Genomic DNA, 135,818 nt, shown 5'->3' with positions numbered 1-135,818 from the left:
CCAGCCGTGCCATTACAGCTGTGAATCATTTTTTATATGATTCAACCAGCCTTGCCATTACAGTTGTGAATCATTTTTTATATGATTCAACCAGCCGTGCCATTACAGCTGTGAATCATTTGTAATATGATTCAACCAGCCTTGCCATTACAGTTGTGAATCATTTTAAATATGATTCAACCAGCCTTGCCATTACAGTTGTGAATCATTTTTAATATGATTCAACCAGCCTTGCCATGACAGTTGTGAATCATTTTTAATATGATTCAACCAGCCGTGCCATTACAGCTGTGAATCGTTTTTAATATGATTCAACCAGCCTTGCCATTACAGTTGTGAATCATTTTTAATATGATTCAACCAGCCTTGCCATGACAGTTGTGAATCATTTTTAATATGATTCAACCAGCCTTGCCATTACAGTTGTGAACCATTTTTAATGGTGTGGGTGCTGTGCTTTGGCAAAGTGGGTGGGGTTATATCCTTCCTGTTTGGCCCTGTCCGGGGGTGTCCTCGGATGGGGCCACAGTGTCTCCTGACCCCTCCTGTCTCAGCCTCCAGTATTTATGCTGCAGTAGTTTGTGTCGGGGGGCTAGGGTCAGTTTGTTATATCTGGAGTACTTCTCCTGTCCTATTCGGTGTCCTGTGTGAATCTAAGTGTGCATTCTCTAATTCTCTCCTTCTTTCTTTCTCTCTCTCTCGGAGGACCTGAGCCCTAGGACCATGCCCCCGGACTACCTGACATGATGACTCCTTGCTGTCCCCAGTCCACCTGGCCATGCTGCTGCTCCAGTTTCAACTGACCTGAGCCCTAGGACCATGCCCCAGGACTACCTGACATGATGACTCCTTGCTGTCCCCAGTCCACCTGGCCATGCTGCTGCTCCAGTTTCAACTGACCTGAGCCCTAGGACCGTGCCCCAGGACTCCCTGACATCATGACTCCTTGCTGTCCCCAGTCCATCTGGCCATGCTGCTGCTCCAGTTTCAACTGTTCTGCCTTACTATTATTTGACCATGCTGGTCATTTATGAACATTTGAACATCTTGGCCATGTTCTGTTATAATCTCCACCAGGCACAGCCAGAAGAGGACTGGCCACCCCACATATGCTCTCTCTAATTCTCTCTTTCTTTCTCTCTCTCGGAGGACCTGAGCCCAAGGACCGTGCCCCAGGACGACCTGACATGATGACTCCTTGCTGTCCCCAGTCCACCTGACTGTGCTGCTGCTCCAGTTTCAACTGTTCTGCCTTGTTATTATTCGACCATGCTGGTCATTTATGAACATTTGAACATCTTGGCCATGTTCTGTTATAATCTCCACCCGGCACAGCCAGAAGAGGACTGGCCACCCCACATAGCCTGGTTCCTCTCTAGGTTTCTTCCTAGGTTTTGGGCTTTCTAGGGAGTTTTTCCTAGCCACCGTGCTTCTACACCTGCATTGCTTGCTGTTTGGGGTTTTAGGCTGGGTTTCTGTACAGCACTTAGAGATATCAGCTGATGATTCAACCACTTGAAGGGCTATATACATTTGATTTGATTTGATTCAACCAGCCTTGCCATTACAGTTGTGAATCATTTTAAATATGATTCAACCAGCCTTGCCATTACAGTTGTGAATCATTTTTTATATGATTCAACCAGCCTTGCCATTACAGCTGTGAATCATTTTTGATATGATTCAACCAGCCTTGCCATTACAGCTGTGATTTTTTAAAAATATGATTCAACCAGCCTTGCCATTACAGTTGTGAATCATTTTTTATATGATTCAACCAGCCTTGCCATTATAGTTGTGAATCATTTTTGATATTATTCAACCAGCCTTGCCATTACAGTTGTGAATCATTTTAAATATGATTCAACCAGCCTTGCCATTACAGTTGTGAATCATTTTTAATATGATTCAACCAGCCTTGCCATTACAGTTGTGAATCTTTTTTTATATGATTCAACCAGCCGTGCCATTACAGCTGTGAATCATTTTTAATATGATTCAACCAGCCTTGCCATTACAGTTGTGAATCATTTTAAATATGATTCAACCAGCCTTGCCATTACAGTTGTGAACCATTTTTAATGGTGTGGGTGCTGTGCTTTGGCAAAGTGGGTGGGGTTATATCCTTCCTGTTTGGCCCTGTCCGGGGGTGTCCTCGGATGGGGCCACAGTGTCTCCTGACCCCTCCTGTCTCAGCCTCCAGTATTTATGCTGCAGTAGTTTGTGTCGGGGGGCTAGGGTCAGTTTGTTATATCTGGAGTACTTCTCCTGTCCTATTCGGTGTCCTGTGTGAATCTAAGTGTGCGTTCTCTAATTCTCTCCTTCTTTCTCTTGAGCCTCTCTCTCTCGGAGGACCTGAGCCCTAGGACCATGCCCCCGGATTACCTGACATGATGACTCCTTGCTGTCCCCAGTCCACCTGGCCATGCTGCTACTCCAGTTTCAACTGACCTGAGCCCTAGGACCGTGCCCCAAGACTCCCTGACATCATGACTCCTTGCTGTCCCCAGTCCACCTGGCCATGCTGCTGCTCCAGTTTCAACTGTTCTGCCTTACTATTATTTGACCATGCTGGTCATTTATGAACATTTGAACATCTTGGCCATGTTCTGTTATAATCTCCACCAGGCACAGCCAGAAGAGGACTGGCCACCCCACATATGCTCTCTCTAATTCTCTCTTTCTTTCTCTCTCTCGGAGGACCTGAGCCCAAGGACCGTGCCCCAGGACGACCTGACATGATGACTCCTTGCTGTCCCCAGTCCACCTGACTGTGCTGCTGCTCCAGTTTCAACTGTTCTGCCTTGTTATTATTCGACCATGCTGGTCATTTATGAACATTTGAACATCTTGGCCATGTTCTGTTATAATCTCCACCCGGCACAGCCAGAAGAGGACTGGCCACCCCACATAGCCTGGTTCCTCTCTAGGTTTCTTCCTAGGTTTTGGCCTTTCTAGGGAGTTTTTCCTAGCCACCGTGCTTCTACACCTGCATTGCTTGCTGTTTGGGGTTTTAGGCTGGGTTTCTGTACAGCACTTAGAGATATCAGCTGATGTACGAAGGGCTATATACATTTGATTTGATTTGATTCAACCAGCCTTGCCATTACAGTTGTGAATCATTTTAAATATGATTCAACCAGCCTTGCCATTACAGTTGTGAATCATTTTTTATATGATTCAACCAGCCTTGCCATTACAGTTGTGAATCATTTTTGATATGATTCAACCAGCCTTGCCATTACAGTTGTGAATCATTTTTTTATTCAACCAGCCTTGCCATTACAGTTGTGAATAATTTTAAATATGATTCAACCAGCCTTGCCATTACAGTTGTGAATCATTTTTAATATGATTCAACCATCATTTTTAATATGATTTGCCATTACAGTTGTGAATCATTTTTAAATATGATTCAACCAGCCTTGCCATTACAGTTGTGAATCATTTTTAATATGATTCAACCAGCCAGTATTTTGCCATTACAGTTGTGAATCATTTTTAATATGATTCAACCAGCCTTGACCCATTACAGTTGCTGAATCACATGATTCAACCAGCCTGTCCCCAGTCCACCTGGCCATGCTTGCTCCAGTTTCATTACAGTTGTGAATCATTTTTAATATGATTCAACCAGCTGTGCTGCTGCCAGTTTCAATTACAGTTGTGAATCATTTTTAATATGATTCAACCAGCCTTGCCATTACAGTTTCTGTACAGCACTTAGAGAATCAGCTGATTTTACATTTGATTTGATTTGATTCAACCAGAATCATTTTAAATATGATTGCCTTGCCATTACAGTTGTGAATCATTTTTAATATGATTCAACCAGCCTTGCCATTACAGTTGTGAATCAGATATGATTGAATCATTTTGAATCATTTTTAATATGATTATGATTCAACCAGCCTTGCCATTACAGTTGTGAATCATTTTTAATATGATTCAACCAGCCTTGCCATTACAGTTGTGAATCATTTTTAATATGATTCAACCAGCCTTGCCATTACAGTTGTGAATAATTTTTAATATGATTCAACCAGCCTTGCCATTACAGTTATGAATCATTTTAAAGATGATTCAACCAGCCTTACCATTACAGTTGTGAATCATTTTAATATGATTCAACCAGCCTTGCCATTACAGTTGTGAATCATTTTTTATATGATTCAACCAGCCTTGCCATTACAGTTGTGAATCATTTTGTATATGATTCAACCAGCCGTGCCATTACAGCTGTGAATCATTTTTAACATGATTCAACCAGCCTTGCCATTACAGTTGTGAATCATTTTTAATATGATTCAACCAGCCTTGCCATTACAGTTGTGAATCATTTTTAATATGATTCAACCAGCCTTGCCCAACTCTTAGTGTAACATACAACCATTGTTTCTCTTAGAATTGCTCAAGATCAGTGAATTTGGTTGGGAATCATTGACGGACAGCAATATTCAAAACCTTGTCTCCGATTTTTTTTAAAGTATATTTTACAGATTGAAGTCCGGGTGGAGACTGGAATACTCAACGCCTCTTGAAAAGCATTGTGGTATGTCTTTAGCATAAACGGGTGTAATTGTCCCATGGAAAAAATTAAACTCTATCCCAGGGTTAGATTTCCCTCTAAAAAAGAGGCCGCACACTCCAGGAGCTCAGATGCAAAAATATTTATGTCCATTGTTTCGACAGACAAGCTGTCGACAGACAGAAGAAACAGGTATGAGCTCATTGAGCTATCATTTCCATACATACAGATTGACACAACGACTTGCTAATCCACTGATTTACTGATATATCATAATATAATAATCATATATAATCATATATATATATATTTTATTTTTAAATCGGCCAAATCAGTGTCCAAAAATACCGATTTCCGATTCTCATGAAAACTTGAAATCGGCCCTAATTAATCGGCCTTTCCGATTAATCGGGCGACCTCTATTGCATATGTGGGGAAACCCGTTATGGAAAATGGTGAAGTATGAGCTGGGAAACGTGGAGTCTTGTCAGAGTGACCAAGACGAACAGAGGAAGAACAGAGGAAGAACAGAGGAAGAACAGAGGAAGAACAGAGGAAGAACAGAGGAAGAACAGAGGAAGAACAGAGGAAGAACAGAGGAAGAACAGAGGAAGAACAGAGGAAGAACAGAGGAAGTTTGGGCCTCAAAAGAATCCGAATACGTGAAGAAAATTCAGCATGTGGTTGGTGCCTCTGACCCGCTGGGTGAATGGAGAAAAATAAGAAAGTCTGTCGCTCCTGTTGTTTTCTTGATAAAGAACAAATACCTATCCATGTGAACCGTGGTTATGTCAAAATCCCCACACGGCTGTGACTATAACCGAAGGGAATTCTCTTGGTCGGCATTTGATTGTAAGAATTGTAAAGGATTTGGCCATGTTTCAAGTGTGTGCAGACGGACAGACAGACAGTATGATGAAGAACAGTGTGTAGAAGGACGACGGTGTTGGTGAGGGATCATGATCCTGAGTTCCTGGAGTGCCCTGTAAGGTTGAAGGAGATTGAGGTGGCAACATTTTTGAGGAGTCAATCGAATCTCCTATGCGGAGGCGATTTAAAATAATTGAGAAAAACAAGTGCTATAGTGAAGAGATAGTAGTGGTCACGCAGTCATGGGTAAACAGGAAGTACAGGAGGGGGCTGAGCACGCACCCTTGTGGGGCCCCAGTGTTGAGGATCAGCGAAGTGGAGGTGTTGTTTCCTACCTTCACCACCTGTGGGCGGCCCGTCAGGAAGTCCAGGACCCAGTTGAACAGGGAGGGGTTCAGACCCAGGCCCCGAGCTCAATGATGAGCTATAGTCAATCAACAGCATTCTTACATAGGTATTCCTCTTATCCAGATGGGACAGAGCAGTGTGCAGTGCGATGGCACGGGTACTTCCTGTTTAAGTTTCTGCCTATAGGAAGAAGAACTTAGGTAGAGTTTTCCTCAAAATTTGCTTTGTTAAAATCCTCAGCTACAATAAAGATAGCCTCTGTGGTTTCCAGTTTGCATAAAGTCCAGTGTAGTTCTTTGAGGACCGTCGTGGTATCGGCTTGAGGGGGAATATACACGGCTGTGACGATAACCAAAGAGAATTATCTTGGTCGGCATTTGATTGTAAGGTATTTTAGGTCGGTTTAACAAAAGGACTTGTGTTTCTGTATGTTGTAACAATCACACCAAATCAAATCAAATGTTATTTGTCACATGCGCCGAATACAACAGGTGAAATGCTTACTTACAAGCCCCTAACCAACAATGCAGTTAAGAAAAATAAGTGAAGTAAAAAATTGATAAGTAAAAAAATAAAAATAATTAAAGAGCAGCAGTAAAATAACAATAGCGAGGCTATATACAGGAGGAACCGGTACAGAGTCAATGTGCGGGGGCATAGATTAGTCGAGGTATTGAGGTAATATGTACATGTATGCAGAATTATAGTGACTATGCATAGATAATAAACAGAGAGTAGCAGCAGTATAAAGGGGAGGGAACAATGCAAATAGTCTGGGTAGCCATATGATTAGCTGTTCAGGAGCCTCAGATTAGCTGAGATTAGCTGAGATTAGCTGGCAAACTTAATGAAGGTGTTGGAGTCGTGCCTGGCCATGCAGTCATGAGTGAACAGTGAGTACAGGAGGGGACTGAGCACGTACCCCTGAGGGGTCCCCGTGTTGAGGATCAGCATGGAGGATGTGCTGTTACCCACCCTTACCACCTGGGGGCGACCCGTCAGGAAGACCAGGATCCAGTTGCAGAGGGAGGTGTTTAGTCCCAGGGTCCTTAACATATTGTTGAGCTTTGAGGGCACTATGGTGTTGAATGCTAAGCTGTAGTCAATGAATAGCATTCTCACATAGGTGTTCCTTTCGTCCAAGTGGGAAAGGGCAGTGTGGAGTGCAATAGAGATTGCATTGTGTGTGGAGCTGTTGGGGCGGTATGCATTTTGGAGTGGGTCCAGGGTTTCTGGAATCATGGAGTTGATGTGAGCCATGACCAGCCGTTCAAAGCTCTTCACGGCTACAGACGCGAGTGCAATGTGAAGGTAGTGATTTAGGAAGGTTACCTTAGTGTTCTTGGGCACAGGGACTATGGTGGTCTGCTTGAAACATGTTGGTACTACAGACACAGTCAGGGACAGATTGAACATGTCAGTGAAAACACTTGTCAGTAGGTCAGCGCATGCTCGGAGTACAACGTCCTGGTAATCCGTCTGAGAACCCAGCTGTATGGACGGGGACAGTATATCCAGATATATAGCCATGATTCCGTGAGACAGAGTATGTTACGGTCCCTGATGTCTCTCTGGAAGGAGATCCTCGCCCTGAGCTCATCTGCTTTATTGTCCACAGTCCAGGGAAAAACAAACATGAACTAGCGAAAACGAAAACAATCCCGCACAAAAACCCAAAGGAAATGTCGAGATGAAATGAATCTCGGTTTCAACTTTACCTCGCAGATGGCAAACAACGTGTATGGCGTTGTGTGGGCGAGCGGTTTGCTGACGTCAACGTTGTGAACAGAGAGCCCCATGGTGGCGGTGGGATTATGTTATGGGCAGGTATAAACTACAGACAACAAACACAATTGCATTTTATCGATGGCAGAGATACTGTGGTGAGATCGTGAAGCCCAATTGTCGTGCCATTCATCCACCGCCATCACCTCATGTTTCAGCATGAGGATCTGTCCACAATTCCTGGAAGGTGAAAATGTCCCAGTTCTTCCATGGCCTGCATACTCACCAGACACGTCACCCATTGAACATGTGGTCCTTCTGTAGCTCAGTTGGTAGAGCATGGCGCTTGTAATGCCAGGGTAGTGGGTTCGATCCCCGGGACCACCCATACGTAGAATGTATGCACACATGACTGTAAGTTGCTTTGGATGAAAGCGTCTGCTAAATGGCATATATTATTATTATTATTATTATGTTCGGGATGCTGTGGATCAACGTGTACAACAGCGCGTTCCAGTTCCCGCCAATATCCAGCCACTTCACACAGCCATTGAAGAGGAGTGAAACGACATTCCACAGGCCACAATCAACAGCCTGATCAACTCTATGTGAAGGAGATGTGTCGCGCTGCATGAGGCAATTGGTGGTCACACCAGATACTGACTGGTTTTCTGATCCACACTCCTATTGCTAAGGTATCTGTGACCAACAGATGCATATCTGTATTCCCAGTCATGTGAAATCCATAGATTAGGGCCTAATGAATTTATTTCAATTGACTGATTTCCTTATATGAACCGTAACTCAGTAAAATCTTTGAAATTGTTGCATGTTGTGTTTATATATTTATATATATATATATATATATATTTGAATATTATGTTAAACCTAAAACAAAGAGGCTACGAACGTCATAGAAAAACAGACTTATTTGGAAATTGTGGAAACATCATACAACATTATGGGAATGTTCTGTGCAACCTAACTTAAACATTGTATGAATGTCATCACAACTGAGCATTGTGTTTTGGGAACCCATCGCCTGTAATGTACAACCTAATTTAAATGTTCTGGGAACCTTTTTTTTTTTTTTTTAATCTCAAAGGCTGTCAACATTCTTGTAATTTTTTCTTACAGACATGATCTGAATGTCGGCACAACTGGAGTTTTTTTGTGTGTTTTCGTGAACTTATCTTTTATGACGTTCCCACAATGTCCCCAATAACCTAATGACACATGCTGGTAACCTTCAAAGAACAGATTCAATATTTTCTAGAAATGTTCTTGCAACAACAGGTAAATGTTTAAAAAAAACGTTCTATAAATCATCAGCACGACTAGACAGTTTTTATGAGTTATGAGAACATTTGCTGCAAAAGTTCCCAGAATGCAATTTTCACACAGAGCCATTTTTTGGTTTGCTGGACAGACTTAGATCCACATATACGAACCAATCCTGTATCTGTTGACACTGTATAGTGTATCACATCCATATCAATGATTTTGGAGAAAAAAAATGGAAAACTGGAAAACTTTTTCAGGAAACATTTTTATTCAAATGATGAGACCATCTTGAGAGGATAAAATAATATGGTTTGTAAACACAGAAACTTTAATACTTGGGAGAAAGAAATACACGATATGCTAAATATGAATGACAAAATCAGGAAATTACAACAAAAAACACATGTTAAATAGTAGAACTAAAAGGACACAAGCTCCCCTAGCCGACAAAACCTGTCCCTGACGCAGGCTCTGAGAACACAGACAGAGGGGGATAATAGTCTTTTCTTATATCTTTTCATATCCATCTAAGGCCGTGTCTAGACTTGACAGTTCACGCAGCTTTAGTATTCTGATCATGGAATTCTGATTAGAGAATTCTGATCAGGGAATTCTGATCAGGGAATTCTGATCATGGAATTCTGATCAGGGAATTCTGATCAGGGAATTCTGATCAGGGAATTCCGAAAGTGTCATGTGTCTACACCTACAAATAAATGTGTAACAGTGTCCACATTGTGTCCGGATTCCCCTTTTTCCTGCGCTATATTCAAATGCCAGAATGCATTCTACAAACTTCCCTGACCAACCCCTGAAGTGGTAATCAGACCACAAAGCGACCCGTCTTTTCAATGCGACCTTTGATTCCGATAGCAGAAGTCACATGCCAAGTGTCAAGTGTAGACATGACCTCCGGAAAAATATGCTTTAACACGAAATAAAACTATCCTAAAATAAACAAAACCATAAAATGTTTTTAAAAAGTCCCAAAAGTAAACTTTGAACATCTTTCAGGTGAAATCTCATGTACACGATCCAACCGAAAACTGAACGCTCTTTGACCTCTCACACAAAACGAAACGGAACTTGGCATCACAATGATTCGACTTTAAAAAAGCCTTTTCTAGTTCATCAAAATCCTAGCAACTTATAACACATTATGCAAATACTGTTGTGAAAAAAAAAGAAGTCAAACCAAATAACTAATTATTAAAACAACATCTTCTTTGGTCAAGATTATTTGCTTTTTCAAAGATATAAAACTTGATTACGTTGCTCTTCACACATAGAGGTTATTTGATAGTCAGACTCTTGTGGTATTGTCAAACTGGGGTGTGTAATATAATAGCAGCCTCCTCCTCCCAGGTGTGTTTGATCTGTGTAGCCAACTGCTATGGTCATTGTCATGGCTGGTATGCTACACAGCACAAACCAATCTGGTACCAGGCTAGAAATATAGTGGATACATTTCTCCATCATACAACATTAATTTTTAAGAAATGCTATTCGTGTGAATTGTTGACCGCAGGTGATATCAGCTTGATGAATGCAAATGCAAATGCAAAAAGCAAAATGATTCTTCATCCATCCACTGTCTCTGTCAATACACTGACTGGATTCTTTGTTTTGGTGTGAGACAAATTCCTGTCCGTGTTGGGCTTAATTCCAGTTCAATTCAGGAAATTCTGTAAGTTTAACTGAAATTTTAAAATTCCCAAATTTCCCTTTTTGCAAAGCATTGGAATTTCAGTTTACTCCAGGAACTGACTGAATTGAAATGGAACTAGCCCCAACTCTGGAATCTCCTGGGACATCATCCCGTCTGATCTATCTGGAGGACCCATCAGTCCTCCCGTCTGATCTATCTCATCAGTCCTCCCCAGTCTGATCTATCTGGGGACCCATCAGTCCTCCCGTCTGATCTATCTGGAGGACCCATCAGTCCTCCCGTCTGATCTATCTGGAGGAGGTCACCCATCAGTCCTCCCGTCTGATCTATCTGGAGGACCCATCAGTCCTCCCGTCTGATCTATCTGGAGGACCCATCTGATCTATCTGGAGGACCCATCTGAGGAAGTAGACAACTCTTTGGCATCTAATAGCACAGTGGCAACGCTGCATCCAGCATCAATGATCTACTGTACATAGAAGGCAAATGGAGAACACTCGTCTGAAAGACAGAGCACTAAAGCTTTCAACCAGATATGTAAAAACGTGTCTTGAAAATGTACAATAAGAATTGTACTCAACTCGATAATTCAATGAGAAATATACATACTTGACACAGCAGCGTATTGATTCAGAGGACACTTACAATACTGTAGGGCTGTTATGTCGCGTGTTCCTACAGGGTACACTTACAATACTGCACGGCTGTTATGTAGCGTGTTCCTACAGGGTACACTTACAATACTGTAGGGCTGTTATGTCGCGTGTTCCTACAGGGTACACTTACAATACTGTAGGGCTGTTATGTCGCGTGTTCCTACAGGGTACACTTACAATACTGTAGGGCTGTTATTTCACGTGTTCCTACAGGGTACACTTACAATACTGTAGGGCTGTTATGTCGCGTGTTCCTACAGGGTACACTTACAATACTGCACGGCTGTTATGTAGCGTGTTCCTACAGGGTACACTTACAATACTGTAGGGCTGTTATGTCGCGTGTTCCTACAGGGTACACTTACAATACTGTAGGGCTGTTATGTCGCGTGTTCCTACAGGGTACACTTACAATACTGCATGGCTGTTATGTAGCGTGTTCCTACAGGGTACACTTACAATACTGTAGGGCTGTTATGTCGCGTGTTCCTACAGGGTACACTTACAATACTGTAGGGCTGTTATGTCGCGTGTTCCTACAGGGTACACTTACAATACTGTAGGGCTGTTATTTCATGTGTTCCTACAGGGTACACTTACAATACTGTAGGGCTGTTATGTCGCGTGTTCCTACAGGGTACACTTACAATACAGCGTGTTCCTACAGGGTACACTTACAATACTGTAGGGCTGTTATGTCGCGTGTTCCTACAGGGTACACTTACAATACTGCACGGGTTACACGTGTTCCTACAATACTGTAGGGCTGTTATGTCGCGTGTTCCTACAGGGTACACTTACAATACTGTAGGGCTGTTATGTCGCGTGTTCCTACAGGGTACACTTACAATACTGTAGGGCTGTTATTTCACGTGTTCCTACAGGGTACACTTACAATACTGTAGGGCTGTTATTTCACGTGTTCCTACAGGGTACACTTACAATACTGTAGGGCTGTTATGTCGCATGTTCCTACAGGGTACACTTACAATACTGCACGGCTGTTATGTAGCGTGTTCCTACAGGGTACACTTACAATACTGTAGGGCTGTTATGTCGCGTGTTCCTACAGGGTACACTTACAATACTGTAGCGCTGTTATGTCGCGTGTTCCTACAGGGTACACTTACAATACTGTAGGGCAGCGTGTTTACAGGGTACACTTACAATACTGTAGCGCTGTTATGTCGCGTGTTCCTACAGGGTACACTTACAATACTGTAGGGCTGTTATGTCGCGTGTTCCTACAGGGTACACTTACAATACTGTAGGGCTGTTATGTCGCGTGTTCCTACAGGGTACACTTACAATACTGTAGGGCTGTTATGTCGCGTGTTCCTACAGGGTACACTTACAATACTGTAGGGCTGTTATGTCGCGTGTTCCTACAGGGTACACTTACAATACTGTAGGGCTGTTATGTCGCGTGTTCCTACAGGGTACACTTACAATACTGTAGGGCTGTTATGTCGCGTGTTCCTACAGGGTACACTTACAATACTGTAGGGCTGTTATGTCGCGTGTTCCTACAGGGTACACTTACAATACTGTAGGGCTGTTATGTCGCGTGTTCCTACAGGGTACACTTACAATACTGTAGGGCTGTTATGTCGCGTGTTCCTACTCTTTCTTTGGTTCTCTGTATCTACAATCATCTGCAAAGCCCTTTTCCACGTAATAAGGCCATTTTAAAGCTTTTAAAGGTACGCCGTACTGCAAATGCCAGTTCAACGTTGAATTTTTAGTTACTTGATCTTACTCAAATAGAGACTGGTGATACAGTATCTAATGCACTTCAATGTTAGAGCTATACTGAAGAGGCTCGTCATAAACATTTTAAAAAAAACGTAAACGCTTTTCCAACCTTACAAAAAAACAACAAATAATTCCAAAAGGAATTTTCACAAATCTTCAAACTAAATTCAGCCTGTAACTAACTAAACTAAACTAACTATAACTCCTGCAGGTAAGACGACATGGCTTTGAAATATTTTCAACCTCATTACCCTGAGTTGGGGAAAAATAATACTGCACAATATACTCTTAAAATGAGGTAGTAGTATAATACGGTACTTGCACAATATACTGTTATAAATGAGGTAGTACTATATATACAGAGTCAGAGTAAAACTGAGGTAGACAATCAGCAATGAGGAGGGTCACCAACCCTCTGCTTCAATGGAAGAAAACAATATACTTAATTACAGAATGTATCATAAACTAATATATTTTTTACATCCTTTTGAACATTCATTGTTGGGTGAGCTTTGGTTTAGGACAGACATTAAGGACTGGTTTCCCGGACAAAGATTAAGTTTAGTTTTGTAACAAACAAAAAAATTCAATAAAAAATGTAAAAGCTCCTTCCAATGTCCAATCTTCACTGAACATGCTTATCATCCCTTTCACCAATTCATGACAAAGCATCATCTGTGTGGTGTTTCTTTCTTTGTTGTGCTAATAGGGGGGGGGGGGGAGGTTCTCTTCTACACTGTTCAACCAATCCTGTAAATGTGGAGGAGGAGTTAAGATGGAATGTCGACTTGTTAACGTCCTAAAGCAGAAGTCTCTGTTTCCAGTTCCCCTGAAAACCGGATGCATCCGGTTGTCACCGACCCTCGCTGAGGTTGGTGTCTAAGAAATCATCCCTAAAGACCTGACACAAAGACAGAAACCAGACAGACTGAAAATAAGATCAAAATGAAACAGGAAAACAACACCATTCATTATAAATATCTTGAGGTAGACCTGAAGCAAACACCCATTTCCTCCTTAAAGCGTAAACTTCCTGATCCCTCTATGTAACTGTATGTTCCTTGCCCAAGGACCTATTTCAGGAGGCAAAGAAGCGAGAAAGGTGGGCTGCTTCAACTGAAAATAAGCCACATTCAGGTTGGGTAACCTATCATCAGGACGAGCCTGCTGACTGGGCCGTGGCCTGGGCAGGATAAACAGCTTCCTCAGCCGAGAGGGAACAGGGATGCTGGACGGTGGCCTGGGCAGGATGCTGGACAGTGGCCTGGGCAGGATGCTGGACAGTGGCCTGGGCAGGATGCTGGACAGTGGCCTGGGCAGGATGCTGGACGGTGGCCTGGGCAGGATGCTGGACAGTGGCCTGGGCAGGATGCTGGACGGTGGCCTGGGCAGGATGCTGGACGGTGGCCTGGGCAGGATGCTGGACGGTGGCCTGGGCAGGATGCTGGACGGTGGCCTGGGCAGGATGCTGGACGGTGGCCTGGGCAGGGCCTGGGCAGGATGCTGGACGGTGGCCTGGGCAGGATGCTGGACGGTGGCCTGGGCAGGATGCTGGACGGTGGCCTGGGCAGGATGCTGGACGGTGGCCTGGGCAGGATGCTGGACGGTGGCCTGGGCAGGATGCTGGACGGTGGCCTGGGCAGGATGCTGGACAGTGGCCTGGGCAGGATGCTGGACGGTGGCCTGGGTAGGATAAGCAGCTTCCTCAGCCGAGAGGGAACAGGGATGCTGGACAGTGTCATGACCAGGCTGGTGGAGACCATGGTGGTGACGGTAGGGAGGTCTTGGTGGCGTCACCTCAGATTCCACTTTAAAACCAGGCTTTTCTTCTTCTTCCGTCTCTGGAGTTGGGCTGTCATCTAACTCTGACCCGAAGGACAGAGGCCTGGAGTTACGGCCTGAGGTGGCGGTGGACGGGTTGCTCATCTCATTACTTATCTCTTCGTTGGAGTAGTGACCAGAGTCTCCTGTCTCCCGACTTCCGTCGCTGGTCTCAGTAGTTCCAGAGCTGTTTCCCTCACTGAAGCCCCCGGAGCTCTCCAAGTCCCCTAGTGGCCCAAACAGGATATGCAGGCTGGAGGGCTGGAGGGGAGGCGCACCTTCCTTCTCCTCGTAACACAGAACGGTCTTCCCTGCCTCGTACAGACGTGCTCTGTTCTCAGCCTAGAGATGAAGGAGAGGAGAGATATTTGTTCGTTTTGTCAACGTATAACAAATGACCAATACTCAATACTGTAAACTCCATGTTGAAGACTGGTATTTTGATAGCAGCAACATGATTTGGTTCATGTCTGAAGACCGACCTGGCTTGTAGTTCTATTGCATCTCTCCTTCTTAAAAAATGCCATCTCTTACTGCGGTTGATACCGCAGACCGGGCCGGCTCCTGTAATCACCAGGTTTGTCCCACCCTGAAAACAGAGAGAGAACCAGATTAGAGACAGATAAAGGCATAGAGTACATTCAGAAAGTATTCAAACCCCTTTACACTTTTTCCACATTTTGTTACGTTACATCCTTATTCTAAAATAGATTCAATAAATAAAAAAATCCTCAGCAATCTACACACAATACCACATAATGACAAAGCGAAAAAACAGATTGTTTTTCATTTTTTTTCTTCAGATTTACATAAGTATTCAGACCCTTTGCTGTGAGACATGAAATTGAGCTCAGGTGAATCTTTTTTCCGTTGATCATCCTTGAGATGTTTCTACAACTTGATTAGAGTCCACCTGTGGTAGATTCAGTTGATTGGACATGATTTGGAAAGGCACACAGCTGTCTATATAAGGTCCCACAGTTGACAGTGCATGTCAGAGCAAAAACCAAAGCCATGAGGTCGAAGGTATTGTCCGTAGAGCTCCGAGACAGGATTGTGTCGAGGCACAGATCTGGGGAAGGGTACCAAAAATATTCTGCAGCATTGAAGTTCCCCAAGAACACAGTGGCCTCCATCATTCTTAATTGGAAGAAGTTTGGAACCACCAAGACTCTTCCTAGAACTATACTGAAGAGGCTCGTCATAAACATTTAAAAAACGTAAACGCTTTTCCAACCTTACAAAAAAATAAAAAATAATTCCAAAAGGAATTTTCACAAATCTTCAAACTAAATTCAGCCTGTAACTAACTGAGCAATCGGGGGGAGAAGGGCCTTGGTCAGGGAGGTGACCAAGAACCTGGTGGTCACTCTGACAGAGCTCCAGAGTTAATCTGTGGAGATGGTTGTCCTTCTGGAAGTTTCTCCCATCTCTGCAGCACTCCACCAATCAGGCCTTTATGGTAGAGTGGCCAGATGACAGACCACTTGGAGTTTGCCAAAAGGCACCTAAAGGGCTCTCAGACCATGGAGAAACAAAATTGAAATCAAGATTGAACTATTTGGCCTGAATGCCAAGCGTCACATCTGAAGGAAACCTGGCACCATCCCTACGGTGAAGCATGGTGGTGGCAGCATCATGCTGTGGGGGTGTTTTTCAGCAGCAGGGACTGGGAGAATAGTCAGGATTGAGAGAAAGATGAACAGAACAAAGTGCAGAGAGATCTTTGATGAAAGCCTGCTCCAGAGCTCTCAGGACCTCAGACTGGGGCGAAGGTTCACCTTCCAACAGGACAACGACTCTAAGCACACAGCCAAAAGACAACGCAGGAGTGGCTTCGGGACAAGTCTCTGAAAGTCCGTGAGTGACACAACCAGAGCCCGGACTTGAACCCAATTTAACCCGATTTAATACATTTGCAAAAAATTTAAAAACAAACATTTTTTTTTTTGTCATTATGGGGTATTGTTTGTAGGTTGATGAAGTTGATAAAATGTAATCCATTTTAGAATAACGCTGTAACCTAACAAAATGTGGAAAAAGTGTAAAGGGGTCTGAATACTTACAGTATATGACATAAATACAGTCTCATACATACACACTCATGGCCTGTGTCTGTGGAGTCATGTCTCACCTTGGCATCAATGAAGTGAGGTGCCATCATGGGCATCAGGGCCTCTATGTTCTCAGCCTGGTGTTCATTGGCCAGGGCCAAACCAGTATGTGGACCATGGGTTCCCTCAGCGTTCACTACGTCCATGATCTTACAGATGGAAGATTTCCTATTGGAGCAAAGAGTAGAAGTTAGGGGACAATATAAAATAATCTATTGGAAGAGAGTTCTTTCAAAAATGGCTGAAGCATTAGAATGAGTAAATGGACTATAGTCTGAGAAGAAGAAGAAACAGAAACAGTTAAAACAGAAGAAAGAGATGAAGAAGAAGAAGAAACAGTTAAAACAGAAGAAAGAGATGAAGAAGAAGAAGAAACTGAAGAAGAAGAAGAAACAGAAGAAAGAGAAGAAGAAGAAACAGAAGAAGAAGAAACAGAAGAAGAAGTAGAAACAGAAGAAAGAGAAGAAGAAGTAGAAACAGAAGAAAGAGAAGAAGAAGAAGAAGAAACAGAAGAAGAAGAAACAGAACAGAAGAAGAAGAAGAAAGAGAAGAAGAAGAAACAGAAGAAAGACAAGAAGAAAAAACAGAAGAAGAAGAAACTGAAGAAACAGAAGAAGAAGAAGAAACAGAAGAAGAAGTAGAAACAGAAGAAAGAGAAGAAGAAACAGAAGAAGAAGAAACAGAAGAAGAAGAAAAAGAAGAAGGAGAAGGAGAAGAAAGAGAATAAACAGAAGAAACGGAAGAAGAAGAAAAAAGAGAAGAAGAAGAAGAAACAGAAGAAGCAGAATAAGAAGAAACAGAAGGAGGAGAAGAAAGAGAAGAAGGAGAAGAAGAAGAAACAGGAGGAGAAGAAAGAGAAGAAGAAGAAACAGAAGGAGAAGAAGAAGAAACAGAAGGAGAAGAAGAAGAAACAGAAGGAGAAGAAGAAGAAACAGAAGAAACAGAAGAAGAAGAAACAGAAAGAGAAGAAACAGAAGAAGGAGAAGAAAGAGAAGAAGAAGAAACAGAAGGAGAAGAAGAAACAGAAGAAAGATCAGAAGAAACAGAAGAAGAAGAAACAGAAGAAGAAGAAACAGAAGGAGAAGAAGAAACAGAAGAAACAGAAGAAGAAGAAACAGAAGAAACAGAAGAAACAGAAGAAGAAGAAACAGAAGAAACAGAAGAAGAAGAAACAGAAGAAGGAGAAGAAGAAGAAGAAACAGAAGAAGAAGAAGAAACAGAAGAAGAAGAAGAAGAAGAAACAGAAGAAGGAGAAGAAAGAGAAGAAGAAGAAACAGAAGGTGAAGAAGGAGAAGAAGAAGAAACAGAAGGAGAAGAAGAAGAAACAGAAGAAGGAGAAGAAGAAGAAGAAGAAGAAACAGAAGAAGGAGAAGAAGAAGAAACAGAAGAAGGAGAAGAAGGAGAAGAAGAAGAAACAGAAGAAACAGAAGGAGAAGAAACAGAAGAAACAGACGACTATTACTAAGATGGACATCGTGTAAATACCTGGATCTGCCTTTGCTGATGAGGATGATGGTACACATCACTATACAGGCCAGAGCGATGCAGACCCCCACGATGATACCGGTCATGGAATTCTGCTCCGTGTGATACTGGCCGTCAGAGAACACTGGAAGACATGAGAAATCATGTTACACTGAGTAATCACATCAATTTAATAACTCTACCTACATGTACATATTACCTCGACACCGGTGCCCCCTGTATATAGCCTCCACATTGACTCTGTACCGGTACCCCCTGTATATAGCCTCCACATTGACTCTTTACCGGTACCCCCTGTATATAGCCTCCACATTGACTCTGTACCGGTACCCCCTGTATATAGCCTCCACATTGACTCTTTACCGGTACCCCCTGTATATAGCGTCCACATTGACTCTGTACCGGTACCCTCTGTATATAGCCTCCACATTGCCTCTGTACCAATACCCCCTGTATATAGCCTCCACATTGACTCTGTACCGGTACCCCCTGTATATAGCCTCCACATTGACTCTGTACCGGTACCCCCTGTATATGGCCTCCACATTGACTCTTTACCGGTACCCCCTGTATATAGCGTCCACATTGACTCTGTACCGGTACCCCCTGTATATAGCCTCCACATTGCCTCTGTACCAATACCCCCTGTATATAGCCTCCACATTGACTCTGTACCAGTACCCACTGTATATAGCCTCCACATTGACTCTGTACCGTAATACCCTGTATATAGCCTCCACATTGACTCTGTACCGTAATACCCTGTATATAGCCTCCACATTGACTCTGTACCAGTACCCCGTGTATATAGCCTCCACATTGACTCTGTACCGTAATACCCTGTATATAGCCTCCACATTGACTCTGTACCGTAATACCCTGTATATAGTCTCCACATTGACTCTGTACCGTAATACCCTGTATATAGTCTCCACATTGACTCTGTACCGTAACACCCTGTATATAGTCTCCACATTGACTCTGTACCGTAATACCCTATATAGCCTCCACATTGACTCTGTACCGTAATACCCTGTATATAGCCTCGACATTGACTCTGTACCGTAATACCCTGTATATAGCCTCCACATTGACTCTGTACTGTAATACCCTGTATATAGCCTCCACATTGACTCTGTACCGTAATACCCTGTATATAGCCTCCACATTGACTCTGTACCGTAATACCCTGTATATAGCCTCCACATTGACTCTGTACCGTAATACCCTGTATATAGCCTCCACATTGACTCTGTACCGTAATACCCTGTATATAGCCTCCACATTGACTCTGTACCGTAATACCCTGTATATAGCCTCCACATTGACTCTGTACCGTAATACCCTGTATATAGCCTCCACATTGACTCTGTACCGTAATACCCTGTATATAGCCTCCACATTGGCTCTGTACCGTAATACCCTGTATATAGCCTCCACATTGACTCTGTACCGTAATACCCTGTATATAGCCTCCAGTAAGAGACTATATTCTGTTTGTTGTCTCCAACTGCAGTATGTTCAAAGTCCAAGATATGACAGGTCCAATGTCTCTCCAGTCCAACAACACTGACCACTAGCCTCTATACTAACTACAACACTCTCCAGTCCAACAACACTGACCACTAGCCACAATACTTACTACAACACTCTCCAATCCAACAACACTGACCACTAGCCACAATACTTACGACAGCACTCTCCAGTCCAACAACACTGACCACTAGCCTCTATACTAACTACAACACTCTCCAGTCCAACAACACTACAACAATACTAACGACAACACTCTCCAGTCCAACAACACTGACCACTAGCCTCTATACTAACTACAACACTCTCCAGTCCAACAACACTGACCACTAGCCTCTATACTAACTACAACACTCTCCAGTCCAACAACACTGACCACTAGCCTCTATACTAACTACAACACTCTCCAGTCCAACAACACTGACCACTAGCCTCTATACTAACTACAACACTCTCCAGTCCAACAACACTGACCACTAGCCTCTATACTAACTACAACACTCTCCAGTCCAACAACACTGACCACTAGCCTCTATACTAACTACAACACTCTCCAGTCCAACAACACTGACCACTAGCCACAATACTTACGACAACACTCTCCAGTCCAACAACACTGTGACAACACTCTCCAGTCCAACAACACTGTGACAACACTCTCCAGTCCAACAACACTGTGACAACACTCTCCAGTCCAACAACACTACGACATAACTAACCTGTGGTGTCTGAGGAGGAGCCGCTGCCTGAGTGCCTGGGGCTCTTCCCTCGGTGTCTAGACCCAGGCCCCAGGGCCAGCTCCACAGTAGTAGAGAAGGGCCCGTCTCCCACCTGGTTGGAGGCAGAGATCTTCACCAGGTAGACGTTACCAGGCTCCAGACGCTCCAGCAGGGCCATGGTGTTACTTCCTGTAGGGACAGCAGACAGGTTTTAGAGCGGACTGTAGTAGAATGCATATCATAACACAGCCATTCCCAAAACCCCAGACACAAATCTTGGACTGGTCAGATATGTCAGAATGGTTTAAATCTGCACTCAACGGACTCAAACAGTAGCTACAATAATAATAATAATAATATATGCCATTTAACACTCTGCTCTCAAAGCTTCTGCCCAAGCCTGTCTCCAGATCCTCCCCTTCCAAAAGGTCCACCTGTGTTTACAATTCCTCTGTAATATCTGGTTGTCTAACCATATCCTCCCTCTGCAGTATCTGCCAGTATCTAGCTGTTGCACTCACCCTCCCTCTGTAGTATATTCTGGTATCTAGCTGTTCCACTCACCCTCCCTCTGTAGTATATTCTGGTATCTAGCTGTTCCACTCACCCTCCCTCTGTAGTATATTCTGGTATCTAGCTGTCCCACTCACCCTCCTTCTGCAGTGTCTGGCTGATCCACTCACCCTCTCTCTGCAGTATCTGGCTGTCTAACCATCACATTCATCCTCCCTCTGCAGTATCTGCCAGTATCTAGCTGTTGCACGCATCCCCCCTCTGCAGTATCTAGCTGTTCCACTCACCTTCCCTCTGTAGTATATTCTGATATCTAGCTGTTCCACTCACCCTCCCTCTGTAGTATATTCTGATATCTAGCTGTTCCACTCACCCTCCCTCTGTAGTATATTCTGGTATCTAGCTGTTCCACTCACTCTCCCTCTGTAGTATATTCTGGTATCTAGCTGTTCCACTCACCCTCCCTCTGTAGTATATTCTGGTATCTAGCTGTTCCACTCACCCTCCCTCTGTAGTATATTCTGGTACCTAGCTGTTCCGCTCACCCTCCCTCTGCAGTGTCTGGCTGATCCACTCACCCTCCTTCTGCAGTATCTAGCTGTTCCACTCACCCTCCATCTGCAGTGTCTGCCAGTATCCGGCTGTTCCACTCACCCTCCCTCTGCAGTGTCTGCCAGTATCTAGCTGTTCCACTCACCCTCCATCTGCAGTGTCTGCTAGTACCTAGCTGTTCCACTCACCCTCCCTCTGCAGTGTCTGCCATTATCTAGCTGTTCCACTCACCCTCCCTCTGCAGTGTCTGCCAGTATCCGGCTGTTCCACTCACCCTCCCTCTGCAGTGTCTGCCAGTATCCGGCTGTTCCACTCACCCTCCCTCTGCAGTGTCTGCCAGTATCTAGCTGTTCCACTCACCCTCCCTCTGCAGTGTCTTCCAGTATCCGGCTGTTCCACTCACCCTCCCTCTGCAGTGTCTGCCAGTATCTAGCTGTTCCACTCACCCTCCCTCTGCAGTGTCTGCCAGTATCTAGCTGTTCCACTCACCCTCCCTCTGCAGTGTCTGCCAGTATCCGGCTGTTCCACTCACCCTCCCTCTGCAGTGTCTGCCAGTATCCGGCTGTTCCACTCACCCTCCCTCTGCAGTGTCTGCCAGTATCCAGCTGTTCCACTCACCCTCCCTCTGCAGTGTCTGCCAGTATCCGGCTGTTCCACTCACCCTCCCTCTGCAGTGTCTGCCAGTATCCGGCTGTTCCACTCACCCTCCCTCTGCAGTGTCTGCCAGTATCTAGCTGTTCACTCACCCTCCCTCTGCAGTGTCTGCCAGTATCTAGCTGTTCCACTCACCCTCCCTCTGTAGTATATTCTGGTATCTAGCTGTTCCACTCACCCTCCCTCTGTAGTATCTTCCAGTATCTAGCTGTTCCACTCACCCTCCCTCTGCAGTGTCTGCCAGTATCCGGCTGTTCCACTCACCCTCCCTCTACAGTGTCTGCCAGTATCTAGCTGTTCACTCACCCTCCCTCTGCAGTGTCTGCCAGTATCTAGCTGTTCCACTCACCCTCCCTCTGCAGTGTCTTCCAGTATCTAGCTGTTCCACTCACCCTCCCTCTGTATTATATTATGGTATCTAGCTGTTCCACTCACCCTCCCTCTGTAGTATCTTCCAGTATCTAGCTGTTCCACTCACCCTCCCTCTGCAGTGTCTGCCAGTATCCGGCTGTTCCACTCACCCTCCATCTGCAGTGTCTGCTAGTACCTAGCTGTTCCACTCACCCTCCCTCTGCAGTGTCTGCCATTATCTAGCTGTTCCACTCACCCTCCCTCTGCAGTGTCTGCCAGTATCCGGCTGTTCCACTCACCCTCCCTCTGCAGTGTCTGCCAGTATCCGGCTGTTCCACTCACCCTCCCTCTGCAGTGTCTGCCAGTATCTAGCTGTTCCACTCACCCTCCCTCTGCAGTGTCTTCCAGTATCCGGCTGTTCCACTCACCCTCCCTCTGCAGTGTCTGCCAGTATCTAGCTGTTCCACTCACCCTCCCTCTGCAGTGTCTGCCAGTATCTAGCTGTTCCACTCACCCTCCCTCTGCAGTGTCTGCCAGTATCTAGCTGTTCCACTCACCCTCCCTCTGCAGTGTCTGCCAGTATCCGGCTGTTCCACTCACCCTCCCTCTGCAGTGTCTGCCAGTATCCGGCTGTTCCACTCACCCTCCCTCTGCAGTGTCTGCCAGTATCCGGCTGTTCCACTCACCCTCCCTCTGCAGTGTCTGCCAGTATCTAGCTGTTCACTCACCCTCCCTCTGCAGTGTCTGCCAGTATCTAGCTGTTCCACTCACCCTCCCTCTGTAGTATATTCTGGTACCTAGCTGTTCCACTCACCCTCCCTCTGTAGTATCTTCCAGTATCTAGCTGTTCCACTCACCCTCCCTCTGCAGTGTCTGCCAGTATCCGGCTGTTCCACTCACCCTCCCTCTACAGTGTCTGCCAGTATCTAGCTGTTCACTCACCCTCCCTCTGCAGTGTCTGCCAGTATCTAGCTGTTCCACTCACCCTCCCTCTGCAGTGTCTTCCAGTATCTAGCTGTTCCACTCACCCTCCCTCTGTATTATATTATGGTATCTAGCTGTTCCACTCACCCTCCCTCTGTAGTATCTTCCAGTATCTAGCTGTTCCACTCACCCTCCCTCTGCAGTGTCTGCCAGTATCCGGCTGTTCCACTCACCCTCCCTCTGCAGTGTTTGCCAGTATCGAGCTGTTCCACTCACCCTCCCTCTGCAGTGTCTGCCAGTATCTAGCTGTTCCACTCACCCTCCCTCTGTAGTATATTCTGGTATCTAGCTGTTCCACTGCCCTCCCTCTGTAGTATCTTCCAGTATCTAGCTGTTCCACTCACCCTCCCTCTGCAGTATCTGCCAGTATCCGGCTGTTCCACTCACCCTCCCTCTGCAGTGTCTGCCAGTATCCGGCTGTTCCACTCACCCTCCCTCTACAGTGTCTGCCAGTATCTAGCTGTTCACTCACCCTCCCTCTGCAGTGTCTGCCAGTATCTAGCTGTTCCACTCACCCTCCCTCTGCAGTGTCTTCCAGTATCTAGCTGTTCCACTCACCCTCCCTCTGTATTATATTCTGGTATCTAGCTGTTCCACTCACCCTCCCTCTGTAGTATCTTCCAGTATCTAGCTGTTCCACTCACCCTCCCTCTGCAGTGTCTGCCAGTATCCGGCTGTTCCACTCACCCTCCCTCTGCAGTGTCTGCTAGTATCTAGCTGTTCCACTCACCCTCCCTCTGCAGTGTCTGCCAGTATCTAGCTGTTCCACTCACCCTCCCTCTGTAGTATATTCTGGTATCTAGCTGTTCCACTCACCCTCCCTCTGTAGTATCTTCCAGTATCTAGCTGTTCCACTCACCCTCCCTCTGCAGTGTCTGCCAGTATCCGGCTGTTCCACTCACCCTCCCTCTGCAGTGTCTGCCAGTATCCGGCTGTTCCACTCACCCTCCCTCTGCAGTGTCTGCCAGTATCCGGCTGTTCCACTCACTCTCCCTCTGCAGTGTTTGCCAGTATCTAGCTGTTCCACTCACCCTCCCTCTGCAGTGTCTGCCAGTATCTAGCTGTTCCACTCACCCTCCCTCTGTAGTATATTCTGGTATCTAGCTGTTCCACTCACCCTCCCTCTGTAGTATCTTCCAGTATCTAGCTGTTCCACTCACCCTCCCTCTGCAGTGTCTGCCAGTATCCGGCTGTTCCACTCACCCTCCCTCTGCAGTGTCTGCCAGTATCCGGCTGTTCCACTCACCCTCCCTCTGCAGTGTCTGCCAGTATCCGGCTGTTCCACTCACCCTCCCTCTGCAGTGTCTGCCAGTATCCGGCTGTTCCACTCACCCTCCCTCTACAGTGTCTGCCAGTATCTAGCTGTTCCACTCACCCTCCCTCTGCAGTGTCTGCCAGTATCCGGCTGTTCCACTCACCCTCCCTCTGCAGTGTCTGCCAGTATCCGGCTGTTCCACTCACCCTCCCTCTGCAGTGTCTGCCAGTATCCGGCTGTTCCACTCACCCTCCCTCTGCAGTGTCTGCCAGTATCCGGCTGTTCCACTCACCCTCCCTCTACAGTGTCTGCCAGTATCTAGCTGTTCCACTCACCCTCCCTCTGCAGTGTCTGCCAGTATCCGGCTGTTCCACTCACCCTCCCTCTGCAGTGTCTGCCAGTATCCGGCTGTTCCACTCACCCTCCCTCTGCAGTGTCTGCCAGTATCCGGCCAGCCAGGCCCTCTGTGAGGCGTACAGGATGGTGTAGTGCGTCACTGCCAAGTTGTTCTCCTCTGGTTCCCTCCAGGAAACCAGGGCCGTGCCGTCCTCAATCAGAGACACCCTCACACCTTTGGGAGGGTGGCTGGGCGCTGACCAACAGAAAAGGGTCATTTAAATATCTTAATTAGCTTAAATGTTCTCATTAATTATCATTTAAGCTAATTAAGATATTTAAATGACCCAATCAAAGCCAACTGTACTAGATCTCGGTCCGTCATCTAGTACAGTTGGCTTTGATTGGTGAATGTTATTGTGTGCACAAGGGTTCGCTGGTTCTCGCCCATCTCAAATAAAATTGTAATTTAAAAAAAAAAGTTTATTGGTCGCGTACAAAAACAGTGTCAGGTGTTACAGCAGGTGAGAGCAGATAAATCAGTGTGAACGGTGTCTGAATACACAATATAAATACCCGTTGTGTTCAGACAGTAGATCACTTGGAAGAAAATGGTATGTACAGTAAGTAGTAGGTATATTAGGATGAGCTAGAGTTGAGAATACAGTATATGCATATACAGTGAGTCAACAACAGTGTATATATACACAGAATATGAGGTGACCGGTGTTCTATGTGTTCTATGTGTTCTATGTGTTCTATCTATATACTAGGTTCATCAGTCTCAAGGTGCAGGGCAGAGAACCGGCCCGGAAACATCTCAGAGTAAACTGGGAAGGAAGCTGTTGATGTCACTTTAAAAAAAAAAGTTAAATAAATAGGTCCTGAAGGACTCTTTATCCTTGTTATCCTTGGGAAACGTGACATGATGCATCAGAAGAGAGGAAGAGGTTTGTTTACCTGCTGGTAGAGTCCTCTGAAAGACAACCGCGCTCCAGGGACTGGCCAGTTGGTCGGCATGGAGACGCACCATTAACTCATAGCGAGTGTTGGAGTCCAGGCGCTGTATCAGCACACTCTGGTTGGTACTGACGAGGACAAAACAGACATCCCAGAATAAATATTAGCAATCGTGACAGGGTTCAATGTAAAAAAAAATAACAATGTTGCACTTCAGTCTCGTGTCGGAAGAGAAGTAAAAGTGTAAAACTTTTACTCACTTTTAAAACTAAATTACCAAATGCAAATATCAATTTCCATGATTGGAATAATGAGAATGTAAAAGGACAATAGCATAGTAGTAAAGTACACTGCAACGTGTAGAAAGTGTTGGTCTCATGTTTCGTGAGCTGAAATAAAACACCCCAGAAATGTTCCATACGCACAAAAATAAAGCTTGTTTCTCTAAAATGTTCTGCACAAATTTATTTACATTCCTGTTACTGAGCATTTCTCATTTGCAAAGATTTATTCCCAGTCATGTGAAATCCATAGATTAGAGCCTAATGAATGTATTCCCAGTCATGTGAAATCCATAGATTAGGACCTAATGAATGTATTCCCAGTCATGTGAAATCCATAGATTAGGACCTAATGAATGTATTCCCAGTCATGTGAAATCCATAGATTAGGACCTAATGAATGTATTCCCAGTCATGTGAAATCCATAGATTAGGACCTAATGAATGTATTCCCAGTCATGTGAAATCCATAGATTAGAGCCTAATGAATGTATTCCCAGTCATGTGAAATCCATAGATTAGGACCTAATGAATGTATTCCCAGTCATGTGAAATCCATAGATTAGGGCCTAATGAATGTATTCCCAGTCATGTGAAATCCATAGATTAGGACCTAATGAATGTATTCCCAGTCATGTGAAATCCATAGATTAGAGCCTAATGAATGTATTCCCAGTCATGTGAAATCCATAGATTTAATGAATGTATTCCCAGTCATGTGAAATCTAATGAATGTATTCCCAGTCATGTGAAATCCATAGATTAGGACCTAATGAATGTATTCCCAGTCATGTGAAATCCATAGATTCGGGCCTAATGAATGTATTCCCAGTCATGTGAAATCCATAGATTAGGACCTAATGAATGTATTCCCAGTCATGTGAAATCCATAGATTAGGACCTAATGAATGTATTCCCAGTCATGTGAAATTCCTAATGAAGATTCATGTGGACCTAATGAATGTATTCCCAGTCATGTGAAATCCATAGATTCGGGCCTAATGAATGTATTCCCAGTCATGTGAAATCCATAGATTAGAGCCTAATGAATGTATTCCCAGTCATGTGAAATCCATAGATTAGGACCTAATGAATGTATTCCCAGTCATGTGAAATCCATAGATTAGAGCCTAATGAATGTATTCCCAGTCATGTGAAATCCATAGATTAGGACCTAATGAATGTATTCCCAGTCATGTGAAATCCATAGATTCGGGCCTAATGAATGTATTCCCAGTCATGTGAAATCCATAGATTAGAGCCTAATGAATGTATTCCCAGTCATGTGAAATCCATAGATTAGGACCTAATGAATGTATTCCCAGTCATGTGAAATCCATAGATTAGGACCTAATGAATGTATTCCCAGTCATGTGAAATCCATAGATTAGGGCCTAATGAATGTATTCCCAGTCATGTGAAATCCATAGATTAGGACCTAATGAATGTATTCCCAGTCATGTGAAATCCATAGATTCGGGCCTAATGAATGTATTCCCAGTCATGTGAAATCCATAGATTCGGGCCTAATGAATGTATTCCCAGTCATGTGAAATCCATAGATTAGGACCTAATGAATTTATTTCAATGGACTGATTTCCGCATGTGAACTGTAACTCAGTCAAATCAATTAAATTGTTTCATTCATATTTTTGTTCAGTATAATAATCTTAGAAGTAAAGTATTCTTCTTCCTCAACAGACTCCAGGATACAGGTATAAACATCATAAGTATCTTGTAGAAGGAGGAGGAAGGGGAGTGTTACTAAGGTAAACAATAGTATGTTTTGGTAGACAGAAGGGGCTGAAGAAGGGGCTGAAGAAGGGGCTGGTCAGAAGGGGCTGGTCAGAAGGGGCTGAAGAAGGGGCTGGTCAGAAGGGGCTGGTCAGAAGGGGCTCTTTGGTCAAAGGGGTGAATTGGTCATCAAATAGAAAAGGAGGACCAAGGCACTCTTCATATAATTCATTATTATAATTATTCAATATTATTGATTAATTATTCATTATTAATCATTATTATTAATCGATTAATATACTTATTATTGATTCATTATTTAAATCATTAATTAATACAATTATTAATTAACCGTTATTATAATTATTAACCATTATAATGATTCAGTATTATTTATTAATTATTTTAATTATTAATTATTATTGATTAATTATTAAAATAATTAATTAATAAAATGATTAATTATTATAGGTATTAGTTATTAGAATGATTAATTATTATAATTATGAATGATTATTTGTTATAATGATTAATGATTATATTTATTAATTATATGAAGAGTGCCTTGGTCCTCTTTTCTTATTGACGATCATAAGTATCTTGTAGATCACGAGCAGTTCTGTTGCAGAACATTGGTCATGAACTCACGTCTGTATGTAGCGTATGGCTGATGTGTTCATCAGGCCCACAGGTGTGCAGCGAGCTGTGTAGCTGACAGCCTTCCTAGAGGCGAAGGCAGGACGGCTCCAACGCAGGTACACCGTTGACGAGCTGTTAGCCACCGCACTCACATGGTCCGGGGCTGGAGGCTGGGCCACTGGGTGATCTCGTACAGCTACAAGACACACCCACACACAGATGGGAAAATAAACCATTTGTCACAAAAACAAAATAACATTTCCTGTAGAAAATGCGTGCGATTGCTTCAGATGTCGAAGAAGTATTTTGATGGTAGTGGGAGATGTGTTGAATAGTGGGAGATGTGTTGAATAGTGGGAGATGTGTTGAATAGTGGGAGATGTGTTGAATAGTGGGAGATGTGTTGAATAGTGGGAGATGTGTTGAATAGTGGGAGATCCTGTTGAATAGTGGGAGATGTGTTGAATAGTGGGAGATGTGTTGAATAGTGGGAGATGTGTTGAATAGTGGGAGATGTGTTGAATAGTGGGAGATGTGTTGAATAGTGGGAGATGTGTTGAATAGTGGGAGATGTGTTGAATAGTGGGAGATGTGTTGAATAGTGGGAGATGTGTTGAATAGTGGGAGATGTGTTGAATAGTGGGAGATCCTGTTGAATAGTGGGAGATGTGTTGAATAGTGGGAGATGTGTTGAATAGTGGGAGATGTGTTGAATAGTGGGAGATGTGTTGAATAGTGGGACATGTGTTGAATAGTGGGACATGTGTTGAATAGTGGGACATCCTGTAGTTTTTCTGTTTCCTTACACACACATCCTGGGGTGCTGAGTGTCTGGTCGGCCTGGTAACCATCTCCTACAAGGCTTAATGCCAACAGTTTCACATGGTACTTCCTCCTTGGGTCTGGAAAACAATAAATGGTAGATTAATAAATCATTTCTGTGGAAATATATATTATATTTTCTGTCTAACTGACCCACATTCGCGTTAAAAACATCAGTGCAAACAAAAGACACATCTGAAATGGCCATTCAGTCAAAACATAAGAAATAAGAATAAATAAATGAAATAAATGAAAAGTTAACAAAAGTTAGCTTTTTTTCAGTTAAAGTACTAGCCCCTATTAAAGTATTAGCCCCTACTCACACAGAGTTCAGTGTCTCCCCCCCCCCCCTTTTGCCCTCAGAACAGCCTTAATTCATCACGGCATGGACTCTACAAGGTGTCGAAAGTGTTCCACAGGGATGCTGGCCCATGTTGACTCCAATGATTCCCACAGTTGTGTCCAGTTGTCATGTTTTGTCTTAGATTGTCTTGTCATTTTGCTTTTCCCTCTGTTCGTTTTCCCCCTGCTGGTCTTTTTAGGTTCGTTCCCCTTTTTCTCTCTCTCTTCCTCTCTCTCTTCTCTCTATCGTTCCGTTCCTGCTCCCAGCTGTTCCTATTCCCCTAATCAATCATTTAGTCTTCCCACACCTGTTCCCTATCTTCTTCCCTGATTAGAGTCCCTATTTCTCCCCTTGTTTTCCGTTTCTGCCCTGTCGGATCCTTGTCTATTGTTCACCGTGCTGTGTCTGTGTATCGCCCTGTCGTGTCGTGTTTCCCTCAGATGCTGCGTGGTGAGCAGGTGTCTGAGTCTGCTACGTTCAAGTGCCTTCCCGAGGCAACCTGCAGTTCTTGATCGAGTCTCCAGTCTGTTCTCGTCATTACGAGTGGAATTATGCCTTATGATTGTAGATTTACTTTACTGGATTAAAGACTCTGTTTTCGCCAAGTCGCTTTTGGGTCCTCATTCACCTGCATAACAGAAGGATCCGACCAAAGAATGGACCCAGCGACTACAGACGCTCGTAACACTGCCGTCGAGATCCAAGGAGCCATGCTCGGCAGACACGAGCAGGAATTGTCTGCTGCTCGCCATGCCGTGGAGAACCTGGCCGCTCAGGTTTCCGACCTCTCTGGACAGTTCCAGAGTCTTCGTCTCGTGCCACCTGTTACTTCCTGGCCTGCCGAGCCTCCGGAACCTAGGGTTAATAACCCACCTTGCTACTCCGGGCAGCCCACGGAGTGCCGCTCCTTTCTCACCCAGTGTGATATTGTGTTCTCTCTCCAACCCAACACATACTCTAGCGAGAGAGCTCGGGTTGCTTACGTCATTTCACTCCTTACTGGCCGGGCTCGAGAGTGGGGCACAGCTATCTGGGAGGCAAGGGCTGATTGTTCAAACAATTACCAGAACTTTAAAGAGGAGATGATTCGGGTTTTTGACCGTTCAGTTTTTGGTAGGGAGGCTTCTAGGGCCCTGGCTTCCCTATGCCAAGGTGATCGATCCATAACGGATTACTCTATAGAGTTTCGCACTCTTGCTGCCTCTAGTGACTGGAACGAGCCGGCGCTGCTCGCTCGTTTTCTGGAGGGACTCCACGCAGTGGTCAAAGATGAGATTCTCTCTCGGGAGGTTCCTTCCAGTGTGGACTCTTTGATTGCTCTCGCCATCCGCATAGAACGACGGGTAGATCTTCGTCACCAAGCTCGTGGAAGAGAGCTCGCGTCAACGGTGTTTCCCTGCTCCGCATCGCAACCATCTCCCTCCTCTGGCTCTGAGACTGAGCCCATGCAGCTGGGAGGTATTCGCATCTCGACTAAGGAGAGGGAACGGAGGATCACCAACCGCCTGTGCCTCTATTGCGGATTTGATGGACATTTTGTCAATTCATGTCCAGTAAAGGCCAGAGCTCATCAGTAAGCGGAGGGCTACTGGTGAGCGCTACTACTCAGGTCTCTTCATCTAGATCCTGTACTACTATGTCGGTCCATCTACGCTGGACCGGTTCGGGTGCTACATGCAGTGCCTTGATTGACTCTGGGGCTGAGGGTTGTTTCATGGACGAAGCATGGGCTCGGAAACATGACATTCCTTTCAGACAGTTAGATAAGCCTACGCCCATGTTTGCCTTAGATGGTAGTCATCTTCCCAGTATCAGATTTGAGACACTACCTTTAACTCTCACAGTATCTGGTAACCACAGTGAGACTATTTCTTTTTTGATTTTTCGTTCACCTTTTACACCTGTTGTTTTGGGTCATCCCTGGCTAGTATGTCATAATCCTTCTATTAATTGGTCTAGTAATTCTATCCTATCCTGGAACGTTTCTTGTCATGTGAAGTGTTTAATGTCTGCCATCCCTCCCATTTCTTCTGTCCCCACTTCTCAGGAGGAACCTGACGATTTGACAGGAGTGCCGGAGGAATATCATGATCTGCGCACGGTCTTCAGTCGGTCCCGAGCCAACTCCCTTCCTCCTCACCGGTCGTATGATTGTAGTATTGATCTCCTTCCGGGGACCACTCCTCCTCGGGGTAGACTATACTCTCTGTCGGCTCCCGAACGTAAGGCTCTCGAGGATTATTTATCTGTGTCTCTTGACGCCGGTACCATAGTGCCTTCTTCCTCTCCGGCCGGGGCGGGGTTCTTTTTGTTAAGAAAAGGACGGTACTCTGCGCCCCTGCGTGATTATCGAGGGCTGAATGACATAACGGTTAAGAATCGTTATCCGCTTCCCCTTATGTCATCAGCCTTCGAGATTCTGCAGGGAGCCAGGTGCTTTACTAAGTTGGACCTTCGTAACGCTTACCATCTCGTGCGCATCAGAGAGGGGGACGAGTGGAAAACGGCGTTTAACACTCCGTTAGGGCATTTTGAGTACCGGGTTCTGCCGTTTGGTCTCGCCAATGCGCCAGCTGTTTTTCAGGCATTAGTTAATGATGTTCTGAGAGACATGCTGAACATCTTTGTTTTTGTCTATCTTGACGATATCCTGATTTTTTCACCGTCACTCGAGATTCATGTTCAGCACGTTCGACGTGTTCTACAGCGCCTTTTAGAGAATTGTCTCTACGTGAAGGCTGAGAAGTGCTCTTTTCATGTCTCCTCCGTTACTTTTCTCGGTTCCGTTATTTCCGCTGAAGGAATTCAGATGGATTCCGCTAAGGTCCAAGCTGTCAGTGATTGGCCCGTTCCAAGGTCACGTGTCGAGTTGCAGCGCTTTTTAGGTTTCGCTCATTTCTATCGGCGTTTCATTCGTAATTTCGGTCAAGTTGCTGCCCCTCTCACAGCTCTTACTTCTGTCAAGACGTGTTTTAAGTGGTCCGGTTCCGCCCAGGGAGCTTTTGATCTTCTAAAAGAACGTTTTACGTCCGCTCCTATCCTCGTTACTCCTGACGTCACTAGACAATTCATTGTCGAGGTTGACGCTTCAGAGGTAGGCGTGGGAGCCATTCTATCCCAGCGCTTCCAGTCTGACGATAAGGTTCATCCTTGCGCTTATTTTTCTCATCGCCTGTCGCCATCTGAACGCAACTATGATGTGGGTAACCGCGAACTGCTCGCCATCCGCTTAGCCCTAGGCGAATGGCGACAGTGGTTGGAGGGGGCGACCGTTCCTTTTGTCGTTTGGACAGACCATAAGAACCTTGAGTACATCCGTTCTGCCAAACGACTTAATGCCCGTCAAGCTCGTTGGGCGTTGTTTTTCGCTCGTTTCGAGTTTGTGATTTCTTACCGTCCGGGTAGCAAAAACACCAAGCCTGATGCCTTATCCCGTCTGTTTAGTTCTTCTGTGGCTTCTACTGATCCCGAGGGGATTCTTCCTTATGGGCGTGTTGTCGGGTTGACAGTCTGGGGAATTGAAAGACAGGTTAAGCAAGCACTCACGCACACTGCGTCGCCGCGCGCTTGTCCTAGTAACCTCCTTTTCGTTCCTGTTTCCACTCGTCTGGCTGTTCTTCAGTGGGCTCACTCTGCCAAGTTAGCTGGTCATCCCGGTGTTCGAGGCACTCTTGCGTCTATTCGCCAGCGCTTTTGGTGGCCGACTCAGGAGCGTGACACGCGCCGTTTCGTGGCTGCTTGTTCGGACTGCGCGCAGACTAAGTCGGGTAACTCTCCTCCTGCCGGTCGTCTCAGACCGCTCCCCATTCCTTCTCGACCATGGTCTCACATCGCCCTAGACTTCATTACCGGTCTGCCTTTGTCTGCGGGGAAGACTGTGATTCTTACGGTTGTCGATAGGTTCTCTAAGGCGGCACATTTCATTCCCCTCGCTAAACTTCCTTCCGCTAAGGAGACGGCACAAATCATCATCGAGAATGTGTTCAGAATTCATGGCCTCCCGTTAGACGCCGTTTCAGACAGAGGCCCGCAATTCACGTCACAGTTTTGGAGGGAGTTCTGTCGTTTGATTGGTGCGTCCGTCAGTCTCTCTTCCGGGTTTCATCCCCAGTCTAACGGTCAAGCAGAGAGGGCCAATCAGACGATTGGTCGCATACTACGCAGCCTTTCTTTCAGAAACCCTGCGTCTTGGGCAGAACAGCTCCCTGGGCAGAATACGCTCACAACTCGCTTCCTTCGTCTGCTACCGGGTTATCTCCGTTTCAGAGTAGTCTGGGTTACCAGCCTCCTCTGTTCTCATCCCAGCTTGCCGAGTCCAGCGTTCCCTCCGCTCAAGCGTTTGTCCAACGTTGTGAGCGCACCTGGAGGAGGGTGAGGTCTGCACTTTGCCGTTACAGGGCACAGACTGTGAGAGCCGCCAATAAACGTAGGATTAAGAGTCCAAGGTATTGTTGCGGCCAGAGAGTGTGGCTTTCCACTCGCAACCTTCCTCTTACAACAGCTTCTCGTAAGTTGACTCCGCGGTTCATTGGTCCGTTCCGTGTCTCCCAGGTCGTCAATCCTGTCGCTGTGCGACTGCTTCTTCCGCGACATCTTCGTCGCGTCCATCCTGTCTTCCATGTCTCCTGTGTCAAGCCCTTTCTTCGCACCCCCGTTCGTCTTCCCTCCCCCCTCCCGTCCTTGTCGAGAGCGCACCTATTTACAAGGTACGTAGGATCATGGACATGCGTTCTCGGGGACGGGGTCACCAATACTTAGTGGATTGGGAGGGTTACGGTCCTGAGGAGAGGAGTTGGGTTCCGTCTCGGGACGTGCTGGACCGTTCACTTATTGATGATTTCCTCCGTTGCCGCCAGGATTCCTCCTCGAGTGCGCCAGGAGGCGCTCGGTGAGTGGGGGGGGTACTGTCATGTTTTGTCTTAGATTGTCTTGTCATTTTGCTTTTCCCTCTGTTCGTTTTCCCCCTGCTGGTCTTTTTAGGTTCGTTCCCCTTTTTCTCTCTCTCTTCCTCTCTCTCTTCTCTCTATCGTTCCGCTCCTGCTCCCAGCTGTTCCTATTCCCCTAATCAATCATTTAGTCTTCCCACACCTGTTCCCTATCTTCTTCCCTGATTAGAGTCCCTATTTCTCCCCTTGTTTTCCGTTTCTGCCCTGTCGGATCCTTGTCTATTGTTCACCGTGCTGTGTCTATGTATCGCCCTGTCGTGTCGTGTTTCCCTCAGATGCTGCGTGGTGAGCAGGTGTCTGAGTCTGCTACGTTCAAGTGCCTTCCCGAGGCAACCTGCAGTTCTTGATCGAGTCTCCAGTCTGTTCTCGTCATTACGAGTGGAATTATGCCTTGTGATTGTAGATTTACTTTACTGGATTAAAGACTCTGTTTTCGCCAAGTCGCTTTTGGGTCCTCATTCACCTGCATAACACCAGTTGTCTGGATGTCCTTTGGGTGGTGGACCAGTCTTGATACACAGGGGAAACTGATGAGCGTGAAAAACCCAGAAGCGTTGCAGTTCTTGACACAAACTGGTGCGCCTGGCACCTACTATTGCGCTTGCTAGATACTTAATGCTAAAATTATTCTATTTACATATTATAGTCGATTTTGACACTAGAATCAATGTTTCTGACTCATATGCCGATGCCAGATCGGCCGTTTTCAAAATGAGAAGTTGATTTTTAGGGCCAATCGCTCTTTAAAAATGGTGCAATTCAATTCAGTGTCTTTCACTTGAAAACGCACCACACGCTAACCATCTCCTAAATCATGACCTATTTTAGGGGACCGTTAAGGATTTGTTTTATATCTTGGTGTGAAAGGTTAGGTTCTGGGTATTGACAAGTGGAAAGGGGAGGGGTGTGTGTGTGTGTGTGTGTCCAGGCCTGTTGTTGTGGTGATGGGGGGATGAGACCAGGAGGCTTGGTGGGAGTCCTGGGGTGCGGGGGCTGGGGTGCGGGGGCCAGAGGCAGCATTCAGCTGCGACAAGGGGGGGGGGGGGGGTTGACTAGGGTCAGGGGTCAGGCCAAGATAGAACAGAAGGAATCTGGGCTTCAGGACTGTGGGAGAGGAGAGAGTAGACCACTCTATGACATTTGAAATGTCTTTATTCTTTTGGAACGTCTGTGAGTGTAATGTTTACTGTTCATTATTATTGTTTATTTCACTTTATATATTATCTACCTCACTTGCTTTGGCAATGTTAACACATGTTTCCCATGCCAATAAAGCCCCTTGAATTGAATTGAGTAGAGGAGGGGAGGAGCCCCCTTTGTTTCCCCTTGTCGGGACCTTCTGTTCCTCCTGGCCGCCCCTCCAGCCTTCTATCTACCCTCCTCCTGGCCGCCCCTCCAGCCTTCTATCTACCCTCCACCTGGCCGCCCCTCCAGCCTTCTATCTACCCTCCACCTGGCCGCCCCTCCAGCCTTCTATCTACCCTCCTCCTGGCCGCCCCTCCAGCCTTCTATCTACCCTCCTCCTGGCCGCCCCTCCAGCCTTCTATCTACCCTCCACCTGGCCGCCCCTCCAGCCTTCTATCTACCCTCCTCCTGGCCGCCCCTCCAGCCTTCTATCTACCCTCCACCTGGCCGCCCCTCCAGCCTTCTATCTACCCTCCACCTGGCCGCCCCTCCAGCCTTCTATCTACCCTCCACCTGACCGCCCCTCCAGCCTTCTATCTACCCTCCACCTGACCGCCCCTCCAGCCTTCTATCTACCCTCCTCCTGGCCGCCCCTCCAGCCTTCTATCTACCCTCCTCCTGGCCGCCCCTCCAGCCTTCTATCTACCCTCCTCCTGGCCGCCCCTCCAGCCTTCTATCTCCCCTCCACCTTGGACAGATATAGTATATACCATAGAAAGGGCTGTCCACTCAAATGACCCTTTCAATTTGGACACATATACACTGAGGGTACGAAACATTAAGAACACCTGCTCTCTCCATGACACAGACTGACCTGGTGAATACAGGTGAAAGCTCTGATTGCTTATTGATGTCACTTGTTAAATCCACTTCAGTCAGTGTAGGTGAAAGGGAGGAGACGGGTTAAAGTAGGATTTTTAAGCCCTGAGACATTTTTTATTTTTTACCTTTATTTAACCAGGCAAGTCAGTTAAGAACAAATTCTTATTTTCAATGACGGTCTAGGAACAGTGGGTTAACTGCCTGTTCAGGGGCAGAACAACAGATTTGTACCTTGTCAGTTCAGGGATTTGAACTTGTAACATTTCGGGTACTAGTCCAACGCTCTAACCACTAGGCTACCCTGCCACCCCTCCACTCTAACCACTAGGCTACCCTGCCACCCCTCCACTCTAACCACTAGGCTATCTGCCACCCCTCCACTCTAACCACTAGGCTACCCTGCCGTCCCTCCACTCTAACCACTAGACTACCCTGCCGTCCCTCCACTCTAACCACTAGGCTACCTGCCGCCTCTCCACTCTAACCACTAGGCTACCCTGCCACCCCTCCACTCTAACCACTAGGCTACCCTGCCGCCCCTCCACTCTAACCACTAGGCTACCTGCCGCCCCTCCACTCTAACCACTAGGCTACCCTGCCGCCCCTCCACTCTAACCACTAGGCTACCCTGCCACCCCTCCACTCTAACCACTAGGCTACCTGCCTCCCCTCCACTCTAACCACTAGGCTACCCTGCCACCCCTCCACTCTAACCACTAGGCTACCCTGCCACCCCTCCACTCTAACCACTAGGCTACCCTGCCGCCCCTCCACTCTAACCACTAGGCTACCCTGCCACCCCTCCACTCTAACCACTAGGCTACCCTGCCACCCCTCCACTCTAACCACTAGGCTACCCTGCCTCCCCTCCACTCTAACCACTAGGCTACCCTGCCACCCCTCCACTCTAACCACTAGGCTACCCTGCCACCCCTCCACTCTAACCACTAGGCTACCCTGCCACCCCTCCACTCTAACCACTAGGCTACCCTGCCGCCCCTCCACTCTAACCACTAGGCTACCCTGCCACCCCTCCACTCTAACCACTAGGCTACCCTGCCACCCCTCCACTCTAACCACTAGGCTACCCTGCCTCCCCTCCACTCTAACCACTAGGCTACCCTGCCACCCCTCCACTCTAACCACTAGGCTACCCTGCCACCCCTCCACTCTAACCACTAGGCTACCCTGCCACCCCATACACATGGATTGTGTATGTGTGCCATTCAGAGGGTGAATGGGCAACACAAAATATGTAAGTGCCTTTGAACGGGGTATGGTAGTAGGTGACAGGTGCACTGGTTTTGAATGTGTCAAGAACTGCAACCCTGCTGGGTTTTTCACGCTCAACAGTTTCCCGTGTGTATCAAGAACGGTCCATCACCCAAAGGACATCCAGCCAACTTGACACAACTGTGGGAAGCATTGGGATCGACATGGGCCAGCATCCCTGTGGAACGCCTTCGACACCTTGTAAAGTCCATGCCCTGACGAATTGAGGCTGTTCTGAGGGCAAAGAGGGAGGGGGTCAACTTCAATATTAAGAAGGTGTTCCTAATGTTTTGTACACTCAGTGTATCGAGAGGGTGTACTGACTGGACAGCCCCTGTCTTTACCCTTCAACTTGGAGGCATATATAGAAAGCATTGTCCACCCTACTGCCACTATCTTACCCTTCAACATATAGGCTAACTTCCTTCTAGATGAATCTATAAACTTCCTTCTAGATAAATCTATAAACGTCCTTCTAGATAAATCTATGAACTTCCTTCTAGATAAATCTATAAACGTCCTTTTATATAAATCTATAAACTTCCTTCTATATGAATCTATAAACTTCCTTCTAGATAAATCTATAAACTTCATTCTAGATAAATCTATAAACTTCCTTCAAGATACATCTATAAACTTCATTCTAGATAAATCTATAAACGTCCTTCTAGATGATCTATAAATGTCCTTCTAGATGAATCTATAAACTTCCTTCTAGATAAATCTATGAACTTCCTTCTAGATGAATCTATAAACTTCCTCCTAGATAAATCTATAAACTTCCTTCTAGATAAATCTATAAACGTCCTTCTATATAAATCTATAAACATCCCTCTAGATAAATATATAAAAAACTTCCTTCAGGATAAATCTATAAACTTCCTTCTAGATAAATCTATAAACTTCCTAGATAAATCTATAAACTTCCTTCAAGATAAATCTATAAACGTCCTCCTAGATAAATCTATAAACTTCCTAGATAAATCTATAAACTTCCTTCAAGATAAATCTATAAACGTCCTCCTAGATAAATCTATAAACTTCCTTCTAGATAAATCTATAAACTTCCTTCTAGATAAATCTATAAACGTCCTTCTATATAAATCTATAAACATCCCTCTAGATAAATATATAAAAAACTTCCTTCAGGATAAATCTATAAACTTCCTTCTAGATAAATCTATAAACTTCCTAGATAAATCTATAAACTTCCTTCAAGATAAATCTATAAACGTCCTTCTAGATAAATCTATAAACTTCCTTCTAGATACATCTATAAACTTCCTTCTAGATAAATCTATAAACTTCATTCTAGATAAATCTATAAACTTCCTTCAAGATACATCTATAAACTTCATTCTAGATAAATCTATAAACGTCCTTCTAGATGATCTATAAATGTCCTTCTAGATGAATCTATAAACTTCCTTCTAGATAAATCTATGAACTTCCTTCTAGATGAATCTATAAACTTCCTCCTAGATAAATCTATAAACTTCCTTCTAGATAAATCTATAAACGTCCTTCTATATAAATCTATAAACATCCCTCTAGATAAATATATAAAAAACTTCCTTCAGGATAAATCTATAAACTTCCTTCTAGATAAATCTATAAACTTCCTAGATAAATATATAAACTTCCTTCAAGATAAATCTATAAACGTCCTCCTAGATAAATCTATAAACGTCCTCCTAGATAAATCTATAAACTTCCTAGATAAATCTATAAACTTCCTTCAAGATAAATCTATAAACGTCCTCCTAGATAAATCTATAAACTTCCTTCTAGATAAATCTATAAACTTCCTTCTAGATAAATCTATAAACGTCCTTCTATATAAATCTATAAACATCCCTCTAGATAAATATATAAAAAACTTCCTTCAGGATAAATCTATAAACTTCCTTCTAGATAAATCTATAAACTTCCTAGATAAATCTATAAACTTCCTTCAAGATAAATCTATAAACGTCCTTCTAGATAAATCTATAAACTTCCTTCTAGATACATCTATAAACTTCCTTCTAGATAAATCTATAAACTTACTTCTAGATGAATCTATAAACGTCCTTCTAGATAAATCTTTAAACTTCCTTCTAGATAAATCTATAAACTTCCTTCTAGATAAATCTATAAACTTCCTTCTAGATGAATCTATAAACGTCCTAGATAAATCTATAAATGTCCTTCTAGATAAATCTATAAACATCCTTCTAGATAAATCTATAAACTTCCTTCTATATAAATCTATAAACTTCCTTCTATATGAATCTATAAACATCCTTCTAGATAAATCTATAAACGTCCTAGATGAATCTATAAACTTCCTTCAAGATAAATCTATAAACGTCCTAGATGAATCTATAAACTTCCTTCAAGATAAATCTATAAACTTCCTTCTAGATAAATCTATAAACTTCCTTCTAGATAAATCTATAAACGTCCTTCTAGATGAATCTATAAACATCCTTCTAGATGAATCTATAAACTTCCTTCTAGATAAATCTATAAACTTCCTTCTAGATGAATCTATAAACGTCCTAGATAAATCTATAAATGTCCTTCTAGATAAATCTATAAACATCCTTCTAGATAAATCTATAAACTTCCTTCTATATAAATCTATAAACTTCCTTCTATATGAATCTATAAACATCCTTCTAGATAAATATATAAAATAAACTTCCTTCAGGATAAATCTATAAACTTCCTTCTAGATAAATATATAAACTTCCGTCTAGATACATCTATACACTTCCTTCTAGATAAATCTATAAACTTCCTTCTAGATAAATCTATTAACTTCCTTCTAGATAAATCTATTAACTTCCTTCTAGATAAATATATAAACTTCCGTCTAGATACATCTATACACTTCCTTCTAGATACATCTATACACTTCCTTCTAGATAAATCTATACTCTTCCTTCTAGATAAATCTATTAACTTACTTCCAGATAAACCCTTTAACTGTTAAAAGCCTAGATCGAGATCTAATCTAATGTATCAGACGGGGGCGGCAGGTAGAGAGACTTACAGCAGTGAGTCATTTAGCAGACTCTCTTATCCAAAGAGCCACTACAGTAGTGAGTCTTTTAGCAGACTCTCTGATCCACTACAGCAGTGAGTCTTTTAGCAGACTCTCTGATCCACTACAGTAGTGAGTCTTTTAGCAGACTCTCTGATCCACTACAGCAGTGAGTCTTTTAGCAGACTCTCTGATCCACTACAGTAGTGAGTCTTTTAGCAGACTCTCTGATCCACTACAGTAGTGAGTCTTTTAGCAGACTCTCTGATCCACTACAGTAGTGAGTCTTTTAGCAGACTCTCTGATCCACTACAGCAGTGAGTCTTTTAGCAGACTCTCTGATCCACTACAGTAGTGAGTCTTTTAGCAGACTCTCTGATCCACTACAGCAGTGAGTCTTTTAGCAGACTCTCTGATCCACTACAGCAGTGAGTCATTTAGCAGACTCTCTTATCCAGAGAGCCACTACAGCAGTGAGTCATTTAGCAGACTCTCTTATCCAGAGAGCCACTACAGTAGTGAGTCTTTTAGCAGACTCTCTGATCCACTACAGCAGTGAGTCTTTTAGCAGACTCTCTGATCCACTACAGTAGTGAGTCTTTTAGCAGACTCTCTGATCCACTACAGCAGTGAGTCTTTTAGCAGACTCTCTGATCCACTACAGTAGTGAGTCTTTTAGCAGACTCTCTGATCCACTACAGCAGTGAGTCTTTTAGCAGACTCTCTGATCCACTACAGTAGTGAGTCTTTTAGCAGACTCTCTGATCCACTACAGCAGTGAGTCTTTTAGCAGACTCTCTGATCCACTACAGTAGTGAGTCTTTTAGCAGACTCTCTGATCCACTACAGCAGTGAGTCTTTTAGCAGACTCTCTGATCCACTACAGTAGTGAGTCTTTTAGCAGACTCTCTGATCCACTACAGTAGTGAGTCTTTTAGCAGACTCTCTGATCCACTACAGTAGTGAGTCTTTTAGCAGACTCTCTGATCCACTACAGCAGTGAGTCTTTTAGCAGACTCTCTGATCCACTACAGTAGTGAGTCTTTTAGCAGACTCTCTGATCCACTACAGTAGTGAGTCATTTAGCAGACTCTCTGATCCACTACAGTAGTGAGTCTTTTAGCAGACTCTCCGATCCACTACAGCAGTGAGTCATTTAGCAGACTCTCTTATCCAGAGCCACTACAGTAGTGAGTCATTTAGCAGACTCTCTTATCCAGAGCCACTACAGTAGTGAGTCATTTAGCAGACTCTTATCCAGAGAGACTTACAGTAGTGAGTCATTTAACAGACTCTCTTATCCAGAGCCACTACAGTAGTGAGTCATTTAGCAGACTCTCTAATCCAGAGTCACTACAGTAGTGAGTCATTTAACAGACTCTCTGATCCAGAGCCACTACAGTAGTGAGTCATTTAACAGACTCTCTAATCCAGAGTCACTACAGTAGTGAGTCATTTAGCAGACTCTCTGATCCAGAGTCACTACAGTAGTGAGTCATTTAACAGACTCTCTTATCCAGAGCCACTACAGTAGTGAGTCATTTAGCAGACTCTTATCCAGAGAGACTTACAGTAGTGAGTCATTTAACAGACTCTCTTATCCAGAGCCACTACAGTAGTGAGTCATTTAACAGACTCTCTAATCCAGAGTCACTACAGTAGTGAGTCATTTAACAGACTCTCTGATCCAGAGCCACTACAGTAGTGAGTCATTTAACAGACTCTCTAATCCAGAGTCACTACAGTAGTGAGTCATTTAACAGACTCTCTGATCCAGAGCCACTACAGTAGTGAGTCATTTAACAGACTCTCTTATCCAGAGACACTACAGTAGTGAGTGCATACATTTTCATACTGGTCCCCCGTGGGAATCGAACCCACAACCCTCGGACATCACAGAGGCCATTGTGAAATAGCGGACAGACAGTGCAATTCTCTAATCCAAGTCCACTGTCTCAAGACCATAGGTCATAGGTCCTTTGTCCGTCTAGCTCTGGCCAGTCCCAGGGGGCCGTGGGGTGTGGTGGTAACCTCACCCCATCCTGCTGGAGATCGAGTGGTAGTCAAGGTGTTGGGGGGGAGGAGCTCTGGCCCAGTGGCTATAGTACAATAGCCAGGGATAACGTATGCAAGCCAAGATCCATGGGAAATGGTGGTGGGAAGAACCTCTGGGCCCCGACCTCTGGGCCCCGACCTCTGGGCCCCGACCTCTGGGCCCCGACCTCTGGGCCCTGACCTCTGGGCCCTGACCTCTGGGCCCTGACCTCTGGGCCCTGACCTCTGACCCCCTTGGAGGCTTTGCTGCTCACACAATGCTGGGAGGGGGAATGGAGAGCCACTGGGGAGGGGACTGGACAGTGACTAGAGTAAACTGGTCCCAGGTCTGTGTGTGCCGTCTTCACAACTCACACGGTCATCGTGATGCCAGAAGTGACAATGACCACAAAGAGTCGGTAAGACAGCACGAACAGGACCAGGACAGAGATGGAGAGGGGGCTGGGGAGGAGAGGGGGCTGGGGAGGAGAGGGGGCTGGGGAGGAGAGGGGGCTGGGGAGGAGAGGGGGCTGGGGAGGAGAGGGGGCTGGGGAGGAGAGGGGGGGGGGGAGAGGGGGAGGAGAGGGGGCTGGGGAGGAGAGGGGGGCTGGGGAGGAGAGGGGGCTGGGGAGGAGAGCGGGGGAGGAGAGGGGGGGGGGGGGCTGGGGAGGAGAGGGGCGTCTGTTTTGGAAACAAGGGTCAGGCCGTACTGATGTTTTATAACTACACAGGTAGCCAAAAACTCCCCAGGCTACTGTTGTTTCATTCTGTGTCCTAAAGCTGGAGTTCTATACCCACCTATACCCAATATATACCCTATCTACACTTACACCCACCTATACCCTCCTATACCCAATCTATATCTATACCCACCTATACCCAATCTATACTTATACCCACCTTTACCCAATCTATATCTATACCCACCTATACCCAATCTATGTCGATACCCGCCTATACCCAATCTACACTGACACCCACCTATACCCAATCTATACTTACACCCACGTATACCCAATCTATACCCAATTTACACTTATACCCACCTATACCCAATCTATGTCTATACCCGCCTATACCCAATCTACACTTACACCCACCTATACCCACCTTTACCCAATCTATATCTATACCCACCTATACCCAATCTATGTCTATACCCGCCTATACCCAATCTACACTTACACCCACCTATACCCACCTATACCCACCTTTACCCAATCTATATCTATACCCACCTATACCCAATCTATGTCTATACCCGCCTATACCCAATCTACACTTACACCCACCTATACCCAATCTGTGTTTATACCCAATCTATACTTACATCCACCTATACCCAATCCTTACTTATACACAATCTATATCTATACCCAATCTATGTCTATATACAATCTATATCTATACCCACCTATACTCAATCTATACTTACACCCACCTATACCCAATCTATGTCTATACCCAATCTATATCTATACCCGCCTATACCCAATCTATACTTATAACCAGCTATACCCAATCTATATCTATACCCAATATATATCTATACCCGCCTATACCCAATCTATACTTATAACCAGCTATACCCAATCTATATATATACCCAATCTATACTTATACCCACCTGTACCCAATCTATACCTGTGCCCAATCTATACATATACCCACCTGTACCCAATCTATACCTATACTCAAGCTATACCTCTACCCAATCTATACATATACCCACCTATACCCAATCTATACATATACCCACCTATACTCAATCTATACCTATACCTGCCTATACCCTCCTGTACCCAATCTATACCTATACCCAATCTATACCCACCTGTACCCAATCTATACCTATACCCACCTGTACCCAATCTATACCTATACCCAATCTATACTTATACCCACCTATACCCAATCTATATCTATAACCACCTATACCCAATCTATATCTATAACCACCTATACCCAGTCTATACCTATACCCAATCTATACCTGCCTATACCCAATCTATACCTATACCCAATCTATATCTATACCCACCCATACCCTATCTATACCTATACCCAATCTATACCCATACCCAATCTATATCTATACCCAATCTATATCTATAACCACCTATACCCAATCTATATCTATACCCACCTATACCCAATCTATACCTGCCTATACCCAATCTATATCTATATAGGTATAGATTTGGTATAGGCGGGTATAAATTTAGATAGATTTACAGGTGGGTATAGGCAGGTATAGATATAGATTGGGTACAGGTGGGTATAGATTGGGTACAGGTGGGTATAGGCAGGTATAGGTATAGATTGGGTACAGGTGGGTATAGATTGGGTATAGGTGGGTGTTAGAGCCGATTTGGACATATTTGTATAAAAGACCGAACATATGGAGCTCCATGTATATTTGTGTAAATATATTAAATATGAATGTAAATGATGAAATATTAGGTACGTACCTTTATGATTTATATTTACCTGATTGAGATATATTAATTTGTTGTTAGTGTAACTCGGACATTTGACCCTCCCTCTTGCCTGTTCATTGTATTGTGGTAAGTGTGTTAGGATAAAGGCAGGAAGTTGGGCCTTCGGGAGAGGGAGTCCTTGCTAGACGCGGGAGCGGTATAGTTTTTTGACCATACAGACATACAGACATACGGACAGGTCATAATATGTATTTTCCATATCAAGTATTCTATGCTTTAAGTTGATTGGCGACTCATTTATTTGTTAGATATAAGAAGAATAAACATTTTTGTTGCACCATATCCCTGGATGTCATTGAATGTTTGGCCGTTTGGAAACCTCGACTGTGGACTGTATGCGTACCAAACAACCCCGCTTCAGGCTTGGGCAGTGGCTATGGTAAAGACGAAAGGAAGCCACTACAATCAAGTCAAAAAACTCCGCGAAGGATTACTATCGGAAGGAAATCTCCGGTTCGGACACACGCTGGATATTGTTCTATTTGTAATTGCATTCGGATCGTAAGGACAGCTCGCTTGGAAGGATTTGAACTCCTAGAATTCACCAGCCGTGAGTAACCACTGCGAATGAATGAGCTGCCCTGTTCAATGCGATCGTTTGATCATGCATATTCGATCGTTTGATCATGCATATTATGGAAGCGCAAATGTGCTTTTAATTGGAATGTTTGATAAACTTGGGAATGGAATTCAAAACACAGCGTTGTGAAAACAATTAAGAAGTTTAAGTTTGGGAAACACTGAGATCCTACGCACAATGTAGCCTAATCTTATGTCTAATATTTGGCCTAACGTGGAAATGCAATGCATCAACGCAACAAATTGCAATCTAAGGATCTGAAGATACTGCGTGTTTAAACTTCATTAAAGGGACAACTTATAATGGGATGAAATGTTTAAAACGCATCTAAAATGCCGAACTTGCACATGTTCAATTCAAATGGGTCAATATGCTGAAATGGAGGACTGTGTTCTAAAGCATTAAAGGAGGTCTAAAGGGGCATTACGTTTAACAATCAAAAACCAACAACTGTGTCATTGTAAATTGAGTGAACTAAAAGTGAATGATGGAGGATGAAATCCCAAATAAGACTCCACTGGAGAGGGCAGAGGAGCATCTAAATTCACTCTATGCAGCCCGGAGAGGCAAACTTGGAGTGTGTACACGCAAAATGAATGAAATAAAAGCCCTTCTTGTTGATGGAGGAAACATTGAAACTGTGGATGAGAGTCTTGAAGCATTCCATGCTGTTCTCAATGACTTTAAGAATGCTCATGATTCTGTGCTAGAGCTGGTCACAGAGGAGGAACACGAACAGGAGAGCATTAACTATTATCAACCAAGAATGAGAACTTATGAACATTTCCTGAAAGAGGTGGAAATATGGAAAAAAGCTGAAATCGAGCCACAAACGCTCATTGAACCACACGACAGCATTTCCAATGTGTCAAAAACATCAAGTAAAACAAAGTCTTCTAAAACTGCTTCCTCAGTGTCCTCTGCACGCCTAAAAGCTGAGGCAGAACGAGCAGCTCTACTAGCTCGCCAAGCATCATTACAGGACAAGCATGCATTGGAACTGGAGAAAGCTCAACTGGAACAACAGAAAGCTCAACTGGAACAACAGAAAGCTCAACTGAATGTTAGGATGGAAAAAATGGCACTGGAAACGGACATAGCAGCATATAATGCCAAACTGAAGGTCCTGGAGAGTGTTGAGTCAACTTCTCAATCCCATTCTGTGGCAGCCCATTTTCTAAGCCAAGAAGATGGAATGAACTCTTATTATGAGAACCAGGAACCCGAGGTCTATAAGGAACCTGAACCATCACCTGTTGCATTTTCTGCATTAGGTGCAGTTCCAAAGACCCCACTACAAAGAGTTTTACAACAACCGACCACAAAGCCATCAAAACCTATTCAGAAAACAGTCATAAACCACACCCTTCAGCAGCCAACATCGAGGTCTAGCAATCAACACAGAATCAACACTGCGGGTATCAGCCATAATACCAGCCATGATAACCTCACTACTGTCATGCAAAGGCAGAATGAAATTGCTGACCTCCTTGTACTACAGCACAAACAGGCCACACTCCCTGTTAGGGAGATACCCATGTTTGACGGTGATCCTCTAAACTTTAGGCCATTTATGCGTGCATTTGAGCATGGAATAGAAGATAAGACAAGCAGTCACCAGGATAGGCTCTATTACCTGGAACAGTACACCTCTGGTCAGCCCAAGGACCTGGTCCGTAGTTGTCTGCATATGGAAGCCAGAAGAGGCTATGCAGAGACCAAGAGGTTGTTAAAGGAACACTTTGGCAATGAAATCAACGTCACCACTGCTTATATGGAAAAAGCTTGGAACTGGATACACATCAAACCGGATGATGGAAAGGGACTGGGTGGCTATGCACTCTATCTTAGAGGATGCTGTAACGCAGGGGTGTCAAAGTCAAATGGACGGAGGGCCAAATAAAAAATTTAGCTACAAGCCGAGGGCCGGACTGTTCGAATGTTCATTGAAAATTTTTTAAATGACGCATATAGTCTAGTGAACCTAATTGAACCTACTGAAAACCTAACAAATATATTCCAATATGATCAGATAAATAAAGCAATATTTTCTTATGGCTCTGTCAGTAATCTTTAATTTTCAACAGACACAAAAGAGAAATTTCCTTTATATAAAAATCCCCATAACATGAACATTAAATGAAAGAAACCGGTATTCAAGGCACCATCAGTAGCCTATATTTTCTATTTTAGCAAAAGTGGGCTAAATTTACTTCAAAGAAAAAAACAATAATAGCAATTTTCTAGGGCCTCATCCACTCAACTGAAATATTTTAAAAATATAATTGGATTGAAATACAATAAAATAAAGTGCAAAAATCTATTAATCAAAAACAACACTTTGTTTAAGGAGAAGTAACATGCAGTGAAAACAAATATTAAACTTTAACTTTTAAACTTGAACTGAGTAAAAACTCTAAATATGTGATTGCACAGTAATGTTCACTTGTTTGAGGTTGAGGGTGATACTTGGTGGTGTCCCATCTTTTCCACAAGTTCATCCCGGGGTAAGGCTCTGAGCTGAGGAAATCCTCAGAATTGAGTGGAGGTGTTCAGCAGTTCGACTTCTGTGTGATGTTTTGTTCAAGTTCATCAAAGAAAACAGTTGTTCACACAGGTATGTGCTGCCAAACATAGACAACGTTTGAGCAGCCTGGATGCGCAGCTGGGGCATTGTGTCGGGGAGGAAACGGGCGAACTCCGCAGCACCCACTGCCGCATATTTTGCCCTCAGTGCATCATTGCATTGGAGGTCAATCAACTCCATTTGGAGGTTTGGTGGTGAGCTTTCCACGAGCAGTTCCAACCTGCTTTTTTGTGCTTCAAAGTCAGCAAATCGGCGTCGAAAGTCAGCGGCAAGCATACCTATTTTATCAGCCAACTGTGCGCTCGGGAACGCACTGGTAGAGAGCTTCTCTTTCATGGTCTGGCAGCTGGGAAAGTGGCTCAAATTTTCTTTCCGCATCTGCGTCTCCCACAGAGTCAGTTTGGTTTTAAATGCCTTCACTGTACTGTACATATCAGAGATGACACGATCCCGACCCTGCAGCTGCAAGTTCATTGCATTCAGATGACTCGTAATGTCACACAGAAAAGCCATTTCACACAGAAACATTTCGTCTCGGAGTTGTGTTGTGTCTTTCCCTTTGCTGTCCAAGAACAGACAAATCTCCTCACGAAGCTCGAAACATCTTTGAAGCACCTTTCCCTGGCTTAGCCATCGCACCTCTGTGTGATAAGGCAAATCACCATGCTCCGTTTCTAACTCCGTCAGAAATGCCTTGAACTGGCGGTGATTCAAACCTTTGGCTCTGATAAAGTTAACTGTGCGCGTGATGATGCTCATTACATGCTCCATTTTCAAGGCTTTATGCACAACGCTTCCTGGTGTATGATACAATGATAAGCTGTCAGCTCACCTGTCGCGTTTTCCTCTTGCATCTTTTCCCGTATCTTTGCCACCAGTCCGCTCCTGTGTCCACACATCGCAGGTGCTCCGTCGGTTGTCAAACCCACAAGTTTTTCCCAAGGCAGCTCCATCTCATTTACACATCTTGACACCTCTTCATACAAATCATGCCCCGTAGTTGTGCCATGCATAGGACGTAAAGCCAAAAACTCCTCTGTCACGCTTAGGCTGGAGTCCACTCCGCGGATGAAAATTGACAACTGGGCAATGTCAGAAATGTCGGTGCTCTCATCCACAGCCAAGGAATATGCAATGAAATCTTTTCCCTTTTTCACAAGCTGCTCTTTTAGATTGATGGACAACTGGTCTACTCTCTCGGCAATGGTGTTTCTGCTCAGACTCACATTTAAAAAGAGTTGCCTTTTTTCTGGGTGTCACAAACTTTAATCATGCAGTTTTTGATGAAATCCCCCTCCGTAAATGGCCAGGCTGATTTAGCGATCTCTTCTGCCAAAATAAAACTGGCCTTGACAGCAGCCTGGCCTTGTGATTTGGCTTTTTGAACAGAGCCTGTCGAGATTTGAGGCCTCGTTTTAATTCCTCTGCCTTTTGTAGCCTTTGTTCCATGTCCATATTCTTGTTTTTGTCCGCGTGTTTCGTTTCATAATGTCGTCTCAGATTATACTCTTTCAGTACCGCCACACTTTCTCCACACAGAAGACACACAGGTTTTCCAGCTACCTCCGTGAACAAATACTCCGACTCCCACCTTGTTTGAAACCCCGGTTCTCAGTGTCCACCTTCCGTTTTGCCATTTTTGATGGGTATCTGAAAGTTAATTTTACTGTGATGCTGACAACTGCTGTGCCAATAAATATTGAAATGAAGCAGCCTACTGCTCGGTGCCACCGTTGCATTGTGGGAAATGTAGTATTGGTGCGTGTAAAAGATCTGCGGGCTGCCGGCTTGCTGCGGTCTGCGGGCCGGTTCTAATAATAAATCAAGATCATCCCAGGGGCCGTAAAAAACCTTCTCGCGGGCCGGATGTGGCCCGCGGGCCTTGACTCTGACATATGTGCTGTAACGCTATGCAAGACCTACAGAACATGGAAGAGCTTAATCTTCCCTCCAACATAAAGTTGATCATGTCAAAACTTCCCTACAAACTAAGGGAAAAATGGAGGTCTACGGCATGTGATATTTTAGAGAGAAGCCACCTGAGGGCCCAGTTCAGTGACCTTGTGACGTTCATGGAAAAACAGGCCAAAATACTGCAGGATCCGTTGTACGGAGATATCCAAGATCCCCTGACCAACAAAAGGTTTTTTAAAACCAAAACAGAAGCTGACTTTAAACAGCAGTTCAAGTCCAAGAGTAGGGGAAGCAGCTTTGCCACTGCAGTAGATGTAGTGGCAGATTGTGACTCGGAAAAACCTCTAAAAGAACAAACATTCAAAGTCAAGAAACCAGGCGCCTACCCTTCTGATGCTCCCAGTATCTCATGTGTATTTTGCACTGGTGAGCATTTCCTGGTCGACTGCCAACTGTAAATGCTCCAAAGGCAATGGAACCCTGGAAAATCATAAATAGCCAAGGCAACGGACCGTATGCAGTGAAAACTCTCTTTGGATGGGTGATGAACGGTCCTCTTAACAATTGTACCATGGCAGAAGAATCTGGGCATCCTACGGTGATGGCCAATCGTATCTCAATTGCCGACCTGGGGGTTCTTCTTGTAAATCAGTACAACCATGACTTCCCTGAGAGAGGGTATGAAGAGAAAAGTGAGATGTCAGCTGAGGATCGTAGGTTTATGGAGATCGTATCAAGCTCCATAACCCTCAAAGACCATCACTACTACTTACCGTTGCCCTTTCGCAAAACAGATGTAGTCCTGCCAAACAATCGTGACATGGCAAAGCAGCGGGCTCTAAATATTATCAGGAAATTCAAGAAGGACAAAGGTTACGCTGCAGAGTACAAAGGCTTCATGGAAGAGATGATAACAAAAGGTTACGCCGAGAAGGTTACCACAAGAACAGCTCCTCAGAGAGAAAGGCAAGGTATGGTACATACCACACCATGGCGTTCACCATAAGCGCAAAGGAACGATACGAGTAGTGTTTGACTGTTCATCATCCTATAAAGGTATATCTCTTAACAGTGAACTCCTTCAAGGCCCTGACCTGGCAAACACGCTTATAGGAGTCTTGCTAAGATTTCGGCAAGAGCACATTGCCATGATGGCAGACATCGAAGGAATGTTCCATCAAGTACGTGTCCATGAAGATTACTTAGACTTCCTGCGATTCCTATGGTGGCCGGATGGTGATACTAACAAAAGATTGGAGGAGTACAGAATGACGGTACATCTTTTTGGTGCTATATCCTCTCCAAGTTGTGCAAACTTTGCACTGCGAAGGACTGCAGAAGACAACTGTGAGAGGTACGATGAAGAGGTAATTCAAACAGTCAAGTCCAACTTCTATGTTGATGACTGCCTCAAGTCAGTGGCCACAGAAGAACAAGCCATAGCTCTCACGAAAAACCTCAGGGATGTGTGCTCTCAGGGTGGGTTCAAATTGACCAAGCGGGTCAGCAACAGCCGCACTGTGCTGGCTTCTATCCCTGATGAACACAAAGCCAAGCAGATAAAAGAACTGGACCTGGACAGAGAAAAGCTGCCTGTTGAAAGAGCACTTGGAATCCGATGGAACATTGAAAGTGATGCATTTACCTTCCGAGTCACTGTCAAGAACAGACCCCTTACAAGAAGAGGTATTCTCTCAACTGTCAGCTCTATTTATGATCCATTAGGTTTCCTCGCCCCATTTGTATTAAAGGCAAAGCAAATTCTTCAAGTGCTCTGCAAGCTGAAGTGTGGATGGGACGAAGTCATCCCTGAAGAACACTCTATTTCATGGCAGAGATGGCTCTCAGAGCTGGACCAGCTCTCCAGATTCCAGATAGACAGGTGTATGATGCCTGAGAACTTTGGTCAAGTCAAGACTGCACAGCTGCATCACTTCGGTGATGCAAGTGAACAAGGTTATGGCACGGCAAGTTACCTTAGGTTCACAAACGGTATGGAAAAGGTTCACATTGCATTCATACTGGGGAAATCAAGGGTGACTCCACTCAAGCAGATGACAATCCCCAGACTGGAACTTGCTGCAGCAACATTGGCAGTGCGAGTGGACAGGATGTTAAGGTTGGAGCTCCAGATTGAACTTGAGGAGTCAACTTTTTGGACGGACAGCCAGTCTGTGCTAAAATACATCCGCAATGATACCAAGAGATTCCATACCTTTGTGGCTAATAGGGTTGCTATGATCCGTGACCTATCGAAAGCAAAACAGTGGAGGTATTTGAACTCCAAACACAACCCAGCCGATGATGCCTCAAGAGGATTACATGTTGAAATGTTCCTGAACTCAAAGAGATGGCGTAAAGGACCAGAATTCCTGGAGAAAACAGAAACTCAATGGCCGAAAGTCCCCGAGGAGATTGGCTCCATCCCTCCGGATGATCCAGAGGTGAGAAAAGACGTAATCATAAACCATACAAGTGTGGAAGAAAAGAGTCCAACCAGCAAACTGATTGAGTACTATTCAACATGGAACAGCTTGAAGAAAGCAGTTGCCTGGATGCTGAAACTGAAGAAACGTCTTCTACAGTTAAGCCAGAAAAGGAAAATTCTCACTCAAACCGATCCAAGATCAGATCAGAGTCTGACAAACTCACTGAAGGAACAAATTGACAAGTTCAAACTGACGTTTGGAAAAGAAAGTCTGTCTGTGGTCGACCTAGATGAAGCAGAAAAGGTCATCATCCGATTTGAACAACGACAGCACTTTAAACAAGAAATTGCACTAGTTGTGAAAGGAAAACAATGTGCCAAGAGAAGTGGCTCAATCTGTAAGCTTGATCCAATTGTTGACAATGGGATTCTGAGAGTAGGAGGAAGGTTAAGCAAAGCTGCTATGCCTACGGAACTAAAGAATCCTATGATCCTGCCCAAAGACTCTTACATCTCTAGACTGATCTTACTCCACATCCATGAGCAGGTTGGCCACTCTGGGAGAGGTCACATGCTTTCTAGACTTCGCCAGCGATATTGGATACCCTGTGCCAACTCTTTAGCAAGGAAGATCCTTAAGAGCTGTGTCTTTTGCAGGCGGATGCAAGCTAGAGCTGGAGAACAGAAGATGGCCGACCTTCCACAAGATCGGGTGTCACCTGATTTGCCGCCTTTCACCCATGTGGGCATAGATTACTTCGGCCCCATAGAGGTGAAGCGAGGCCGCGTTCATGTGAAGCGTTATGGTGTGATCTTTACTTGCCTCGTGAGTCGAGCTGTCCATCTAGAAGTTGCTAGTTATCTGGATACTGATTCCTGCATCAATGCCCTGCGCAGGTTCATCTGCTGAAGGGGCCCAGTAACAAGTATCAGAACAGACAATGGCACCAACTTTGTTGGAACACACAGAGAGCTAGGAGAAGCTATGAAAGAGCTGGATCACAACAAGATTCAAAAAGAATTACTGAAGGAAGGAGTGACATGGTCATTCAACCCTCCCTCTGGAGCCCACCATGGGGGGGTATGGGAGAGGTTGATCCGACTGGTGAAAAAGATCCTCTATTCAGTCCTTAAAGAGCAAGTACTGGATGATGAGGCTTTGCAGACAGCCTTGTGTGAAGTTGAGGCGATTATGAACGACAGACCAATCACTACTGTAACAAATGACCCTAATGATCTAGAACCCCTGACTCCGAACCATCTGCTTCATCTGAAAGCTAAGCCAGTCCTGCCACCAGGACTATTCCAGAGAAGCGACCTATACTCACGAAGGAGATGGAAGCAAGTACAATATATCACTGAGCTCTTCTGGAAGAGATGGATCAGGGAGTATCTTCCACTTATGCAGGAGCGGAACAAGTGGAACAAAACTAAGAGAAACTTCAGTCCTGGTGACCTCGTGGTCATCGTCGATGACACCGCCCCAAGGAACTCTTGGCTAATGGGGCGTGTGGTGGAGGCTCTGCCAGGGGCCAAAGGTCTTGTCCGGAGCGTCATGGTTAAGACTACGACCAATATCTTACAGAGACCTATCAATAAACTCTGTCTGCTCCTTGAGGCGACGGAGTGACACACACACACACAGTGCTCCATCTTAGAATCACGTGCACCTCTGATTCGTTGATGTCGTACTCTTACATTCTTTGATGTCATACATTTTTGGACGTCAAACTCTTGACATTTTTCGAAGTTGAACACCTTTACACTTCAACTCAGATTGAGATCTATGGACTATTTTCCTATATGGTACCTTGTATATTTGTATATAGCTATAAACTGTAATAGTGCTCTGGTATAGAATGTTTTGTGTATTGGCTCTATGTTTGAATATTAAGTAATTGTTGTGCATTCAGTGCAGTCAACAATTAGGGGCCGGTATGTTAGAGCCGATTTGGACATATTTGTATAAAAGACCGAACATATGGAGCTCAATGTATATTTGTGTAAATATATTAAATATGAATGTAAATGATGAAATATTAGGAATGTACCTTTATGATTTATATTTACCTGATTGAGATATATTAATTTGTTGTTAGTGTAACTCGGACATTTGACCCTCCCTCTTGCCTGTTCATTGTATTGTGGTAATTGTGTTAGGATAAAGGCAGGAAGTTGGGGCTTCGGGAGAGGGAGTCCTTGCTAGACGCGGGAGCGGTATAGTTTTTTGACCATACAGACATACAGACATACGGACAGGTCATAATATGTATTTTCCATATCAAGTATTCTATGCTTTAAGTTGATTGGAGACTCATTTATTTGTTAGATATAAGAAGAATAAACATTTTTGTTGCACCATATCCCTGGATGTCATTGAATGTTTGGCCGTTTGGAAACCTTGACTGTGGACTGTATGCGTACCAAACAACCCCGCTTCAGGCTTGGGCAGTGGCTATGGTAAAGACGAAAGGAAGCCACTACAGTGGGTATAGATATAGATAGGGTACAGGTGGGTATAGATATAGATTGGGTACAGGCGGGTATAGGCAGGTATAGGTATAGATTGGGTTAGGTTGGTTATAGACGGGAATAGATATAGATTGGGTATAGATTGGGTATAGGTGGGTATAGGCAGGTATAGATTGGGTACAGGTGGGTATAGGCAGGTATAGATTGGGTACAGGTGGGTACAGGCAGGTATAGATTGGGTACAGGTGGGTACAGGCGGGTATAGATATAGATTGGGTATAGGTGGGTATAGATATAGATAGGGTATAGGTGGGTATAGATATAGATAGGGTATAGGTGGGTATAGATATAGATTGGGTACAGGTGGGTATAGGTATAGATTGGGTTAGGTTGGTTATAGACGGGTATAGATATAGATTGGGTATAGATTTGGTATAGGTGGGTATAGATTGGGTACAGTAGGGTATAGGCAGGTATAGGTACAGGTGGGTATAGGCAGGTATAGATTGGGTACAGGTGGGTATAGGCGGGTATAGATATAGATTGGGTACAGGTGGGTATAGATATAGATTGGGTACAGGTGGGTATAGATATAGATTGGGTACAGGTGGGTATAGATATAGATTGGGTATAGGTGGGTATAGATATAGATTGGGTATAGGTGGGTATAGATATAGATTGGGTATAGGTGGGTATAGATATAGATTGGGTACAGGTGGGTATCTATACCTATACCCGCTTGTACCCAATCTATACCCACGTGTACCCAATCTATACCCAGTGGTACCCAATCTATACCCAGTGGTACCCAGTCTATACCTATACCCGCCTATACCCACTTAAACCCAATCTATATCTATACCTGCCTATACCCGCTTGTACCCAATCTATACCCACGTGTACCAAATCAAATCAAATTTATTTATATAGCCCTTCGTACATCCCAATCTATACCCAGTGGTACCCAATCTATACCCAGTGGTACCCAGTCTATACCTATACCCGCCTATACCCACTTAAACCCAATCTATATCTATACCCACCTATACCCACCTATACCCAATCTATACCCAATCTATACCTATACCCGCCTATACCCAATCTATACCTATACCCAATCTATACCTACTGTAACTATCACTCACCCAGGCCACTGATGGTGTATTCTGTGTCCTCAGGCTGGAGCTGGATGGAGGGCTGTTCTGGTTGGCCCTCCTCATGGTAACAGAGCCGGTAACCCTGGACGACCACGGAACCTGGAGATGGCTGCCATCGAACCAAGATGGAGGTGCAGTTGAGAGGCTCCAGTTGCTGCAGCAGTGGGGCAGGTGGCACTGTGGGGACACAGGAAGGAGAGTCGGTACGAAGAGGATGATGAAGGACACAGGAAGGAGAGTCGGTACGAAGAGGATGATGAAGGACACAGGAAGGAGAGTCGGTATGAAGAGGATGATGAAGGACACAGGAAGGAGAGTCGGTACGAAGAGGATGATGAAGAACACAGGAAGGAGAGTCGGTATGAAGAGGATGATGGACACATACTGGCACCGCTTGAGGCCAGGGCACATAGGGGCCGATTCGGATTTTGGAGTTTACGTCTTTCCTACACACATCTTGTAACGTCTGCTTCCAACTCACACCCTCAAACACGTAGATCCCCTGAACGCAGCTCACTCTCCAGATCCCACTCTAAAACACCTAGATCCCCTGAATGCAGCTCACTCTCCAGATCCCACTCTAAAACACCTAGATCCCCTGAATGCAGCTCACTCTCCAGATCCCAATCACCTGAATTCTGATCACCTGTTCACACACCTGTATGTCATTATCACACACTATTTAGTTCATGTTCTTCGCACGCCGTCGCTGTGAGGTATTATGTGACACACGTCTTTCGGAGCGCTGTTTTTCCCGTGATTTACTCCTCCCGTGTATGATAGTTTTTGGCCTGCCTCACTAACGACGCCTTTTTGCCTATTCTCTGCTTGTACTTTAGTCTATTCCCTGCATGTACTTTAAGCCTATCAGATTTCCTGTTATCAACCTATTGCCTGATCTCCCGGAGGACGTTACTAGCCTTTTCCCTGCCTGTACTGTTGCCTTTTTGGACCCTCTGTGTATGACCTTCTGCCTGCCCCTGAACCCAGCTACCTGCCTCCTACTGCCCCTGGACCCAGCTACCTGCCTCCTCCTGTGTATGACCTTCTGCCTGCTCCTGGACCCAGCTACCTGCCCCTGAACCCAGCTACCTGCCTCCTACTGCCCCTGGACCCAGCTACCTGCCTCCTCCTGTGTATGACCTTCTGCCTGCCCCTGGACCCAGCTACCTGCCTCCTCCTGTGTATGACCTTCTGCCTGCCTATGGATCCAGCTACCTGCCTCCTCCTGTGTATGACCTTCTGCCTGCCCCTGGACCCAGCTACCTGCCTCCTCCTGTGTATGACCTTCCGCCTGCCCCTGGACCCAGCTACCTGCCTCCTCCTGTGTATGACCTTCTGCCTGCCCCTGGACCCAGCTACCTGCCTCCTCCTGTGTATGACCTTCCGCCTGCCCCTGGACCCAGCTACCTGCCTCCTCCTGTGTATGACCTTCTGCCTGCCCCTGGACCCAGCTACCTGTCTCCTCCTGTGTATGACCTTCCGCCTGATGTGGACCTGACTACATCATTACAGTAGTCTGACCAATCAGATGTGGACCTGACTAAATCATTACAGTAGCCTGACCAATCAGATGTGGACCTGACTACATCATTACAGTAGCCTGACCAATCAGATGTGGACCTGACTACATCAATACAGTAGCCTGACCAATCAGATGTGAACCTGAAAACATCTATACAGTCACCTTTATTACTGGAGGTATTGGGTTAGGGAAAACATCTATACAGTCACCTTTATTACTGGAGGTATTGGGTTGTGATGTTAGATGTTAGTTACCTTTATTACTGGAGGTATTGGGTTAGGGTGTGATGTTAGTTACCTTTATTACTGGAGGTATTGGGTTAGGGTGTGATGTTAGTTACCTTTATTACTGGAGGTATTGGGTTAGGGTGTGATGTTAGTTACCTTTATTACTGGAGGTATTGGGTTAGGGTGTGATGTTAGTCACCTTTATTACTGGAGGTATTGGGTTAGGGTGTGATGTTAGTCACCTTTATTACTGGAGGTATTGGGTTAGGGTGTGATGTTAGTTACCTTTATTACTGGAGGTATTGGGTTAGTGTCATGTTTTGTCATTGATTATCATGTCTTGTCCCTGTGCTTCCCCTTCTATTCGTTTCCCTCTGCTGGTCTTATTAGGTTCTTTCCCTCTTTCTATCCCTCTCTCTCCCCCTCCCTCTCTCACTCTCTCGCTCTCTCTTCTCTCTATCGTTCCGTTCCTGCTCCCAGCTGTTCCTATTCCCCTAATCAATCATTTAGTCTTCCCACACCTGTTCCTTATCTTTTCCCCTGATTAGAGTCCCTATTTCTTCCCTTGTTTTCCGTTCCTGTCCTGTCGGATCCTTGTCTATTATTCACCGTGCTGTGTCTATGTATTGCCCTGTCGTGTCGTGTTTCCCTCAGATGCTGCGTGGTGAGCAGGTGTCTGAGTCTGCTACGTTCAAGTGCCTTCCCGAGGCAACCTGCAGTTCTTGATCAAGTCTCCAGTCTGTTCTCGTCATTACGAGTAGTATTATGCCTTTTGTTTGTAAAGTAACTTTACTGGATTAAAAACTCTGTTTTCGCCAAGTCGCTTTTGGGTCCTCATTCACCTGCATAACAGAAGGATCCGACCAAGGAATGGACCCAGCGACTACAGATGCTCGTAACACTGCCGTCGAGATCCAAGGAGCCATGCTCGGCAGACACGAGCAGGAATTGTCTGCTGCTCGCCATGCCGTGGAGAACCTGGCCGCTCAGGTTTCCGACCTCTCTGGACAGTTCCAGAGTCTTCGTCTCGTGCCACCTGTTACTTCCTGGCCTGCCGAGCCTCCGGAACCTAGGGTTAATAACCCACCTTGCTACTCCGGGCAGCCCACGGAGTGCCGCTCCTTTCTCACCCAGTGTGATATTGTGTTCTCTCTCCAACCCAACACATACTCTAGCGAGAGAGCTCGGGTTGCTTACGTCATTTCACTCCTTACTGGCCGGGCTCGAGAGTGGGGCACAGCTATCTGGGAGGCAAGGGCTGATTGTTCCAACAATTACCAGAACTTTAAAGAGGAGATGATTCGGGTTTTTGACCGTTCAGTTTTTGGTAGGGAGGCTTCTAGGGCCCTGGCTTCCCTATGCCAAGGTGATCGATCCATAACGGATTACTCTATAGAGTTTCGCACTCTTGCTGCCTCTAGTGACTGGAAGGAGCCGGCGCTGCTCGCTCGTTTTCTGGAGGGACTCCACGCAGTGGTCAAAGATGAGATTCTCTCTCGGGAGGTTCCTTCCAGTGTGGACTCTTTGATTGCTCTCGCCATCCGCATAGAACGACGGGTAGATCTTCGTCACCAAGCTCGTGGAAGAGAGCTCGCGTCAACGGTGTTTCCTGCTCCGCATCGCAACCATCTCCCTCCTCTGGCTCAGAGACTGAGCCCATGCAGCTGGGAGGTATTCGCATCTCGACCAAGGAGAGGGAACGGAGGATCACCAACCGCCTGTGCCTCTATTGCGGATTTGATGGACATTTTGTCAATTCATGTCCAGTAAAGGCCAGAGCTCATCAGTAAGCGGAGGGCTACTGGTGAGCGCTACTACTCAGGTCTCTTCATCTAGATCCTGTACTACTATGTCGGTCCATCTACGCTGGACCGGTTCGGGTGCTACATGCAGTGCCTTGATTGACTCTGGGGCTGAGGGTTGTTTCATGGACGAAGCATGGGCTCGGAAACATGACATTCCTTTCAGACAGTTAGACAAGCCTACGCCCATGTTTGCCTTAGATGGTAGTCATCTTCCCAGTATCAGATTTGAGACACTACCTTTAACTCTCACAGTATCTGGTAACCACAGTGAGAGTATTTCTTTTTTGATTTTTCGTTCACCTTTTACACCTGTTGTTTTGGGTCATCCCTGGCTAGTATGTCATAATCCTTCTATTAATTGGTCTAGTAATTCTATCCTATCCTGTAACGTTACTTGTCATGTGAAGTGTTTAATGTCTGCCATCCCTCCCATTTCTTCTGTCCCCACTTCTCAGGAGGAACCTGGCGATTTGACAGGAGTGCCGGAGGAATATCATGATCTGCGCACGGTCTTCAGTCGGTCCCGAGCCAACTCCCTTCCTCCTCACCGGTCGTATGATTGTAGTATTGATCTCCTTCCGGGGACCACTCCTCCTCGGGGTAGACTATACTCTCTGTCGGCTCCCGAACGTAAGGCTCTCAAGGATTATTTATCTGTGTCTCTTGACGCCGGTACCATAGTGCCTTCTTCCTCTCCGGCCGGGGCGGGGTTCTTTTTTGTTAAGAAGAAGGACGGTACTCTGCGCCCCTGCGTGGATTATCGAGGGCTGAATGACATAACGGTTAAGAATCGTTATCCGCTTCCCCTTATGTCATCAGCCTTCGAGATTCTGCAGGGAGCCAGGTGCTTTACTAAGTTGGACCTTCGTAACGCTTACCATCTCGTGCGCATCAGAGAGGGGGACGAGTGGAAAACGGCGTTTAACACTCCGTTAGGGCATTTTGAGTACCGGGTTCTGCCGTTTGGTCTCGCCAATGCGCCAGCTGTTTTTCAGGCATTAGTTAATGATGTTCTGAGAGACATGCTGAACATCTTTGTTTTTGTCTATCTTGACGATATCCTGATTTTTTCACCGTCACTCGAGATTCATGTTCAGCACGTTCGACGTGTTCTACAGCGCCTTTTAGAGAATTGTCTCTACGTAAAGGCTGAGAAGTGCTCTTTTCATGTCTCCTCCGTTACTTTTCTCGGTTCCGTTATTTCCGCTGAAGGCATTCAGATGGATTCCGCTAAGGTCCAAGCTGTCAGTGATTGGCCCGTTCCAAGGTCACGTGTCGAGTTGCAGCGCTTTTTAGGTTTCGCTAATTTCTATCGGCGTTTCATTCGTAATTTCGGTCAAGTTGCTGCCCCTCTCACAGCTCTTACTTCTGTCAAGACGTGTTTTAAGTGGTCCGGTTCCGCCCAGGGAGCTTTTGATCTTCTAAAAGAACGTTTTACGTCCGCTCCTATCCTCGTTACTCCTGACGTCACTAGACAATTCATTGTCGAGGTTGACGCTTCAGAGGTAGGCGTGGGAGCCATTCTATCCCAGCGCTTCCAGTCTGACGATAAGGTTCATCCTTGCGCTTATTTTCTCATCGCCTGTCGCCATCTGAGCGCAACTATGATGTGGGTAACCGTGAACTGCTCGCCATCCGCTTAGCCCTAGGCGAATGGCGACAGTGGTTGGAGGGGGCGACCGTTCCTTTTGTCGTTTGGACAGACCATAAGAACCTTGAGTACATCCGTTCTGCCAAACGACTTAATGCCCGTCAAGCTCGTTGGGCGTTGTTTTTCGCTCGTTTCGAGTTTGTGATTTCTTACCGTCCGGGTAGCAAAAACACCAAGCCTGATGCCTTATCCCGTCTGTTTAGTTCTTCTGTGGCTTCTACTGATCCCGAGGGATTCTTCCTTATGGGCGTGTTGTCGGGTTGACAGTCTGGGGAATTGAAAGACAGGTTAAGCAAGCACTCACGCACACTGCGTCGCCGCCGCGCTTGTCCTAGTAACCTCCTTTTCGTTCCTGTTTCCACTCGTCTGGCTGTTCTTCAGTGGGCTCACTCTGCCAAGTTAGCTGGTCATCCTGGTGTTCGAGGCACTCTTGCGTCTATTCGCCAGCGCTTTTGGTGGCCGACTCAGGAGCGTGACACGCGCCGTTTCGTGGCTGCTTGTTCGGACTGCGCGCAGACTAAGTCGGGTAACTCTCCTCCTGCCGGTCGTCTCAGACCGCTCCCCATTCCTTCTCGACCATGGTCTCACATCGCCCTAGACTTCATTACCGGTCTGCCTTTGTCTGCGGGGAAGACTGTGATTCTTACGGTTGTCGATAGGTTCTCTAAGGCGGCACATTTCATTCCCTCGCTAAACTTCCTTCCGCTAAGGAGACGGCACAAATCATCATCGAGAATGTGTTCAGAATTCATGGCCTCCCGTTAGACGCCGTTTCAGACAGAGGCCCGCAATTCACGTCACAGTTTTGGAGGGAGTTCTGTCGTTTGATTGGTGCGTCCGTCAGTCTCTCTTCCGGGTTTCATCCCCAGTCTAACGGTCAAGCAGAGGGCCAATCAGACGATTGGTTGCATACTACGCAGCCTTTCTTTCAGAAACCCTGCGTCTTGGGCAGAACAGCTCCCCTGGGCAGAATACGCTCACAACTCGCTTCCTTCGTCTGCTACCGGGTTATCTCCGTTTCAGAGTAGTCTGGGTTACCAGCCTCCTCTGTTCTCATCCCAGCTTGCCGAGTCCAGCGTTCCCTCCGCTCAAGCGTTTGTCCAACGTTGTGAGCGCACCTGGAGGAGGGTGAGGTCTGCACTATGCCATTACAGGGCACAGACTGTGAGAGCCGCCAATAAACGCAGGATTAAGAGTCCAAGGTATTGTTGCGGCCAGAGAGTGTGGCTTTCCACTCGCAACCTTCCTCTTACGACAGCTTCTCGTAAGTTGACTCCGCGGTTCATTGGTCCGTTCCGTGTCTCCCAGGTCGTCAATCCTGTCGCTGTGCGACTGCTTCTTCCGCGACATCTTCGTCGCGTCCATCCTGTCTTCCATGTCTCCTGTGTCAAGCCCTTTCTTCGCACCCCGTTCGTCTTCCCTCCCCCTCCCGTCCTTGTCGAGAGCGCACCTATTTACAAGGTACGTAAGATCATGGACATGCGTTCTCGGGGACGGGGTCACCAATACTTAGTGGATTGGGAGGGTTACGGTCCTGAGGAGAGGAGTTGGGTTCCGTCTCGGACGTGCTGGACCGTTCACTTATTGATGATTTCCTCCGTTGCCGCCAGGATTCCTCCTCAAGTGCGCCAGGAGGCGCTCGGTGAGTGGGGGGTACTGTCATGTTTTGTCATTGATTATCATGTCTTGTCCCTGTGCTTCCCCTTCTATTCGTTTCCCTCTGCTGGTCTTATTAGGTTCTTTCCCTCTTTCTATCCCTCTCTCTCCCCCTCCCTCTCTCACTCTCTCGCTCTCTCTTCTCTCTATCGTTCCGTTCCTGCTCCCAGCTGTTCCTATTCCCCTAATCAATCATTTAGTCTTCCCACACCTGTTCCTTATCTTTTCCCCTGATTAGAGTCCCTATTTCTTCCCTTGTTTTCCGTTCCTGTCCTGTCGGATCCTTGTCTATTATTCACCGTGCTGTGTCTATGTATTGCCCTGTCGTGTCGTGTTTCCCTCAGATGCTGCGTGGTGAGCAGGTGTCTGAGTCTGCTACGTTCAAGTGCCTTCCCGAGGCAACCTGCAGTTCTTGATCAAGTCTCCAGTCTGTTCTCGTCATTACGAGTAGTATTATGCCTTTTGTTTGTAAAGTAACTTTACTGGATTAAAAACTCTGTTTTCGCCAAGTCGCTTTTGGGTCCTCATTCACCTGCATAACAGTTAGGGTGTGATGTTAGTTACCTTTATTACTGGAGGTATTGGGTTAGGGTGTGATGTTAGTTACCTTTATTACTGGAGGTATTGGGTTAGGGTGTGATGTTAGTCACCTTTATTACTGGAGGTATTGGGTTAGGGTGTGATGTTAGTTACCTTTATTACTGGAGGTATTGGGTTAGGGTGTGATGTTAGTCACCTTTATTACTGGAGGTATTGGGTTAGGGTGTGATGTTAGTCACCTTTATTACTGGAGGTATTGGGTTAGGGTGTGATGTTAGTTACCTTTATTACTGGAGGTATTGGGAGTGCGGTGGGAGGTCCAGGAGGAGGGTTCACACCACCCCACCCTGGTGGCTGCAGAGATCCGGAGAAGGTAGATGGTATCAGGCTGAAGGTCACCGAGGAGGTACTGGGTGTTGTTCTGGGCCAGTTCCACAGACAGAACCGTGGCGTCTGCGGCCGTGCGGTAGGAGAGTCGGTAGGCCCAGATGTTACCACGGGACAGTTTGGTGGACAGGGGTTGCCACGACACCTGGATGTCTGTAGGGCTGTGGCTGGTCAGACTGAGCTCCGGGGTACGTAGGGGCACTGAGGGAACAGGAAGAGCGACATCATATACATCATTATATATTAGTCATTTAACAGATTCTAATTTCCAAAGCGACTTCCAATCAGTGCATCAACTAATCCAGGTAAAACAATCACATAACATGTTTAACATCATTACAAAAGGTAAAAACCTTCTTCAGAAGAGCCAATATCTGAAGAATAATGCAAGTGAATATGTATATTCAATATAATAAATAGTAATACGATAATATATTGACTCGCATCGTTTTCCTGAATATTACGTCAATATTATCTCAAATGAAGCGATTTAGTGACAGGAATCATTGAGTCCCTGTCCTCTACTGCTCAACTCAAGTATATTTTATTATTATTATTATTCCAAATTTGTATGGCCTTTACTCACCGTCCTCCAGAGTGTGTTGACAGACTCGGTCAGACATACGGCTAGCTCCCATCGGCATATAGGCCACCATGTAGAAAGAGTAGTTCCAGGCTGGCTCCAGGTCATCTATGACGTAGCTGGTCGTGTCGTTGCCGATCACTGCCTGATACTCCTCATTGTTTAGTCCTGGAACGGATAGGGAGCAGATGAAAAGCATTGGTTTAACGTAACGTCTAAGACGCTTCAAATGTAGGGCTCCCTGCTCTGGATAAGAGCGTCTGCTAAATGACTTAAATGAAATGAAATGAAAACAGAGGAAATACCTAAAAGGGACCTGGTTAAATAAATGAGAAATAAAAACAAATAAAATAGATATAAAATATAAAGACCAGAGATCTTCATAACCCTGTGGTATATAAACAAATTGGATTCACTGTTTGGGTAAACTACCCAGCAAACCAAAATTGGTTCTGTGAACGTTGCTCTTACATTTTGTTTGCGCGACAGTATGCTCAAAATATGTGTTATTCCATGATCTGGAAACCTAATTAGAACGTTTGGGGAATGTTCTGTGGGTGGCTGTTACAGATGTTGTGCACAACATTATAGTTAGGAGAACGTTCTACGGATATTTCATTTTAAAAAACATTGTTTGATTGTTTTTTTTTGGGGGGGGGATGTTATCATCCTAACGTTAGATAAAACCTTGACTATAACTTGTAGTCAAAGGGCTACCCACCCTTGAAACAGAACTGGAAAATGGCAACATCATTTCGTAGATAATTGTAATTAAGTTGAAGAATTTGTGATCTACAACTTGTAAAAATGGCAAATTAATTAAAATTTTATACATTTAAAAAAAGGTACAATTTCAAAATCATATCCCATTTTGGGTAATTTCCCTTAGCAACATTATGAGGTTGCCATGCTCCATCTTGGTTACCATTGTTACACACATTCCATTGTCCATGTTTGCAAAAAGAAACGCCGGACCGGAGGAATCCAAAAACAATGCGAGATAAGAAGCTAAATAGCAACAACAACCAACATCTCAGATACCAGAACAGTATTTTATTTAGTTGTCGGGACTCTTGCATGTTTTGAGAGCAGTGTAAGCTAGCAAACGTTGACCTGTCTTTAGTTTAGCTAGCAGGAAAGGGCAATGATGGCCCTTGTAGGCGAAGTACAGCTGCCCAAAGAGCCTTATATTAACCGAGATGTTCTGTGAGCCAGTGTGCAACAAAAGTAACCAAAGTGAAACTGTGTTTTTGATGCTAAATATCATAACTTTGATTAAAGGAAAAAAATGTATGTGCAACTTTTACAAGTTTTGAATCATTACGTATAACACTATATACAGTTAAATTTTCTGGGTCACGGAGCAACACAATTTTGGTAGGTGGCCCTTGGACTATTACAGGGAATCTTAGCTAATGATCCGGGAATGTTTCTGGTTTTCTGGGTAGTCTTTCTGCTAATAGTCTCTCTTGCCCCTAAGATTTTCTGTAAACATTGACCTAATGCAGAGCAGAGTCACATTCCCTGTGTCTTTCCTGCCTAAAGGCCTCAAACAGTCCTAACCTGTAACATGTCTTTCCTGCCTAAAGGCCTCAAACAGTCCTAACCTGTAACATGTCTTTCCTGCCTAAAGGCCTCAAACAGTCCTAACCTGTAACATGTCTTTCCTGCCTAAAGGCCTCAAACAGTCCTAACCTGTAACATGTCTTTCCTGCCTAAAGGCCTCAAACAGTCCTAACCTGTAACATGTCTTTCCTGTAACATGTCTTTCCTGCCTAAAGGCCTCAAACAGTCCTAACCTGTAACACCTGCCTAAAGGCCTCAAACAGTCCTAACCTGTAACATGTCTTTCCTGCCTAAAGGCCTCAAACAGTCCTAACCTGTAACATGTCTTTCCTGCCTAAAGGCCTCAAACAGTCCTAACCTGTAACATGTCTTTCCTGCCTAAAGGCCTCAAACAGTCCTAACCTGTAACATGTCTTTCCTGCCCACAGGCCTCAAACAGTCCTAACCTGTAACATGTCTTTCCTGCCTAAAGGCCTCAAACAGTCCTAACCTGTAACATGTCTTTCCTGCCCACAGGCCTCAAACAGTCCTAATCTGTAACATGTCTTTCCTGCCTAAAGGCTTCAAACAGTCCTAATCTCCTTGTGGACCCTGAGGAAGGCACAGTGATGTCAAAATGTTGGTAAATACCCATTCAATTGCTGGGAGTTTATATATGGAGTGTGTCTTTCTTTATTTTTGATAGTTTGTAGATTTTATCTTCTAACATTACAAGTGTTTGGAGGTCTGTTTGGTCTGGAATATAGTAGACAGAGTAAGTCCTATTTCAAAACCATTATATCAGGCTTAAAGAAAATGGTGTCCTGTCCCTTTAAGAGCGAGAGCGGTGTGGTTGAGAAGGTTGAGGGTGGACAATGGCGCGCCGTAGCTATTGTTATTTTGGAGCGTTGGCCATTCTTCCGGTTTAAACCTCGACCTCGCCGTGGCGACAACAGATGGCCTCCAAGGAAAGCTGGTCACACATTAGACTACTAGAGCCGTAGAGGTGAGAGCCCTGCCTGCCTCCATAGTCTATTGAAATGGACTGGACTCACTCCTTTCAATACCTTCATTGTGAAGTTCAACAAGTTCAACCACAATTTGCAACAGTTCTTAGTGACCTTTGGCGCCTGTAACATATTGGTACAAAATATATATATATATATTTTAAATTAAATTATTTTCTGGACAGAATAGATGAATGTATGAAGAAAAAGCAACCTTTTCCACGCCTCTATTATTCTCGCCAGTGATTTCTTGAGAACGCCCACATATCAAACAATATTTGTTATCGTGTTTTAACCAGAATGTCCCTTCCGATAACTCATCTCTTTTCCTAGAGAGATCCGATAGCTGTGGCTTGTGGACATTCCTTTTGTCATCTATCCTTGTAAGACGACATGTTCATTTCTCCCTCTCCCTGTCTTTACTCCTGCCTTCAGGATTCATGTAGTGTACAGAGTATGTGATGATTTATTGTCAGCATTATACAGATGTAGGATCTTAATTTGATCACTATTTTGTTCCTGAGAATATTCCTGCTCGGCAGGGAATGCAAACTTCCAATGTTTTTGAGGTTTAAAAAGGCTTCTAAAGTTTGTAATTTCCACTTTGAAACGCCAGACTTGATTTGCCCGAATGAAATATATTTCAACCCTTTCCAAAAATGTCCATTAATTAGAATCCACATAATAATAATTCCTGCTGTAGCAAACTTGCTCAAATTAAGATCCTACATCTGTAATAAGGACATTATTAAGGCTCATACAGGCTTATAACAAGTCATTTACCCTCAGCTTTCATGTAGTGTACAGAGTAAGCAATGACTTTGTCAGCGTTGTAGATGGGTCTCTCCCAGGCCAGTAGGATGGCTGAGGAGGAGATGGTTTCAGCGTGGATGTTCCTGGGCGCGCTGGGCCGGTCCTCAGACATCACCACGATGAGGCGTGCCAGGGACAGAACGCTGCCCTGCTCGTTCTCCGCCACACACTGGTAGATGGCATCATCCTCCGGGATGATCTGAGTGATCACCAGTTTACTGTGGAGGGAAACACAGAATTAGTGAACATCGAGTACAATCAGGAAATGGGGGGGGGGGTTCTCCCAATTCCCCTTTGTACAGTTTTTGTTATGTAGACATTGTGATTAGATTTCCTCAAATGTATTGTAGGGCACTATGACTACAATCTGTTCTTGTTATACTGATACTGTGAGGTGTTCTAATCTAAAAGATAATGAAACAGCGAAATCTATTTTGATTTGTTTAGGGATAAGTGGTGAATTGTCTACTAAGTTTAATAAGGTGGAAGACGTTAAGGTTCTACCTGTTGTACATCTTGATCCTGCCGTTCAGGTGCACCTCCTCTCCATTTTTCAGCCAGGTGATGCGAGGTGGGGGCACACCCTGAGCCTGGCAGATGAAACGGGCAGTGCCAGCCCTGGGACGAGTCTGGCTCTCTGGCCTCTCCACCATGGACGGAGGCTCTGGAGGGACATAACAACGGGTAGATGAGGTTAGGTTTCCCCTTTAACTGGTAGATGAGGTTAGCTTCCCCTTTAACTGGTAGATGAGGTTAGTTTCCTCCTTTAACTGGTAGATGAGGTTAGTTTCCTCCTTTAACTGGTAGATGAGGTTAGTTTCCTCCTTTAACTGGTAGATGAGGTTAGTTTCCCCTTTAACTGGTAGATGAGGTTAGTTTCCTTTAACTGGTAGATGAGGTTAGTTTCCCTCTTTAACTGGTAGATGAGGTTAGTTTCCCCTTTAACTGGTAGATGAGGTTAGTTTCCCCTTTAACTGGTAGATGAGGTTAGTTTCCCCTTTAACTGGTAGATGAGGTTAGCTTCCCCTTTAACTGGTAGATGAGGTTAGTTTCCCCTTTAACTGGTAGATGAGGTTAGTTTCCTCCTTTACATTATAAAGCTCTTTAAGCGTCTGAAAAAACACTATTCAATCCCATCCAAAACATACACGGATGATGGTTGAGGTCAAAGACAATATAACAGTTCGATCTCTGTGATTCCAGTACTTTACATTGTCTGAAAACACACACAGTGGGGTAAACAAGTATTTAGTCAGCCACCAATTGTGCAAGTTCTCCCACTTAAAAATATGAGAGAGGCCTGTAATTTTCATCATTATTATTATTATTATTTTCCACCATAATTTGCAAATAAATTCATTAAAAATCTTACAATGTGATTTTCTGGATTTTTTTTTCATTTTGTCGGTAATAGTTGAAGTGTACCTATGATGAAAATTACAGGCCTCTCATCTTTTTAAGTGGGAGAACTTGCACAATTGGTGGCTGACTAACTACTTTTTTGCCCCACTGTATATTGGAGCAATGAATACGGGCATAAGATTCTGGAATCGGAGACACAGATTTAAGCCAATCCTGGACAACCACAACAAAAAAAACACTTTCAACGAAGATTATCGGCTGAACAGGCTTATTCTGTTGTGCAGGAAGGAAATGTACCCAAAGTATTGTACCCACCGAGCACGGTGAGGTTGGCAGCAGCGTTGGTGTAGTTACGAGTTCCTGGTGTGGAGGCTCTACAGATGTAGACTCCATTGTGCTGAGGCTTCACATTACTGATCAAGAGGTTCCCACTGACAGAAAAACACATTTGAAACACACTTTTACCATTAAAACAAAACACCGTAGTAAAACAAAAGAACGTAAAACACAACGGATGTCTTAAATAATACTAATACAACCACTGATTGAAAAGGCCAAGCTAGATAGGACGTTGATTAAAGGTACAGACGGCCACGAACGAAGTAAACAGAAGTATTGGGGGGGCGAACGTCAGATCGTTGATTCTCAGTTGAAGCGTGATTCAAAAACCATCCATGGTGTATGTCTGTCTTACCTGCCCAGCACCCTGGCATTGTACACGTCAATGGGTTTACTGTCGGCTCGGCTCCAGGATATGATGGGTCTGGGGTTGCCCGTAGCGATACACTCCAGAACCACAGTGTGGTGGAGGGACACCGTCACATTCTGGGGGCCCGCTACGATCCGGGGCGTCTGACGGGGCTTAGGGCCAACACCTGAAACGGACAGGAAGACCAAGACACATGTCAAGTAAGCATTAAAGCAATAAACAACGTTTCTATGTACATTAATGGAAATATACCAGGAAGTGGAGACATGATACAGCTGTCCATAGGAGAAATACACAGATTGCTTCCTTTATTGAATAAATGTGTTGTTGACAGTTCTTATTCTCAATTACCTGGTTTAATAACGGAGAGCGTTGCCTCACTGCTGTTGACGCGGTTGCCGATATTGGTGGCCACACAGCGGTACTTCCCAGCATCCTCTAGCTGGACGTTGTGGATCTGGAGAACTCCGTTGGGCAGGACTGTGATTCTAGAGAGACACGGTATAGTCCGTGATAGTTAGTACCAGGACCTGATTGAACAGTATAAACACAACCCCCCCCCAAAAAAAAGCGATGAGATTGAAGTAAACTCAAGAGACAAATGCGGTCTTGTATATTGAATTGTACCCTAACATAAAGAACAAGTAACATATTAATACCATACTAGTCTAATTTGAAGAATATGTTAAAAACTATACAGATATGGAGTGGAATGACAAATGCTTCTTGACCACAACTCGTGGTCAAGGTAAGCGTGGTCCAGCTGCAGACCCTAAACAGTTTTGGCCTGATATTCATATATACTGTACCTGTCTGTCTCCAGCGGTAGTGTGCTTTGGTCTAGCTCCCAGGTCACGCTGGCAGGAGGGTTAGAGGTCACCTGACAGGTGAACCTGGCCACGGAACCCTCAGTCACCTCCAAAAGCACAGGATGCGCCACGAACGCTGAGATATCTGGAGCACACAATGAAAGAGCAATTAGCTATGGGACACAACACACAGTCTGGCCAAAGGAAGCAGTGGTCACTCTGTTTGGTATTGACTCTCTACAACACACAGTCTGGCCAAAGGAAGCAGTGGTCACTCTGTTTGGTATTGACTCTCCACAACACACAGTCTGGCCAAAGGAAGCAGTGGTCACTCTGTTTGGTATTGACTCTCCACAACACACAGTCTGGCCAAAGGAAGCAGTGGTCACTCTGTTTGGTATTGACTCTCCACAACACACAGTCTGGCCAAAGGAAGCAGTGGTCACTCTGTTTGGTATTGACTCTCTACAACACACAGTCTGGCCAAAGGAAGCAGTGGTCACTCTGTTTGGTATTGACTCTCCACAACACACAGTCTGGCCAAAGGAAGTGGTCACTCAACGTAAGACTCAATGTATTTCTGCCCGCGAGGCTCAATGTTCTAAACTGCCCTTAGAACACACAGACTGCCCTCAGAACACACAGACTGCCCTCAGAACACACAGACTGCCCTCAGAACACACAGACTGCCCTCAGAACACACAGACTGCCCTCAGAACACACAGACTGCCCTCAGAACACACAGACTGCACTCAGAACACACAGACTGCCCTCAGAACACACAGACTGCCCTCAGAACACACAGACTGCCCTTAGACCACAGACTGCCCTCAGAACACACAGACTGCCCCCAGAACACACAGACTGCCCTCAGAACACACAGACTGCCCTCAGAACACAGACTGCCCTTAGAACACACAGACTGCCCTCAGAACACACAGACTGCCCCCAGAACACACAGACTGCCCCCAGAACACACAGACTGCCCCCAGAACACACAGACTGCCCCCAGAACACACAGACTGCCCCCAGAACACACAGACTGCCCCCAGAACACACAGACTGCCCCCAGAACACACAGACTGCCCTCAGAACACACAGACTGCCCTCAGAACACAGACTGCCCTCAGAACACAGACTGCCCTCAGAACACACAGACTGCCCCCAGAACACACAGACTGCCCCCAGAACACACAGACTGCCCTTAGAACACTCAGACTGCCCTTAGAACACGCATAGAATAACCAGGGAGTTCATGAGTTCTAGATGCAAACTGGTGCAACATATTCAAATGTATTTATTTACTTTACCATTGAGTCCAGGTGAGGCAGTTAAGAACAAATGGCTGACTGGAAGGTCTGTAGGACCCTAACCATTTAAAAACGTTTCTCTGATGAACTTGTTATCAAGTGCTTCACAAAACGTCTGCATTGATTTCAACAACTTTGCTTGGGAATTTGAATATTCACCTTTCAATCTAATAGTTTGAAGATATAAGGTCAAGTCTTGTCAAATCCTGATCCATTGATAAATGTGATCTGAACCCACGAGGGAGTTTAATACATCCCAGCCACCACGCTCTTGTCTTTGAGCCAATCATCTGTGCAGCTGGTCAGCTGGCCGGATCAATAGAACAATCAATAGATCGATGGGAGAATGGCATTGAATGATGATCGGTCATAAATTAACACGAATCAATGGGCTGGCTCTCAGGAGATAAGGCTTTAAGACTGCAGATAGATGAAGAAGAAGGAGGAGGCGGAGGAAGAGGAGGAATATAAATAATAAAAGTATGATAATGAATCCTCACAGAGATCTTCAATAACGAACACTAAGAAGGTTCTGTCTGCCCGACCATTGAGTACGTAATGTGTCATTGGAAACAACAGAAACTAACGTCGTGTCCATTTGAGTCAGGATGGCTGAGTGATGAGCTCAGTGATGTTAACTAGGAATCTTTCCATAAGCATACCCTAAAACTCACACAAATCCACTGGAAGCATATAGGTAATACTTTTAACCTTCAATATGTGTGTTTTTAGTGATAACACATCTGACCCTCTCAGTCACATGACCAGGCCAATACCTTGTTAAAGACCCCAGTCACAGGACCAGGTCAATACCATGTTAAAGACCCCAGTCACAGGACCAGGCCAATACCATGTTAAAGACCCCAGTCACAGGACCAGGCCAATACCATGTTAAAGACCCCAGTCACAGGACCAGGCCAATACCATGTTAAAGACCCCAGTCACAGGACCAGGCCAATACCATGTTAAAGACCCCAGTCACATGACCAGGCCAATACCATGTTAAAGACCCCAGTCACAGGACCAGGCCAATACCATGTTAAAGACCCCAGTCACAGGACCAGGCCAATACCATGTTAAAGACCCCAGTCACAGGACCTGGTCAATACCATGTTAAAGACCCCAGTCACAGGACCATACCATGTTAAAGACCCCAGTCACAGGACCTGGTCAATACCATGTTAAAGACCCCAGTCACAGGACCATACCATGTTAAATACCCGTCACAGGACCAAGCCAATGCCATATTAAAGACCCCAGTCACAGGACCAGGTCCAGATCAATACCATATTAAAGACCCCAGTCACAGGAACAGGTGAAAACCATGTTAAAGACCCCAGTCACAGGACCATACCATGTTAAAGACCCCAGTCACAGGACCAGGTCAATACCATGTTAAAGACCCCAGTCACAGGACCAGGTCAATACCATGTTAAAGACCCCAGTCACAGGACCATACCATGTTAAAGACCCCAGTCACAGGACCAGATCAATACCATGTTAAAGACCCCAGTCACAGGATCAGGTCAAAACCATGTTAAAGACCCCAGTCACAGGACGTGGTCAAAACCATGTTAAAGACCCCAGTCACAGGACCAAGCCAATGCCATGTTAAAGACCGAAGTCACAGGACCAGGTCCAGATCAATACCATGTTAAAGACCCCAGTCACAGGAACAGGTCAAAACCATGTTAATGACCCCAGTCACAGGACCATACCATGTTAAAGACCCCAGTCACAGGACCAGATCAATACCATGTTAAAGACCCCAGTCACAGGAACAGGTCAAAACCATGTTAAAGACCCGTCACAGGACCAAGCCAATGCCATGTTAAAGACCCCAGTCACAGGACCAGGTCCAGATCAATACCATGTTAAAGACCCCAGTCACAGGACCTGGTCAAAACCATGTTAAAGACCCGTCACAGGACCAAGCCAATACCATGTTAAAGACCCCAGTCACAGGACCAGGTCAATACCATGTTACAGGACCAGGTCAATTCCATGTTAAATACCCCAGTCACAGGACCAGGTCAATACCATGTTAAAGACCCCAGTCACAGGACCAGATCAATACCATGTTAAAGACCCCAGTCACAGGACCAGGCCAATACCATGTTAAAGACCCCAGTCACAGGACCAGGTCAAAACCATGTTAAAGACCCCAGTCACAGGACCAGATCAATACCATGTTAAAGACTCCAGTCACAGGACCATACCATGTTAAAGACCCCAGTCACAGGACCAGGCCAATACCATGTTACAGACCCCAGTCACAGAAAATCAATGACTAGTTTCTCCTATTAAAGTCAACATATAAATTTTGCTCTAAAGCAGATTTGAATAAAAAATATTTCCTATTTAATTTGAAGCCTAATAAGAACAATATTGTACACAAATAAAAGCTAAACCTAATGCTGAGAAGGTCATCCTTGCCCTGGATTGGTGAGAACAGCAATTAAGTGGCTGCCTTCCCCATTGCCTATGATAATCACCTAAATATCTTATTAAAATGTTAAGGGCCTCCTGAGTGGTGCAGCGGTCTAAGGTACTGCATCGCAGTGCTTGAGGTGTTACTACAGACCTGGGTTCGATCCCAGGCTGTGTCACAACCGGCTGTGACTGGGAGTCCCATAGGGAGACGCACAATTGACAGAGCGTCGTCCGGGTTAGGGGAGGGTTTTGCCAGGAGGGGCCTTACTTGGCTCATCGTGCTCTACTGACTCCTTGGGGCGGGCCGGGCGCCTGCAAGCTGACTACGGCCATCAGTTGAGTGGTGTTTCCTCCAACACATTGGTGCAACCGGGTTCCGGGTTAAGGAACACGGTTTGGCGGGTCATGTTTCGGGGGACGCATGACTCGACCTTCGCCTCTCCCGAGCACGTTGGGGAGTTGCAGCGACGAGACAAGATCGAAATTGGGAAGAAAAAGGGGGGAGTGTAAAAATAAAAAAAATGTTAAAATGATTTTTTTATAACATGAGAAACATCTTGAAAACAATGGCAGCATGGAATGTAGGCCTAGGTCCTCACCACCCAGAGCCAACTACCCTGGGCCCTGCTAAGATGATCTAAATGCCCACCCATAGATAAAGAGGCCAGGCCACACCCCCCCAACAGCCATGTTGGGGGGTGTGGCCCGGGCAGCAGACTACTCCACTAATATGGTCAGCCCAGTCTAGCTTTGTCGTAAACAGCAGATCAATGGACAGGTCAGACTGCACAAAGGTTCCCTTAAAGGAGGTCAGGGTTCAAACCCAGCCCCCCATGTCCATCCAATTTCAGCCCAAATTGGGGGGGGGGGGGACCTGGTCGGATCGAAGACTGTTATCGGTCTGGTCAGCTATTGTCTACCCCCCAAAAAAAAGAGACTTCGTTTTTTTGTTATTTGTTTTGTTTTAGAATATGAAGCAGTGTTGTTGTAGTACGATTGTAAAGATGCTGGTGTAGTGTGATGTCATAAAACACGTTGCTCTATGACATCAGTGGTGTAACACGGACTGTTGTCAAACTGAAATCAGACGTAACAATAAACATCACAAAACTCTTGTAGCTTTCCTTTCCTGAGCATTTTTTTTTCTTCTCCAGATGTTCGATAATACAACCTCGTCACCCGCATGACAGATCGGGCCTAGTCTATACATACATAGAACAATAGAGTTGCCCTTGACAATGATAGTGAGTGTGGGAGAGGTCAGCAACTAGAGAGCCACTGAAAGGACCAACGGACTAGTGAAAGGACAGAGGACAGCAGGACAGAGGACAGCAGGACAGGGCAACCCCCAGACCCAGCACAGAGCTCAGAGCAGGCTAGGCCAGGCGGTGACATCACAAAGACTTTCCCATGCAACCCTTGACCTCTCTGGGCCTCTGGGAATGATGGGGAGCAGCAGAGAGAAAGAGAGATGCCCCTCCTCCAACCTCTGCCTCCCCAGCCTCCATACGGCTGGCCAAAACCTTTAACCCTTTAGGAGCCACACTCATCATTGCCAGATCTAACAACTATTATCAAAACTTACAATAAACTAAGCAACATTGATATTGGTGTTGCTTTTGATAAACAAGGAATATGTGATACTTAAAATATCGCCCCCCCATCTCTAAATTATGTCCTACAGGAAAATATGAAAAAAATATCCTACCAAAAAGATAAACCAGACTAAACGAAGCCAACCCATGTGGTTGTGTCTAAGAACTGGCCTGATGATGCTCAATAGACCATAGATCTGGACAGCTGTCCTGTCCACTGAGATGTGGACAAACTAATGCCCTGCAACAGAGTCTTTTCTTTAGGGCCAGTCAGGAACCGTCAGGGCCAGTAAGGAACCGTCAGGGCCAGTCAGGAACCGTCAGGGCCAGTAAGAAACAGTCAGGAACCGTCAGGGCCAGTAAGGAACCGTCAGGAACCGTCAGGGCCAGTAAAAACAGTCAGGAACCGTCAGGGCCAGTAAGGAACCGTCAGGGCCAGTAAGGAACAGTCAGGAACCGTCAGGGCCAGTAAGGAACTGTCAGGAACCGTCAGGGCCAGTAAGGAACAGTCAGGGCCAGTAAGGAACAGTCAGGGCCAGTAAGGAACAGTCAGGGCCAGTAAGGAACAGTCAGGAACCGTCATGGCCAGTCAGGAACCGTCATGGCCAGTCAGGAACCGTCAGGGCCAGTAAGGAACAGTCAGGGCCAGTAAGGAACAGTCAGGGCCAGTAAGGAACAGTCAGGGCCAGTAAGGAACATTTAGGGCCAGTAAGGAAAAGTCAGGGCCAGTAAGGAACAGTCAGGGCCAGTAAGGAACAGTCAGGGCCAGTAAGGAACAGTCAGGGCCAGTAAGGAACAGTCAGGGCCAGTAAGGAACAGTTAGGGCCAGTAAGGAACAGTCAGGGCCAGTAAGGAACAGCCAGGGCCAGTAAGGAACAGTCAGGGCCAGTAAGGAACCGTCAGGGCCAGTAAGGAACAGTCAGGGCCAGTAAGGAACAGTCAGGGCCAGTAAGGAACAGTCAGGGCCAGTAAGGAACAGCCAGGGCCAGTAAGGAACAGCCAGGGCCAGTAAGGAACAGTCAGGGCCAGTAAGGAACAGTCAGGGCCAGTAAGGAACAGTCAGGGCCAGTAAGGAACAGTCAGGGCCAGTAAGGAACAGTCAGGGCCAGTAAGGAACAGTAAGGAACTGTCAGGAACCGTCAGGGCCAGTAAGGAACAGTCAGGAACCGTCAGGGCCAGTAAGGAACAGTCAGGAACCGTCAGGGCCAGTAAGGAACAGTCAGGAACCGTCAGGGCCAGTAAGGAACAGCCAGGGCCAGTAAGGAACAGTCAGGGCCAGTAAGGAACAGCCAGGGCCAGTAAGGAACAGTCAGGGCCAGTAAGGAACAGTAAGGAACAGTCAGGAACCGTCAGGGCCAGTAAGGAACAGTCAGGAACCGTCAGGGCCAGTAAGGAACAGTCAGGAACCGTCAGGGCCAGTAAGGAACAGTCATGGCCAGTCAGGAACCGTCATGGCCAGTCAGAAACAGTCAGGGCCAGTAAGAAATAGTCAGGGCCAGTAAGGAACGGTCAGGGCCAGTAAGGAACAGTCAGGAACAGTCAGGGCCAGTAAGGAACAGTCAGGGCCAGTAAGGAACAGTCAGGGCCAGTAAGGAACAGTCAGGGCCAGTAAGGAACAGCCAGGGCCAGTAAGGAACAGCCAGGGCCAGTAAGGAACAGTCAGGGCCAGTAAGGAACAGTCAGGGCCAGTAAGGAACAGTCAGGGCCAGTAAGGAACAGTCAAGAACAGCCAGGGCCACTCAGGAACAGTCGGGGCCAGTAAAGAACAGCCAGGAACAGTCAGGGCCAGTAAGGAACAGTCAGGGCCAGTAAGGAACAGTCAGGGCCAGTAAGGAACAGTCAGGAACAGTCAGGAACAGTCAGGGCCAGTAAGGAACAGTCAGGGCCAGTAAGGAACAGTCAGGAACAGTCAGGGCCAGTCAAGGCCAGTCAGGGCCAGTAAGGAACAGTCAATGCCAGTCAGGGCTAGTAAGGAACAGTCAATGCCTGTCAGGAACAGTCAAGAACAGTCAGGGCCAGTAAGGAACAGTCAGGGCCAGTAAGGAACAGTCAGGGCCAGTAAGGAACAGTCAGGGCCAGTAAGGAACAGTCAGGGCCAGTAAGGAACAGTCAGGGCCAGTAAGGAACAGTCAGGGCCAGTAAGGAACAGTCAGGGCCAGTCAGGAACCGTCATGGCCAGTCAGGAACCGTCAGGGCCAGTCAGGAACCGTCAGGGCCAGTAAGGAACAGTCAGGGCCAGTCAGGAACAGTCAGGGCCAGTAAGGAACAGTCAGGGCCAGTAAGGAACAGTCAGGGCCAGTAAGGAACCGTCAGGGCCAGTAAGGAACAGTCAGGGCCAGTAAGGAACAGTCAGGGCCAGTAAGGAACAGCCAGGGCCAGTAAGGAACAGCCAGGGCCAGTAAGGAACAGTCAGGGCCAGTAAGGAACCGTCAGGGCCAGTAAGGAACAGTCAGGGCCAGTAAGGAACAGTCAGGGCCAGTAAGGAACAGTCAGGGCCAGTAAGGAACAGCCAGGGCCAGTAAGGAACAGCCAGGGCCAGTAAGGAACAGTCAGGGCCAGTAAGGAACAGTCAGGGCCAGTAAGGAACAGTCAGGGCCAGTAAGGAACAGTCAGGAACCGTCAGGGCCAGTAAGGAACTGTCAGGAACCGTCAGGGCCAGTAAGGAATAGTCAGGAACCGTCAGGGCCAGTAAGGAACAGTCAGGAACCGTCAGGGCCAGTAAGGAACAGCCAGGGCCAGTAAGGAACAGCCAGGGCCAGTAAGGAACAGTCAGGGCCAGTAAGGAACAGTCAGGGCCAGTAAGGAACAGTCAGGAACCGTCAGGGCCAGTAAGGAACTGTCAGGAACCGTCAGGGCCAGTAAGGAACTGTCAGGAACCGTCAGGGCCAGTAAGGAACAGTCAGGAACCGTCAGGGCCAGTAAGGAATAGTCAGGAACCGTCAGGGCCAGTAAGGAACAGTCAGGAACCGTCAGGGCCAGTCAGGAACAGTCAGGGCCAGTAAGGAACAGTCAGGGCCAGTAAGGAACAGTCAGGGCCAGTAAGGAACAGTCAGGGCCAGTAAGGAACAGTCAGGGCCAGTAAGGAACAGTCAGGGCCAGTAAGGAACAGTCAGGAACCGTCAGGGCCAGTAAGGAACAGTCAGGGCCAGTCAGGAACAGTCATGGCCAGTCAGGAACCGTCATGGCCAGTCAGAAACAGTCAGGGCCAGTAAGAAATAGTCAGGGCCAGTAAGGAACAGTCAGGGCCAGTAAGGAACAGTCAGGGCCAGTAAGGAACAGTCAGGGCCAGTAAGGAACAGTAAAGAACAGTCAGGGCCAGTAAGGAACAGTCAGGGCCAGTAAGGAACAGTCAGGGCCAGTAAGGAACAGTCAGGGCCAGTAAGGAACAGTCAGGAACAGTCAGGGCCAGTAAGGGCCAGTAAGGAACAGTCAGGGCCAGTAAGGAACAGTCGGGCCAGTCAGGAACAGTCAGGGCCAGTAAAGAACAGCCAGGAACAGTCAGGGCCAGTAAGGAACAGTCAGGAACAGTCAGGGCCAGTCAGGAACAGTCAGGAACAGTCAGGGCCAGTAAGGAACAGTCAGGGCCAGTAAGGAACAGTCAGGAACAGTCAGGGCCAGTCAAGGCCAGTCAGGGCCAGTAAGGAACAGTCAAGGCCAGTAAAGAACAGCCAGGAACAGTCAGGGCCAGTAAGGAACAGTCAGGAACAGTCAGGGCCAGTCAGGAACAGTCAGGAACAGTCAGGGCCAGTAAGGAACAGTCAGGGCCAGTAAGGAACAGTCAGGAACAGTCAGGGCCAGTCAAGGCCAGTCAGGGCCAGTAAGGAACAGTCAAGGCCAGTCAGGGCCAGTAAGGAACAGTCAATGCCAGTCAGGGCTAGTAAGGAACAGTCAATGCCTGTCAGGAACAGTCAGGAACAGTCAGGGCCAGTAAGGAACAGTCAGGGCCAGTAAGGAACAGTCAGGGCCAGTAAGGAACAGTCAGGGCCAGTAAGGAACAGTCAGGGCCAGTAAGGAACAGTCAGGGCCAGTAAGGAACAGCCAGGGCCAGTAAGGAACAGTCAGGGCCAGTAAGGAACAGTCAGGGCCAGTAAGGAACAGTCAGGGCAGGCCAGACAAGGGGCTAAAAGTGACAGACAATCACACAGAGAGAGCACTGGTCTCCACTGACAATGAACCAACACAAGAACACGGCAGACTGACTGATCCCATTTTCCAGGAAATGGTGTGTGTGTGAAAGTGTGTAGGCCTGTGTGTGTGTGTGTGTGTGCTTCCATATTACTTTTCAGACTGTACAGAAGTACTTAATTGATGTTTTATAAAAACTTTAAAAGAAGTCTATAACTCCACAATAATATTTTACCACCAATAAGGAGAGGGGTGGCAGGGTAGCCTAGTGGTTAGAGCGTTGGACTAGTAACCGGAAGGTTGCGAGTTCAAACCCCTGAACAGGCAGTTAACCCACTGAAAATAAGAATTTGTTCTTAACTGACTTGCCTGGTTAAATAAAGGTAAAATAAAAAAAATAAAAAAATATATTTAAAAAAAGGCCTGTCCACTTCCTAAAAACACCGGACAACTTCTAATGACATGGAAAACTTTACATGTGGACTTTTCTCAATAACGTGTTGTTGTTCTACCTACATTCTGTATGCATTCTACATACAACCTCCAATGATGTGTTTGATATACCTTTTAAGAGGTATATACAATGCTTTCCAGTGACACATTGTATTTACCTCATGCTCCATACTTACTTGTGATAGTCAGTCGGGATCTTTGGCTTAATATGGCTCCATATCTATTCTGAGAGAGGCATTGATAGAACCCTTTGTCTGACTCCCCGTCTCTCCTGACCTCAGGTATGTACAGTGATCCGTTGGACAGGATCTGTAGTCGTTCGCTCTCCTCTACCCTGACTCCATTCCTCAGCCATCTGATGGTGATGGGAGGCTGACCGTGGGCCACACAGTCCAGGGTCACTGGATCCCTGGTCATTACTACAACATCACTGGGTTCCGTGATGAAGGAGAGCTCACTGAAACAAAAAACACCTGGGAAATGGAAAGGAGAGGGGGGACCGTTAATGAGATGGAAGGAGGAGGAAGGATGGAGGGATGGATGGCGAGGAAGGCATTGATATGTTAGGCCTGTACTGTCAGGTCTGTGGGACTCTATTGGGCACTTATGTATTGCACAATACTTGCATGGTTACCATAGCAGTGTATTATAGCAGTGTATAGCTTTTAGTGTAAAATCCTCTACCGTTTCATGTATTTCCTGATAAATACATCTCAAATAGAAATAACAGTTAATAACTCTGATACAGTGTAGAGCCCAGCTATAGAAATAACAGTTAATAACTCTGATACAGTGTAGAGCCCAGCTATAGAAATAACAGTTAATAACTCTGATACAGTGTATAGCCCAGATATTGCTCAGGTTACTTGGTACACAATACAGTGTTGATGAGACAAAAAAATATATGCCAAATTGTCCGTTTGAATTGGGAAAATTTCAGTTAATTTGAATATTTGAATGCATGGTTTTGGTCCATGCAGGAATTATCAACTGGACACTGGAAAAAACAATCACCGCCACTCAAGTTAGTCACTCGATTCCTCTAAACGTAATGTAATCATAGCATTTTACACAGAATATTCACTTATTTTTTCCCTTTTACGTTATATATTTTTTAAATCTTGCATCCTTTTTTTGCCCGGTATATTATCCGCCCAAAAGGTTGTGGCTACATTCTGTGGTCGTCCGGTCGGGTACGATTTATGTCTGGTCACACACACACACGGACCTCAAACTCTCTTGCAGTTGCAAAGAACTACTGACACAGAAAAGATACAGGAAGAAAACACATTACTTAACCTGATAGTTGAATAAACAAAACAAAACACAGCAAACATTGCTGGTATCGATTCCTTTTCAAAATCGCCATTTATTCCGATTGTCCTGTCATTCTATAAAGGAGGACCGCCGTTCCCCATCGTGCTGCGAGCCTCCCTCAAATGACGAATGACACCGGTGCTGAGAACTCCTGAGACAGACTCCGGCTGAGACCCCGCCCCCCTGACGGGGCATGCGCTTCTTGAGCCAAGCTTTAATCGTGGGGCGCATGTGGTGGGTTTCCACTAGTGGTTCCCAAACTGTGTGGCGAGGGGTCTGCGGGTTGGCCGCGGGTGTGGGCAGGGGGGGACGACCACTAGTGGAAACACACTACATATATAGTACCAGTCAAAAGTTTGGACACACCTACTCATTCCAGGGTTTTTCAGTATTTGTACTATTTTCTACATTGTAGAATAATAGTGAAGACATCACAACTATGAAATAACACATATGGAATCATGTAGTAACCAAAAAAAAGTGTTAAACAATTTAAAATATATTTTATATTTGAGATTCTTCAAAGTAGCAAACCATTTGCCTTGATAAATAAAGGTTACATTTAAAAAAGTTAAAACAATTGCTTTGCTTTGCACACTCTTGCATTCTCTCAACCAGCTTCATGAGGTAGTCACCTGCAATGCATTTCAATTAACAGTTGTTCATTAATTTGTGGAATGTATTTCCTTCTTAGTGCGTTTGAGCCAATTAGTTGTGTTGTGACAAGGTAGGGCTGGTATACAGAAGATAGCCCTATTTGGTAAAAGACCAAGTCCATATTATGGCAAGAACAGCTCAAATAAGCAAAGACAAACGACAGCCCATCATGAAGATAAGTCGATATGGAAAATTTCAAGAACCTTAAAAGTTTCTTTAGTTGCAGTCACAAAATCCATCAAGCGCTCTGATGAAACTGGCTCTCATGAGGTCCGCCACAGGAATGGAAGACCCAGAGTTACCTCTGCTGCAGAGGATAAGTTCATTAGAGATAACTTGCACCTCAGATTGCAGCCCAAATAAGTTCAAGTAACAGACACATCTCAACATCAACTGTTCAGAGGAGACTGAGTGAATCAGGCCTTCATGGTTGAATTGCTGCAAAGAAACCACTACTAAAGGACACCAATAATAAGAGACTTGCTTGGACCAAGAAACACAAGCAATGGACATTAGACCGGGGGAAATGTGTCCTTGGTCTGATGAGTCCAAATTGGAGATTTTTGGTTCCAACCACAGTGTCTTTGTGAGACGCAGAGTATGATCTCCGTATGTGTGGTTCCCACCGTGAAGCATGGAGGAGGAGGTGTGATGGTATGGGGGTGTTTTGCTGGTGATACTGTCTGTGATTTATTTAGAATTCAAGGCACACTTAACCAGCATGTCTACCACAGCAATCTGCAGCGTTACACCATCCCATCTGGTTTGGGCTTAGTGGGACTGTCATTTGTTTTTCAACAAGACAATAGCCAAACACACCAACAGGCTGTGGAACCAAGGAGAGTGATGTAGTGCTGCATCGGATGACCTGGCCTTTACAATCACCGACCTCAACCCAATTGAGATGGTTTGGGATGAGTCGGACCACAGAGTGAAGGAAAAGCAACAAACAAGTGTTCAGCATATGTGGGAACTCCTTCAAGACTGTTGGAAAATAATTCCAGGTGAATCTGGTTGAGAGAATGACAAGATCGTGCAAAGTTGTCATCAAGGCAAAGGGTTGCTGCTTTAAAGAATATAAAATATATTTTGATTTGTGTAACACTTTTTTGGTTCCTACATGATTCCACGTGTTATTTCATAGTTTTGATGTCTTCTCTACATTCTACAGTCGTGGCCAAAAGTTTTGAGAATGACACAAATATTAATTTTCACAAAGTCTGCTACCTCAGTTTGTATGATGGCAATTTGCATATACTCCAGAATGTTATGAAGAGTGATCAGATGAATTGCAATTAATTTCAAAGTCCCTCTTTGCCATGCAAATGAACTGAATCCCCCAAAAACATTTCCACTGCATTTCAGCCCTGCCACAAAAGGACCAGCTGACATCATGTCAGTGATTCTCTCGTTAACACAGGTGTGAGTGTTGACGAGGACAAGGCTGGAGATCACTCTGTCATGATAATTGAGTTCAAATAAAAAACTGGAAGCTTTAAAAAAAAGGAGCATTATTGTTCTTCCTCTGTCAATCATGGTTACCTGCAAGGAAACATGTGCCGTCATCAATGCTTTGCACAAAAAGGGCTTCACAGGCAAGGAGTTTGGTTAGATTTTCGATTACATTAGTCATGGTAATTAGGCTTCTCCAAGTTCTGATGCTGCTGATGGCGTCAGAGCTTGGAGAAGCCTAATTACCACGACTAAATGGTCACATGGAATTTGACTGCCTTCATGACTTGTGACGTCAGCGTGGCTGAAATACGTTCAGCGCAACAGCCTTGCTTGTGCCCATAGAAAAATAGACTTGGTGTGCGCGCGCGTATTGGCGGCCCGGGAATATTCACCAATGCTGCACCATACGATATCCAACAATTGCTGGCATCACCATATATTTGTTAGATGTTGTTTATGGGTTTAGAGAGCAGTTACCAAAGACCAATGCGTTGATTAAAAAAAAAACCCTGGTGATCAAGTCCCTATATGAAACAGCTGCTCTGTTCCACCGTAGACCTTGGTAATTATGAAGAGATATTGACGGTGGTAGCCAATCAGCTGGCTTCCTACATTAATGCAGCTGTTGATTCAACCGGCCACCATGGACTTGGTTGGAGTGGCTATGTCTTTTGCCAATGAAGCTCCTCCCTCCTCTCCCCTTAACCCTTTCATCTCTCCACCCTCATTCAATAACCACACAATAGGCTGCAGCTGTGAGATTGAAATCAGCTGTGCTGTGGTCAGCTAAAAAATAAATAATCCAATCTCTTTTTTTCTCTCTCTGCTCTCTACATGGCAAAGATTTAATCTAGACATTTTGTCTCACCTTACACTTGAGGAAAATACTTTATTCATTGGTTTATTTATTTGTTTTGTCCCCTTTTTACCATACTATTGCAAAAAAAAAGCATGCCAAGTATGCTGTGAAATGGTGCGACCACCATTTGCATTTTGCAGCGCGACACATCTCCTTTAGAGCGTTGGGCCAGTAAGGGTTGCAAGATGAGATCCCCAGAGCTGACAAGGTACGAATCAGTCGTTCTGCCCCTTGAACAAGGCAGTTAACCCACTGTTCCTAGGCTGTCATTGAAAATAAGAGTTAATAACTGACTTGCCAAGTTAAATAAGGTTAAATAAAAAAGAAAAAAAAGATTGCTTGTGAGCTTCAACTGTCAGTAAAGGAACGTTTAAATAATGTATTAAATAACCTGTCATGATGGAGTGTGCAGTGTAATTATATATTGATTAGAGAGCTGACCATTGATTGATTTAATCATATCTGCCCCACTTCAGTCAAAGATTAAGACTAATGGCCAGGATAACGCTGTCGATCATCTCTTTAGTATTCATTCATTTACAAATATGCTCTGTTTCATTTAAAGGTTTCGTAAGGCAGGTGAAATCAGTACAGGACCATCTGTTAAGGTTTGAATCAGAACCTCAACATCTCTCCTTTACTTGATGTTTTAATGCTGTGTAGAAACAGTTAATGGGGTATTTGACTTTAAAAAATAAAATAATGTCATATTCAAGGGGCGGCAGTGTAGCCTAGTGGTTAGAGCGTTGGACTAGTAACCGGAAGGTTGCGAGTTCAAACCCCCGAGCTGACAAGGTACAAATCTGTCGTTCTGCCCCTGAACAGGCAGTTAACCCACTGTTCCCAGGCCGTCATTGAAAATAAGAATGTGTTCTTAACTGACTTGCCTGGTTAAATAAAGGTTAAATAAAGGTTAAATAAAGGTAAAATAAAATAAAAATATTCAAAGGGAGTGCCTACATTATCCACCACCCTGAACAGTCCCTGGTGAAATCATTAAGACCTAACGGTGCTGTAACTCACACAGTCCAATACTGAGCTGCTGTTTATATATCCGTTTATATTATCGTATCCTCCACATTCATTCCCTGGTCAAATCTGGCTACTTATGTGCCCTAAATCTTAGTGTTGGGGAAAATAATCTGAAAATATAGTTTACTAAACTACCCATTACCTCACACCAGAAGAATTTAAGCTACACTAAAGCTACCCTTAAGAAAAATATAGTTTACTTAACTAAAGTTACTTTGATAATTAAGTAATTTACTAAATCCAAAGTACTTTGTGAAAAAGTATCGTATCTCAATCTGAAACGTCATAGAATACAAAATGAAAAGAACAGATCTGGAGTCTGATGTCAGCAGAAGGTGTTATTGAGCCTAATAGAGAAAGGGAAAGGGGGGATACCTAATTAGTTGTCCAACTGAATGTATTCAACTGAAATGTGTCTTCCGAGGTGGCTGCCATAATCGAGGGGGCTGCCATAATCGACATCCACGTAGTTAGCTGCACCGCTGCATGGTAAAAACGTAGTGTGTAGTTCCAGTAGTTAGCTACACCGCTACATGGTAAAACAGTAGCGTGCAGTTCCAGTAGTTAGCTACACCGCTACATGGTAAAACAGTAGTGTGTAGCTCCAGTAGTTAGCTACACCGCTACATGGTAAAACAGTAGTGTGTCGTTCCAGTAGTTAGCTACAGCACTACATGGTAAAACAGTAGTGTGTAGTTCCAGTAGTTAGCTACACCGCTACATGGTAAAACAGTAGTGTGTAGTTCCAGTAGTTAGCTACACCGCTATATGGTAAAACAGTAGCGTGCAGTTCCAGTAGTTAGCTACACCGCTACATGGTAAAACAGTAGTGTGTAGTTCCAGTAGTTAGCTACACCGCTACATGGTAAAAAAGTAGTGTGTAGTTCCAGTAGTTAGCTACATGGTAAAACAGTAGCGTGTAGTTCCAGTAGTTAGCTACACCGCTACATGGTAAAACAGTAGTGTGTAGTTCCAGTAGTTAGCTACATGGTAAAACAGTAGTGTGTAGTTTCAGTAGTTAGCTACACCGCTACATGGTAAAACAGTAGTGTGTAGTTCCAGTAGTTAGCTACAGCACTACATGGTAAAACAGTAGTGTGTAGTTCCAGTAGTTAGCTACATGGTAAAACAGTAGTGTGTAGTTCCAGTAGTTAGCTACACCGCTACATGGTAAAACAGTAGCGTGTAGTTCCAGTAGTTAGCTACAGCACTACATGGTAAAACAGTAGTGTGTAGTTCCAGTAGTTAGCTACACCGCTACATGGTAAAAAAGTAGTGTGTAGTTCCAGTAGTTAGCTACATGGTAAAACAGTAGCGTGTAGTTCCAGTAGTTAGCTACACCGCTACATGGTAAAACAGTAGTGTGTAGTTCCAGTAGTTAGCTACATGGTAAAACAGTAGTGTGTAGTTTCAGTAGTTAGCTACACCGCTACATGGTAAAACAGTAGTGTGTAGTTCCAGTAGTTAGCTACACCGCTACATGGTAAAACAGTAGCGTGCAGTTCCAGTAGTTAGCTACACCGCTACATGGTAAAACAGTAGTGTGTAGTTCCAGTAGTTAGCTACACCGCTACATGGTAAAACAGTAGCGTGTAGTTCCAGTAGTTAGCTACACCGCTACATGGTAAAACAGCAGTGTGTAGTTCCAGTAGTTAGCTACACCGCTACATGGTCATTTAAAAAAAAAATACCATTGAAAACACGACCTAGATTTGAATTCAGTTCAACTATCACCAAGCTACATCAAAACATAATTAAATTACTAGTTGAACTTTATGTAGTTCACTACATTTACATTTACATTTAAGTCATTTAGCAGACGCTCTTATCCAGAGCGACTTACAAATTGGTGCTCCCCAACACTGCTAAATTGTGTCTTTATTTAACTTGGCAAGTCAGTTAAGAACAAATTCTTGTTTTAAATGACGGCCTAGGAACAGTGGGTTAACTGCCTTGTTCAGGGGCAGAACGACAGATTTGTACCTTGTCAGCTTGGGGATTTGAACTTGCAACCTTTTGGTTTACTAGTCCCAACGCTCTAACCACTAGGATACCCTGCCAAATGGCACTGTGTGGAATTCATATAGAATTGACCAATATCGAGAGCATGGAGAGATGAGTGTGCAACTTTTTCCTTCGTGTATAGTTTATTTTCCTTTAGTCAGCATCTCAGCGAAGGGGTGTGTTCTTTATTGCTCTATGTCATTGATTGGACCACATACTGCTTCAACAACACTGTCACTGTGTGGAGGCACAGCACAGTGACAAGGCTCTCAGGGTCAAGAGTCAGAGGTCAGGGGTCAGGCTGGGCGAGGTCATGATCAATAGGAGTAAAGGTCATTAACATGTTATAAATATGGTGGAGGGCCTGGGAACGGAGAGACAAGACCAACATACTTTTTCCTGATTGGTCGAGGGGATTTGTGTGTGGGAAGAGGGAGGCCCCTCCTCCCCAGTTACCCCAGGAGCCATCCAATGGGCTGACTTGACCTCTAACCTTTTGATGGGTAGGGGCTTGAGGTTGACCCCCAGCTCTGCCATATCTACAGAGCATTCTGAGAGTATTCAGACCCCTTGACTTTTTCCAGATTTTGTTACATTACAGCCTTATTCTAAAATTGATTTAAAGAAAAATGTTTCCTCATCAATCTACTCACAATACCCCATAATGACAAAGCACATTTTTGCAAATGTATGAAAAATAAAAACAGAAACATCTTATTTACACAAGTATTCAGACCCTTTGCTATGGGACTCAAAACTGAGCTCAGGTGCATCCTGTTTCCATTGATGATCCTTGAGATGTTTCTACAACTTGATTAGAGTCCACCTATGGTAAATTCAGTTGATTGGACATGATTTGGAAAGGCACACAGCTGTCTATATAAGGTCCCACAGTTGACAGTGTATGTCAGAGCAAAAACCAAAGCCATGAGGTCGTTGGAATTGTCTCTAGAGCTCAGAGACAGGATTGTGGCGAGGGACAGATCTGGGGAAGGGAACTAAAACATTTATGCAGCATTGAAGGTCCCCAAGAACACAGTGGCCTCCATCATTCTGCAGCATTGAAGGTCCCCAAGAACACAGTGGCCTCCATCATTCTGCAGCATTGAAGGTCCCCAAGAGTGGCCTCCATCACAGTGGAACACCTCCATCATTCTGCAGCATTGAAGGTCCCCAAGAACACAGTGGCCTCCATCATTCTGCAGCATTGAAGGTCCCCAAGAACACAGTGGCCTCCATCATTCTGCAGCATTGAAGGTCCCCAAGAACACAGTGGCCTCCATCATTCTGCAGCATTGAAGGTCCCCAAGAACACAGTGGCCTCCATCATTCTGCAGCATTGAAGGTCCCCAAGAACACAGTGGCCTCCATCATTCTGCAGCATTGAAGGTCCCCAAGAACACAGTGGCCTCCATCATTCTTAAATGGAAGACGTTTGGTACCACCAACATTCTTAGAGCTGGCCGCTCGGCCAAACTGAGCAATCAAGTAGAAGGGCCTTGGTCAGGGAGGTGACCAAGAACCCGATGGTCACTCTGACAGAGCTCCAGAGTTCCTCTGTGGAGATGGGAGAACCTTCCGGAAGGACAACCATCTCTGCAGCATTTCACCAATCAGGCCTTTATGGTTGAGTAGCCAGACAGAAGACATTCCTCAGTCAAAGGCACATGACAGCCCTCTTGGAGTCTCAGACCATGAGAAACAAGATTCTCTGGTCTGATGAAACCAAGATTGAACTCTTTGACCTGAATACCAAGCGTCACGTCTGGAGGAAACCTGGCACCATCCCTACGGTGAAGCATGGTGGTGGCAACATCACGCTGTGGGGACAGGGAGACTATTCAGGATCGAGAGAAAGATGGAAGGAGCAAAGTACAGAGAGATCCTAGATGAAAACCTGCTCCAGAGCGCTCAGGACCTCAGACTGGGGTGAACACAGCCAAGACAACACAGGAGTGGCATCAGGACAAGTCTCTGATTGTCTTTGCGTGGCCCAGCCAGAGCTCGGACTTGAACCCAACTGAACATCTCTGGAGACCTGAAAATATCTGTGCAACAGCACTCTCCATCCAACCTGACAGAGCTTGAGAGGATCTGCAGAAAAGAATGGGAGAAACTCCCCAAATACAGGTGTGCCAAGCTTGTAGCGTCATACCCAAGAAGACTCAAGGCTGTAATCGCTGACAAAGGTGCTTCAACAAAGTACTGAGTGAAGGGTCTGAATACTTTTTAATAAAAATTAAAAGATTTGGCCAAAAACCTAAAAACCTGTTTTTACTTTGTCATAATGGGGTATTGTGTGTAGATTGATAATGGGGGAAAAAACGATTTAATAAATTTGGGAATAAGTCTGTAACGTAACAAAATGTGTAAAGGGTCAAGGGTTCTGAATACTTTACAAATGCACTGTATAAAGAAAGTGGGAGAAAATTTCAAAACTTTGGATGAAACTCATTGGCAAAAAAAGACAAGGTATTTCTGTTAGTTCCTGTTCATCGTAGGGGACACAGAAAACCTTTTCAGTAGGCTATCATCAATAGTGTTGCCACTTGAAGCCAGTTTTTCATCAGTACTATATCTATGCGTTTGAAATAGAATACAGTGGATCTGTGTGGTTCAACGTTACCATTTAGAAACGAAGCAAACGCAATGAAGAGCAACATTCTATAAAAAGGTTTATTGGCTTTTAAAACCACTTTAAAAATCTCACCAGTGAGCATTTTCCATTGAAAAAGAAACATTTACGCTTTTGTTTTGCCATATTAACAAGCTACTGTACATATGACACAGTGCACCAGACAACAACAGAGGGAAGGAGCTTCTTCTACTGGTAGGAATGAACAGGATAGATGAGTCAAACTCAGTTGGTACTGGCTCAGGGTCATTCGGAACTCACAACGAGTCACCACTAGACGGAACCTTAGAATCAGAACAAGTCATTCTAATTCTATAGTTGGAACTTGTGTAAATCTAAAGATGGAGGTGCATTTTCCTTAATTCAAATATTAAATTCAAATATCAGTGCCTTATAGAATAATGCCACAAAAATCAATACATTTTTGTTAACAACTTCTTTTTTTTACAATGCATTTTTTTTTTAAGGTATGCAAAAACAGTCAGTCATTAACGAAAACATAGAGAATTATCTTAACTTATATTAAGTAAACAGCCCACAATGTAACTTACTGTAATTAAGTTAACTACAGTAGCACTGCCAGTCAGGTACACAGAACCTGCCCAACTTACTGTAATTAAGTTAACTACAGTAACACTGCCAGTGAGGTACACAGAACCTGCCCAATTTACTGTAATTAAGTTAACTACAGTAACACTGCCAGTCAGGTACACAGAACCTGCCCAATTTACTGTAATTAAGTTAACTACAGTAACACTGCCAGTCAGGTACACAGAAGCCGCCCTTACCATAACAGACAGTGGTTACCTTACTGAAAGTGCGCCCGAAATGGCACCCTATTCCGTATGTAGTGCACCGTATAATGGCACCCTATTCCCTATGTAGTGCACTTGACCATGTCAAAAGTAGTGCACCGTATAGGGAATAAGATGCCATTTTGGTAAGCGCTTAAGAATACAAAGTAGTAAAATATAAATAATCAACACAAGCAGGCCTACCTATCACAGTCATTCATCAACATAATGAAGCATGTCGCTTTTTAAAAGGGTTTTTCAACATGACATTTTTCCTCAAAATTTAAGATTATATTCTCGTGGATGAGAATGATTAAATCTCACTGAGATTATTATTATTATTATTAATGCACATGTTTGCTACAAGATAATTATAGTAGAGTCATTATCTACATGACATTTCATAAAATGTTCACTTTCCTATCTTAGATCATAAAAAATATTTTGTGTATTTTTGTTATTGTTGTTGTTGTTACCGGGGCCTCCGTTCGTCATTCCATCGTTATTATTATTATTATTATTTGTCCATTATAAGGTTTATGCGACAAAGCTGTGTTTCAAATTATAAACATGTAGTGAAATAAAAGGGAACTTACAAAGTTCGTCTGTTGAAAACAGGGAACCTCATTGACATGTCTTCCCTTGTCTTCCCTCATTGTCATGTCTTCCCTTGTCTTCCCTCATTGACATGTCTTCAAGTCTTCGCTCATTGACATGTTTTCATGTCTTCCCTCATTGTCGTGTCTTCCCTTGTCTTCCCTCATTGTCATGTCTTCCCAAGTCTTCCCTCATTGTCATGTCTTCCCATGTCTTCCCTCATTGTCATGTCTTCCCATGTCTTCCCTCATTGTCATGTCTTCCCTTGTCTTCCCTCATTGTCATGTCTTCCCATGTCTTCCCTCATTGTCATGTCTTCCCATGTCTTCTCTCATTGTCATGTCTTCCCATGTCTTCCCTCATTGACATGTCTTCCCTTGTCTTCCCTCATTGTCATGTCTTCCTTTGTCTTCCCTCATTGACATGTCTTCCCTTGTCTTCCCTCATTGTCATGTCTTCCCTTGTCTTCCCTCATTGACATGTCTTCAAGTCTTCGCTCATTGACATGTTTTCATGTCTTCCCTCATTGTCGTGTCTTCCCTTGTCTTCCCTCATTGTCATGTCTTCCCATGTCTTCCCTCATTGTCATGTCTTCCCATTGACATGTCTTCCCATGTCTTCCCTCATTGTCATGTCTTCCCTTGTCTTCCCTCATTGTCATGTCTTCCCATGTCTTCCCTCATTGTCATGTCTTCCCTCATTGTCATGTCTTCCCTCATTGACATGTCTTCCCTCACTGTCATGTCTTCCCTCATTGTCATGTCTTCCTTTGTCTTCCCTCATTGACATGTCTTCAAGTCTTCCCTCATTGACATGTTTTTCCCTCATTGACATGTCTTCAAGTCTTCCCTCAATGGCATGTCTTCCCTCATTGACATGTCTTCAAGTCTTCCCTCATTGGCATGTCTTCCCTTGTCTTCCCTCATTGTCATGTCTTCCCTTGTCTTCCCTCATTGACATGTCTTCAAGTCTTCGCTCATTGACATGTTTTCATGTCTTCCCTCATTGTCGTGTCTTCCCTTGTCTTCCCTCATTGTCATGTCTTCCCATGTCTTCCCTCATTGTCATGTCTTCCCTCATTGTCATGTCTTCCCTCATTGACATGTCTTCCCATGTCTTCCCTCATTGTCATGTCTTCCCTTGTCTTCCCTCATTGTCATGTCTTCCCATGTCTTCCCTCATTGTCATGTCTTCCCTCATTGTCATGTCTTCCCTCACTGTCATGTCTTCCCTCATTGTCATGTCTTCCTTTGTCTTCCCTCATTGACATGTCTTCAAGTCTTCCCTCATTGACATGTTTTTCCCTCATTGACATGTCTTCAAGTCTTCCCTCATTGGCATGTCTTCCCTCATTGACATGTCTTCAAGTCTTCCCTCATTGGCATGTCTTCCCTCATTGACATGTCTTCAAGTCTTCCCTCATTGACATATCTTCAAGTCTTCCCTCATTGGCATGTCTTCCCTCATTGACATGTCTTCAAGTCTTCCCTCATTGACATATCTTCAAGTCTTCCCTCATTGACATATCTTCAAGTCTTCCCTCATTGGCATGTCTTCCCTCATTGACATATCTTCAAGTCTTCCCTCATTGGCATGTCTTCCCTCATTGGCATGTCTTCCCTCATTGACATATCTTCAAGTCTTCCCTCATTGACATATCTTCAAGTCTTCCCTCATTGACATATCTTCAAGTCTTCCCTCATTGGCATGTCTTCCCTCATTGACATATCTTCAAGTCTTCCCTCATTGGCATGTCTTCCCTCATTGGCATGTCTTCCCTCATTGACATATCTTCAAGTCTTCCCTCATTGACATATCTTCAAGTCTTCCCTCATTGGCATGTCTTCCCTCATTGACATATCTTCAAGTCTTCCCTCATTGGCATGTCTTCCCTCATTGGCATGTCTTCCCTCATTGACATATCTTCAAGTCTTCCCTCATTGGCATGTCTTCCCTCATTGGCATGTCTTCCCTCATTGACATATCTTCAAGTCTTCCCTCATTGGCATGTCTTCCCTCATTGACGTGTCTTCCCTCATTGGCATGTCTTCCCTCATTGACGTGTCTTCCCTCATTGGCATGTCTTCCCTCATTGGCATGTCTTCCCTCATTGGCATGTCTTCCCTCATTGGCATGTCTTCCCTCATTGGCATGTCTTCCCTCATTGGCATGTCTTCCCTCATTGGCATGTCTTCCCTCATTGGCATGTCTTCCCTCATTGGCATGTCTTCCCTCATTGACATGTTTTCATGTCTTCCCTCATTGTCGTGTCTTCCCTCATTGACATGTTTTCATGTCTTCCCTCATTGTCGTGTCTTCCCTCATTGACATGTTTTCATGTCTTCCCTCATTGGCATGTCTTCCCTCATTGGCATGTCTTCCCTCATTGGCATGTCTTCCCTCATTGGCATGTCTTCCCTCATTGGCATGTCTTCCCTCATTGGCATGTCTTCCCTCATTGGCATGTCTTCCCTCATTGGCATGTCTTCCCTCATTGTCATGTCTTCATGTCTTCCCTCATTGTCATGTCTTCATGTCTTCCCTCATTGGCATGTCTTCCCTCATTGGCATGTCTTCCCTCATTGGCATGTCTTCCCTCATTGGCATGTCTTCCCTCATTGTCATGTCTTCATGTCTTCCCTCATTGTCATGTCTTCCCTTGTCTTCCCTCATTGTCATGTTTTTCTCAGTGTTTCCACTTAAAAGGTTCTGAGCACAACGCCTGTAGAATCGATGACGGTCACAGAAATGTATGCAACCGGGCTACTATTTCATACCACTACTCATCTGTTTTGTTCTCGTTCAAAGCACACGTCAGAGACCTATTATTATAATTATCTTTTTGAAGAGAAAAGTGAAACACAGCAGCAAACCAGACGGACAGCATTACTTTTACAAATACATAGATAAGACAGAAATTCCGACACACAATATCTTACCCATTATCTTCACTATTATAGATCTGCTTAGCTTTCTTTTCTCTTTTTTTTCAAATGGAACATAGATATTTATTAACTAGAATGATGGACATAATATAGTAAGTAGAGCCTTTTTCATCGTGACACAACACATTTCTATGTATCTATCCTATTTACAAATGAATGAAGCTTTAGTTTGACTATGACTTTTACAACAATAGCCAAAACTCAAGCAAATCCTCCGAACTGTTATAAATTGCATTCGGGAAAGTATTCAGACCCCTTGACTTTTTTCTCACATTTTGTTTTACGTTACAGCTTTATTCAAAAATGTATTTAATCGTTTTTTCCCCCCTCATCAATCTACACACAATACCCCATAATGACATCACAATACCCCATAATGACATCACAATACCCCATAATGACATCACAATACCCCATGACATCACAATACACCATAATGACATCACAATACCCCATAATGACATCACAATACCCCATAATGACATCACAATACCCCATAATGACATCACAATACCCCATAATGACATCACAATACCCCATGACATCACAATACACCATAATGACATCACAATACCCCATAATGACAAAGCAAAAACAGTTTTTTTTTTTTTTAGAAATGTTTGCTAATTTATACAAAATTAAAAAACTGAAATATCACATTCACATGAGTATTCAGACCCTTTACTCAGTACTTTGTTGAAGCTCCTTTGACAGCGATTACAGCATTTCTGCAGCATTGTAGTGTCATACATGGGTTTGAGGCTACAAGCTTGGCACGCCTGTATTTGGGAAGGTTTTCCGATTGTTCTCTGCAGATTCTCTCAAGCTCTGTCAGGTTGGATGGGGAGTGTTGCTGCACAGCTATTTTCAGGTCTCTCCAGAAATGTTTGATTGGGTTCAAGTCCGGGCTCTGGCTGGGCCACTCAAGGACATTCAGAGACTTGTCCCGACGCCACTCCTGCGTTGTGTTGGAAGGTGAACCTTCGCCCCCAGTCTGAGGTCTTCAGCGCTCTGGAGAAGGTTTTCACCAATGATCTCTCTATACTTTTCTCCGTTCAACTTTTCCTCGAATCCTGAATAGTCTCTCAGTTGTTGAGCAACTTCGAGGGTCTGAATACTTATGTATATACTTGCAAGAAATTCTAAAAACCTGTTTTTGCTTTGCCATTATAGAGTATTGTGATTTCATTATGGGGTATTGTTATGTCATTATGGGTTATTGTTATGTCATTATGGGGTATTGTTATGTCATTATGGGGTATTGTTATGTCATTATGGGGTATTGTGATGTCATGATGGGGTATTGTGATGTCATGATGGGGTATTGTTATGTCATTATGAGGTATTGTGATGTCATTATGGGGTATTGTGATGTCATGATGGGGTATTGTGATGTCATTATGGGGTATTGTGATGTCATTATGGAGTATTGTGTGTAGATTGCTGTGGATGTGTTAAAAAAAAAATATATATTTTTTTAGAATAAGGCTGTAATGTAACAAAATGTGGAAAAAGTCAAGGGGTCTGAATACATTCCGAAGGCACTGTAACTGGCTGGCTGTGATTGTTTCAACAACATGCTCTCTGGCCCAGTGTTGCCTAAGCAACAACCTCAGCCATTTACATACTTTACAGCAGCTTTTCGTCTTTTAAACTCATGCGTCCCAAATGGCATTCTATAATCAGTGGTTCCCAACTGCAGTAACCCCCCCAGGACATCTTTCTGTTGTGGCCCCCAGGACATCTTTCTGTTGTGGCCCCCAGGACATCTTTCTGTTGTGGCCCCCAGGACATCTTTCTGTTGTGGCCCCCAGGACATCTTTCTGTTGTGGCCCCCAGGACATCTTTCTGTTGTGGCCCCAAGGACATCTTTCTGTTGTGGCCCCCAGGACATCTTTCTGTTGTGGCCCCCAGGACATCTTTCTGTTGTGGCCCCCAGGACAAGCCAAACTAAAACATCAAGCCACTTGACAAGTTGAATCAGGTGATTTTTGTCCTGGGCTACAATAACAATGTGTTGATGTTGGGAGTGCTGGAGGACCGGAGTTGGGTCACACTGGGCTGGCTATACAGTGCACTGCTTATGACCACAGCCCTGTAGAACCCTATTCCCTATATAGTGCATTACTTTAGACCAGAGCCCTATAGAACCCTATTCCCTATATAGTGCACTACTTTAGACCAGAGCCCTTTAGAACCCTATTCCCTATATAGTGCACTACTTTAGACCAGAGCCCTATAGAACCCTATTCCCTATATAGTGCACTACTTTGGCTTGTCTTTATACAGGATGGATGCCTCAAGTGACACTGCAAATAAAGAGAGAATCAAGGAAAACAAGTATTGAAAACATTATCAGAGTTTAAACAGTTGCCTTGATATGAATGGTGAAGCTCTGGATGGTTCTAGAATTATATTATTGGTTCTAGAATTATAGAATCGGTTCTAGAATGTGCAGATTCTATGTACTACTATATAGTATTATACACAGTCTGTCTGTAGGGATGGCGTAAGGCCTTGGAAGATTGGAAAATAAGGCAGCCATGTTTGTTGTTGCTTCCCTTCCTAGGAGTGTCATATTGGTTCTTCACCAGATAAGACTACCAGCACTAGCGAATCCAGCTCATCTTCCTCGTCTTCAAAATCCCTCTCCATCTCTTCCTAATTGAACAGTACAAGTAGCATATATAGACTGACACTTAAACTGTTCAGATATGAACCAGTATGCCATTGATTTGGTATCAATATGATACATGATGGAGATGTCTTAAATTCAGCACCTGGTAGTTGGGGATGCTACCCTTTTAGTGTTCGGACATGACAGGCAAATTTACTGCTAAAATGTCATGTGCGTGTTATTACGTTGTCTTGGTATGTTGTATTTTTCTGTTTTGATTCACTTTTGAAACACTAAAACAGGATGCTACATCCTACAGCAAACGATGATTGTGATTATGTGATTATGTGAGTGTGATTATGTGAGTGTGATTGTGTGATTGTGTGATTGTGTGATTATGTGAGTGTGATTGTGTGATTATGTGATTGTGTGATTATGTGATTGTGTGATTGTGTGATTATGTGAGTGTGATTGTGTGATTATGTGATTGTGTGATTATGTGATTGTGTGATTATTGAGTGTGATTGTGTGATTATGTGATTGTGTGATTATGTGAGTGTGTGATTATGTGATTGTGTGATTATGTGATTGTGTGATTATGATTGTGTGATTATGTGAGTGTGTGATTATGTGATTGTGTGATTATGTGAGTGTGTGAGTGTGTGATTATGTGAGTGTGATTATGTGATTATGTGAGTGTGTGATTATGTGAGTGTGTGATTATGTGATTGTGTGATTATGTGAGTGTGATTGTGTGATTGTGTGATTATGTGAGTGTGAGTGTGATTGTGTGATTGTGTGATTATGTGATTGTGTGATTGTGTGATTGTGTGATTGTGTGATTATGTGATTGTGTGATTGTGTGATTGTGTGATTGTGTGATTGTGTGATTGTGTGATTGTGTGATTATGTGATTGTGTGATTATGTGAGTGTGATTATGTGATTGTGTGATTCTGCGCCAGATGTCCTATGTGTTAGATGATGTCTGAATAAAACTATTGCATTATTGAATGAGTACACACAACATAGGAAGATATGGTTTAACTGTGTGCTGTTCATTATACTGTACCTTGGGAAATCTACCCCCAATAACAAGTCTGAAATGGACCCCTACTCCATATAGTGCAGTACTCTATCCAGGGTGGCATTTCAGACACAGACCACGTCTCACAGACCACGTCTCGCGGACCTCGTCTCGCTGACCACGTCTCGCTGACCACGTCTCGCGGACCTCGTCTCGCTGACCTCGTCTCCCTGACCTCGTCTCGCTGACCTCGTCTCGCTGACCTCGTCTCAACAGACCACGTCTCATAGACCTCGTCTCGCTGACCTCGTCTCGCTGACCTCGTCTCCCTGACCACGTCTCGCTGACCTCGTCTCGCGGACCACGTCTCGCTGACCTCGTCTCGCTGACCTCGTCTCGCAGACCACGTCTCATAGACCTCGTCTCGCAGACCACGTCTCATAGACCTCGTCTCGCTGACCTCGTCTCGCAGACCACGTCTCATAGACCTCGTCTCGCTGACCTCGTCTCGCGGACCTCGTCTCGCGGACCACGTCTCGCTGACCTCGTCTCGCGGACCTCGTCTTGCAGACCACGTCTCAACAGACCACGTCTCGCAGACCACGTCTCAACAGACCACGTCTCGCTGACCACGTCTCGCAGTCCACGTCTCCCTGTCCACGTCTCACAGACCACGTCTCGCAGACCACATCTCGCAGACCACGTCTCAAAGACCATATTATCCCTCACTTGAAATATACTCATTGATGATTTCATAGGAAGGTGAAATGAAGTGGTAATGTATTGTGATTCAGATATCTTAACAATAAAAGAGATTTCCAGGTTAGGGTGGTCTTCCCCTGGACAAACGGCCGAGAGTCCAGAAGTTTTTTTCTTCCCCTGACAAAACAATAAAAAAACAAAACCCCATAAATATACGTATTTATTTTAAGCCAGTCTGTATCGGAATTGACACACCCTAGTCCCTGTATTGTACACTGCTTCTGACTAGGGCCAATAGACAAAGACCCATTGTAAACTATATAAGGCAATGAGCTTCAATTCGTTCACACACAATAACATCATTAGCCCAACATCTCTACGGTAGTAGGCTGGTCTTTGCACTCCAGCCAGTCGAACGAGGAGTTCACAGTTTCACTACATATCTGCTGAAACAGAGGATCGTTCTTCAGCTCTTCCAGTGTGGCGTCTTCGTACTGTTCTTGCTGTTGATTGGACGGATCGAACAACAGGTCGGCGTCCAACGTGTTCAGGTCTGTGATGCTACTGGAGAGGTCAGAGGTCAGCCCGATGTCGTTGGTGAAGTCGGACGCCACAGCGGCGTTGAGTTCCGAGGCCACCTGACCAACCAGCTGAGAGCTAGGGTTGAGGCCTTCAGCGTGGACGTTGACGCCGTCGTCGCCTAACAGGTCTTTAACAGTGTTGTTGAAGTCTAGCTGTTGTTGTGCCTTGTCTTCTTCATCCTGTTGTTGTTGCTGCTGCTGGGTGGTGATGGGCTGGAAGAGTTGGAACCCGGCCTGGGGAATCTGGAGCTGGGGACTCTGGAGCTGGGGACTCTGGAGCTGGGGGTGGGGACTCTGGAGCTGGGGACTCTGGAGCTGGGGGTGGGGACTCTGGAGCTGGGGACTCTGGAGCTGGGGACTCTGGGCTGGGGACTCTGGAGCTGGGGACTCTGGAGCTGGGGACTCTGGGTGGGGACTCTGGAGCTGGGGACTCTGGAGCTGGGGACTCTGGAGCTGGGGGTGGGGACTCTGGAGCTGGGGACTCTGGAGCTGGGGACTCTGGAGCTGGGGGTGGGGACTCTGGAGCTGGGGGTGGGGACTCTGGAGCTGGGGTTGGGACTCTGGAGCTGGGGGTGGGGGGAATCTGGAGCTGGGGACTCTGGAGCTGGGGGTTGGGACTCTGGAGCTGGGGGTGGGGAATCTGGAGGGGAACTCTGGAGCTGGGGACTCTGGAGCTGGGGACTCTGGCTGGGGCTGGGGACTCTGGAGCTGGGGGTGGGGACTCTGGAGCTGGGGACTCTGGAGCTGGGGACTCTGGAGCTGGGGGTGGGGACTCTGGAGCTGGGGACTCTGGAGCTGGGGACTCTGGAGCTGGGGGTGGGGACTCTGGATCTGGGGCTGGGGACTCTGGAGCTGGGGGTGGGGACTCTGGAGCTGGGGATGGGGACTCTGGAGCTGGGGGGGGACTCTGGAGCTGGGGGGGTGGGGACTCTGGAGCTGGGGGTGGGGACTCTGGAGCTGGGGACTCTGGAGCTGGGGACTCTGGAGCTGGGGACTCTGGAGCTGGGGGTGGGGACTCTGGAGCTGGGGGTGGGGACTCTGGAGCTGGGGGTGGGGACTCTGGAGCTGGGGACTCTGGAGCTGGGGGTGGGGACTCTGGAGCTGGGGGCTCTGGAGCTGGGGACTCTGGAGCTGGGGGTGGGGACTCTGGAGCTGGGTGTGGGGAATCTGGAGCTGGGTGTGGGGACTCTGGAGCTGGGGATGGGGACTCTGGAGCTGGGGGTGGGGTGGGGACTCTGGAGCTGGGGAGCTGGGGGCTCTGGAGCTGGGGACTCTGGAGCTGGGGTGGGGACTCTGGAGCTGGGGGTGGGGACTCTGGAGCTGGGGGTGGGGACTCTGGATCTGGGGATGGGGACTCTGGAGCTGGGGGTGGGGACTCTGGAGCTGGGTGTGGGGACTCTGGAGCTGGGTGTGGGGACTCTGGAGCTGGGGGTGGGGACTCTGGAGCTGGGGCTGGGGACTCTGGAGCTGGGTGTGGGGACTCTGGAGCTGGGTGTGGGGACTCTGGAGCTGGGTGTGGGGACTCTGGAGCTGGGTGTGTGGACTCTGGAGCAGGGCCTGGTGAATGTGGAGATGGGCTTGGGGAATGTGGAGCTGGGGATGGGGACTCTGGAGCTGGGTGTGGGGAATGTGGAGCTGGGGATGGGGACTCTGGAGCTGGGGCTGAGGACTCTGGAGCTGGGGCTGAGGACTCTGGAGCTGGGTGTGGGGACTCTGGAGCTGGGTGTGGGGACTCTGGAGCTGGGGGTGGGGACTCTGGAGCTGGGGACTCTGGAGCTCGGTGTGTGGACTCTGGAGCTGGGTGTGTGGACTCTGGAGCAGGGCCTGGTGAATGTGGAGATGGGCTTGGGGAATGTGGAGCTGGGGGTGGGGACTCTGGAGCTGGGTGTGGGGACTCTGGAGCTGGGTGTGGGGACTCTGGAGCTGGGTGTGGGGACTCTGGAGCTGGGTGTGGGGACTCTGGAGCTGGGCCTGGGGAATGTGGAGCTGGGGATGGGGACTCTGGAGCTGGGGATGGGGACTCTGGAGCTGGGGATGTGGACTCTGGAGCTGGGGACTCTGGAGCTGGGGACTCTGGAGCTGGGGACTCTGGAGCTGGGGCCTCAGGAGCGGCCTAGTCTGGGTTTGTAGTAGCTGGGGATGGAGCTGTCCTGAGGCCTCCTGAAGCTCCTGGATCTGCTGTAGCTCCAGTCCACATCCTCACCACCAGGGCCTGATTGTGCTTGGTTGAAGCTCATCTCCCCGCCGCGTCCTCCGGTACTGGTGAGATAACCCCCGTGCTGCTGGAGCTCGAAAGAGGCAGGGCTGGAGCTGACGGTCTGCAGCTGAGACTGGTGGACGTTCCCCCCTCCTCCTCCATCTCCTCCAGTGGTGAAGCCCCCAGGGGCAGTCTGACTCTGAGACCGGGTCTCCAGCATCTGGGTGAGGTTCATGCGGGCGGTATAGTTGGAAGGAAGGTTGTTGATGCCCAGGCCCCTCACAGTGTCGTTTGCGTCAGAGTCCATCTTACTCAGGAGGACGTTGGTGATCTTAGTGGCATTACTCTGGTTCTGTCCCTGGATGCCCTGCATCTCCACAACGCTCTGCATCATGATGTTTAAGGGCACCGATTGGCTGCGCTGGGCCATGCTGTGGAGGTTGCCGCCCACCGATTGGCTGTTGGACAGAATGATGAGAATTTCCTGTGAGGTCATGGGGGAACTAAACTGCGAGACAACCAATCGAGTGGTAGTGCCGGCGTCGGGGGTTGTGACGGTACCGCTGAAGGTCATCTGACTCACGGCGGGGCTGACGCTGCGGCAACGGAACGCCCCGCCCCCTGTTGACAAGACTCCACCCTTGCTGTCCAAAGGGGCGGGCACAGCGAAGCTCTCGTCCTGTTTGGTTGCCGTGTTGGTTGGTACGCTGGTCAACTGCTGTTGCACCGGAGAGATGGGGGTGAGATGTCCAAAATGGCTGCCGTCCTGCTGTCTGGACTGAGCCTGGAAAGACTGGCCACTGTGGCCCCCCGGGACAGCGAAGGCGTGCGGCTTACGGAAATGGTCATCCACTAGATCCTGGTAACTAGGCAGGAGTCCACCAAGGCTGTGGTTAGAGATGGATAACCCGGACCCTGGCCCTGCTCCGACTCCTCCAGTAGCTTCAGTACCACTACTGTTGTAGCGGTTGTTGATCCACTCCAGTTTAGCCTTATCTGGGTGAGTGGCCATGGGTCTCTGCATGGGCTTGATGGGACTGGAGGAGACAGACACCACGGAGGCATCGCGGTAACCCCCTGCCATGCTGGAGTTGATAGGGGTGAAGGCAAATGGGTTCCTGCACTCCACCGGGCTGGGCGGGATGCCGCTAGAACAGTTAGACAGAGCGCTCATAGGGGTGTGTCGGCCTCCTAGAGGCCCCTCCACGGGCGTGATGGGGGCCATGCTGTGATGGCAACAGGGGCTCTCTCTGGTCAGCTCGTGCCCACCGAGAGTCATCTCCGTGGGGGTAGGGGTTGGAGTCAGGGTAGGGGTAATGCTGCTATGGGCAGACTGGTAGAAAGAGGAACTATCCTCCTGGTGGTGAGTGTTGAGGATGGGCCCCTGGGGGCCCCCAGGCTGGCCCTGGAGAGAGATATTATCCACACAGCTACTGAACAACGGCTGGAGGCCCTTCAGCTTCATCTGTTCCTCCATCTGAACCAGTTCCTCCACTATGCTGTCCTGGGTCATATTGTTCATGGTGGAGCCGTGCTGGGAGGCTAAGGAGGCAAAGTCCACCATCTCCTGGTGAAGGCCAGATATCTGATCAGAGGAGTCTGAGGTCTGGGACATGACGTTGGAGAGTTGGTGTTGGTTGGTAGAACCCAGGGCCTGCTGCTTGGTGTATTCTGCTGCGCTCTAGAACAGAATGAAATAGAACATAACTTTATTGACAATCAAAAGGAGGAGGAACAATGTTTTATTGGTATTACCCAACAAGGATGATTTCAAAAAACATCAAATTACATTTTAATAAGAAATGTGTCCGGTCAATTGTTATAATATTGTGGAATGACACTTTAACAAACGTTTGTAAACTCCACAAATGAAAAATAGTTAGCCTGATATACTGTACTAGAGACCCATAGAGACCCATGTACTAGAGACCCATAGAGACCCATGTACTAGAGACCCATAGAGACCCATGTACTAGAGACCCATAGAGACCCATGTACTAGAGACCCATGTACTAGAGACCCATAGAGACCCATGTACTAGAGACCCATAGAGACCCATAGAGACCCATGTACTAGAGACCCATAGAGACCCATGTACTAGAGACCCATAGAGACCCATGTACTAGAGACCCATAGAGACCCATAGAGACCCATGGACTAGAGACCAATAGAGACCCATAGAGACCCATAGAGACCCATAGAGACCCATAGAGACCCATAGAGACCCATAGAGACCCATGGAGACCCATAGAGACCCATAGAGACCCATGTACTAGAGACCCATAGAGACCCATAGAGACCCATGGAGACCCATAGAGACCCATGTACTAGAGACCCATAGAGACCCATAGAGACCCATAGAGACCCATGTACTAGAGACCCATAGAGACCCATAGAGACCCATGTACTAGAGACCCATAGAGACCCATAGAGACCCATAGAGACCCATAGAGACCCATGTACTAGAGACCCATAGAGACCCATAGAGACCCATAGAGACCCATAGTGGGTCATAATAAGCACTCACAGTCTGAGTGAAGGCCTGTTTCTGCAGCTCCTCCACATATCCTGCGGCTGACTCTTCCAACACTGTGCTTGTCATGTTCCCCATCACAGAGACAGAGTGTTGCTGTGCTCCTACTGTCATCCCAGAGACAGAGTGTTGCTGTGCTCCTACTGCCATCCCAGAGACAGAGTGTTGCTGTGCTCCTACTGTCATCCCAGAGACAGAGTGTTGCTGTGCTCCTACTGTCATCCCAGAGACCTCAGAGTGTTGCTGTGCTCCTACTGTCATCCCAGAGACCTCAGAGTGTTGCTGTGCTCCTACTGTCATCCCAGAGACCTCAGAGTGTTGCTGTGCTCCTACTGTCATCCCAGAGACCTCAGAGTGTTGCTGTGCTCCTACTGTCATCCCAGAGACCTCAGAGTGTTGCTGTGCTCCTACTGTCATCCCAGAGACAGAGTGTTGCTGTGCTCCTACTGTCATCCCAGAGACAGAGTGTTGCTGTGCTCCTACTGTCATCCCAGAGACAGAGTGTTGCTGTGCTCCTGTCTGTCATCCCAGAGACAGAGTGTTGCTTGCTCCTACTGTCATCCCAGCTCCTACTGTCATCCCAGAGACAGAGTGTTGCTGTGCTCCTACTGTCATCCCAGAGACAGAGTGTTGCTGTGCTCCTACTGTCATCCCAGAGACAGAGTGTTGCTGTGCTCCTACTGTCATCCCAGAGACAGAGTGTTGCTGTGCTCCTACTGTCATCCCAGAGACAGAGTGTTGCTGTGCTCCTACTGTCATCCCAGAGACAGAGTGTTGCTGTGCTCCTACTGTCCCTGCTGTGATCTGCTGTAGTAAGGCCTGTTGCTGTTGTTGTTTCTGCTGTTGTTGCTGCTGCTGCTCAGACACTGCGGTGGTGGTTGTACCAGAGGCTTCAGTGCTGCTGGTGTGACTGCTGACAGTCAGAGAGGACTGGTCTTCCTGCTTAACTAGCAGCAACGAGGAGGACTGGTCTTCCTGTTTAACTAGCAGCAACGAGGAGGACTGGTCTTCCTGCTTAACTAGCAGCAACGAGGAGGACTGGGGCTTCACACTGACAGTCTGAGAGGAGGAGGAGGAAGAGATCTCTGCGTTCGTGACGGGCGAGTCAGACAGCGCCAGGATCTGCGTGGGCACTAGGTGTTGTTTCACCGTCACTCGACAGGGGGCGCTCTCCGGTCGGGCCGGCGTGCTTTGTCTGGCTGGGACCCTCTTCACAGCGGCAGTAACCACTGGTTTGGGGTCAAAGGTCACACCTAAATGTTGCTGGGAGATGAAGACACGCTTCACAGGGATCACGTGGGAGGAATCCAGACCAGGGCCGTTTCGCTTCCGAGGACTCATAGAACGTGATGCACAGGAGGAGGAGTCTCTAGCAGTCAATAGGGTAACAGCCGATAAGCCATTGGACGAGGAAGACTTTCCGCTGACGCTAGGAGTGTTCTGATTGGCCGAGGGCACAACAGTTAAATAAAAAGGACTTTCTTGGTGACAGTTGGCGGTGCTGCTGTTGCTATTGCTGTCCTGCTTGGTCTCTACCCTAATAGTCGCTGCATTGGTGGCAGAGGTGGGAGGGGAGCTAGAGGAAGGGTAGCTTTTGGTCCTGGCGGCAACTCTTTCAGGTCCTGGGGAGCATATGACCAGGAGCGAGGGTTCGCTGGACACTCGGTACTTAGTGGCCCTCTCTAGACGATTGGAGCTCCCGGGGGACTTCTGTATGGTGCTCAGTTCATCAGAGTTAACGCCCGGGTTATTGTCAGTGATGATGGCCTCAGGAGCCACTGTGGAGACTGGGGCGCCAGGCTGTACTGCAGGGCATTGTGGGGTAGCTGTGGGGCCTCCCTGGCTCTGTCCCTGTTGCTGGACCTCCTCTAGGGCAGCGATGGTGGTAAAGGAGGTGGTGGTTCCCACCCCGGCCGAGGCTGAAGCTGGCCTGAGGACCATACTGTTACTGCTGGTACTGATAGTGTTGCTCGGGGTCAGGGAGACGGCGGTCATCTTGACCACGTTGACGTGGGAGCTGAGCTGGGGCTGGATCACGTGGTGGGTTTTCATGGGGCTGTTGGTGATGAGCAGGGTGGGGGGCGAACGCAGGGTGATGGCCCCCGTGGCAGAGGGCTTGGGGAGGATCTGGGGGTACCTGTGGCATCATGAGATGGAAATAGTTTATTTACACAAACAGAGGCAACTGAACATTATAGGGCTGGTTTCTTGGACTAAAAAACATGCTCAATGGAGAATGTTCATTGAATTAGCTTTTTAGCTACAAGGGCTATGATTGAGGGATGCTACTGTATCTAGAACCTGAAAGGGTTCTTCGGCTGTCCACATTGAATAACCGTTTGAAAAACCTTTTTTGGTTGAAGTTAGAACCTCCAGTTAGAACCATTTTGGTTCCAGTTAGAACCCTTTTGGTTCCAGTTAGAACCCTTTTGGTTCCAGTTAGAACCCTTGTGGGTTCCAGTTAGAACCTGTGTGGGTTCCATGTAGAACCCTTTCCACAGAGGGTTATAAGAATATTTTGAAGATAAATACACAACGCAGAGGACGAGAGGTCCATACAGTACTAAAGGTCAAGAGGACGAGAGGTCAATACAGTACTAAAGGTCAAGAGGACGAGAGGTCAATACAGTACTAAAGGTCAAGAGGACGAGAGGTCAATACAGTACTAAAGGTCAAGTGGACGAGAGGTCCATACAGTACTAAAGGTCAAGAGGACGAGAGGTCAATACAGTACTAAAGGTCAAGAGGACGAGGTCAATATAGTACTAAAGGTCAAGAGGACGAGAGGTCAATACAGTACTAAAGGTCAAGAGGACGAGAGGTCAATACAGTACTAAAGGTCAAGAGGACGAGGTCAATACAGTACTAAAGGTCAAGAGGACGAGAGGTCAATACAGTACTAAAGGTCATTGGAAATAGTGTTGTTTTTGATGTAATAGGGGATTAATGATCAATGGGTCAGAGACATGAGAGGAATTTCAGTCCGGGACTCATAGTACATGGTAAGTTCTCATTGGTGTACATTGAGCCTGAAATAGGATACTTGTTATTTGGCCATTGGCCCAGTTTTATTGCAAGGAATTCTAAATTGGTCAACTATTATACTAACTATACTATATACTTTCTACTATTAAACTCGGACAAAACAGAGATGCTTGTTCTAGGTCCCAAGAAACAAAGAGATCTTCTGTTGAATCTGACAATTAATCTTAATGGTTGTACAGTCGTCTCAAATAAAACTGAAGGACCTCGGCGTTACTCTGGACCCTGATCTCTCTTTTGAAGAACATATCAAGACCATTTCGAGGACAGCTTTTTTCCATCTACGTAACATTGCAAAAATCAGAAACTTTCTGTCCAAAAATGATGCAGAAAAATTAATCCATGCTTTTGTCACTTCTAGGTTAGACTACTGCAATGCTCTATTTTCCGGCTACCCGGATAAAGCACTAAATAAACTTCAGTTAGTGCTAAATACGGCTGCTAGAATCCTGACTAGAACCAAAAAATTTGATCATATTACTCCAGTGCTAGCCTCTCTACACTGGCTTCCTGTCAAAGCAAGGGCTGATTTCAAGGTTTTACTGCTAACCTACAAAGCATTACATGGGCTTGCTCCTACCTACCTCTCTGATTTGGTCCTGCCGTACATACCTACACGTACGCTACGGTCACAAGACGCAGGCCTCCTAATTGTCCCTAGAATTTCTAAGCAAACAGCTGGAGGCAGGGCTTTCTCCTATAGAGCTCCATTTTTATGGAACGGTCTGCCTACCCATGTCAGAGACGCAAACTCGGTCTCAACCTTTAAGTCTTTACTGAAGACTCATCTCTTCAGTGGGTCATATGATTGAGTGTAGTCTGGCCCAGGAGTGGGAAGGTGAACGGAAAGGCTCTGGAGCAACGAACCGCCCTTGCTGTCTCTGCCTGGCCGGTTCCCCTCTTTTCACTGGGATTCTTTGCCTCTAACCCTGTTACGGGGCTGAGTCACTGGCTTGCTGGGGCTCTCTCGTGCCGTCCCTGGGGGGGTGCGTCACCTGGGTGGGTTGATTCACTGTTGTGGTCAGCCTGTCTGGGTCCCCCCTTGGGTTGTACCGTGTCGGAGATCTTTGTGGGCTATACTCGGCCTTGTCTCAGGATGGTAAGTTGGTGGTTGAAGATTTCCCTCTAGTGGTTTGGGGGCTGTGCTTTGGCAAAGTGGGTGGGGTTATATCCTTCCTGTTTGGCCCTGTCCGGGGTGTCCTCGGATGGGGCCACAGTGTCTCCTGACCCCTCCTGTCTCAGCCTCCAGTATTTATGCTGCAGTAGTTTATGTGTCGGGGGGCTAGGGTCAGTTTGTTTATCTGGAGTACTTCTCCTGTCCTATTCAGGTGTCCTGTGTGAATCTAAGTGTGCGTTCTCTAATTCTCTCCTTCTCTCTTTCTTTCTCTCTCTCGGAGGACCTGAGCCCTAGGACCATGCCCCAGGACTACCTGACATGATGACTCCTTGCTGTCCCCAGTCCACCTGGCCATGCTGCTGCTCCAGTTTCAACTGGCCTGGGCCCTAGGACCATGTCCCAGGACTACCTGACATGAGGACTCCTTGCTGTCCCCAGTCCACCTGGCCATGCTCCTGCTCCAGTTTCAACTGTTCTGCCTTACTATTATTCAACCATGCTGGTCATTTATGAACATTTGAACATCTTGGCCACGTTCTGTTATAATCTCCACCCGGCACAGCCAGAAGAGGACTGGCCACCCCACATATGCTCTCTCTAATTCTCTTTCTTTCTCTCTCTCGGAGGACCTGAGCCCTAGGACCGTGCCCCAGGACTACCTGACATGATGGCTCCTTGCTGTCCCCAGTCCACCTGACTGTGCTGCTGCTCCAGTTTCAACTGTTCTGCCTTATTATTATTTGACCATGCTGGTCATTTATGAACATTTGAACATCTTGGTCATGTTCTGTTATAATCTCTACCCGGCACAGCCAGAAGAGGACTGGCCACCCCACATAGCCCGGTTCCTCTCTAGGTTTCTTCCTAGGTTTTGGCCTTTCTAGGGAGTTTTTCCTAGCCACCGTGCTTTTACACCTGCATTGTTTGCTGTTTGGGGTTTTAGGCTGGGTTTCTGTACAGCACTTTGAGATATCAGCTGATGTACGAAGGGCTATATAAATAAATTTGATTTGATTTGAACCACAGGCTAGGGTTGGGTTATAAAACTACATCCTGTCACTTTGTTCACTGGAGATAATCACTGAAGAGAATCACTGAGAGAGAATCACTGAGAGAGAATCACTGTGGAAAGAATCACTGTGGAAAGAATCACTGAGGAGAGAATCACTGAGAGAGAATCCCTGAGAGAGAATCACTGAGAGAGAATCACTGAGAGAAAATCACTGAGAGAGAATCACTGTGGAAAGAATCACTGAGGAGAGAATCACTGAAGAGAATCACTGAAGAGAATCACTGAGGAGAGCGTCACTGTGGAAAGAATCACTGAAGAGAATCACTGAAGAGAATCACTGAAGAGAATCACTGAGGAGAGAATCACTGTGGAAAGAATCACTGAAGAGAATCACTGGGGAAAGAATCACTGAGGAGAGAATCACTGAGGAGAGAATCACTGTGGAGAGAATCACTGTGGATAGAATCACTGAGGAGAGAATCACTGAGGAGAGAATCACTGTGGAAACAATCACTGAGGAGAGAATCACTGAGGAGAGAATCACTGTGGAAAGAATCACTGAGAGAGAATCACTGTGGAAAGAATCACTGAGAGAGAATCACTGAGAGACAATCACTGTGGAAAGAATCACTGAGGAGAGAATCACTGAGAGAGAATCACTGTGGAAAGAATCACTGAGGAGAGAATCACTGAGAGAGAATCACTGTGGGAAAGAATCACTGAGGAGAGAATCACTGTGGGAAAGAATCACTGAGGAGAGAATCACTGAAGAGAGTCACTGAAGAGAATCACTGAGGAGAGAATCATTGTGGAATGAATCACTGAGGAGAGAATCACTGAAGAGAATCACTGAGAGAGAATCACTGAGGAGAGAATCACTGTGGAGAGAATCACTGTAGAAAGAATCACTGAAGAGAGAATCACTGAAGAGAATCACTGAAAAGAATCACGGAGGACAGGGGAGAATCAATACCTACCTCTCAGCATAACATCCATGATTTGTCCTCTTTGAATAATTGTTTTTTTTCTCCCCTGATTTGCTTTGGGGTCTGTGTCCTTGAAGAGTAACATCAACTGCTAACAGGGTTCTACATGGAACCCAAAAGGTTTCTACCAGGAACCAAAAAGGGTTATCATATGGGGACAGCTGAAGAACCCTTTTCGAACCCTTTTTACAAAGAGTGTAGGGTGGGCTTAATCTGTGTCCGGAAAACCGTCCAATAGTGTATCTAAAGTATTCTGTAGAAATAAATCTATTATTATGATAAATGGTGATGATGATGATTCTTCTCATTATTACCTGTGCCTAGCCAGGCGGTCTCCCACGGGGCTGGCTGAGATGTTCTGGGGCGTTTTAGGGGACTGTCTGTGGGTCAGAGACTCGGTGTGGGTGACCACCTGGAAGTTAACCGTTGGCATGACCTTCCCCTCGGCGGACCCCACCAAGCTAGGGGATGTCATCAGCTGCCTGCTCCTCTGCACCTGTCGGGAGAAACACACAGTGGGAACGTGGTAGGCCGCTTGTAATGCCAAGGGTCAGGGGTTCGATTCCCGAGGCCACCCATACGTAAAATGTAGTCAGTGTGACTGTAAGCATCTGTTAAAAGATCTGGATGACTTATTATTATTATTACTGATGAAGGAGGAAGTAACACTCCTCAGGCATAGAATATGGGCCCAAGGTCATGTAGATCTGGGCCCAAGGTCATGTAAATCTGGGCTCAAGGTCATGTAGATCTGGGCTCAAGGTCATGTAGATCTGGGCTCAAGGTCATGTAGATCTGGGCTCAAGGTCATGTAGATCTGGGCTCAAGGTCATGTAGATCTGGGCCCAAGGTCATGTAGATCTGGGCCCAAGGTCATGTAGATCTGGGCCCAAGGTCATGTAGATCTGGGCCCAAGGTCATGTAAATCTGGGCCCAAGATCATGTAAATCTGGGCTCAAGGTCATGTAGATCTGGGCTCAAGGTCATGTAGATCTGGGCCCAAGGTCATGTAGATCTGGGCCCAAGGTCATGTAGATCTGGGCCCAAGGTCATGTAAATCTGGGCCCAGGGGCATGTAGATCTGGGCCCAAGGTCATGTAGATCTGGGCCCAAGGTCATGTAAATCTGGGCCCAGGGGCATGTAAATCTGAGCCAAAGGTCATGTAAATCTGGGCCCAAGGTCATGTAGATCTGGGCCCAAGGTCATGTAGATTTGGGCCCAAGGTCTTGTAAATCTGGGCCACGGTCATGTAAATCTGGGCCCAAGGTCATGTAGATCTGGGCCCAAGGTCATGTAGATCTGGGCCCAAGGTCATGTAGATCTGGGCCCAAGGTCATGTAGATCTGGGCCCAAGGTCATGTAGATCTGACCAAATAGCAGAATTGTTCAGGAGCTATCCATCGCAGCGCCATTCTTGACATTCAATAAATGGTTGCCTTATCTTTCCTTTTAAAACCAGTATCAATCTTGTCTGATCTGTGTGTGTGTGTATCTGTGCATACATATGTTATCCCATCGTACCGTGATGGGGCTGGGGACGGTTGCCACCACAATACCAATGGTAGGTTGCGGTGAAAGCAGGGCAGGACTTCCACAGGGGATAGCTGGCCCTGGGGTGCTGGCATCGGTCCTCCTGGCCTGGTTCTGTCCCTGGGCCTCTCCAGGCAGGGGGGACTGGAGCTTCTGCTCCTGCTGTTTCTTCTGGATCTTCCTCTGGAGCTGCTGCTTGGCGTCTACCGAGGGAGAGGCCAGGGTCTTCACCTGCGGCTGGAAGGACGAGGCCTCGGACGTGGGCACGAACGCAGAGGTTGGCGTGGTTGTCTTCAGACCTGGTGAGATATACAGATGAGAAAAGAGATTTCTCAACATGCCTGAGAAATGGGTTTTAAAACATTTGTTGAACCAACTACAGCTTGACACACGAGCAAGACTCACAACTTCGTTCCCATCAACAGCCCGACACCTAGCCCCGTTACCCGTGGTTGTCTGCTTAGCGTTGCCACGGACTTGGTGCCAATGCAGTGACCGTTGAGTGACTATTGACTGTTGAGCCCCCTGTTGACTGTGGCCATCAACAACACCCAATACCGTCTCCACCACCATCCCCATTAGCCATGCCTACCAGTACCTCCCAACCCACCATCCCCATTAGCCGTGCCTACCTCCCATACCACCATCCCCATTAGCCATGCCTACCTGTACCTCCCATACCACCATCCCCATTAGCCATGCCTACCTGTACCTCCCATACCACCATCCCCATTAGCCATGCCTACCTGTACCTTCCATACCATCCCCATTAGCCATGCCTACCTGTACCTCCCAACCCACCATCCCCATTAGCCGTGCCTACCTGTACCTCCCCACCCACCATCCCCATTAGCCATGCCTACCTGTACCTCCCAACCCACCATCCCCATTAGCCATGCCTACCTCTACCTCCCAACCCACCATCCCCATTAGCCATGCCTACCTGTACCTCCCAACCCACCATCCCCATTAGCCGTGCCTACCTGTACCTCCCCACCCACCATCCCCATTAGCCATGCCTACCTGTACCTCCCATACCACCATCCCCATTAGCCATGCCTACCTGTACCTTCCATACCATCCCCATTAGCCATGCCTACCTGTACCTCCCAACCCACCATCCCCATTAGCCGTGCCTACCTGTACCTCCCCACCCACCATCCCCATTAGCCATGCCTACCTGTACCTCCCAACCCACCATCCCCATTAGCCATGCCTACCTGTACCTCCCAACCCACCATCCCCATTAGCCATGCCTACCTGTACCTCCCAACCCACCATCCCCATTAGCCGTGCCTACCTGTACCTCCCCACCCACCATCCCCATTAGCCATGCCTACCTGTACCTCCCAACCCACCATCCCCATTAGCCATGCCTACCTCTACCTCCCAACCCACCATCCCCATTAGCCATGCCTACCTGTACCTCCCAACCCACCATCCCCATTAGCCGTGCCTACCTGTACCTCCCCACCCACCATCCCCATTAGCCATGCCTACCTGTACCTCCCAACCCACCATCCCCATTAGCCATGCCTACCTGTACCTCCCAACCCACCATCCCCATTAGCCATGCCTACCTGTACCTCCCAACCCACCATCCCCATTAGCCATGCCTACCTGTACCTCCCAACCCACCATCCCCATTAGCCGTGCCTACCTGTACCTCCCCACCCACCATCCCCATTAGCCGTGCCTACCTCCAATACCACCATCCCCATTAGCCATGCCTACCTGTACCTCCCATACCACCATCCCCATTAGCCATGCCTACCTGTACCTCCCATACCACCATCCCCATTAGCCATGCCTACCTCTACCTCCCATACCACCATCCTCATTAGCCATGCCTACCTGTACCTCCCATACCACCATCCCCATTAGCCATGCCTACCTCCCATACCACCATCCCCATTAGCCATGCCTACCTGTACCTCCCATACCACCATCCCCATTAGCCATGCCTACCTCCCATACCACCATCCCCATTAGCCATGCTTACCTGTACCTTCCATACCATCCCCATTAGCCATGCCTACCTGTACCTTCCATACCATCCCCATTAGCCATGCCTACCTGTACCTCCCATACCACCATCCCCATTAGCCATGCCTACCTGTACCTTCCATACCATCCCCATTAGCCATGCCTACCTGTACCTCCCAACCCACCATCCCCATTAGCCGTGCCTACCTGTACCTCCCCACCCACCATCCCCATTAGCCATGCCTACCTGTACCTCCCAACCCACCATCCCCATTAGCCATGCCTACCTCTACCTCCCAACCCACCATCCCCATTAGCCATGCCTACCTGTACCTCCCAACCCACCATCCCCATTAGCCGTGCCTACCTGTACCTCCCATACCACCATCCCCATTAGCCATGCCTACCTGTACCTCCCATACCACCATCCCCATTAGCCATGCCTACCTGTACCTCCCATACCACCATCCCCATTAGCCATGCCTACCTGTACCTTCCATACCATCCCCATTAGCCATGCCTACCTGTACCTCCCAACCCACCATCCCCATTAGCCGTGCCTACCTGTACCTCCCCACCCACCATCCCCATTAGCCATGCCTACCTGTACCTCCCAACCCACCATCCCCATTAGCCATGCCTACCTCTACCTCCCAACCCACCATCCCCATTAGCCATGCCTACCTGTACCTCCCAACCCACCATCCCCATTAGCCGTGCCTACCTGTACCTCCCCACCCACCATCCCCATTAGCCATGCCTACCTGTACCTCCCATACCACCATCCCCATTAGCCATGCCTACCTGTACCTTCCATACCATCCCCATTAGCCATGCCTACCTGTACCTCCCAACCCACCATCCCCATTAGCCGTGCCTACCTGTACCTCCCCACCCACCATCCCCATTAGCCATGCCTACCTGTACCTCCCAACCCACCATCCCCATTAGCCATGCCTACCTGTACCTCCCAACCCACCATCCCCATTAGCCATGCCTACCTGTACCTCCCAACCCACCATCCCCATTAGCCGTGCCTACCTGTACCTCCCCACCCACCATCCCCATTAGCCATGCCTACCTGTACCTCCCAACCCACCATCCCCATTAGCCATGCCTACCTCTACCTCCCAACCCACCATCCCCATTAGCCATGCCTACCTGTACCTCCCAACCCACCATCCCCATTAGCCGTGCCTACCTGTACCTCCCCACCCACCATCCCCATTAGCCATGCCTACCTGTACCTCCCAACCCACCATCCCCATTAGCCATGCCTACCTGTACCTCCCAACCCACCATCCCCATTAGCCATGCCTACCTGTACCTCCCAACCCACCATCCCCATTAGCCATGCCTACCTGTACCTCCCAACCCACCATCCCCATTAGCCGTGCCTACCTGTACCTCCCCACCCACCATCCCCATTAGCCGTGCCTACCTCCAATACCACCATCCCCATTAGCCATGCCTACCTGTACCTCCCATACCACCATCCCCATTAGCCATGCCTACCTCTACCTCCCATACCACCATCCTCATTAGCCATGCCTACCTGTACCTCCCATACCACCATCCCCATTAGCCATGCCTACCTCTACCTCCCATACCACCATCCTCATTAGCCATGCCTACCTGTACCTCCCATACCACCATCCCCATTAGCCATGCCTACCTCCCATACCACCATCCCCATTAGCCATGCCTACCTGTACCTCCCATACCACCATCCCCATTAGCCATGCCTACCTCCCATACCACCATCCCCATTAGCCATGCTTACCTGTACCTTCCATACCATCCCCATTAGCCATGCCTACCTGTACCTTCCATACCATCCCCATTAGCCATGCCTACCTGTACCTCCCATACCACCATCCCCATTAGCCATGCCTACCTGTACCTTCCATACCATCCCCATTAGCCATGCCTACCTGTACCTTCCATACCATCCCCATTAGCCATGCCTACCTGTGGGAGCCCCAGTCATGACGGTGAGGGCAGCCATAGACTTGGTTCCTATGTAGTGACTGTTGAGCAGGAAGCGAGCCAGGTCCTCCACGGCATCAAACTGTCTGCTGAGGACCTTCTGAGCCCACTCACACACCAAGCCACAGGCCGCTGAGCGCATCTCATCCTCCACACTGGGAGACTGGCCCGACGACGGCTCCATCGACTCACACTGGGGAGAAAAGGGGTTAATTAAGTAGGGGAAGAGTTCAGATATGATATCATATCTGGAGTTTATGGAAGAGGTCATTCAGATATGATATCCTGTCTGGAGTTTATGGAAGAGGTCATTCAGATATGATATCATGTCTGGAGTTTAGGGAAGAGGTCATTCAGGTCATTCAGATATGATATAATTTCTGGAGTTTGGGGAAGAGGTCATTCAGATATGATATCCTGCCTGGAGTTTGGGGAAGAGGTCATTCAGATATGATATCCTGTCTGGAGTTTGGGGAAGAGGTCATTCAGATATGATATCCTGTCTGGAGTTTAGTTGGATTTACTAGGAATGAGGTCAATTCCATTTAAATTCAGATCTAAACTGAAATTCACATTCAAATTTTCCTAAACTTGCTTCTCAGTGAGAATTGGATTATCAGTTTACTTCCTGAAATGAAATGGAACTGACCCCAACCCTGATGAAATGGAACTGACCGCAACCCTGATGAAATGGGACTGACCCCAACCCTGATGAAATGGAACTGACCCCAACTATGATGAAATGGAACTGACCCCAACCATGATGAAATGGAACTGACCCCAACTATGATGAAATGGAACTGACCCCAACCCTTATGAAATGGAACTGACCCCAACCCTTATGAAATGGAACTGACCCCAACTATGATGAAATGGAACTGACCCCAACCCTTATGAAATGGAACTGACCCCAACCCTTATGAAATGGAACTGACCCCAACTATGATGAAATGGAACTGACCCCAACCATGATGAAATGGAACTGACCCCAACCCTGATGAAATGGAACTGACCCCAACTATGATGAAATGGAACTGACCCCAACCCTGATGAAATGGAACTGACCCCAACCCTGATGAAATGGAACTGACCCCAACCCTGATGAAATGGAACTGACCCCAACCCTGATGAAATGGAACTGACCCCAACTATGATGAAAGGGGAACTGACCTCAACCCTGATGAAATGGAACTGACCCCAACCCTGATGAAATGGAACTGACCCCAACCCTGATGAAATGGAACTGACCCCAACTATGATGAAATGGAACTGACCCCAACTATAATGAAATGGAACTGACCCCAACCCTGATGAAATGGAACTGACCCCAACCCTGATGATGAAATGGAACTGACCCCAACCTGACCCCAACCCTGATGAAATGGAACTGACCCCAACCCTGATGAAATGGAACTGACCCCAACCCTGATGAAATGGAACTGACCCCAACCCTGATGAAATGGAACTGACCCCAACCCTGATGAAATGGAACTGACCCCAACTATGATGAAATGGAACTGACCCCAACCCTGATGAAATGGAACTGACCCCAACCCTGATGAAATGGAACTGACCCCAACCCTGATGAAATGGAACTGACCCCAACCCTGATGAAATGGAACTGACCCCAACTATGATGAAATGGAACTGACCCCAACCATGATGAAATGGAACTGACCCCAACCCTGATGAAATGGAACTGACCCCAACCCTGATGAAATGGAACTGACCCCAACTATGATGAAATGGAAACCATGATGAAATGGAACTGACCCCAACCATGATGAAATGCAACTGACCCCAACCCTGATGAAATGGAACTGACCCCAACCCTGATGAAATGGAACTGACCCCAATGATGAAATGGAACTGACCCCAACCCTGATGAAATGGAACTGACCCCAACTATGATGAAATGGAACTGACCCCAACTATGATGAAATGGAACTGACCCCAACTATGATGAAATGGAACTGACCCCAACCCTGATGAAATGACCCCAACCCTGATGAAATGGAACTGACCCCAACCATGATGAAATGGAACTGACCCCAACCCTGATGAAATGGAACTGACCCCAACCCTGATGAAATGGAACTGACCCCAACCCTGATGAAATGGAACTGACCCCAACCCTGATGAAATGGAACTGACCCCAACCCTGATGAAATGGAACTGACCCCAACCCTGATGATGAAATGGAACTGACCCCAACCCTGATGAAATGGAACTGACCCCAACCCTGATGAAATGGAACTGACCCCAACCCTGATGAAATGGAACTGACCCCAACCCTGATGAAATGGAACTGACCCCAACCCTGATGAAATGGAACTGACCCCAACCCTGATGAAATGGAACTGACCCCAACCCTGATGAAATGGAACTGACCCCAACCCTGATGAAATGGAACTGACAACCCTGATGAAAACCCTGATGAAATGGAACTGACCCCAACCCTGATGAAATGGAACTGACCCCAACCCTGATGAAATGGAACTGACTCCAACCCTGATGAAATGGAACTGACCCCAACTATGATGAAATGGAACTGACCCCAACCCTGATGAAATGGAACTGACCCCAACTATGATGAAATGGAACTGACCCCAACCCTGATGAAATGGAACTGACCCCAACCCCGATGAAATGGAACTGACCCCAACCCTGATGAAATGGAACTGACCCCAACCCTGATGAAATGGAACTGACCCCAACCCTGATGAAATGGAACTGACCCCAACCCTGATGAAATGGAACTGACCCCAACCCTGATGAAATGGAACTGACCCCAACCCTGATGAAATGGAACTGACCCCAACCCTGATGAAATGGAACTGACCCCAACCCTGATGAAATGGAACTGACCCCAACCCTGATGAAATGGAACTGACCCCAACCATGATGAAATGGAACTGACCCCAAATCTGAAATCTACATGTACTTGTTCTGAAATGATTATGGTCACTTCCTGGCAAAAACAAAAACAAAAAACAACCCATCATGTAAACGTACCCCGTTATCTGATTTTTGTAAGTCCAAGTTGGGCAGAGAAGGCATGTGAACAAAAGCTTTCTTCCTCAGTCCACTATAACAGTATTTAGATTTGCCTCTCATGCCCAGGCGGCGAGCCTTCATGTTGGGAAACACATTCTTCATGATCTTTCCAAAGTCTGCAGCACTCAGTGGGTGGTAGGCAAGACTGTCACAGTAGCTCCTGAAACACATTCACCATATGATAGACATGGCTTGTAATTAAACCAATACGATCTGTACACGTTGCGTTGTTCCGAACCACTGTGCTCTGCCTCTGCTTGCCATCTCTGAGGGTTTTAGGCTGATGTGAAAAGGGCTTTATAAAAATACATTTGATTGACAGAAAGAAACACACTAAAGTTAGATGATTCTCTAGTGAATATAAGATAAACAATTATAATAAATGTAAACATGGTAAATAAACCTAAAACGTTTTTGAACTAGAACTTGGGATGATTTTTTTTTCCTATCGCGGATTCTGGCACCAGGCACATGCATCAATCCATTCCTTCAACCGGACAAACCACCACTAATAGACTCAAGGGCCGCTGTCGCAGACACAGTCCAGGAAGCACTTTCGATGGAGATTCTGTACTGAGAACCCAGGCAGGGTTGCCAAATTCCAGTACCTTTCCTCAAAAATACCCAGCTTTCCCAGAAATCCTGGTTGGAGGATGTAAGATTTTTTACCTTTATTCCTTTTCGATTTCTGGAATCTTCTAATCGGGATTTCTGGAAAACCGTTTGCAACCCTATGTACAGGCCATACTCACTTGTACTCGTCGTACACCTCTTGCTTTGGCAGTGATGTCTCAGGGTGCTCCTCTAGGTGATTGCGGATCCAGTTGAAAGCGTACATCTGCTGTGTTCGGCTGGACGACATGCCGCTCTGGTCACTGAAAGGGTTCAAGTTGCACCGACACAAACAGGTTAGTGGCGAAACAACCCTCGAAACTGAAAACGTTCTTGTGACGGGTTTGACCTTAGAGGAAAAAAACGTCTCCCGTTTTGTTTGGATTTCTTTCAGGGAATAGTGTGTGTGTGTGTGTATTTATATGTGTGTGTGTGTGTGTGTGTGTGTGTGTGTGTGTGTGTGTGTGTGTGTGTGTGTGTGTGTGTGTGTGTGTGTGTGTGTGTGTGTGTGTGTGTGTGTGTGTGTGTGTGTGTGTGTGTGTGTGTGTGTGTGTGTGTGTAAATGTAATGTAATGTATGTGTGTGTGTGTATGTGTATGTATGTATGTATGTATGTATGTATGTATGTATGTATGTATGTATGTATGTATGTATGTATGTATGTATGTATGTATGTATGTATGTATGTATGTATGTATGTATGTATGTATGTATGTATGTATGTGTGTGTGTGTGTGTGTGTGTGTGTGTGTGTGTGTGTGTGTGTGTGTGTGTGTGTGTGTGTGTGTGTGTGTGTGTGTGTGTGTTTGTGTACATGTGTTTGTGTGTGTGTGTGTGTGTGTGTGTACATGTGTTTGGTGTGTGTGTGTGTGTATGTGTATGTGTGTGTGTGTGTGTGTGTGTGTGTGTGTGTGTGTGTGTGTGTGTGTGTGTGTGTGTGTGTGTGTGTGTGTGTGTGTGTGTGTGTGTGTGTGTGTGTGTGTGTGTGTGTGTGTGTGTGTGTGTGTATGTGCATGTATGTGTATGTGTATGTGTGATGTAGGAAGTACCATAGTCCCGGAGTGGAGGCTCTCTGATTCTCAGTCCTAGCGATGTTGCCGTGTTGGAGAGTTGAGGGTAACGGATAGGTAAAGATGGCGTAACAAATTCAGAAAACGGAAAGCTAGATATAATAGCAAATCAATCGTTATACTGGTATCGCTTCATCATCGTACAAATAAACATTGTATGAGCAGTCATAGGCATCAGCTCACAATACAGAGAGTGCAGTGTTGAATATTGATGCAAAGGAATTGTGGAGAAAGTTTTTTTTTCTCTCGAATGAATGCGTCCTGCTTGTAGAGCCCTGCACAAGAATTCATTTTAAGCCCCGCCCACCCATGCCTGGGAAGTTCAGGCCATACCCCGACAGGCCTGGGAAGTTCAGGCCATACCCCGACAGGCCTGGGAAGTTCAGGCCATACCCCGACAGGCCTGGGAAGTTCAGGCCATACCCCGACAGGCCTGGGAAGTTCAGGCCATACCCCGACAGGCCTGATTAGTTCTGCCAAATTTAAGGCGCTGCCCGAAATCCAAAATCCATGAGCTGCTCCTCTCTGTCTTTCACTAGCTCCCTGCGCGCAGCTCGCTCGCTCTGCATGCGCTCTGCTCATGGCGGCTCTGAGTCTGTGAGTAACCACAGCAACGGCTCCGCTTGGGCTCTGCTCTGCTCAACGAAGAGACACCAGAAAGCAGTTAGCTACTTTTCATTACTCTAAACTCGGACAAAAAAAATGATCTCTCCTGTCTTGTATTTGATGAGGTTGAAGCACTTCTGACACCATGTTATGATCTTAGTCAGATGTGACTGATGTTATTGATGAGACAACAGACCGTACCGTACCCTAGTTATTGATGAGACAACAAACCCTACCGTACCCTAGTTATTGATGAGACAACAGACCCTACTGTACCCTAGTTATCAATGAGACAACAGGCCCTACCGTACCCTAGTTATTGATGAGACAACAGACCCTACCGTACCCTAGTTATTGATGAGACAACAGACCCTACCGTACCCTAGTTATTGATGAGACAACAGACCCTACCGTACCCTAGTTATTGATGAGACAACAGACCCTACCGTACCCTAGTTATTGATGAGACAACAGACCCTACCGTACCCTAGTTATTGATGAGACAACAGACCCTACCGTACCCTAGTTATTGATGAGACAACAGACCCTACCGTACCCTAGTTATTGATGAGACAACAGACCCTACCGTACCCTAGTTATTGATGAGACAACAGACCCTACCGTACCCTAGTTATTGATGAGACAACAGACCCTACTGTACCCTAGTTATTGATGAGACAACAGACCCTACCGTACCCTAGTTATTGATGAGACAACAGACCCTACTGTACCCTAGTTATTGATGAGACAACAGACCCTACTGTACCCTAGTTATTGATGAGACAACAGACCCTACTGTACCCTAGTTATTGATGAGAGACCCAGCTTCAATGGTAAATGGTCCTGTATGGCTCAGTTGGTAGAGCAAGGCCCTTACAATGCCTGGACTGCGGGTTTGATTCCAGGGGGCCACCCATACAAAACATTTAGTCTCTTTGGAATAAAAGCATCTGCAACATGACATTATATATATATATGATTAATAAATGAGAGAAAAAGGAAAAACAAGAAGTTACCTTTTATCATTGCCATTGCTGGGACCAGAAGGCAACTTCAAGTAGAGGTAGAGTTTTTCGATGTCTGTAAACTTCTCAACATCGTGCTGTAAAATGAGAGGTAAGTAGAGAAAAGGGAAACTTAAACATTTAGTACTAACATACTATATTGCCATGGGAACCAACCTGCTTCACTGTTGCCAGTTACTACCTCCTTTAGTGGAATGTACTGCTTGTAGTTTCAGGTAACTGCCAAAATAAAGGAAACTCCAACATTAGAGTGTTGGGGAGCCACTACGAGCCGCCAGAACAGATTCAATGCTGAATTGACATGGATTCCACAAGTGTCTGGAACTCTACTGGAGGGATGAGACACCATTCTTCCAAGAGAAATTGCATCATTTGGTGATTTGTTGATGGTGGTGGAAAACGCCGTCCCAGGCACCACTGCAGTATCTCGGCGGGTAGCCTAGTGGTTAGAGCGTTGGCCCAGTAACCAAAAGGTTGCTAGATCGAATCCCTGAACTGACAAGGTAAACATCTGTTGTTGGGGGCATTGTCATCCGACAGGGCCATAACCACGGTAGACAAAATAATCGACCTCCCAGCTATTTTTATACATGACCTGAAGCATGATGGGATGTTAATTGTTCAATTAACTCAGGAACCACACCTGTGTGGAAGCACCTGCTTTATTTTGGCAGTTACCTGTCAGTCTTTCGAGATAAGACTAACATGTCATGTAAACACTACACATGTTGCTGGCTCACTGACAACACGTCTTAGATTCCTACTACACATGTTGCTGGCTCACTGACAACACGTCTTAGATTCCTACTACACATGTTGCTGGCTCACTGACAACACGTCTTAGATTCCTACTACACATGTTGCTGGCTCACTGACAACACGTCTTAGATTCCTACTACACATGTTGCTGGCTCACTGACAACACGTCTTAGATTCCTACTACACATGTTGCTGGCTCACTGACAACACGTCTTAGATTCCTACTACACATGTTGCTGGCTCACTGACAACACGTCTTAGATTCCTACTACACATGTTGCTGGCTCACTGACAACACGTCTTAGATTCCTACTGACACATGTTGCTGGCTCAACACTGATTCCAACACATGTTGCTGGCTCACTCTTAGATTCCTACTACACATGTTGCTGGCTCACTGACAACACGTCTTAGATTCCTACTACACATGTTGCTGGCTCACTGACAACACGTCTTAGATTCCTACTACACATGTTGCTGGCTCACTGACAACACGTCTTAGATTCCTACTACACATGTTGCTGGCTCACTGACAACACGTCTTAGATTCCTACTACACATGTTGCTGGCCAACTGACAACACGTCTTAGATTCCTACTACACATGTTGCTGGCTCACTGACAACACGTCTTAGATTCCTACTACACATGTTGCTGGCTCACTGACAACACGTCTTAGATTCCTACTACACATGTTGCTGGCTCACTGACAACACGTCTTAGATTCCTACTACACATGTTGCTGGCCAACTGACAACACGTCTTAGATTCCTACTACACATGTTGCTGGCTCACTGACAACACGTCTTAGATTCCTACTACACATGTTGCTGGCTCACTGACAACACGTCTTAGATTCCTACTACATGTTGCTGGCTCATGTTGCTGGCTCACTTGACAACATCTTAGATTCCTACTACATATGTTGCTGGCCAACTGACAACACGTCTTAGATTCCTACTACACATGTTGCTGGCTCACTGACAACACGTCTTAGATTCCTACTACACATGTTGCTGGCTCACTGACAACACGTCTTAGATTCCTACTACACATGTTGCTGGCTCACTGACAACACGTCTTAGATTCCTACTACACATGTTGCTGGCTCACTGACAACACGTCTTAGATTCCTACTACACATGTTGCTGGCTCACTGACAACACGTCTTAGATTCCTACTACACATGTTGCTGGCCAACTGACAACACGTCTTAGATTCCTACTACACATGTTGCTGGCTCACTGACAACACGTCTTAGATTCCTACTACACATGTTGCTGGCTCACTGACAACACGTCTTAGATTCCTACTACACATGTTGCTGGCTCACTGACAACACGTCTTAGATTCCTACTACACATGTTGCTGGCCAACTGACAACACGTCTTAGATTCCTACTACACATGTTGCTGGCTCACTGACAACACGTCTTAGATTCCTACTACACATGTTGCTGGCTCACTGACAACACGTCTTAGATTCCTACTACACATGTTGCTGGCTCACTGACAACACGTCTTAGATTCCTACTACACATGTTGCTGGCCAACTGACAACACGTCTTAGATTCCTACTACACATGTTGCTGGCTCACTGACAACACGTCTTAGATTCCTACTACACATGTTGCTGGCTCACTGACAACACGTCTTAGATTCCTACTACACATGTTGCTGGCTCACTGACACACACGTCTTAGATTCCTACTACACATGTTGCTGGCTCACTGACAACACGTCTTAGATTCCTACTACACATGTTGCTGGCTCACTGACAACACGTCTTAGATTCCTACTACACATGTTGCTGGCTCACTGACAACACGTCTTAGATTCCTACTACACATGTTGCTGGCTCACTGACAACACGTCTTAGATTCCTACTACACATGTTGCTGGCTCACTGACAACACGTCTTAGATTCCTACTACACATGTTGCTGGCTCACTGACAACACGTCTTAGATTCCTACTACACATGTTGCTGGCTCACTGACAACACGTCTTAGATTCCTACTACACATGTTGCTGGCTCACTGACAACACGTCTTAGATTCCTACTACACATGTTGCTGGCTCACTGACAACACGTCTTAGATTCCTACTACACATGTTGCTGGCTCACTGACAACACGTCTTAGATTCCTACTACACATGTTGCTGGCTCACTGACAACACGTCTTAGATTCCTACTACACATGTTGCTGGCTCACTGACAACACGTCTTAGATTCCTACTACACATGTTGCTGGCTCACTGACAACACGTCTTAGATTCCTTACACATGTTGCTGGATTGACAACTACTACACATGTTGCTGGCTCACTGACAACACGTCTTAGATTCCTACTACACATGTTGCTGGCTCACTGACAACACGTCTTAGATTCCTACTACACATGTTGCTGGCTCACTGACAACACGTCTTAGATTCCTACTACACATGTTGCTGGCTCACTGACAACACGTCTTAGATTCCTACTACACATGTTGCTGGCTCTGACTGACTTAGATTCCTACGTCATGTTGCTTCCTGACAACACGTCTTACACATGTTGCTGGCTCACTGACAACACGTCTTAGATTCCTACTACACATGTTGCTGGCTCACTGACAACACGTCTTAGATTCCTACTACACATGTTGCTGGCTCACTGACAACACGTCTTAGATTCCTACTACACATGTTGCTGGCTCACTGACAACACGTCTTAGATTCCTACTACACATGTTGCTGGCTCACTGACAACACGTCTTAGATTCCTACTACACATGTTGCTGGCTCACTGACAACACGTCTTAGATTCCTACTACACATGTTGCTGGCTCACTGACAACACGTCTTAGATTCCTACTACACATGTTGCTGGCTCACTGACAACACGTCTTAGATTCCTACTACACATGTTGCTGGCTCACTGACAACACGTCTTAGATTCCTACTACACATGTTGCTGGCTCACTGACAACACGTCTTAGATTCCTACTACACATGTTGCTGGCTCACTGACAACACGTCTTAGATTCCTACTACACATGTTGCTGGCTCACTGACAACACGTCTTAGATTCCTACTACACATGTTGCTGGCTCACTGACAACACGTCTTAGATTCCTACTACACATGTTGCTGGCTCACTGACAACACGTCTTAGATTCCTACTACACATGTTGCTGGCTCACTGACAACACGTCTTAGATTCCTACTACACATGTTGCTGGCTCACTGACAACACGTCTTAGATTCCTACTACACATGTTGCTGGCTCACTGACAACACGTCTTAGATTCCTACTACACATGTTGCTGGCTCACTGACAACACGTCTTAGATTCCTACTACACATGTTGCTGGCTCACTGACAACACGTCTTAGATTCCTACTACACATGTTGCTGGCTCACTGACAACACGTCTTAGATTCCTACTACACATGTTGCTGGCTCACTGACAACACGTCTTAGATTCCTACTACACATGTTGCTGGCTCACTGACAACACGTCTTAGATTCCTACTACACATGTTGCTGGCTCACTGACAACACGTCTTAGATTCCTACTACACATGTTGCTGGCTCACTGACAACACGTCTTAGATTCCTACTACACATGTTGCTGGCTCACTGACAACACGTCTTAGATTCCTACTACACATGTTGCTGGCTCACTGACAACACGTCTTAGATTCCTACTACACATGTTGCTGGCTCACTGACAACACGTCTTAGATTCCTACTACACATGTTGCTGGCTCACTGACAACACGTCTTAGATTCCTACTACACATGTTGCTGGCTCACTGACAACACGTCTTAGATTCCTACTACACATGTTGCTGGCTCACTGACAACACGTCTTAGATTCCTACTACACATGTTGCTGGCTCACTGACAACACGTCTTAGATTCCTACTACACATGTTGCTGGCTCACTGACAACACGTCTTAGATTCCTACTACACATGTTGCTGGCTCACTGACAACACGTCTTAGATTCCTACTACACATGTTGCTGGCTCACTGACAACACGTCTTAGATTCCTACTACACATGTTGCTGGCTCACTGACAACACGTCTTAGATTCCTACTACACATGTTGCTGGCTCACTGACAACACGTCTTAGATTCCTACTACACATGTTGCTGGCTCACTGACAACACGTCTTAGATTCCTACTACACATGTTGCTGGCTCACTGACAACACGTCTTAGATTCCTACTACACATGTTGCTGGCTCACTGACAACACGTCTTAGATTCCTACTACACATGTTGCTGGCTCACTGACAACACGTCTTAGATTCCTACTACACATGTTGCTGGCTCACTGACAACACGTCTTAGATTCCTACTACACATGTTGCTGGCTCACTGACAACACGTCTTAGATTCCTACTACACATGTTGCTGGCTCACTGACAACACGTCTTAGATTCCTACTACACATGTTGCTGGCTCACTGACAACACGTCTTAGATTCCTACTACACATGTTGCTGGCTCACTGACAACACGTCTTAGATTCCTACTACACATGTTGCTGGCTCACTGACAACACGTCTTAGATTCCTACTACACATGTTGCTGGCTCACTGACAACACGTCTTAGATTCCTACTACACATGTTGCTGGCTCACTGACAACACGTCTTAGATTCCTACTACACATGTTGCTGGCTCACTGACAACACGTCTTAGATTCCTACTACACATGTTGCTGGCTCACTGACAACACGTCTTAGATTCCTACTACACATGTTGCTGGCTCACTGACAACACGTCTTAGATTCCTACTACACATGTTGCTGGCTCACTGACAACACGTCTTAGATTCCTACTACACATGTTGCTGGCTCACTGACAACACGTCTTAGATTCCTACTACACATGTTGCTGGCTCACTGACAACACGTCTTAGATTCCTACTACACATGTTGCTGGCTCACTGACAACACGTCTTAGATTCCTACTACACATGTTGCTGGCTCACTGACAACACGTCTTAGATTCCTACTACACATGTTGCTGGCTCACTGACAACACGTCTTAGATTCCTACTACACATGTTGCTGGCTCACTAACAACACATCTTAGATTCCTACTACACATGTTGCTGGCCAACTGACAACACGTCTTAGATTCCTACTACACAACAGACGACACCCCGCCTCCTTTTCAATTGGTTTCTAAAGTTTTCATGAATATCACCACTTCCTTCTCTATTTGCCTCTTTGTTGTTTAGGGAAGCAATACTTATGAATGAGATGAGAGTTGTCAGCCGATCAGCTGAGAATAAAAAAGCAATTTACTGGATTTCACCACCGCCCGCTTGTTAGCCGTCTCCTGCTTGTTAGCCGTTGTTAGCCGTCGCCCGCTTGTTAGCCGTTGTTAGCCGCCCTCCTGCTTGTTAGCCGTTGCCCGCTTGTTAGCCGTCGCCCGCTTGTTAGCCGTCGCCCGCTTGTTAGCCGCCGCCCGCTTGTTAGCCGTCGCCCGCTTGTTAGCCGCCGCCCGCTTGTTAGCCGTCGCCCGCTTGTTAGCCGTCTCCAGCTTGTTAGCCGTCGCCCTCTTGCAAGCCGTCTCCCTCTTGTTAGCCGTCTCCCTCTTGTTAGCCGTCTCCCGCTTGTTAGCCGTCGCCCTCTTGTTAGCCGTCTCCCGCTTGTTAGCCGTCGCCCTCTTGTTAGCCGTCTCCCGCTTGTTAGCCGTCGCCCTCTTGTTAGCCGTCTTCTGCTTGTTAGCCGTCGCCCTCTTGTTAGCCGTCTCCTGCTTGTTAGCCGTCGCCCTCTTGTTAGCCGTCGCCCTCTTGTTAGCCGTCGCCCGCTTGTTAGCCGTCGCCCTCTTGTTAGCCGTCGCCCGCTTGTTAGCCGTCTCCCGCTTGTTAGCCGTCTCCCGCTTGTTAGCCGTCGCCCGCTTGTTAGCCATCACCCGCTTGTTAGCCGTCTCCCGCTTGTTAGCCGTCTCCCGCTTGTTAGCCGTCTCCCGCTTGTTAGCCGTCGCCCGCTTGTTAGCCGTCTCCCGCTTGTTAGCCGTCGCCCGCTTGTTAGCCATCACCCGCTTGTTAGCCGTCTCCCGCTTGTTAGCCGTCTCCCGCTTGTTAGCCGTCTCCCGCTTGTTAGCCGTCGCCCTCTTGTTAGCCGTCTCCCGCTTGTTAGCCGTCGCCCTCTTGTTAGCCGTCTCCTGCTTGTTAGCCGTCTCCCTCTTGTTAGCCGTCTCCCGCTTGTTAGCCGTCTCCCTCTTGTTAGCCGTCTCCCGCTTGCTAGCCGTCGCCCGCTTGTTAGCCGTCGCCCTCTTGTTAGCCGTCGCCCTCTTGTTAGCCGTCGCCCTCTTGTTAGCCGTCTCCTGCTTGTTAGCCGTCTCCCGCTTGTTAGCCGTCGCCCTCTTGTTAGCCGTCGCCCTCTTGTTAGCCGTCTCCCGCTTGTTAGCCGTCTCCCTCTTGTTAGCCGTCTCCCGCTTGTTAGCCGTCTCCCTCCTGTTAGCCGTCTCCCGCTTGTTAGCCGTCGCCCGTTTGTTAGCCGTCTCCCGCTTGTTAGCCGTCGCCCGCTTGTTAGCCATCACCCGCTTGTTAGCCGTCTCCCGATTGTTAGCCGTCGCCCGCTTGTTAGCCGTCGCCCTCTTGTTAGCCGTCGCCCTCTTGTTAGCCGTCTCCCGCTTGTTAGCCGTCTCCCGCTTGTTAGCCGTCTCCCGCTTGTTAGCCGTCTCCCGCTTGTTAGCCGTCTCCCGCTTGTTAGCCGTCGCCCTCTTGTTAGCCGTCTCCCGCTTGTTAGCAGTCGCCCTCTTGTTAGCCGTCGCCCGCTTGTTAGCCATCACCCGCTTGTTAGCCGTCTCCCGCTTGTTAGCCGTCTCCCGCTTGTTAGCCGTCGCCCTCTTGTTAGCCGTCTCCCGCTTGTTAGCCGTCGCCCTCTTGTTAGCTGTCTCCCGCTTGTTAGCCGTCTCCCTCTTGTTAGCCGTCTCCCGCTTGTTAGCCGTCTCCCGCTTGTTAGCCGTCTCCCGCTTGTTAGCCGTCGCCCGCTTGTTAGCCATCACCCGCTTGTTAGCCGTTGTTAGCCGTCGCCCGCTTGTTAGCCGTTGTTAGCCGCCCTCCTGCTGGTTAGCCGTCGCCTGCTTGTTAGCCGTCTCCCGCTTGTTAGCCGCCGCCGGCTTGTTAGCCGTTGTTAGCCGCCCTTCTGCTTGTTAGCCGTCGCCCGCTTGTTAGCCGTCTCCCACTTGTTAGCCGTCGCCTGCTTGTTAGCCGTCGCCCTCTTGTTAGCCGTCGCCCGCTTGTTAGCCGTCGCCCTCTTGTTAGCCGTCGCCCGCTTGTTAGCCGTCGCCCGCTTGTTAGACGTCGCCTGCTTGTTAGCCGTCGCCCGCTTGTTAGCCGCCGCCCTCTTGTTAGCCGCCGCCCGCCACTGTCTTTTCTAACAATTTAGGCTAGTCTATAGGCTTATTATTACCAGGATTGTGTTCATTAAGCACCCAAATGGACCGACATTGTAAGGACCTACATGGACTTGTCCGATAAGAATCTAATGTTTTTTGCATTTCGTTGAAACACCACTTTGCTTTGGTTGTGCCCTGATGAACACGACCCAGGTTAAGACTTTGTGTCTGATGATGACACAGCGTAACATGATCAAGCCAACACCAGACCAGACAGAGACATGACAGAATCTTAGCACAGCCACTCATTACTCTGAGACACGGGGTGACAGGTTGAACAGACCAGACAGGGAGACTCTCTGTCACGCTCTCTAAGTTGACACAGACAAGCTACTGTAGATATAATAATAATAATAACACATTCAGTGATCCCTTCAGAGTTTGGTTCAATTCCATTTTTCAATTACAGTGAATCCAGAAAGTAAACCAAATTCCAATTCTAATACCAAAATGTCTTCATTGAAAAGCATTCAAAAGAATTTGAAATTTCAGTGTTCTTCCTGAATTGGAATTTAAATGGAATTGACACCAAACTTCGATAGCTTTATCAGCCTTATGACATTATGAAGGCTCATAACTACATGCAGGTATAACCTATATTATACCGACATCATTTAAATCAAGTGTTACTGAAACACAGTTGTACTAGCAATTTCTGGTATTTCTATGCCATATTCTTCAAAAACCCACAAGGAAATCTAAAGTATCACTAGTTTGGTGCATTCCGGTAGATGTGCACCTTTAAACTAGTGTAAAGTCTTGTTTTTTCACTCTGCATCTAAGACATAAGCTGATATCTATCTATGGCAATCACAACTACTCACCAATATGTTGTCCACTTTTGACTGGACAGACTTGCTACAATGAGAGAGAGAAAAATAGAGAGAGAGAGAAGGGGGGGGAATAGAGAGAGAGAGAGAGAGAGAGAGAGAGAGAGAGAGAGAGAGAGAGGAGAGAAGGGGGAGAGAGGGGGGAATATATAGAGAGAGAGAGGGGGAGAGAGAAGGGGGGGAATAGAGAGAGAGAAGGGGGAGAGAGAAAGGGAAAGAGACAGTGGAAAAAGGCAGTAGCATAACAAACATGTTCTCAGGTCAGTACAAGCCCTCAATTCCATACAACAGCATGTTGCGTTTACATCATAGCAATAGAATCTAGAAAGGGCCCTATGGCCTACCTACACCCTATTCACGGGTGATAGGATATGATAGCATATGATGTGATAGAATATGATGTGATAGAATATGACAAGATATAATAGGATAAGATTTGATAGGATATGATGTGATAGGATATGATAGCATATGATGTGATAGAATATGACAAGATATGATATAATATGACAAGGTATGATATGGTAGAATATGATATGATAGAATATGATAGGATATGTTATGATAGGATATAATAATATAAGGATATGATAGATATGATATGAAGGGATATGATAGGATATGATATGATAGGATATGATACGATAGGATATGAAGGGATATGATAGAATATGATATGATAGGATATGATAGGATATGATATGATAGGATATGATAGAATATGATATGATAGAATATGATATGATAGAATATGATATGAAAGGATATGATAGAATATGATATGAAGGGATATGATATGATAGAATATGATATGAAGGGATATGATAGAATATGATATGATAGGATATGATATGATAGGATATGATACGATAGGATATGATAGGATATGATATGATAGGATATGATAGGATATGATAGGATATGATAGGATATGATATGATAGGATATGATAGGATATGATAGGATATGATAGGAAGGGATATGATAGAATAGGATATGATAGAATATGATATGATAGGATATGATAGGATATGATATGATAGAATATGATATGATATGATACGATAGGATATGATAAAGTATTATATGATAGGATATGATAAAGTATTATATGATAGGATATGATAGAATATGATATGATAGGATATGATAGAATATGATATGATAGAATATGATAGGATATGATAAAGTATTATATGATAGGATATGATAGAATATGATATGATAGGATATGCTAGAATATGATATGATAGAATATGATAGGATATGATAAAGTATTATATGATAGGATATGATAGAATATGATATGATATGATTGGCCTAAGCAAAGTGGTGTATATCCCACCTAGCCACGGTAGTTGTATTATTATATAGGATAGGTCTCATCAACAAGAATAGCGAACAAGTCCATGCTGTGCCCAAACACTGGATTCAATGGCATTATGGGTAATTTATGTCATGGACATATAGCTGGCTAATCATACTGTAGGTTTATGACTATCATTAGCTATGCATGCATACATGTAGCTAGCTAGCTATTACACACACATGACATTATCAATGTTAGCTAGCTAGTTGTCATGTTGTAGCTAGCAAGCTACAGAGTGTGTGTGTGTGTGTGTGTGTGTGTTTGTGTGTACAGACAGCTATTTCACTGTCTGGAAAATTGGCTAGCTATCTAGGCTAACTAGCAGCAATCATTTCACAACCAGCCCCACAGCCCAAGCAAGGAGATAAGACCAATATTAGCTAGTTAGCTAGCTAACAAACTAAACGCAATTCATATTCTACTACTAGCTAGTTAAAAACACATAATTTTAGTTAGCTATTAGCTAGCTACATATGGATTAGCTAACGAATCCAATATCTAAATGAGAGCGAGCTCCTGATCTGTCATCATGTTGTACCTGTGCAGCACTGTAGCTAATTTATAAGCGAGTGAAGTGTGTATAGTGTGTGTGTGTGTGTGTGTGTGTGTGTGTGTGTGTGTGTGTGTGTGTGTGTGTGTGTGTGTGTGTGTGTGTGTGTGTGTGTGTGTGTGTGTGTGAATGTGTGTGTGTGTGTGTGTGTGTGTGTGTGTGTGTGTGTGTGTGTGTGTGTGTGTGTGTGTGTGTGTGTGTGTGTGTGTGTGTGTGTGTGTGTGTGTGTGTGTGTGTGTGTGTGTGTGTGTGTGTGTGTGTGTGTGTGTGCATTGGTCTTAGAATGCATTGCTACATGTCTTACCAAATTGAATTCTTAATTTTGTACTGCAACGCATTGGCCTCAGGGCCCTGGAGTTCTGGTACTAGTGTTGGAAAAGAGCCCAATACCGAGTTGAGCTTCAGCTGACCATGTTGTTGTTGTTCATCTTCATCGGCCATCACGGCGATATTCTCATTGAGGGGAGGTGGTTTGGTCGGGGGTGGGGGAAGGGGTTTAACAAGTAGGCCTGATTCTGTATGCCTTGATATAGCGCTGCATCCTGGCTGTGTGGCTGTGCATGACGCCGGAGCGGAGTACCCACCGTTTGATGATGCGGAGCGTATAATCTCTGAATAACCATCCACCCCTTTAGCTAGGAGAACCTACTGGATCGACGATAGACCATGTCGGTTAAGGCTATGATTTGACAGCACTTGAAATGTATAAAAGAAAAGAAAACAGCATGCGGGAATAAATAAATAAATAAAAGTGATTTATTTGCAGAGAGAAGCTGACCACTGCCGCAATCAGCGAGCGCGCCTGCAGCAGGCTCCGGCTCCAGAGGCGCATGCGCGGTAACTGATGGAACGGAATGAAGCTGACAATATAATTCCGCCCAGATACAGCATCAATATTTCGTTTATTAAATTGATAATAACAGTATAGTAACTGTATAATGACCGTTGTAGTAATAACATTATTATAGCAGTATAACATTATAATAAGAGTATTTGAATAAAGTCTTTACCAGTGGTGGAAAAAGTACCCCATTTTCATTCTTGGACCGATTTTCAAGTTCTCTATTTAAAAAATGTAGTTAATTTAATCTGATTGCGTGATTTTGGATCCAAACAGGGCATCTGAACACACAACATACATTTGGATGATTTTCATTACATTTTGGGTGTTTTATTTAACTTTTGTTCACCTGTGATGTTCCCTTGACCAGTGATTAGAAATGAATGGGTGAGACTGCAATTAGTGTCTACAATTGATCAGATGGACACACTTCCTCTCCCAGACCCCCATGTGTGTGTGTGTGTGTGTGTGTGTGTGTGTGTGTGTGTGTGTGTGTGTGTGTGTGTGTGTGTGTGTGTGTGTGTGTGTGTGTGTGTGTGTGTGTGTGTGTGTGTGTGTGTGTGTGTGTGTGTGTGTGTGTGTGTGTGTGTGTGTGTGTGTGTTCCCCAATATAATATTTTCCCCACGGGAAACACACCAGTTGGCATTCTCACAAACAATCGCAACATTGTTTCAATAATA

General features: G+C 46.1%; 2 protein-coding genes across 2 annotated transcripts; both read right to left on the bottom strand.

Moving 5' to 3' along the window:
• Nucleotides 1-14,858: 14,858 nt before the first annotated feature.
• On the bottom strand, nt 14,859-81,857 carry LOC124031991 (protogenin A-like). The gene is made up of 19 exons (XM_046343902.1): nt 81,572-81,857; nt 71,480-71,624; nt 71,022-71,158; nt 70,656-70,836; nt 70,277-70,392; nt 69,104-69,263; nt 68,570-68,817; nt 65,238-65,402; nt 64,547-64,852; nt 56,849-57,037; nt 29,573-29,668; nt 28,776-28,962; nt 26,113-26,240; nt 25,238-25,408; nt 20,508-20,696; nt 18,256-18,379; nt 16,791-16,938; nt 15,139-15,245; nt 14,859-14,998 (listed from the first exon to the last, which is right to left on the bottom strand). Exons 1-19 carry the CDS (start codon nt 81,810-81,812, stop codon nt 14,884-14,886), a joined length of 3,153 nt encoding a protein of 1,050 aa, XP_046199858.1. The 5' UTR covers nt 81,813-81,857; the 3' UTR covers nt 14,859-14,883.
• An 18,361-nt stretch (nt 81,858-100,218) lies between these two features.
• Nucleotides 100,219-135,086, bottom strand: LOC124038671 (DNA-binding protein RFX7-like). The gene is made up of 13 exons (XM_046354788.1): nt 134,601-135,086; nt 132,372-132,405; nt 123,370-123,455; nt 121,727-121,762; nt 120,818-120,940; nt 120,024-120,225; nt 116,991-117,201; nt 113,025-113,332; nt 111,817-111,998; nt 105,919-107,482; nt 105,340-105,864; nt 102,721-104,493; nt 100,219-102,622 (listed from the first exon to the last, which is right to left on the bottom strand). The coding sequence occupies exons 1-13, from the start codon at nt 134,735-134,737 to the stop codon at nt 100,397-100,399; spliced, it is 7,407 nt and encodes a 2,468-aa protein (XP_046210744.1). The 5' UTR covers nt 134,738-135,086; the 3' UTR covers nt 100,219-100,396.
• Nucleotides 135,087-135,818: the final 732 nt, after the last annotated feature.

Source organism: Oncorhynchus gorbuscha, linkage group LG01 (assembly GCF_021184085.1).
Source record: "Oncorhynchus gorbuscha isolate QuinsamMale2020 ecotype Even-year linkage group LG01, OgorEven_v1.0, whole genome shotgun sequence".
In the NCBI taxonomy this organism is placed as follows: domain Eukaryota; kingdom Metazoa; phylum Chordata; class Actinopteri; order Salmoniformes; family Salmonidae; genus Oncorhynchus; species Oncorhynchus gorbuscha.
The sequence above is the reverse complement of the archived record's forward strand: the minus strand, read 5'-3'. Positions and strand labels throughout refer to the sequence as shown.

Excerpts from the sequence above, each read along its gene's own strand:
- LOC124031991 (XM_046343902.1), bottom strand. The coding sequence starts at position 81,812 with ATGACCAGGGATCCAGTGACCCTGGACTGTGTGGCCCACGGTCAGCCT. Across the intron at positions 71,625-81,571 it reads ATCCCGACTGACTATCACAA|ATATCTCAGCGTTCGTGGCG; the intron begins GTAAGTATGGAG and ends TGTGTGCTCCAG. Across the intron at positions 57,038-64,546 it reads CAATACCTCCAGTAATAAAG|TGCCACCTGCCCCACTGCTG; the intron begins GTAACTAACATC and ends GTGTCCCCACAG.
- LOC124038671 (XM_046354788.1), bottom strand. The coding sequence starts at position 134,737 with ATGGCCGATGAAGATGAACAACAACAACATGGTCAGCTGAAGCTCAAC. Across the intron at positions 132,406-134,600 it reads AAAATTAAGAATTCAATTTG|CAAGTCTGTCCAGTCAAAAG; the intron begins GTAAGACATGTA and ends CTCTCATTGTAG. Across the intron at positions 123,456-132,371 it reads CAAAAGTGGACAACATATTG|CACGATGTTGAGAAGTTTAC; the intron begins GTGAGTAGTTGT and ends CTCATTTTACAG.